At 40.8% G+C, this 144,179-nt stretch overlaps 1 pseudogene; it reads left to right on the forward strand.

Annotated features, from left to right (window-relative positions):
• The first annotated feature begins 71,139 nt into the window (after positions 1-71,139).
• Positions 71,140-71,583, forward strand: LOC149211336 (sucrose synthase pseudogene; annotated as a pseudogene).
• The last annotated feature ends 72,596 nt before the right edge of the window (positions 71,584-144,179 follow it).

Raw genomic sequence — 144,179 nt, forward strand, 5'->3', positions numbered from 1 at the left:
CATATTAAAGCCACATGACCACAACCAAGCAGAGTGGGGGCTAAGATGACCATACATGGTGATGTGATCACGATCTGGGGCTATAAATTCAATGTTAAGGATTTATGGTGCATTTAAAAGAGGTGAAAATTTGCACCATTTGCGGCAAGAATTACACCGGTCCCATGTGAAATTGTTGCTCGGTGGTTAGCAAAAAGGCAAATTTCATCGCATAATTAGCCAATTTTCTCAATTGGCAAGACAAGTAGTAGGGAATTGGAGAAAGAGGCCTAACTTGGTCATTCTTCAGCCTTTTTGAGCCCAAGAAGAGCCTAGACAGGGGTTTTAGTGTGTTCTAAACTCAATGGCAATATCATTTTGCAATTTGAGCTATGTAAACTGATGTAATCTCAAATTTGAGCATAAAATTTAAAGGCCCAACATTAGAAGTTGAACCTAGAGATGTAGCCCAGGAGGGGTGAACTCCATCATCAATATGATTTTGCAAATTGGTCCATTTCTCACAAGACATAAACTTGCTTTCAAACATTTTATGAAACCTTCAAGTTTTTACTTTCAGATCATTTTGGTATCTTAATTTGTTTTACCATCTAAAGCTTTATGACATTATGTAGAATGATAATATGACATTATTCTAATTAATCATATATGTGATAATATTTTTAATATTATTGATGTTATGTAGAATAATAGGTTCTTGTATTCCCCAATGATTTAGCTAAGAGTTGGCATCTCTATGTCATCCTCGCTTGAGCCATTGGTGGTTATGATTAGAGTTAGAAGTAATTTTGGGGAGTCTCTTGTCATCCATGTTGTTTTTCATTTTCTTAAGTACATAGCCATGGTCATGCTCTTATTGGAGAGAATTCTCACTTTATGAAGAACATAGGATATGTTGTATTGCTTTTGATTTTGAGATTGTACATTATAAAATTATTTTGGATCTACTTTATCTTTTTCAAAGATTCTTTAAAGTTGTTACATCCCTAAACTTCACACACATATAACATAATAGAAGTGACAAGAATGTCAAAGAGAAGTTTATTCTTATCCCATAACCAAACATCCATTAGTTTATATGATAAAATTGTGTATATCACCCCCCCAAAAAAACTTAAAATATCATATAACTTTTAAGGTTTTTGAAAAAAATGATAAAATTATGTATTTGTTATTAAAGTCGTATTAGGAAAGTCATGTTGCAAATTAAATTATTCCACATTATATAAAAGGTATCAAACTCATATAATGATAATATAATTACAAAAATGAAATTATATGGGTCTTGTACCTAATGTTGTAGATTTATAGGCAAAGCATAAATTTGGTCTCTAAGTAGAACTTTAAGACCTAGTTGGGTATGCCTTATAAAAGGGTTTTATGCCTAGTAAGATGTGTGAGATCAAGGAATATGATGAGATATAAAAAAACTTCCTTTACCTTATAAATACAAGTCTGGGTTTCTTTTGCATCACGGAAAAAATCACAAAATTACTTATTTAGACAACATCAAAGAAATCACATCAAAGAAATCATGTTGTAAATTAAATCATTGTACCTTGTGTAAAAGGTGCCCAACATAAAGAAAAACAATGCACTAAGGCATACTGTTGGGATGGGGTCCTCCAGGGTCAATTTTGGGGCAAATGCACAAGTTTTGTTGTATAAAAAGTAAAGGCTTCGCAAGTTGTGGTTGCGGAGCGCGTAGATAGTTAAAATGTCATAAAGGGTTTTACCCTTATTTTATGTAAGTTGAGTCGAATTTTGAAGATCTACCCATGGTCCGCGGACCATGGGATTGTATAAGTAGGTGTGTCTTAGAGATTCTAAGGCATAGTACTGATGATGAAGATGAATGTAATGGGTCAGTAAGAGTAAGAGTGAAGAAGTCTTAGAGTAGAAGGAAGGATCTACAGCTGTGTGTGCAGAGGCCTAGAGTAGAGTCCGCAGTTGAGTGCGCAGACCCCTATAGCTGAGTGCGCAAGGAAGTTTTGAGTCTGTAAGATTGAACTGATTATCAATAAAGAAGATTGTGCAAAAATACTTATGTTATCTCTTTACTTTTGTTTATATGAATGTGCCTTATGTTATAATGGGTTTATGAAATAATGATGTATTGATGCGCGACTTTACATGACTTATATTGTTATATGAATGCAATTACTGTTAACTGTTTACACGAAGATAATCTTGTTGTATGTTGAAGTTATCAAACACTTAAGCTAATTTGAATAGTTACCAAGTTATATGTAATCTTTGATGCATGTAAGTAGTGGATTCACTTATTCAGGGTCCGCGAAAGATAGTCATAAGCATTTGCAGAGGTATAGAATATGATTAAGGGGAGTTATATCAATAAGCCCTAAAGGCTTATCGATCTTCGCGAAAGCATATTTATGGCATAAAATGACATCACGCTCATCTCTAGGTGCAGAAACTTGGTTCTAGCATCCTCCCATACTGGTTCGGGTGAGACTTCAGTCCGCGCTCCACGAGTTGATGCCGAAAGGGCTAGTAGTGTAGGGGTTTGTCTGGAGAAACTAACTTTGAATTTGGGTTAGGACCCACTAAGCCAACAAATGGTTCCATTTCCGAGACTGGGATATACATAAAGAGATGTGTGATGTCGCATGATTGGAATCCAACAAAGAAAGAAATTCAAGAGTGGTTGGATAGAAAGCCCCACAAATTCACGGTGCAAGAGAATAGGAATCCATGCCTAACGAAAGAACAGTGGTTGGATAGATACCTATACATAGAAATACACGAGATTTTCTTCCACACCTTCCTGATTGAACTATACAAGTGAATTTCTAAATTGGCAGATGGACAAGGAAGGTGGAGGCTTGATGGTCTAATAGTGTGGACCTCAGCGCTAGTGTGAAGATTGGAAGCTTCTAAAGAAAAGCTTGCACGCGCTGTCGATCACTTGCTTAATTGAGTCATAGGAGGATTCGTGACAGAATTCGTGGTCGATACCTCAGTCAGCTACAACAAAGCAGAGTGACGCTTTTTCAAGGGACCGTGAAGTAAGTATTTGAGATCTTTGAATATTTGGATTAAGATGCTCTTGTGCGAAAAGCAGGTTATGTCATTACCTTGATGTTTGGAGATATGCAAAGTGGAAATTTCTTCAGGGATAGAGGGAGAACAAGCCCTGAATATAGCCCACTGATTGAGCCCCCTCTAAGTGACAACGAGGGAGGAGCACAGGCTTCACCATAGAGCGTTGTCCAGTTAATAAGGTAAGGGTTTCGTGAGTACCTCATCTGTCCACACCACTTCTACCTTCACCTCCATAGCATACACCTTCGCCCACACCACGACCACCTCCGCCACTATTAAATATGTCGAATACGATGAAATTTTCTGTTTTCAAGGGATTGGGAAATGAGGACCCGGTCCAGTTTTGGTTCGTTGCGAAGGCCGTGTGGACAGAAAAAATATTATAGATGATCATATGAAGAAATCATAGTTGGTTACTGCTCTACAAAATCGCGCGTTGACATGGTACATTAAGCACTGCACTGATAACCTGGTGGCGCCACCAACATCATTAGTGGACACTCAGACTTCTCTGAACAAGGAATTCAGTAGGCCTAAGTCTGAAACACAGTTGGTAGTGGGGTTTAAGGAAATCATGATGAGGATTAGTGAAACACCCTGGGAGCTAGATCAAAGACAGAAGTGTAGACTTTGCGAAGCCAATATGAATCTCATAGATAGTCAGCACCGCGACTCGTTTATAGTTGTGCTCCTGCCTCACTTAAGGATTTCTTTGTCACAACAAAAGATAGGAATGTAGACGGAAGTGCTAGAGATAGCAATGAGATTACATGAGACGCCTATCCAGGATGCGACGTTGGGAGTTCAACAGATTCATGTGGAGTTGCAGAACCTCTGCCTAGTGTTTTAGAACTTGAAGAAGGAGAAAGAAACTCGGCCTGATCCAAGTGGATGTTGGTGGCCACCCACCTATCCCACTTGGAACCCCACAACTATCTCTTTCAGCTTTTCATTTTCCTTAATTGTAGCACATTTTACTATTTTTAGTAGTTTTTCGGGTCCTGAACTTCTGGAGCCGTTTTAAGGCCCTAAAAGACATCTTTTGGGAAATCTAGGAGCAACATGGGTCCATGGGCTGATGTTTCTCTTCTCAAAGTTATAGTTTCCGGATAGATCTTTCTAACGAGCTATTGTATGCGTCAAACAGAGATCGGGTGCCAAAGTTACGACCCTGGGAAGTTGATGTACCAATTTACCCAGAACAGGGCCCACAGTTTGGCGTTTCATATTCTAGGGTTAGGATTTTGGATGTTTAGGGTTTTCCATTGTTTCTCAACAATAAATAGGCCTTCGAGCCTCATTGTAACATAGTTCAGAGGCATGTAGCCACCACATCTCTTCTTAGAGATAAGCTACCATCACCCTAGCTGGTTTATTTCCATTTCTGTTTGTAAGCATGTTTCAGTATTTTACATTAATGAAATGAATTATTATTTCCACTACATCTCTATGTTTATGGTTACCTTTGTAATTTTTTGCGTTCCTGTTTAAATCTGGTTCATGGCCAGAAGTGTGCGAAGAAGTTTGGTGCCTCAAGTGTAAGAACCAGGGGCACGATAAGGATCATTTCCCTATTTTCGCGAACTATATGATAGGAGGAGCACCCATGCCTCTGAGGAAGGAAGCCCTAGCAGGACCAAGTACAGGGACCACGCTGTGGTGCACTATCTGTCAAGTAGCAAGAAATCATGTAACAAAAAATTTCCACTTACTGCAAAAATTTGTACAAACGCCGCAATAGTTATTCTGCAACTTCTGTAAATCAGTAGGCCATGATGAGCATAATTGTCATAGCTATGAATTAATGATGGAAAGAACACCCACGTATCGGATGCAAACAGAAACTCAGCCTCTAGAACAAGGTGCCGGGGGAGTGCGTGGGGGATATCAGGGACCTGGTCAAGGCCGAGGAGGAGGAGGACTTGGTAGAGGTCGAGGGAAAGTTATTTGCTATAATTGCGGAGTGCCAGGACAATACACGTAGGAGTGTATGAGCTAGACATGCTTGTCATGCCAGTGTTGTACTCAATTTGACCATGCAATAAAAGAATTCCCTATATTGATAGCTAAAATGCAGGAGAAGAAGGTGCAGCCTCAACAGTATAGCCAGAACCTACAGATGATGAGGGAAGAACCTCACGAAGAGGATCCTAATGTCAATATCGTGTTGCAAAGTGGTGTGACAACTGGTGATGATAAGGGAAAACAACCTGAAGAAGGTGGATGGGTCCACAAGGTTCCAGAAAATGAAGTTGGGTTTGATTTGGAGCGCACAAAGGAGATGTTCATGGAAGCAAAGAAAAGCTTCACTGAAGCCTCTACCTCAGGAAGTCCAAATAGGCTATTTGAAGAAGTTGACCCCTCCATGCTTACTACTTTCTTTGAAACTTGCGTGAAACTACTGCGTGACAGCAGGGCTATGAAAGGATTACAGGAGTTGACAAATAAATGTGATGGTAGGGATAATGCGTCTGATGGGCACCGCGCGGTTAGAAAGATTGGTAGACATAAGACAAGAACAAGATGCGAGATGAGGCTGACGACGCATATAGGAGAATACAAGACAGACCAAGTTATTTTGGATTTGGGATCAGATGCAAATGTTTTGCCTAAACAAACTTGGGAAATATGGGGAGGCTTGCACTGTAGTGGTCTCCGATTTAATATAGAATGGAAAATCAACAGAAGATTATCCTTATGGGGAGATTACATGGGGTAATTGTAGATATAGAAGGTGCGAGTGCATTGGCTAACTTTGAAGTGATAGAAATTTTTGATGAAAACAATCCATACCCTGCACTCTCTGGAATTGATTGGGCTATTGACATGAATGGGGTCATCAATGTGAAGAAGCGGACAATTTCGTTCGAAAGGAAAACGCTCCGTGTGGTAGTAATATTGGACCATGCAAAAGGACCGCGCTATACCGAATTTGTTCGTGACTATGAGGAAAGCGACGATGATTGGACCAGATCTAGAAGATAATAGCACAAGACCAAGATTGGGTTAATCCAATAGCCCATGGACGAATTGCATGGGACTGCGAAAGCTCCTACACATCAGATTCAAATGAAGAATTGGAGCACTAATAGAATAAGTTACTCGAAGTATCTACGCTGCGATGTAATATGATGACTAAATCGTTGCGTTGTGTATCATTCGAGGTAAGAAGTTTTCCTTATTATGATGGTATAACTGATGTGAATAAATTTCTAGGTGCATTTGAAGGGGAAGTGCCTAAGAAGCACTGCTTCCAAGCGCTGGATTTGGCACTGCGTGCTACGCCTGCACGGTGGTGGGGTATGCATAAAGATAGTTTTGAAGAATGTTGTGACTATAGGAGGATGATGTGAATATGATTTGGTCACCCCAAGGTACGGTTGACTGAGAAGTATGATGGGAGAGATGATCCACGCAATCATTTGGAAAAATGGACTAAGGTTTATGGAATGAAGCTGCAGCCAGAGTGGGCGCATATTTTTTGTCACACTTTGGACATCATTCCTATGAACTAGTATTTGGAAATAGAGCTCTGCCATGGCACTTCGAAATGGGATATCCTAAGAGAGGGGCTCGTAAGGACGTTCATATTTGAAGATAGATTCTAAAGTATTGATGAAGCACTACAAGAAGTTAAGGAAACAATCTTTAGAATTCTACAGGATCCCTTGGAATTGATTCAACTGGATTGGAGCACCCAGCTGTGCCATGCGTTGGAATGCTATAATATGACTGCTGAAGGAGAAGATGAGGATCGAAGTAATATTAACATCCCTAAAGCAGAAGGCCATCGCGAAGTAGAGGGACCGAGGATAGAGAACCCCGACATCACTGCGCCATTGAAAACTAAGTAGGTAAATATTGGTACAGAAGTGGAACTGAAGTTTGTGAAGATAGGGGACTGCTGGGATGATGCTATGGTGGACAAGGTCACTGAGTTGCTCCACTAGTATTAGGATTTTCTTCCCACAAAATTCTTGGACTTGAAAGGCATCATAGGCGATTTGGGAGTGATGAAAATAAATTTGAAGCCGGACGCGAAGCCTATTAAGCAGAGGTTGTATCGCCTTAATCCCAAATACAAGGAAAAGGTCCACCTAGAGTTGGATAAGATGCTTGCAGCGGGTATTATCGAACCAATGGAGGAATTTGATTGGGTGAGTCCAATGGTTGTTTAGGAAAAGAAGCAGAAGGATTAACTAAGTATTTGTGTAGATCTCAGGAAGCTAAACGATTCTTGCGTTCATGATCCTTTCCCAACTTCATTCACAGTTGAAGTACTGGATAATGTTGGCAGGCAAGTGGCCTATTCATTCACTGATGGGTTATTTGGATACCATCAGATAAAGATCATGCCAGAAGACAGGAGTAAGACCACCTTCGCGATAGAATGGGGATGTTTCCAGTATACAATGATGCCTTTTGGACTTAAGAATGCGCCGGTGATCTTTTCATGTGTGTATATCGCTACATTAAAAGAGTTCATTCACAAGTTCTTGGAAGTCTATTTCGATGACTAAATAGTGTTTGGGCTAGTTAAGTGCCATGTAGATAGTCTGCACTTAATGTTGGATACATGTCGAAGGTATCAAATTGCGCTAAACCTAAAGAAATGCTTGTTTTGTGTCCCTTTTGGGATCTTGCTGGGTCATGTGGTATGAAGGTAAGGACTCATGGTGGACCCTGCTAAGATCATGGTAATCATCAATTTGGAAGTGCCAAGAAGTGTTAAATAGATGCACGCAACACTGGGCCATATTGGATATTATTGGATGTTTATCAAAAGTTGCTCAGATTACCGCGCCTATGGAAACGTTATTGAAGAAGGATGTTACCTTTTGTTGGGATGAAGAATGTCAGCGTAGCCTGTATGTCCTAAAGGAGAAAATGGTCACCACGCCTTAGTCTTCCTAGAATGGAAGAGGAAGTTCCATGTGCATGTGGATGCTTCATGTATTGCACTAGGAGCAGTGCTGACGCATGCCGATGAAGGAGAATTGGATCACACTATAGCGTTTGCAAGCAGGAAGTTTTCTAAGGATGAAAAGAATTATTCGAAGATAGAGTGCGAAGGCTTGGCTATGCTGTACACATTCCAAAAGTTCAGAAATTACCTGCTAGGTGGTCATTTTAAGATGTACACAGACCATTCTGCATTGAAATATTTAGTGAATAAGACTGTGTTGGGGGGGAAATATGCATGGTTGTTGTTGTTTCGGGAGTATGATTTCGAGGTGATTGTGAAGCCAGGAAGGTTGAATGCAGGGCCAGATCATCTGTTGTGCATTGAAACAGGAGAGGAGCCCACCAATTTGGAGGAGGGGTTTCTTGACGCACAACTCTTTGCAGTGCGCATAGCGGATAAACACTTTGCAAACATTATCTACTTTCTAACTACAAGAACGATGCTAGAGGGATACAAGAGTCAATGGAAGAAAGAATTGGTAGTACAATGTGACAAACTTTTCAGTTATTGCAGGGAATTTGTACAAGGGGAAAAGTGGAACAAAAGGCAAAATATCAGTGAACAACATTATGAACCTTATATCAAGGCCAAATACCATGGTAAACTTAGTAGGGTGTTTCCTTTCAAATTCTTGGAGGACCAATATGTTCCACTCATGAAGCTTATCATCAAATACTTTACATGTGAGGGTAGGTTCTCCAGACTTTATGCCTGCCACATCAGATTGCTTATGCACTTCACCAGGGTCAAAATGATGAGCATTCTATATTTCTATGTAAAAACATAGAGAGAATGACAGTGATTGCAAAAAGAAAACCTTTTCCACAGCAGCTCAATAGGATTTATCATTTTTTTGTCATTAAAATTGTGGTTTTGCATCAGCTCACTCAGTTGGGAGTGTCATGGGAAACTTTCATTGCCCATGAATGCTTCAAGGGGCCTCAAATATTTTCAGATCCTCATGAGGAAGGTGAGCCTTCCGAGCAACAAAAGGAGCCTGAAAGCAAAACTGAAGAGGCTCAAGTTCCCATGTTTGTTACTTATGAAAGAGGCACTAGGATGGTTTTTGCAGCTGCCAAACGAGTACTATCCCCACCAGGGGTGGAAGGGGTCTCATTTTCTTCACCAGATCACAGGAAAATGTTATCTTCACCGGGGGTGAAAGGGGCTTCTCCTTCTTCTTCAGTTGAATAGGTATAGGGCAGAGACAAAGGAAAGCAACAGGTGCATGAAGAGGGCCCTACTAAAGAGAAAGAAATGGATTTTGTTTTGTTTGAGGAGGATGACACTAATTTGGGCTCTCAAATCTCAAGACTCAAGGATATGATCATCAAAGAAAAGGAGGCTGAAATCCAAGCCTTATCACTTGACCTTGAGAGGGCCAAATGGATCATTAACTTTCTTGAGTAGGAGAACAAGCAACTGGAGGACAAACAAGATATTATGGAGCTGCAAACAATTAGAGAAAATAGGCAAGTGGCAAAAAGAATAAAAATCAAGATGACATCCCTTGAGCAAGAAATTGAGGCTGATTGAGAATCATGGTTGGAAAGAGTGAACATCCACCTTGAGAAGATGCTTGATAAAGCTAACAAAGAGAAGAAAATGTTGTGCCATATGGCTTATCATTACTTAGGTCGGAATAAAATTTGCAAGACAAGGATAAACAACCTAAAAGCTAAGTTAAAGAGAGCCTTGAGAGCCAAAAGAGAACAAGATAAACTTAAAATTTTGTCTGAAGCTTCATTAGCTTAGCAAAGCAATTAGTAAGCTTGCCTCTTGCCAAATTTGAAGAAATTTTTGGAAAATTTTGTCATTTCACAATTTTGTAATTCAAAACACGTGAATTTTCGGTGCTGCTCATTGATTTGGCTCAATATTTTGTAAAATGGCTTGCATTTTTGGATTCCTCATGAAAAAATAATGAAACCTAGAAAGTTTCATAAGATTTGGAGGAGATCTGGGTCACCTAAAGGGCAAAAAACACCTAAAAAATGCCCTCTCTGCCACTTTTTGGACCCACAGGAACCAGTATTGGGAGAAATGATTTTTGAAGGGTCAAATCAACTCCAAATCAGAAAATTCAAAGTGTTCTAGAAACTAGACAGGTAGAGCTTTCCAACAAGCTATCCTGGGCCCAATGTGGTGAAGCGAAAGGCCTCCAAAATCAGCCTTGAAGTGGTGCTGCGCATTAGGCAAATTTTTGCCAATTTGGCCTAAAACTCAGAATTTCACCTAGTTTGACTGTCAGTTGACTTTTTCTTCTCTCTTTGGTAGATTAATGATGTAATATGATGTAACATGATATAAATGTGATGAAAAATGACTTGAGGGGGTAGATACATTAGTTATAGGTGGTTTGAGCTTGAATGAATCAGTTTCCATAGTTTTAGAGGCAAGCTGTTCCACTGCCTATTTTCTAGTTCCTAGTTTAGATGTTGTTGAAATAGCTCCTTCACTCATGGATTCGACCCCTGATGGCTAGAATAGGTGGTTTGATAACTATATTATGTACTTTCTTAGTCATTTGTCAAGGTTGGACTCTTGTGGATGCATTGAGCTTTCATTGTAAATCACTTCTGCAGTTTGGCAAGGAAATGAACCAGGGTTTTGCAGAATTTTGTGGGATTCTTGTGGTAATGTGTCTTTGCATTGTTTCTTCCTTTGTTATTTAGTTTCTATTATGTGTATATGTGCCAGAATCTACTTCTTTCTTCATAACTAAATGAATCAAGATAAATAAGTGGAATCCATTTATATTCAGTGCTCTGCTTTGAGGATACATTTAGTTTTTAATGTTTTCTGCTATTTGAAGAGGACTCATGAACCTTTCATGACCTCTTCAAATCCTTACTGGTATTAGACTTACCATAACATCCAATTCAAAGTACCAAAACACTTGCCTACCTTGCACCACAGAAATTCTTGCAAATCTGAGTTGATTTCACGGACCCAAAGCTGCCTTCTACATTTGATCCAGCAACCAACCATCAAAATCAAACAAATCCTTTGACCTAATATACCTAGCCTAAAATCAACATTTATTTTCAGTCATCTCAAGCCCTATTTTCCATATTCTAATTGAGATTGACAAGGAGAGAGCCCTCTCCCAACTTGGTAGGCCTAGCTACCAGGTTAACCATGGTTTGATGTTACCCTAGACCTACCTTTCTTCAGCCTGAGGTAGATTTAGGCACTAACAGGGTGCACGATATATCATCACCACAACCGAATATTTGACCAGATGGGTAGAGGCACAACCTGTGAAAGATTGTATAGGGGCAGTAGAAGTGAAATTCCTATTCGAATATGTGATGAAGAGGTTTGGTTGCCCGAAGGTATTGATGAGCAATCGTGGAACACATTTTCTCAATGAAACAATCAGTGTGCTAACATAGGAGTTCCATGTTTACCATCAGAAGAGTACGCCATACCATCCTTAGGGCAATGGAATGATTGAGGCTTTTAATAAGATATTGAAGAATGTGTTAACGAAGGTTTGCAATGCGGAGTAGAATGATTGGGACGTGCATGTATCAGCAGTGTTATGGGCTTATAGAACTACCTATAAGAAGCTTACTGGTTAGACACTTTTCAAGTTGGTCTATGGTGTAGAAGTTGTAATTCCTATGGAGTACATTGTGCCTAGTCTATGCATAACGACCTTCATAGGAATGGCGGACCATGGAGCCTTAGAAGAAAGGATCGCGCAACTAACAAAGCTTGAGGAAGATAGGTTTTTAGCTGGATTCCATCAGCAGGTTCAAAAGGGATGTGAAAACACTTGTCACGATCGACACATCAAATTGCGCACCTTCAAGGTAAATGATTTAGTTTTATTATATGACAGTAAGTTTGATAAGTTTCTAGGAAAATTTTAGATGCACTGGTCGGGGGAGAGACCGCGCAACGTAGACATAAAGTAACTGTTACAATTAATGCTCATGATTTGACTGCCAAGAGACAATTAAGAGGAACCGGGGGGCGACATTTAAGGCATTTAAGGCTGAATTTAATAGTGAAATATTGGAAAATCTGCCTCCAATTCAACATTTATGAACATATTTTGGGGGGAACGGTTGAATTTGAATTTGAATTTGCTTATAAATTACGCGTAGCTGTCCAACGAAAAACACTTTGCATCCTTAGAATTTCTGTGTTGTGTTGTCTAGTGCACATGAATTGTGAGTATTTTGAAGCTCTGATCGCAAGCCCTGTGTTCAACAAGTTTCCTGAGTTAGATCGAAAACTCATTACTGACATCATGTTAGGACCAAGTCCCGCTGAAACCGCTAGCACTGTGTGATGCAGGTAAATTCTAAGTGCGAACACAAATAATTCCTCTAGCCCGAGAGAGTGGGTCTAGTAACAAACGGATAATCTATGGAAGATTTCCTTAAGCGAGAATAAATTAAGAGGGCCTACCTCTTAGAATGCTAGTACACTTGGTGATGATCCTGCTTCCTCGCTTCAGCTATCTTTCATTTCCTTCCTTCACACACTTGAAACAAGCAAACAACAACAAACAACAAACGTAATAGCATACAATATTGTATTCAGCTTACTTAACAAGTCAAGGAACATTAAGCCATAAAGATGTAAAATGACACTTCATGTAGGAAATCAATCAATAGTTGCATTTATATAAATCAAAGAGAGATTACAACCAGTGCCCTGACGTTACTGGTCTCCTCTGACATATTCGAGTTCCCACACTTCTGCTAGCACTTCATGGATAGCCCCAACAATAGAGGTTTTAAGGCATCTTTCCCTCTAGTCTCAAATCACACCCAAGCACACTATTCTCCCTCAAACATACATTAGAAAAATTCAGACTATAGATGTCTTGCTAATTATTCTAACTCCAAAACCAAGACTAGCTTTTTCTTGGGAAAAAGAGAGGTTTTTATAGCTTGGATGGATGGGATATGGTTCCTCTTCTCATGGGATAATGCCATATATCTTGGATTAGTTCCATCCTAATAGGGGAAAGGAGCCCAAACTGACCTCCTTGACTCCATCTGGCCTAACCATTTACCAGACTTCTGTTACGAAGCTTTTAGAGTTGGAAGCTTCGACTGCATATTTAAAAAACCTTCCAAAAGAGGATCGACACGACTAAGAAAGGGCTCAGTCGATCCGATCGGCGCTAGGGATAGTTGTAATACCTGCATATCAGCAGGAGGAAGACATGGGTCATTAACGTCGGTCTTGTAAATTAGGACAAACAAAAGATTTTTGGGAAATGATGCAAAAGGGAATTGTTCTCCTCATGGAGAGGGACACAATGGGAGTTTCTTCATGATAGGAAAGCATGTCGGGTACACTGTAGAGGTCCTCTAGGATCATGGATGGGGAGTATTGGGAAATTGACAAAATTTTGTGTAAAAAATTCCCCCTAAAGCGTGAAGGACAAACTAGAGTGAGGGGTGAAATGCTTTATAAGTGGAAGCGGGGAACCAGAGTCCATCATTGGAAAACCTGAAAGCAAGAATAGTTACATATACATCACTAAAAAATTTGAATAATGATACATGAATCGTGGTATGGACGCATCCATCCAGAGAATAATCATGTAAATGGATCCAAGGAATGGGTGCAACCATCAAATAATGAGAAGGATCACATATGAAAACTCATGGTATGGTCGCATCCATCCATCTGAAAGAGACATGTATATCAACATGATCATGTCACATCGCTTCACAACCTGGACTTGTGTAATATTAGCCCAGGGTCTTTCACTCAAAATTACCTGATCAAAGTACAAATCCTAACATGCGAATGAACGTGTTGAAGTTGAACATGCTAAGAAGTCACTTGATTAATGGTCAATGATGTGAGCCATTAACAAGTGCGAGAGAAACCACCAATAATGACAATGGCTCTCAAGGTACTGGTAGCATAGTTTACGGAATGTGAATAAAGGAACTGATGTCAAACACCCGTGAAATCGCCTGATCGAAAGCCAATGATGTGAACTTGTTGTCAAGTGCGAAGAACTTGCCATTAGGGCATGCAAGCTCTAATGTACTGGAAGGGAGTCTCTCGACCAACTTCCTGGATAATGAGCTGAAGTCGACAGGAAGCAACCATGTCGAAGGAGGGCCATGATGTATACCACATCATCAAATGAGACAAATAGATGCAAATGATTTCAGATGATACATAGAATCAGGAGTAAGTGTAACTGCAAAAGGACTAACTCTTGAACATATTGGCGACACAATTCCGGAGTTTGGCAGTTGTTGGATCCATAGGATCAGTGGTCATGATGACGTGGTAGAGATCAAATGAAAGGAAAAAATGAGCAGTCCAACCTAGGAAGGTCAAATGAAAAGGAGGATATCCCAACCTGACATGAAGCAGAAAGTGTCATGTTAAAGAGTGAGCTGTCGACATGGTTAACCGAATTTCCAAAATTTCCCCCAAAATTTCTAGAAGGTACCCCAATTATTTTTTATCGCAATCTTGAAGGGGATAGCATATGCTTACACTGTAGGTTCATCCTTCGGATGAATTTGACCTAGTAAGTTTAATGAGCCCTAAGAAGGAGAAGCTCACATTCGTCATGGCGACGAATCCAATGTCGTTTAATGTTTTAACGAGTCTGACAAAGGGGTAACTTGGTATCTTTTTCATGTTTAGAGAGTTTTGAAAAAGACACTGAAAAGAAAACTCCACATGGTCTCTTTTTGTACATTTGTGTCTTTCGAGCCTAAAAAGGTAGAAAACGATGCTCAAGAGAACCGCTTGAACATTTCATTGAAGGAGTACCTTTTTCGTAAATAGTGCATCCCAGCCCAAAAAAGGGGTAAATGTATACTAGGTGCATGACATTTTGTAGCCTTTAACAAGTTCAAAATGATAAGAGCTTGACAATATTTTCATGTTTAAAGAGTCGGAAAAGAGCTTGAAAGAGGACAACCCGTTTTTTTCTCTTTAATGATTTAAAAAGGGAAAAATACTCGTCGTGTCAGAAAAGAGCTTAAAGGTGACTCGTCCTGAAGGAACAAGTGATATAAAGGGTAGAAACTGGTTCTGGTTATGGTGGAACTGCTCAAAACATGTAATAGTCAAGAGGCTAGCTAATAAAACCACTCATTGATGCGGTCCCTCAGGAAAGGAAAAATAACCAAGTGAAAGCATATGATCGGCCAAAGAGATGGTGGCGATGGAATGAAACAACCAAGGCTCATCTAGAAGAATTTAGCTAATAAAAATGACAATCACGAGATGTAAATTCGGTATGGGTTCATTTTTACACAAGATTGAAGCATGGGGAACTCTGCTTGAATTCTTTTTCATGTTTACACAAGCTTGAAACGAAAAACTGTGCTTGAGATAAGTTTGCATGCCCCCAGCATAATGACTCAATTTGAGGTACATGACCCCCAAGCTTCATTTCATTAAACTAGGTGAATAGAATGAAGGTTCACTTTTGAGATCGAGGAAAGACTCGATTGGGATTTTACGAGATCTTAATCAAAGACTCGATTGAAAAATGGAGGTGCTTCATTTTTTAATGAGGTTGACACTGTAAAAGAACTATCCTTGAGACCCTTGTTTCATTTTTTACGAGGTTGTCACAAGAAAAGGAACCATCCTCTTGAATCCTTGTTTCATTTTTTAACGAGGTTGACACAAGACTAGGAACTATCCTCATGACATCCGTTCATGACCCATAAGAGAACATGGATCCCAAGAGGTCTTCACTAGATGGAAGAACCATGCTCCAGGAGGAATACATGTCATTTGGTACCAAATATAGATCGGGTTCCAAATCCCCCAGTACATAATGTACTATACCATTTGGGTGATCATCAGCAGATAAGGAGACAGAATAGGTTACCACATAATTGACCTGTGGCAGGGAAGGTACTGCTTTCAAATAAGAGATGATAGGGGATGATGGTTGCAAAGGAGGCGCTTGGTGACCAATGAGTGACAATTGATCAATGGTCACTATTATCCCTTCATGAAAAAAACAAACCATACGGAAAAGCGAAGAAGAAAGAGCTCCCATGAAATAAACATAGTCACGTCCAAGGAGAAGATTGAAATATAACGGACCTTGGACTACCATCATGTATATATAGATGGTCTTTCCTCCCAAAGTAATAGGGAACTTCAGAAGGATCCCTAAAGGCTGAATGGTTCTTCCGTTGAAAGCCCACATATTCTGCGTGATAGGCACAAACTGTGGGGAGCCCAAAGCTTGCCAAGTAGTAGAAGACATGATGCTAACAGACGCACCTTCATCTAATATAGTGCCATGTAATAGCATATTATAGGCTTATATTGTGATTTGGAAAGGCACATAAGATGGGAGGCGGAAAGCAGTCAATTGACTCCAATCAAAAGAAACGACAAAACTACTTGGTGGGGGTATCATATGATCGGCCCCATGCCCTGTAGAAGAAGGAGAAGGAATCTCCTAAACAAATGGGATGGGAGGGTCACTCTTCGATTCATGAGAATTTGAGGATATGAGAAGAACATGAGCAGTATGATCACTACTCTTTTTGGGAATAGAGTGAACAACTGAAGGCGGAGCCAAGTCGACACTCTTTTCGACCAATGGTCAGTAAGGAAAAGACACAAGAGGGTCATGCTCAGGAAGAGCATGATGGGAAAGAGACGAATCCAAGTCAATCTCTTTACCAACTAGGAGAGGGTTAAAAGAAAGCCTCTGATAACCAATAGGAAGTTGGGGTTCATAAGATGTAAGGTTTTCCAAAATTTTGGAATATTTATCCATAAGAGGACAAAGGTGAAGAAGATGCTTCCCTTCATATAACCTATAGGGAAATCTAATCTTTCCCTTATTCTTACCATCATTAGCTGAAGGTGTAACATCGACATGATATCCAGAAGTCGACGGGGATGGTGGATTCAAGTCTTGAGACCATACCTCTAAAACTCTGGGAATGTCAGGACAGTCTCGAAGGATATGTTCACCCTTACACAGCTTGCAAGGGAATCTAACCTTCCATGGAGGATCAGAAGGCTTGTCTATAGGAGATGCATTTGGAGTAACAACTGCATGGTTGGTCTCTCTTTTATCTGACTTCTTCTTCTTCGTCTTTTTCTTCTTCTTCTTAGCCTCCTGGTTATTGGATTTCAAACTTTCACTAGGATAAGTAGAAGAGGAAGAGGAAGAAACATGGGAAGAAGGGGAGAGGTCAACCTTACAATCAACATGATGTGATTCAATGAAGGAGATGGCGGGGCTGGAGTTGGGACACTCGGGATCATTGAGGTAAAAAATAACCAGACAAGTAAACCAATGGCTAACCCAGGAAGGGACAATGTCGCCATATAAGGAGCACCAACGTTTCCAAAAGAAGGAAAAGGACCGGGATTCCCATCTGAGGGGAATCCTTGACTGGTGGACTCTGGAAATGTGTCCATTGGAATCGACCCTAAAGAATTACTAAGGAAGATAACTTTTACCAAGAATACTTCGTGGGTAGTTAATTTTAAGACACTGAAACAAAAATTTTACTTTTCATATTTTAAGAGTCGAGAAAAGGATGAAAGGTGACTCTAGTCGCTTTCAGAATTAATGAGCTCGAAAGGACAAGAGCTCGATGATGTTTTCAAATTTAAAGAGTCAGTAAAGATAAAAAAATGACTACTCAGGGTACTCTAGGCATAAAGGATTACCAGGTAACTGTCAACTGCAGAATACCTCCCAGCGAACCAAGAAGTACAAGCAGGCAATCTCCCCAAATGCTATGTTCAGTGTATCATGTTTATAAGGCAGCAGACTCGGCTTCCAGTGGATAAAGGAGCACAAACCTAGTGGGGTCTCCCTTTATATACATGATGGTATGGGAAGCACAAGTCCGTACTAGCATTGTCTAATGTCGAAGTGAATGACAACTGCTAGGTTTAAAGACGCCGAAACACGTCTCTAGTCTAGACCACTAAATCTGAGCATTAAGTTTCAATGCTTCCTTAGGTTAATTAATTCAATCAATTTTAACGGTTGATCTTGAATTAGGTTTCAATTTCAAAACCCTACCGCTGTCATCTAAAAACACTTATATGCAGTTGTATGAGAAAATAAATCTTTCTTCGATGAAAGTTAACACTAATTGAGGGATAGAGAGCACACAATCAATGCAACAATCAAAGAATGAAAACTTTCACTTATGCATGTCCTAAAGGCACTTAATCTTCCCTTAACAACAAATAAGTTTCATTTCATTTCTATGCCTATGATAATGCAATTCCAGCTTCTCAATAATGCTACTAATGCAATATTTCACTTAAGTAAACTTAGAATGATGTTCTTCTTTTCATAAAATGAAAATTGAATCTTTCACATAAAGCACTTTAATGAAAATTTTCACAATTCCGAACAACAAGCATAGATCAAATCTGAAGCATGATAGATGAAACTAAAAGCAACTTCTTCCCTGAATCGAACAAACTAGACTCTTTCACTCATTCAATTGAAAATGAAGCAATGAAGATGTTGCAACTGAAAGATGGATTAAATGAAGCAACAAATCAGAAACGTGACATAATGAGTAAAAAAACAAATGAATGATAATCGACCTAGATGCCCTATGGTCACAAAAACCATCCAAAAACTCAAAAAATCAAGCAATGAAACTTCAAGTCAATCAATCAATCAAAACTAGCAAACAAAGCATCCTAGTTGCTTTTGGGAGGAAGAAGAGAGTTGGAGGGTCAAGACACACTGGCACTGGAATGGGAGAAATTCTGATTTTTCTTAACTCAGAGACTGATACGACTGCCTAACTGAAAACTAGCACCGATTGACACAACCAACACGACTGTCCAGACAACAATTGGCACTTATGGGCTGATTGGTGCGACTGGCTAGGCTACAAGTACCGCTGATCAAGGGATTCAAAGAAAAACTAAAAAAGAACTTCACACAGGGCTAGACTTAACACATTAGAGGGTGGTCTAAACCAAACAAGCACAAAAACCAAGCTAATGAAGCTTTCTAGTTAGGGAGAACATAGGAAAAATAAGCTAAGAGGCAGAAACTAGGAGGGCAAGGCACACTAGTTATGATCTAGGGGAAACCCTAACCTTCACCTACAGGAATTAGCACGACTACCAAACTGACAACACGTGCCAAAAGGGGGTCGACACGACTGTTTTTGAGAAACTTGCACTGATCAGTGCGACTGTCAGAAAAATAAGTGCGCTAACCGAGGATTCAAGGAAAAAAATAAAAATTTTCAAAGGCTAAGACTAGACTTGCTAGTGTAAATTTCAGGCTCAGAGCAGTAAACCAAGCAAAGCAGAGAACACTATAGGGAAATGGTGATACTAGAAAAGTTCACACAAAACCATGAAATTACAATCAATCAAACAAAAGGATTGGCTCCCCAGTAGAGTCACCAATTTGTGATGCAAGTAAATTCTAAGTGCAGACACAAGCAATTCCTCTAGCCCAAGAGAGTAGGTCTAGTCACAAACGGACAATCTATGGAAGATTTCCTTAAGCGAGAATCAATTAAGAGGGCTTACCTCTTAGAAAACTATTCCACTTGGTGATAATTCTACTTCCTTGCTCCAGCTGTCTTTCGTTTCCTTCCTTTGCACACCTCAAACAAGCAAACAACAAAAAGCAACAAATGTAATAGCATACAATATTGTATTTAGGTTACTTAACAAGTCAAGGAACATTAAGCCATAAAGATGTAAAATGATACTTCATGTAGGAAATCAATTGATAGTTGCATTTATATAAATCAAAAAGAGATTACAACTAGTGCCTTGACGTTGCTGGTGTCCTATGATGTATCCAAGTTCCCACACTTCTACTAGCACTTCATGGATAGCCCCAACAATAGAGGTTTTAAGGCTTCTTTCCCTCTATTCTCAATTCACACCCAAGCACACTATTCTCCCTCAGACATACAGTAGAAAACTTCAAACTATGGATGTCTTGTTGATTATTCTAACTCCGAAACCAAGACTAGCTTTTTCTTGGGAAAAAAAGAGGTTTTTATAGCTTGGATGGATGGGAGATGGTTCCTCTTCTCATGGGAGAAGGCCTTATCTCTTGGATTAGTTTCATCCTAATAGGGGAAAGGAGCCCAAACTAACCTCCATGACTCCATCTGGCCTAACCATTTACCAGACTTCCTTTACGAAGCTTCTAGAGTTGGAAGCTTCGGCTCCTTATTTAAAAATTTTCCAAAAGAGGATCAGTGCAACTGAGAAAGGGCTCAGTCGATGCGATCGGCACTAGGGATAGTTGTAATCCCTGCATATCAGCACGAGGAGGACACGGGTCATTAGCGACAGTCTTGTAAACTGGGACAAACAAAATATTTTTGGGAAATGATGCAAAAGGGAATTGTTCTGCTCATGAAGAGGGAAATAATGGGAGTTTCTTCATGATAGGAAAGCATGTTAGGTACACTTTAGATGTCCTCCAGGATCGTGGACGGGGAGTACAGGGACAGTGACAAAATGTCATGTAACACAGTGGTAGAACTATTTCTTCTAAGGGAGCTGTCCTAGAGGTAATGAGCATGGAGGTTCTAGCTGTAGTTCCTATGGCGGCGAGGTCGCCTAGGTTGAAGCCTACGCTAGTGAGAGAGGTCCCCAAACCAAATAAAGATAAGAAAAAGAAGTTGGTGCCGGTGTGCGAGTCATCGAGGAAGCATGTCGCTACATAGGCCCAGAGGAAAGAAAAGCCGAATGTGAAAGTGAAGGGGAAAGTGGTGGATCTGGAGGTTGAGGAGGGCGAGGAAGATTTAGACACCGAGGGGGTGGATCATATATCTAAGTTGTCGAAGTATATCCCTCCACGCAAGGGAAAAGTGAAGGTTCCTAAGGACCCAGATGCCAGACAATTCCCCCTCAACACACCCCTGTTACTGGAGAACCTAACCTTTACATTTGAAGCTAGAAGATTTGGATTTGGCGGACCACGAGCGGCTCCCCGACCTTACTATAGACACCTACATGAAGAGTGTCTTCTACAAAGAGTCTGGTGTCACCACCCTGGAGCCTGTGGAGTGGATTCACGGAGTGAACCAGTCGGGGTTATTGAACTTGTTGTAGGTGTTGGTGCACTAAGATGTCTTATTACAAGCAATCTTAATACCTACATTAATCATCAACCCAAGGACAATATTTTTATTTCAAGAGTGTCAACACTATATATACAGTGAGTTTAGAGGTCAATTCATAATGAAATAAGTTGGAAATCGTTGCAATCGCTAATGTCTATTTCTCTAAGTTCAATCCAAACAATTCTAAAAGAAATCTATAAAGCACTTTCAAGTCTACTTAATCTATTCTGCAAGAAACTGAATCAGAATGAAAGTATAAAGAATCACTCTCAACAATCTAACTGGTATTGAAACTAATTCATTTAACATGAAGGAAATCTACAACAATTGAACAACAAATAACCATGTAAACATCTCATGGAAGAAATCAACTCTAGCTTTGAAATCTGTGACAACATTACTTTAGAATGAACAACAATCTAATGCTTAAATTAACATAACCAATTCAATAAAGAGTATCATGCATATGTGACACAGATAAATCTAGAATCTCATATGAACAACAAACACAAACCATAATCATCAATCCTCATAGTAATCAGAATGGTGCTAACTTTACAAACTAAATAGTTATAAGAATAAACAGAAATAATTATAACACAATTGAAACAGTAGATCTCCTATCGACTGGGCCCAAAGTCTCTAGAAGTACCCACTGTAGATATTCAGAATACGATTATGGATGAAACACAGTCTTCTTCATTAAAATCAATAACAGAGTTACAACATCACTGTGATGAAAGTATTATATGTCAAAAAAGAATAGTTACAATCTACAAATTCCTAACTAGTTATTCAATTCACCTCACGACTTTATATTACTATTGGAAAAATAAATGGATAGAAGTGAATCCTTAGGATCAGGGGATCCTGAGGATTTCACAACCCTCAATCTGATTTTATCATAGAATAACATTGGTCCTCCTGGTCCTCCATTGTCTTCCATACTCAAGACGTTGTCTTTTTCCTTTCCTGGTTGTCGATGTTCTGTCGATTATACAACAATCGTCCAATCCGCGTCCCTGTATATAAGATAGTGAAAGTTAGTTTTCCATGCCCAGATTTATCTAATTTGTTAATAATTGATTTTACCCAGCTTCTGCTATTGTTTCCTCTATTTTTATTCATAAAACGAAGATAAACATGTGAATACAAATGCATAATTAAGCTATTTACGAGGAGAAAACATACCTTTTCCTCGGCCCAACATACTCCCCTGCTTACCTTTTCACATGTCCTTGTGCAATAAGATGGTTAAGGTGTAGTTGATTTAAGGAATAAGTAGGATATACTTCCTCCTTATACAACCAAAAACTGTTTTTCTATTTGAACACTACAAAAGCCTGGTTCACTTGAGGATCTGGAAAGTTATAATCACCATGGTACTCATCTAGAGGATACCAGATAATTGGACTTCTGTATCGACACCCTATCTAATCAGGGCCCATGCTTAGGACCATATTGCTGTATTTGTGTAAGTGAGTGGAGGCAACTTTGAAATTTCTAAACTCAAATGGCTACTTGTTCTTGACATTATTATTGGAGGCTTCCCATCTTTATCTGGATGCAGACAAAACTTCTTCTTTGATTTCCTGAAAGTATTCCTTCCCTTCATGTATGATGTCTATGTGGAGTGGTCCTAATTGGCCCACAACACCCGTTCATTTCATGAACTGTTTGTGTTGGACAGAGAGGTTTAGGCGTTTTGTGGGTTCTCCCCTAACCCATAAGTCTATTCCATATTCTCTCTTTTGAAAAGTATTATGGGCTTTAGCCCATTTAATCTGATTAGTGGAAAAGGAAGGAAAAGCTTGAAATTGGATATCCTCTATGAGGGGGCCAGGATTACTTTTTAAGTCATCCTCTAAGAAAAAAATGTGCATGTACAATTCACACAAAAGGCGCTGTACCTATTCATTATGTTCTTTGAAACACTTGCAAAAGTCTTGGGTGGTCTTAATTTCCACCGACTTACCAGCCTTAATGGATTTAACCTTCAGTAAGAGGTATATTTCTAGCAGGAATAGTGCATAGTTGGTGGCAAGAGCTCGTCATGACAAGACATCTAAGTAAAGAGAGAAAACGGTCTCCATTTTCTCCTTAGTCTTCTGGAACTTGACCTGTGCTTTTTTGAGTTTCTTCTATTCATCCTTGTAATTAGCAAAAGTCTCATCCTCTGTGATAGTGAGTGCCTCAAATTTATTTCATAATTCTTGGTGTACTCGTAGGGGCACTACTTCCTCTTTATGCCGAGTCAACTAATGCTGAGCCTTGGTTAGTTCATTTTGAAATTTCCTAATGAATGCTTCCCTTGCTAGGGGAATGTATTCAAGTGTTTCCTCTATCTAGAACTCATCATCCCATATTACAATTGGGAACGGGTCCTCTGGGGTCATTTTTGGGACTAAAAGCCTAAGTTTGGGGCAGAAAGCCCGAATTTTGAACAAAGGAATGTAAAGTATCTGCATTTTGTGTCCACGGAGTGCGAAGATAGCAAGAGTGAAAAAGGGTTTCCGCCCTTAGTTTAGATAGCTTGTGTTGGTTTTAGAGAACTGCCCTTGGTCTGTGAGACATGGGATTGTATAAAGAGGGAGTCTTAGAAGTAGAGTTTGAAAAAAAAAGTAGAAGTGCTTGATGAGTTTGTGAAGAGCTAAAAGTGAGAGTCTTAGCATAGGAAGAGGCTCTACAGCTGAGTGTGTAGAGGCCTAGGGTAGAAGTCCACAACCAAGTGCGCGAACGCTTGTAACTGTGTGCACAGGGCAGATAAAGTTTGTATTGAAAATCCGAATCATCAATAAAGAGAAGTATTCTAAAATTATTGTGTATTTTTCCTCTATGGATCACATATGTTATGTTAAGTTCTGGGTTTATCTTATAATGCTAATTTAATGTGCAAATGTATATGTTTCTATCTGTTATATGAATGTAAATAAGGATATATGTTTACGCGAAGACAATCTTAATTACATGGTAAAATTGGCGAACACTTAAGATAATTCAGGATATCATACAATAACGTAGTAACAAAGGTGCATAAGTACCTGAGCCACTGGTTAGGGTTACGTGAAGGATGATCGAATACCTTCATGGAGGTTCTAAGAGATGAAAGAGAAAGTACATCGATAAGCCCTAAAGACTTATCATTATGTGCGAAGGAAGGGTTTAAGGTGTAAAACTGACATCACAACCATCTCAGGGTGTAGAAACTTGGTTCCTACATCCCCCCATACTACTTCGGGTGAGACTTCGGCCCGTGCTCCGCAGACTGATGTCGAAAGGGTCAATAGTGTAGAGATTTGCTTGGATGACTAATGCTAAACCTGGGTTAGAGTCCATCAAGCCAACATATGGTTCTGCTGCCAGGTCTGGGATCTACATAACAAGATGTGTGATGTCACATCATTGGAATCCAACTAAGAAGGAGATTGAATATTGGTTGCATAGGAAAATCCATGAATTCGTGGCACAAGAAAACAAGAATCCGTGATTAATAAAGGAACAATGGTTGGATAGATATCTGTACACAGAAATTCATGAAATCTTCTTCTGTTCTTTCCTAGTTGAATTATACGAGTGGATCACGAAGTTGGCAAATGACCAGGGAAGGTGGAGGCTTGACAATCCGATTGTTTGGACCCAGGAGTTAGTGCGGAGATTGGAAGCCTTTGAAGATAATATTGCACATGTTGTTGATCAATGGCTTGACCATATCATAGTAGGGTTTGTGACAGAGTTCGCGTTTGATACTTTGGTCAGCTACAATGAAGCAGAGTGCCACTTCTTCAAAGGGCCATGAGGTAAGTATTTGAAATCACTAAATACCTGGATTAAGATGCTATTGTGTGAAAAGTGGGTCATGTCGTTACCTTGATGTTTGGAGCTACGTGAAGTGGAAGGTCTTTTAGGGATAGAGAAGAAAAGGTCCTGAGTATAGCCTGCTGATTGAGCCTCCTTTGAGTGATGATGAAGGAGCAGTGCAAGCTTCCCCACGAAGTGCTATTCAATTGATAAGACAAGGGTTCTTGCGAATACCTACACCACCTCCATCTTCATCCCACCCATCCACACCACCTCCATCCTCACCTCCACCACTTACCCCATTGTCCATACCATTGCCACGTCCACGATTGTTTAATATGGCGAACTCCGTAAAGCTACCTGTATTCAAGGGCATAGGAAATGAAGATCCGAACCAGTTTTGGTTCGTCGCGAAGGCTGTATGGGAAGCTCAGGGTATCATAGACGATCAAATGAAGAAAGCAATGTTGGTTACTGCTTTGCAGGACCACGCACTAACGTGGTACATTAAGTATAGTACTCATAACCCAACGTCTGTGTTAGTAGATATCCAGACTGCACTGAATAGAGAATTCAAGCGCAATCAATGTTGGATTGTGTTATATTCTTTCCGCAACTAGCCCACGTAGTTAACTGAGGGGTTAGAGGGGGCGCAGAGCCCCCCTTCGTTGCGCTGATTGTGTAGTGGGGGGGGGGGGTCATAGGGGGTATGAGGTGTACCCATAACCCCACTTTATGGGGTTCCCCAGAAAATTTTGGTTTTGGACCATATGTTAGGTTGGGCGGACCCACCTATGGTTTTGTGCATGATTTTTGAACATGTTTTTTGGACGCGATGGTTTTCAGTCCATGGTATTGGATGCGATGGTTTTCGGTCCATGGTATTGGATGCTTCAGCATGTATAAATATGTATTATAACATTGAAAGGAACATAATGAAAAATCAAGCTGGTAGTCCCGGTTTTGGGATCCAAGGGAAATCTCTGCGTATATGTGTTTTTTGTGTTATGCTCTTGCATTGTTTATTTTCTATGTTTTAGAATTCATATGCATGTAATTTCTGTACGGGGTTAAAATCTACAACTGCTTTGTAGGACCGCGCACTAACATGGTGCATTAAGTATAATAATGATAACCCAACGTCTACGTTGGTAGATATCTAGACTGCACTGAATAGGGAATTTAGTAGACCTAAGTCTCAAGCACAATCAATTGTGGGATTCAAGGAGATCATGATGAAGCCTAGGGAGGCGCCCTAGGATTTGGATCAAATATTGAAGTGTATGATCCGTGAAGCCAGCATGAACCTAACTGATGGCCAGCACCATGAATGGTTTGTGGGCTTGCTCCTACCCCACCTAAGGGTTGTGCTATCACAAGAGAAGATTAGGACCCAGGCGGAACCTCTGTAAATCGCAATGAGATTGCATGAGACACCAATGCAAGATGCTAATATGGGGGTTCAGGATATTCACGCATAGTTGCAGAACCTTTTCCTCAAAATGAAAATTCTGAAGAAAGATAGAACCACTCGGCCAGAGGCACACAAAGAAGTCTAGTGCCTAAAATGCAAAGATCAGGGGCACGATAAGGATCAATGTCCTATCTTTACTAACTATGTTACAGTAGGGGGACCAATGCCTCTAAGGCCAGAGGTTTCATGAGGGCCAAGTATAGGGCCCGTGCTATGGTGTGCTATATGCCAGGTAGCTGGGAAACATGTGATCTATAATTGCCATTTGCTGAAGAAATTTGTACAGACACCACAACATCTCTTATGAAATTTCTATCAATCACTTGGCCATGATGAGTGCAATTGTCATACTTACGAATTAATGATAGACAGGACATCTGCATATAGGGTGTAGGGAGAAACACAACCTCTAGACCAAGGCCATGGGGGAGCGCGAGGTGAGTATCAGGGGCATGGCCGATGCTGAGGTGGAAGGAGGCCTGGTAGAGACTGAGGGTAGCTTATTTGTTTCAATTGTGGAGGACCAGGACACTAAGCAAGAGACTGCTCGAATCCGACACGATTGTCATGTCACTACTATACTCAGTTTGACCATGTGACAAAGGATTGCCCTATATTGTTGGCTAAGATTTGCAAAAAGGAGGCACAACCTCTGCAGACGGTGCAAAACCTCTAGATGATGAGGGTTGAGCCTTGCAAGGAAGACATTAAGGTAAAAATTATGGTGTGGAGTGGAATGACAACCGATGAGGATAAAGGGAAGCAGCCTGCAGAAGTTGAGTGGGTCTACAAAGCACCAGAAAAGGAGACTATGTTTGATTTGGAGCACACAAAAGAAACCTTTATGGAAGTAAAGAAAAGCTTCGTTGAGGCCTCTACCTCAGGAAGTCAAGAGAAACTGATTGAAGAAATGGACCCATCCATGATTACCACATTCTTAGAGACCTACATGAAACTACTTCGTGACAGTAAGGCTGTGAAGGGACTACAAGAACTAATCAATCGATGCAATGGCAAGGACAATGCTATTAGTGAACTGTGTGTTGTCGGAAAGCTTGGTAAGCATAAGTCGAGGACTGGACGTGAGATGAGACTCACTACACAGATAGGGGAATATGAAATGGACCAAGTTATCTTGGATCTGGGGTCCGACGCGAATGTTTTGCCAAAACAAACATGGGAAAGAATGGGGAGACCTATGCTCCAATGGTCTCTGATCCAGTTAAGGATGGTGAATCAACAGAAAATCATCCCAATGGGGAGGCTGTAGGGGGTAACAGTTGACATCGAAGGCATGATTGCATTGGAATATTTTGAAGTAATAGAGATTGTGGATGATAGCAATCCCTACCCTACACTCCTTGGGATTGATTGGGCCACTGACATGAATGGTGTAATCAACTTGAAGAAGTGAAAGATGATATTTGAAAATAAATCGTTTTGCATAGTGGTGCCAATGGATCCTATAGAAGGACTGCACTATATAGAACCAGTCTGCGATTATGAAAGTGATGACGATTTGGACCAAATTTACAAGATAATGGTGCGAGACAAGGATTGGGTGAATCCAACAGCATATAGATGTATTACATGGGACCACGAGAGCTCCTACACATCAGATTCAGATGAAGAACTAGAGCACTGGTAGAACCAACTGCATGAAGTATCTACGCTGTGCTCTAATATGATGATGAAGTCATTGCGCTATGTATCATCAGAGGTAAGGAATCTACCTCACTATGATGGGCTAATTGACATTGATATCTTTTTGGATACATTTGAAAGGGAAGTGCCTAAGAAGCATCACTTCTAGGAATTAGATTGGGCACTGCACGCTACACTTGCAAGATGGTGGGGTGCACACAAGGGTAGTTTTGATGATTGGTGCGAATATAGGAGGATGATGGGGATACACTTTGGCCACCTGAAGGTATGAATAATAGAAAAGTGTGATGGGAGGAATGATCCGCGCGATCATTTGGCCAAATGGACTGAATTATATGGAGCTAAGCCTCAGCTGGAGTGGGTCCACCTGTTTTTTCATACCTTGGAGCTTATACCAACGAATTGTTAATTGGAAATAGAACTCTGTCATGGCACTGAAGAATGGGATGTTTTATGCCAAGGATTTTTGATGATGTTCAGTTTTGAGGATGGATTTGAGTCCATCGATGAAGCATTGAAGGAGGTTAAGACAACCATGTTTAGGATAATGCAAGATCCTATAGACCCGATTCAACCTGATTGGACTACCAAGCTGAGCTATGCGTTGGAATGTTACAATGTAAGAGCAGAAGAAGAAGATGAAGACTCGAGAAAGGTTAATATCTCGGAGACTGAAGGTCACTGTGGAGTTGAAGGACCATAGTTAGAGAACCTAGACATAACTGAACCATTCAAGACCAGGCAGGTGAACATTGGCATGGATGCAGAACTGAAGTTTGCAAAGTTTGGGGATTATTGGGATGACGTGACAGTAGATAAGGTCACCAAACTGCTCCGTGAATATCATGACTTATTCCCCGTGAAGTTTTCTTATTTGAAAAGGATAATAGGATACTTGGGTGTCATGAAGATCACCCTAAAGTTGGACATGAAACCTCTGAAACAAAGACTGTACCCCGTCAATGTGAAGTATAAGGAAAGGGTCTGTGTTGAGTTATATAAGATGCTCGCGGTGGGTATTATTGAACCAATGGAATAATTTGATTGGGTAAGCCCAATAGTGGTTTCGGAAAAGAAACAGAAGGAAGAAATAAGGATATGCATAGATGTCAGGAAATTGAATGATGCTTGTATGCATGATCCTTTCCCAACCCCATTCACTAATGAGGTCCTGGATAATGTAGGCAGGCAAGAATCGTACTCCTTCACTGATGGGTTCTCTGGGTACCATCAGATCAAAATCGTGCCTGAGGATAGAAGCAAGATGACCTTTGCGGCTGAATGGGGATGTTTTCAATACAATGTAATGCCTTTTGGGCTGAAGAATGCACCAGTAATCTTTTCGCATGTAGTCATTGTGGCATTCAAAGACTTCATTCATAAATTTCTGGAGGTATAATTTGACGATTGGATAATGTTTGGATTGGTCAAGCGCCATGTGGCAAGTCTGTGCTTGATGCTAGATACATGTAGGAGATACTAGATCGCGCTCAATTTGAAGAAGTGTTTGTTTTGTGTCCCTTTTGGGATCCTAATGGGTCATGTGGTATGCATACAAGGATTGATGGTAGACCTCGTGAAGATGGCAGTGATAATCAACTTGGAGGTGCCGAGGAATGTGAAACAGTTGGGTGAAACTCTAGGAAATACCGAATACTATAGGAAGTTCATCAAGAGTTATGCCCAGATCACTGTGCCTGTGGAGAAATTGTTGAAAAAGGATGCTATGTTCTGTTGGAATGATGAATGTTAGAAGAGCTTGGATGTGCTAAAAGAGAAAATGGTCACCGCGCCAATCCTAGTCTTCCCGGATTGGAAGAAGGAATTTCATGTGCACGTGGATGCATCATGTATCGTGACGAGGGCCGTACTGACACAAGCTGGTGAGGGAGAACTAGATCATCCTATAACGTTCACAAGTAGGAAGTTGTCTAAAGTAGAGAAAAATTATTCCACGACAGAGCACGAAGGAATAGCGATGGTGTATGTACTCCAGAAGTTCAGACAATATTTGTTGGGCGGACAATTTAAGATGTATACGAATCATTCTGCGTTGAAGTACCTGGTCAACAAGACTATGTTGAAGGGGAAAATATGTAGGTGGTTGTTGTTGTTCCAGGAGTACGATTTTGAGGTTACTGTGAAGCCAAGACGACTGAATGCATGACTTGATCATCTGTCGCTCATTGAAACTAGAGAGGAACCTACTAATTTAGAAGAAAGACTACTTGATGCCTAGCTCTTTGCAGTGCATGTCACAGACAGTCACTTTGAAGATATTATACACTTCCTGACGACAAGATTGGCTCCAGAAGGTTATGCAAGTCAAAAGAAGAAGAAACTGGTAGTGCGCGTGATAGAATTTTCTATTATTGCAGGGTGCTTGTACAAAATGGGGTCAGTTGAAATGTTGTGACGTTATGTGCCTGACATTGAACAAAGCAGGATCCTTGTTGAGGCTCATGGAGGAGCCGTTGGAGGAAATTATGCAGGGAAAGCAACATTGCAGAAGATTATACGCACTAGGTTGTGGTGGCCAGCCATGCATAAGGATTCAAAAGAATATTGTAGGGCATGTGATGCATGTCAAAGAACTGTCAGGCTCTCATGGAGGGATGAGCTACCTTTGATGCTACAGGTGATGTTACAACCATTCAAAAAATGGGAAATTGACTTTGTGGGACCAATTCGGCCACAAGGAAAGAAGACGGGTGTGTGGTACATCATAAACATGATTGAGTATTTGACCAGATGGGTGGAGGTACAACTTGTGAAGGATTGCACATGCGCGACAACAAAAAAATTTATTTTTGAGTATGTCCTAATGAGGTTCAGGTTTCCAAAGATCTTGATAAGCGATCATGGTACACACTTTCTTAACGAAACAATCAACGTGTTGACAGAAGAATTTCAGGTGTGTCATCAGAAACGTACGCCTTATCATCCGCAGGCTAATGGGATGGTGGAAATGTTCAATAAGATACATGAAAGTGCACTGACGAAGGTTTGCAATGCTCAAAGAAATGACTAGGATGTGTGCTCGCCCGCGGTGCTATGGGCCTATAGAACGACTTGCAAGAAGCTGGCTGGACAAACGCCTTTCTGACTCATGTATGGCGTAGAAGCTATGATGCCAATGGAATACATTGTACCTAGTCTATGCCTAGTGACACTCACAGGAATGGCGGATCGCGGAGCCTTGGAAGAGAGGCTCGCGCAGCTAGCGGAGCTTGAGGAGGACCGATTTCTAGCTAGATTTCATCAACAAGTTCAAAAGGAGTGCGAAAATGCATGGCATGATCGGCACATCAAACCATGCACCTTCAAGGTAAATGATCTGGTCATGTTATATGACAACAAATTTGATAAATTTCCAGGGAAATTTAGGATGCACTGGTTAGGACAGTATGTGATCAAGGAGATTACCGATGGTGGAGCAGTTCAGCTGGTCAAATTGAATGGAGAACCCTTCCCAGGGAAGGTGAATGACAACCGATTAAAGCCATGCACTGGTGATCCAGCTAGGTGACTATGTGAGGGAAGCACAGTATTAGTGCTTCAGGCAGCTCAAAGGAAGCGCGAGACTATAAACTACATTACCTGGGTCAGCAAGCTGCGCGATCAGGGAACTACGCGGACTGAAGAAATGTCACAGAGCCTGTAGAAACGCACAGGGAGCTGTGCTACCAGAGGAAAAACCACACAGGATAGCCGAAAAGTGACAGTTAAAGTCATTGTTCATGATTTGATGATGAAAAAAATGACCAAATGGAGTGGGGTGGTGGCATTTAAGTCAGAATTTATGGATCAAATATTTAAAAATCTACCTCCAATCTAGAATTAATGAATCAATTGTGCAGGGAACGGTCGGATTTGAATTCGAAAATGCCTATAAATCACAAAGGGTTGCCCAATAGAAAACACTTACCATTTTGAGAATTGAGCTGTTGAGCTCTCAGGCGCACATGGACCGTGAAAAATTTGAAGTTTTAATAGCAAGTTCAGTGTTTGAGAAGTTGCCAAAGGAGACACAAGATTTTTTACATAACATCATGTCGACACCGGCTGAGACTGTAAATGTTGGGGAAGCAATGACAACCGAAGGAGCTGTTCCAAGGGTAGCCATGGTAGCCGAAGGAGCTTCCCTAGAGGTTGTAACTGTAGAAGTACCAGTTGAAGTACCTAAGTCACCACAATTGTCCAGGCCGAGGCCTACCTCGACCAAGGAGGGTCCAAAGAACAAGAAAGGCAAGCAGGCCGCGACACTGCAACTGGTGCACACATCACCTAGAAAACACCCACATAAGTATAAGCCCACCATGCTGTAAAAGGGCAAGGTGATTGACTTAGAGCTGACAGAAGAGGTTGAAGAAATCCCCATGCATGATGAGGATATTGCGATGGAAATCGAGGATGTTGAGGTTGAGGGGTCTAACCCCATTTCTAAGCTACTTGAGTACATTCCTCCATGTAGGGGTAAAATGAAGGTGCCAAAGGATATTGATGAGAGTAAGGTCACCCTGCACACACCCCTACTACCATAGAAAATTGTCTTTGAGGGATCGCACTTGGGGCATGTCCCCCTTTTAAAATTGGAAGACTGGGATTTAGATGACACAGAGTGTTTCCCTCATTTAGCGACAGACCAACTTATGCACTGTGTCTTCCATAAGAAAACTGGAGTGACCAATTTGGAGCCGAGGAAGTGGCTGAAAGGCATGGACAAGGCAAGGCTACTGAGGGTGCCGTATTACAACCGTGCGCCCATCACAATGATTGCGATCAAGTAGCTGCTGTGCTTGGTGCATGATGGGTGTTTGTGGCTGGAGGAGTTGATACCCATCATTGACATGCTGATCCATAGGGTCATGTGGCTACCACACTTAGGAGAAAATCCAGCCTTGGGATTTGGTAGAAAGGCCAGCAAGCATGCCCTTGCTGAGGCAATGAAGGATAAATTCAAGCTGGTAAAGAATCTATGCGGCTATGCCATCACGAGTATCTGTGACCCCTCGGTCAAAGTGGTGACACAAATCTTGGCAAGAAAGGTCATGAGGAAGTGTAGCACAGATGAAGTGTCGACACCAGTGATAGCCTTGGTAGCCCAGTTGGGCACGCTACCTCTGCGGTGAGTTCCTCGTGAACTGCCACGAGGTGCAGGATCATAGTAAGACATTCCACTATGCATGTACTACTGTCCATAGTATTGGATGCGTGGGGGCTACCCGAGGATAGACAACTTCCTCTGATCGCGCTAGACCTACCGGAAGCAACGAAGTTCACTTCGCTATGGGCTATGAAGGATCCTTAGTGGATCAAGGACAACAATATCTTTTAGATCTTAATGGAGATGAGCATCCATATGGCCATCAACCGCAAGCTGCGGTTGTCACCAACAAATTTTGATAGGCTACAAGAGTATGTGGAATTCAAGCCCGACTTCCACCATGTCTCAATATGTGCACGAAAGGACCCTTAACAGAAGTGGCATGACCTGCCATTCTTGGCCACAGATGATGTGATTGCAGTGGTCCTTGACCATTGGCTGATAGATTGCCACACTACCATGGACTTGAAAGTTGGATCTAGAAAAGTATACCACACAGAAAAAGAAGGAAGAAGCGAAGATGAATATGGAACAGTTGGCCACAAAGAAAAGAAAGGAGATCGAGGATAAGGCCAAGGCAGAGCGCACTGCCGCGAAGAAGACAGGTGGGCAAGCGGAGGAAGAGGAGTGCGGATCTGACTGGAGTTAGAAGTTTCCTTCCCCAGAGCTAGAAGAAGAGGACGAATAGACAGAGCAAGGAGGAGCAGACCCAGAGACAACTCCATTCCTCACCAAGTGCACCAGAGATCGAAAGAAAGTAGGGTCGTGGAAGAATTCCAAGGCTAGCAAGATGTCTCTTGACTCGATCACCCTAACGGAGGGGGACTTGAATGACATAGGTGATACGGTGAGGGATGCCACCACGGAACTGCTGCAGCAGTTCGAACAGCATCAACAATAGGCTTTGGGTGCTATCCATATGTAGGTTTTAACCCCGTACAGAAATTACCTGCATATGAATTCTAAGAACACAAAAAAATAAAAAATGCGAGAGCATAACGCATAAAACACATATACACAGAGATTTTCCACTGGATCCCAAAACCGGGACTACCAGCTTGATTTTTCATTATGTTCCTTTCAATGTTACAATACATATTTAAACATGCTAAAGCATCCAATACCATGGACCAAAAACCATTGTGTCCGAAAACATGTGCGAAAAATCATGCACAAAACCATAGGTAGGCCAACCTAACCTAATATAGTGTCCAAAAACAAAATTTTCCAGGGCACTGCCTCGGACCGCATAGAGTGGGGTTATCTACACCCCTCAAACCCACTATGACCCCCCCACTATGCAATCAGCGCAACAAAGGGGGGGCTTCGCCCCCCTTCTAACCCCTAGTTAACTATGTGGGCTAGTCGTGGAAAGAATATAACAAAACCCAACATTCTCCCACTTGTTGTTTTCTTTCCACAGGGGGCCATAAGAGAGCTTAGTCATTTATCCAGCCCTGAAATGCCCATTGTTTCTCTACACCAAGAGAACTTCTCAGAGCTCACAAATTTTGTCAATGCATCTGTAGTATTCTTCAAAGTGTCCACCTTTACTAGCTAAACCTTTTTTTCTTCTATCATATCCCTCACAAAGTGATACTAAACATCAATGTGCTTTCTCCTTGAATGATATTCAGGGTTCTTTGCCAAGAAAATTTCACTTTGGTTGTCACAATCTATCCTTATAGCTCCCTGTACTAACCCCATACTTGAACATAATCTCTGTAACCAAACTGCTTCCTTGCTTGCATGAGTGGCTACCATGTATTCTACCTCTGTAGTCGATAGTGCCACTACAGATTGTTTCTTACTCATCAAACTGACTGCACCTCCAAATAGGTTAAACACATACCCACTTGTAGATCTTCTATGATCTAAATCTCCAACCCAGTATGCATCAACAAAGCCACGAATATCCAACACTCTGTCCAATCCTGGTCTTCTTTGGTAGCAAAAACGATAATCACTAGTGTCATGCAAGTACCTAAAAACCCGCTTCACTGCTGTCTAGTGCTCCTTCCCTAGTTTTGACATAAACTTGCTCAATACTCCCACTACATGTGCAATGTTTGGTCTAGTACAGACCATCACATACATCAGGCTATCGGTGACACTTGCCTATAGAACATGGGACATGTCCACTTCCTATTCTTGTGTCTTGGGACATTGTTCAGCAGATAACTTCACACCTACAGGAATACGAACCTTACTATCTTGCATATTAAACCTCTACAGTATTGTCTTGACATTGTTGGAAATAATACTGAGAGGGGGGGTGAATCAATATTATCAAGACAAATATTCCCTTTTTCAAATTCAGATGATATACGCTACTTCAGTTAATTAAACCCGCGTATATACGCAATTATGCAGAAGGAAACCCGCGTATATAATGCAAACTTTTTAATTTAATTTACCTTTCTGATGGTTATTGTTAATCTATGTTTCAAAAGCAAATAACCAGTAACCAGAAATAGTAAAATAGAGTAGAAAGACAATCGCACACAAGAACACAAGATATAACGTGGAAACCCAATGTGGGTGAAAACTACCTGCTGCAATTCGTCTCTATCTTCTCTATTAGAAACTTCTTTTTACAATTGTACTAGTGCAGTCCTTTACCAGTACGTAAGCTGCAACCTCCAGAGAGCTACAACCCTCTCTCGTTTTCCAGCTTCTCCTGGAAGGGAGCTACAACCCCCTTAGCTCTTGCACTAGCCAAGATACTAGTACGTAGGTGCTGGCCTATAGAAGGCTACAACCTTCTCTTTCTTTCAGGGACCACGTTTCATGAATTTTCAGACTGGATCCACAAATAGCATCAATCAAACATCAAGAATTTCTGCATCAACCAATCACCTTTTCACCAATCAAAAACTGAATCAAAATAAACACTTCTCTGATGATTGTACCCAGATCACAGTAACAGTAACCACACACCAACTCTGAACCCAGAACACTGCAGCAATAAACAGAAGCAGCAAGATCACAACTCAAAATATATACGCTACTTTAATAGCCTGAAACCTGCATGCATATGCTTCTGCGTATGGAACAACCTGCATATACGGTGTTTTACTTCACTAAGCTAGCATGTATACGTGCCTTCGCTTCACTGAACCTGCGTACAGATCTATAAAGGATAATTTGCTCTTTCAGATATTCAAACACTAATTAACCCAGACTATCAGATTTATAGATCAAGCCAGCACCACATATAACAGATCAAAATCATGAAAAGATACTATCATTCAAGCTTAAGGATTATGATCCATCAATAGAACTTATTCATCTCTTTGCGCTAAGGTTCCTCCTTCATTCAGATCTAAATCTGCACCATAACCCAATTACCAGTATTCTAGATCTAGCACTTTATCAGATATTCAATAACAATTCAGATGATCCTTTGCCAAATGATCTCCTTCCTCTTTTATAGTCTTAGGCCTTCCACAATACCACGGTCCAAAACCATAATAAACCAATACCACAGACCCAATACCTGGGATCAACACTTCTGACGAGGTGCCATGGTCCAAAACCATAGGTTCAAATACCAAGGACTAACTACCACGGACCAAAGGTAAGTTCTCCAACATATACACGCTTTTCCTTGCATGAAAGTGCGTGTATACACATACGCGCCTTTGAAACGTCTAACCCGTGTGTATACGCATCTTCGTCTAGATGAACCTACGTATATGTCTTTTCCTTCATTTTGAAAGCCTGAACTGAGATTTGTTACCAAAGAGAGTTGCCATCAAGGACAACACCTGTGCCATAGCTCCAAACCTATGCCATAATGCCAACAATCTCCCCCTTTGGACTTGATGGCAACCCAAAATCCTCAAAGTCATTCTCCCCCTTTGTCATCAAGGGCAAAGGGTTGTGCTCCCCCTGAGTACATGCTGAAATTTCTGCCCTGCTGTGCTGACCATGCTCCCCCTGAATGTAGGCAAGATCTGCAAAAGATTTTCTTCAAGAAGAACCATGACTTATACATCATAAAAGACCTTCCTATCACCAAAAGACTCAATACATACATCCATCACCCAACCAAGTGGGGATCATCCACCCAACCAAGTGGGGATACATCATAAATTTACATATGACAACCAAATTCATTACATGTTCATCCCAGGCATAGTGGGGAAACCAAAATAGGCCGTTACATGACCTTGACACCATAAAAGAGATACCACAAAGGAGATACATGACATAGAGACAAAATATCTAGAACAAGACTTATGAAAGTCACCAATAACTGATAGCAGCAGCATCTGTCAATCACCACCCAGATCAGCAACCAAGATTTCCTTCTGTGCTCCTTCTGCCTCTGTTCCACTTGAAACCAACAACAGCTGTGAACTAGAACCAAAAGCTTCTAAGATAATGCCAACAATGCATTATTAGAAGATTATCTACTCCCCCTGAACCTGTGCCGGATGGTCTCTGTCAGACCCATATCAGAATATCTCCAACCAGAGCCTGTCCCTACTGATATCCATCAAACCTCCATATACGCGACTGTCTCTACACAAACCAGCGTATGTACGCGGATCCTCCTCAGGCAACTCGCGTACACCCATTTTTCTCTGAAACAAACAAGTTTTAACAGCAAGATGATGCATCAACTACTCCCAGCTTCTGTCTGAGGTATTCAAATGTCTCCCTGGGCAGTGGTTTGGTGAGAATATCAGCAACTTGTTCCTTAGAAGGAACATACTCCAATTTGACCTTTTGTTCCAACACTTGTTCCCAGAGAAAGTGATACTTGATCGGTATGTGCTTGGTCTTTGAATGCATGACTGGGTTCTTTGAAATGCTGATTGCACTTGTATTATCAGATAAGATGGAGATAGGTGGTGTACAAGTGATTTGAAAGTCCTGCAAGGTTTGCATCATCCAAAGAAGTTGAGTGCAACAAGATGCAGCAGCCACATATTCCGCTTCAGCTGTAGATAAAGCAATCGAACTTTGTTTCTTGCTGAACCAAGATACTAATCTGGAACCCATAAAGAATGCACCACCACTTGTGCTCTTCCTGTCATCCACGCTTCGAGCCCAATTTTCATCTGTATAAGCATGAAGAGTGAGATCTGTATCTCTAGCATACCATAAGCCATAGTTTTGAGTTCCTTGAAGATACTTGAAAATTCTCTTTACTGCCTGAAGATGAGTTTCCTTTGGATTTGCCTGAAATCTTCCAACTATTCCCACTGCATGCATGATGTCTGGTCGGGTACCTGTTAAATAAAGTAGACTTCCAATCATAGATCTATAGGTTGGTTGATGTACTGCTGCTGATTCATCATTTGCACTGAGACTGCATCCTGTAACCATAGGAGTACATACTGGTTTCGAATCTTCCATGCCAATCTTCTTCAGAATCTGCTTGAGGTACTTGGTTTGAGACAAGAAGATACCGCCTTCATTTTGTTGGATTTGCAATCCAAGAAAGTATGTCAGTTCTCCAAGCAAAGACATTTCGAATTCTTTCTGCATCACCAAGGCAAAGCTTTGACTCATAGCTTCTTCATTGCTGCCAAAGATAATATCATCTACATACACAACAAGTATTAGCAATTTGTCATTTTCAATTTTTATATAAAGATTGCTATCTGCTGATCCTTTTGAAAAACCTTGTTGATGAAGGTATTTGTCCAAATGGTAGTACCAAGCCCTTGGAGCCTGTTTAAGACCATAGAGAGCCTTTTTCAGTCTGCATACAAGATTTGGATCATTCCCAAGAATGAAACCATCTGGCTGCTCAATGTATACTTCTTCTTCTAAATCTCCATTCAGAAAGGCTGATTTCATGTCCATTTGAAATACTTTGAACTTCTGAAAGCTTGAGATAGCAAGGAACATTCGGATGGCCTCAAGTCTTGCAACAGGAGAACAAGTTTCTTCAAAGTCTATTCCTTCTTGTTGAGCATACCCTTTACACACAAGTCTGGCCTTGTTTCTGATTACTTCTCCATTTTCATTCAACTTATTTTTAAAGATCCATTTTGTCCCTATGACATTCTTATCTTTTGGTCTAGGAACAAACTCCCAAGTGTTGTTCTTTTCGATCTGCTCAAGTTCTTCATCCATTGCCTTGACCCAGCATTCATCTTTGCATGCCTCTTTTACATTTTGTGCCTCAGTGGAGGAGAGCAATGCCAAATAGCTTGAGGCTTCTGCAATTGTTCTTCTTGTTTGTACACTTGCCTCTTTCTGTCCCAAAATATGAGATTCTGGATGATTCTTCTGAATGTACCTGGATGGAGTCTTTTCTTCTATCCTTATCTATTCCTCTGATGCCTCTTGAGGTTCTTCTTCATCATCAGTCTGATTTGGAGAGTAGTCTTCATCCTCTTCAATATTTTCATAATTTACTTGCCTAGGAATGTATCCTTTTTCATCAATCACTACATCAATGATGTCAACAATTCTTCCAAGTCTTTTATTGTAACACTTATATGCTTTGCTGTGGGGAGAATAACCAAGGAGAATGCCTTCATCTGCTCTAGGTTCAAGTTTTCCAAGCTGTTCATCATTATTCTTAATGTAGCATTTGCTTCCAAAAATTTTGAAATGCTTTACCGAAGGAGTCTCACCATACCAGAGCTCATGAGGAGTTTGAGTGCTGTTCACTCGGACATTTGTTTTGTTGAGAATATCAACTGTAGCAAATGTAGCTTCACCCCAGAAGGTTGTGGGAGTTCCAAACTCATCAAGCATAGCACGAACCATTTGTTGAACCGTTTTGTTCATCCTTTCCACCACTCCATTTTGCTGAGGAGTCCTAGCTGTAGAGAATTCCCTTCTTATTCCATGTTCTTCACAGAAATCGAAAAATTCATTTGAGGTAAACTCCCCACCTCTGTCAGACCTGAGACACTTAATTTTGTGATCTGATTCATTTTCAGCCAAGGCTTTGAAAGATTTGAATTTTTCGAATGCTTCGTCCTTGTGTTTCATAAGTCCTAACCAAACCATCCTGGAGAAGTCGTCAATGAATAATATAAAGTATTCTTCTCCTCGAGGTGACCTTATCCTAAATGGACCACATACATCTGTATGGACTAGTTCAAGAGGCCTGCTGGTTGAGCCTTCCTTCTCAGGGAAGTTGGTTCTGGTTTGCTTACCAAACTGACATGATTTGCATATGGTGTTGTCTGGAATTTTGATATCTGGGAGACCACGAACTGCTTGATATTTTCATGCTTTCTTTATTTGTGAAAAGCTTAGATGCCCCAACCTCCGGTGCCATAACCAGTGTTCATCATCCTTGCTCAAATAGCATTGTTGTTGTCATTCTTCAAATATGTATAAGTTATTTGGAGTTCTTTTGCCTCTGATCACTGTTTTTCCTGTATCAAGATCACGAACACTACATTCATTTGATCGAAATATTACCTCGGTTCCTTGATCGCACATCTGTCTGACACTCAGGAGATTATGCTTCAAGCCATCAACATACAAAACATTTCCAACTTTGACCCTTTCTTTCAAATGAGCAGTGCCTTTTCCTTTTATGACTGCAGGGGTGTCATTTCCAAAAGAGACTTTCTTTCCCTTTTCTAAAACACTATATGATTCAAGTTTTTCTTTATCACCTGTCATATTCAAACATCCACTGTCAATGTACCATAGATTTTCCTGTCCTTATGCATAAAAAGCTATCCCACATCTTTCTGGTTGTGGTTCCTTCATTCTCCATGTTCTGGCATTCGGGGTTTGTTCCTTCTGAGTTGTCTTCCGAAACCTGCTCCTGCATTCAGACTCTTCATGACCGAAGTTATTACAAATAGAACATTCAATTTCACTTTCAAGGGCGGAAAAATTGTTATAGGTCCTCTTCGTGATTCCAGACATACTTCTTTGTTTTTGAGCTTCTCTAGTCATGATTGTCTTATAGGCAACACATTGAGCTGCTTTGTGACCAAAGTTATGGCAAGAGAAACATTGCCCATTGAAGAAACTTCTGCGATTATCAAATCTATCATCCAACCGATTGTAGTTTCTACCAACATCCATTCTTGAGGCAAATTGGGAAGATTTTACCTGTGGCTGGTTGTAGCTTCTGTTTGTCCTTAGGGTATTTTGCCCACAATTTTCTTGATAGTCTTTGTTCATTCTTGAGGTAAACTGTCCCTGATTTACCTGATGATTTCTATTAGGCCTTTGCTCGCTCCTCCTTGCTACATCAAGATAACTTTTGGAGGTGGATGCTTGAGATGCTTCTCCATTATATCCCAGACCTGTCTTGATTAGTGGAGAACGCTGCACATTGATAATCTCATCCAGAGTTTCAGATCCTTTAACAAATTTAAGATTAAGAGCTTTTGTTTTCTCAATCTCTTTTCTAAGACCAAAAATTTCACATTCCAATTTTTCAAGATGTTTTTCCCTTTCAGCCAGTTGACATTGCAGAGAATCAATAATCACATTTTTCTCTTCTAAGCAAATTTTGAGATTAGAAATCTCTTCATAAAAACCTTCTTCATCTATAGCATCCATGTAATCATCATATTCAAAAGCCATTAAAAGTTTATAATCATTACCTCGTTCATCTTCGTCACTATTTGAAAGTCCATCACTATCTTCATGAGTGTAATAGCTTTTCTTGTTTGCATTCTGTTTCTTGTTCCATCTAATAGTTTCCTTTCCCTTGTCAATCTTATCCTTATGAGGACATTTGGTAGCATAGTGACCGACTCTTCCACAAGCAAAGAATTTGAAAGGTAACTTACCTCGGAATCATCCAGCACGCCGTTGAAGATTTTTGACAAAATTTGATTCTTCTTCTTCTTCTGACACGTGTCCTGACTCATAGTAATCTCCTTTGCTGGAAGCCTTGAAGGCAGCTTCTCTCCTGTCTGATGGACCTCCTTTTCTCATTTCATAAGAAGTTAGAATTCCATGCAGCTGTGACATTTTAAGGTTTTGTAGATTCTCTTTTTCTTCTATTGCAGAAACTTTAGATTCAAACCTAGGTGACAAAGATCTTAGAACTTTTTCAACCACAACAGCCTCTTTTATTTCTTCACCCAATTTTTTCATACAATTAACAATCTCATCTACATGAAGAAAATAGTTAGCCACACTTTCATCATTGTACATTCTGAGATTTTCATACTGAATTTTGAGGGTTTGAAGTTTTGCTCGTTTTACCTGATCATCTCCTTCATAGCTTAGTACAATCTTGTCCCATATTTCTTTTGCGGATTTAAACTGCATAACCTTGACAAATTCTGATTGAGATAGGCATCCTAATAGAGTATTGACCGCCTTTGCATTTGTTTCATATTTCTTCTTCTCAGTCGGATCTGTAGGAGTTGCTGATGGAAAAGTATACCCTGTTTCTATGATATCCCAGACTTTTGTATCAAGAGATTGAAGATAGGCAGTAACTCTTAGCTTCCAATATACGAAGTTTGTCCCATCAAAAATCGGTGGCCTGATTGATGCTTCCCTCTTGTAGTTGCTCATGATGAACGATCTTCCTTCAAGCGATCAAGCTTCTTCTGAAGGACCTGCTCTGATACCAATTGTTGGAAATAATACTGAGAGGGGGGGTGAATCAGTATTATCAAGACAAATATTCCCTTTTTCAAATTCAGATGATATACGCTACTTCAGTTAATTAAACCCGCGTATATACGCAATTATGCAGAAGGAAACCCACGTATATAATGCAAACTTTTTAATTTACTTTATCTTTCTGATGTTGATTGTTAATCTATGTTTCAGAAGCAAATAACTAGTAACCAGAAACAGTAAAACAGAGCAGAAAGACAATCGCACACAAGAACACAAGATATAAGGTGGAAACCCAATGTGGGTGAAAACCACCTGCTGCATTCGTCTCTATCTTCTCTTTAATTAGAAACTTCTTTTTACAATTGTACTGGTGCAGTCCTTTACCAGTACGCGGGCTGCAACCTGCAGAGAGCTACAACCCTCTCTCATTTTCCAGCTTCTCCTGGAAGGGAGCTACAACCCCCTTAGCTCTTGCACTAGCCAAGATACTAGTACGTAGGTGCTGGCCTACAGAAGGCTACAACCTTCTCTTTCTTTCAGGGATCACGTTTCATGAATTTTCAGACTGGATCCACAAATAGCATCAATCAAACACCAAGAATTTCTGCATCAACCAATCACCTTTTCACCAATCAAAAACTAAATCAAAATAAACACTTCTCTGACGACTATACCCAGATCACAGTAACAGTAACCACACACCAACTCTGAACCCAGAACACTGCAGCAATAAACAGAAGCAGCAAGATCACAACTCAAAGTATATACGCTACTTTAATAGCCTGAAACCTATATGCATATGCTTCTACGTATGGAACAACCTGCGTATACGTTGTTTTACTTCACTGAGCCAGCATGTATACGCGCCTTCGCTTCACTGAACCTGCGTACAGATCTATAAAGGATAATTCGCTCTTTCAGATATTCAAACACTAATTTACCCAGATTATCAGATTTATAGATCAAGCCAGCGCCACATATAACAGATCAAAATCATAAAAAGATACTATCATTCAAGCTTAAGGATTATGATCCATCAATAGAACTTATTCATCTCTTTGCGCTAAGGTTCCTCCTTCATTCAGATCCAGATCTGCACCATAACCCAATTACTAGTATTCCAGATCTAGCACTTTATCAAATATTCAATAACAATTCAGATGATCCTTTGCCAAATGATCTCCTTCCTATTTTATAGTCTTAGGCCTTCCACAATACCACGGTTCAAAACCATAATAAACCAATACCACGGACCCAATACTTGGGATCAACACTTCTGACGAGGTACCATGGTCCAAAACCATAGGTTCAAATACCAAGGACTAACTACCACATACCAAAGGTAAGTTCTCCAACATATATGCACTTTTCCTTGCATGAAAGTGCGTGTATACGCATACGTGCCTTTGAAACATCTAACTCGCGTGTATACGCTTCTTCGTCTAGATGAACCTACGTATATGTCTTTTCCTTCATTCTGAAAGCCTAAACTGAGATCTGTTACCAAAGAGAGTTGCCATCAAGGACAACACCTGTGCCATAGCTCCAAACCTGTGCCATAATGCCAACAGACATACTTCCTTTGGTTTAACCAGAGCTTCCTCTTTACCTGATCTCTTTTAATTTCCATGCCCAAAATATAGTTTGCAGCACCAAGAGCTTTCATGTCGAATTTGGACGACAATCAGGTCTTCAAATCTTGGATAATTTCTTTGTCATTTCCAACCAGCAACATATCATCCACATACAAGACCAGATAAATAACATGGTCACCAATAAATTTAAAATACACACAGTGATGTGCTTTGCTTCTGGTGAAGCCAAGTCCCGGTATAAATGTATCAAATTTCTAATACCACATCTCTGGTGACTATTTTAACCCATACAGAGACTTCTTTAACTTGCATACCAGTTCTTTCTTACCCTTCACCGCAAAGCCTTTAGGTTGCTTCATGTAGATTTCCTCTTCTAGATCCCCGTGAAGAAATTTTGTCTTCACATCCATCTATTCTACCTCAAAATCAAAAGTAGCAACAACATATAAAAGTAATCTAATAGAAGTTACCTTGGCAATAGGAGAAACAATATCACCAAAATCAATTCCTGGCACCTGGGAATAACCTTTTGCTACCAACCGAGCTTTGTATTTCTCCACCTTTCCTTCTACATTTGTCTTCTTCTTGAACACCCATTTGTTGCGAATGGGTCCTTCCAGCTGGCAACTGCACTAGATCCCAAGCCTCATTTTTGTGTAAAGATGCCATTTCATCAACCATGGCCTCTTTCCAGAGTTTTCCATCCTTTGAATCTACTGCTTCCTTCACAGTTCTGGGATCATCGTAAGTAATAGATAAAGAAAAATTTAAACAAAAAGCAGATGGACTATACCTTTCTGGCTGTCTTCTTTCTCGAACTGATCTTCTCACACCCAGAGTTTGTGGCTCTTCATCTTCTGATACCTCCTCTATTGTAGAGTCTGATTCTTCCTCCTTAAGCTCAAACTCTATCTTCTCAGGTTCCTTTGATGGGACTTCATGTTTAATAACATCTTTTACCTCTCTAAACACCACATCTCGAATGTACACAACCTTCCTTGTTACTGGGTTCCAAATCTTATAACCCTTTAAACCATCCTTATACCCAATAAAGATGCACTTTTCAGATTTACTATCCAACTTGGTTCTTTTATCATTTGGAACATGTACATATGCATCACATCCAAATACCCTCAGATATGAAAGAGAGGGTTTCTTACCATTCCATACCTCTTGTGGAGTCTTATCCTCCAACACTGATGAAGGTGATCTATTGACCAGGTAACATGCTGTCTCCACTGCCTTTGTCCAGAATTATTTTCCTAACCTGACACCACTAAGCATGCTTCTTTCCCTTTCCATCAATGTCTTGTTCATTCTTTCTCCAACTCCATTTTGCTCAAGTGTATATGGAGTAGTATTCTACTGTGCTATACCACACTTCTTACAGAATTCTTCAAATTCCTTATTACAAAACTCTGTAGAAATTTTGAATAATATAACACTTATTCACATAGATTATCCTGATTATACACTATTTTCGGAATGCATGCATAATACATAACCTCCTCTACTATTGATCATCAATTTGCAGTATTCAGAAACAATCACATGTGCACATTGAAGCATCAATCACACATATCAACACAGCATATCACGGGGAAAACATACAGCTGAAAACCCCCAACTATCTGTATATTATATTGATTGAGAACATGTAACAATACATAGTACAATACTCCTCACAAGTACTCAGTACTATCTCCACCCGCTACACACAAACTAGCTCAGATCTGAATCAATCACAGGTTCAAATCTCCTCTGCTACTTGCCTGCCTCCACTGTGCAATCCTGCATGAGAATAGATGAGTATGGTTGATCCAAACTTGTATTTCCCTTGGCTGAACCATGCAATCCTCATTGGCATTACTCAATCCATGCATGTGCAAAATCTCATGCACAACTATAGTCACAACTGATAGCAATCTCAACCTCTAACACCTGTCTCCACTGAACTGTCCATGCACTAAGTTAACTGATGTATTCTTTAGTTGCTTTCTGAGTTAATAATTAGTGAATGAATTGACAATTAATTCACATCACTCATCACTAGTGTATTTTGCAGTTAGACTAAATACAACTAGTTCAACCAAGTCAAACTGAACACAACTCCATCAACTCCTCAATCAACTCCACCAAACTCAATCACTTGAGTTCTAACTGAAGTCCATCATGCAATAGCTCAACTGACCCATAAGAGAAGTGTATTTCCTTCTGACAGTTGCATGTGCCACATTTGTAGCTCAAACTAAAGTGCTCCAAGAGGATAAGATAATGTTTATAGTCCAAATATTATTAAGAGCTAATAATATTCGACTGTTCTATTTTTAGCCTGGCAGTCTAAAAATAGACTTTGCCCATATGTCTAAAAATAGAAGTCCATCTATTTTTACCAACATGACCAATCATCCACAAATAGCATCCTGCAACTCATAGACCATGATCCATATGTCTAAAAATAGACTTTGCGCCAAAAATAGCCTGCGGGCCCACTTAGTGAAGGCGACTCCTTTCCACTACGCTCCATCATCTTGTTGCATTTTCAACAAACTCTCCACCATTATCTGTCATCAACACCTTTATCTTCTTCTCTGTCTAGTTTTCCACCAGAGACTTAAATTATTTAAACCTGTCAAAGACTTCAGATTTCTTCTTAAGGAAATATATCCATGTATTCCTTAAGAAGACATCTATAAATGATACATAGTACACAAACTTACCCAGCGATGGAACCTTCACAGGTCCAAACACATCACTGTGCACAAGCTCTAATATTTGTTTCACCCTCTTACCACCAGAGGGGAAACTGACCCAATTCTGCTTCCCATATACACAATTTTGACAGAAATCAAAATACAGAGAGTTATTACTCATACCATCTACCATATCTTTACCGTGAAGTATTCGAAGGCCCTTCTCTCCAATATCTCCAAGCCTTTGATGCCACAACATGATATTCTCTCCAAAGACCACTAGATTTTCTACTCCACTTTTAGGAACCATAGAACTATTTCACCCATCAATAATAGTGCTACCTTGCAGCTTGTACAAAGTTCCAATCCGAACTCCCCGCATCAATACGAGTGCTCCCTGAACCATTTTGTAAGTATCCTTCTCGAACACTGTTTTTACACCTACATCATCCAACTTGCTTATGGAAATCAGATTTCTGGCCAATGCAGGAATATGTAGAACACCTGGAAGTGTTCTAACCCTTCCACCTTGCAAGTTCAACTTTATTTTTCCACGACCAATGATTCTAGCCTTCATGTCATCCCCCAAGAAGACATCACCACCATCATATTTCTCATACTCGCAGAACCACTCTCTATGGGGAGTGAACTTAAAGGATGCACTTGAGTCAATCAACCATGCCTCATGATCTACATGTGTACTTGAAGAATCAAAGTACACATCCCCACCTTCATCTGAGGTGGTTTTTGCCTCTGCAGAAGGAGCATCATCAGATCCCTTTCCTTTGTTAGGAGCTTTAGATTTACAATCCCTTTCGTAGTGCCCTTCCTTTCCGCATTTCCAGCACACCACCTTTACAAGTTTTCCTGGAGATTTAGATTTCCCTCTAGATTTAGTTCTCCCACTCGATGACTTATTTTTGTTTCTATTCTGGGACCGTCCTCGTAAGACAAGGCATCACCATTATGGCTCTCCATATTTTTCTGTCTCATCTCCTCCGTTAGCAAGTATGAGACTATTTCATCAAACTGTAAGGTAGTTGCATTGCTACCTATTGCAATAACTAGACTATCCCATGAATCTGGTAGAGAACACAACAAACTGATGCACTTATCTTCATCTGAAATTTTAATATCAACAGATAATAACTGACTTACCACAGTATTAAATGCATTCAAATGTTCTGTCACTGAGTCTCCATCTTTCATCCTTGGGTTATACAGCTTTTTCCGTAGGAACAATTTATTCACCAGAGACTTAGATTGGTACAAAGTCCCTAACTTGTCCCACAAATCCTTTGTTGTAGCTTCCGCTGATACATTTAGCAATATTGAATCTGAGACACACAATCATATTGTGCTCTTAGCCTTCTGATCCAACTTCTTCCAATCTTCATCGAACACTCCTGTTGGTTTAGTACCTAGATCTACCACGACCCATTGATCTTTATCCACCAACAGATCCTCCATCTTGAGTTTCCATAACTCAAAAATCTGACCATTAAATTTCTCGATCTCTATCTTTCCATTGCTTGCCATCCTCTTTCATCACCAGAATCGATCCCATAGATCTCCCACTAAACAGAGTTTGCCAAAAGCCCGAGCAAAACCCCTCAGTAACGAAGGTGTCCCCTTGAAGCCAAAATAGCTCTCATACCAAATGTAGGTTTTAACCCTGTACAAAAATTACCTGCATATGAATTCTAAGAACACAGAAAAATAAAGAATGTGAGAGCATAACACATAAAACACATATACATAGATATTTTCCACTGGATCCCAAAATCGGGACTAGCAACTTGATTTTTCATTATGTTCCTTTCAATGTTACAATACATATTTATACATGCCAAAGCATCCAATACCATGGACCGAAAACCATTGCGTCTAAAACCATGGACAAAAAACCATCACGTCTAAAACCATGTGTAAAAAGTCATGCACAAAACCATAGGTAGGTCTGCCCAACCTAATATAGGGTCCAAAAAAAAAATTTCGGAGGTGGTGCCCCAGACCCCATAGAGTGGGGTTACATTCACCCCTCAAACCCCCTGTGATCCCCCCCGCTACGCAATTAGCACAACAAAGGGGGGGCTCTACCCCCCTTCTAACCCACTGGTTAATTACATGGGCTAGTCGTGGAAAGAATATAACTCAACCCAACACCAGATGGATCTTCGTGAGCTACATATCCATGCATCATAGGTATAGAGTAGTGCGGCACCAACCAGTTTGGTGCCTGGCACCTCTGAAGCCGTAGGGATGCTGCGCACATGAGATACCCAAGCAATATTGCTATCGGATGGAGCATTGACTACAAAGATAGAAGCTGACAGGCTTGCTGTCAGCACCCTCAAGGGAGTTCAATTTAACTTGTCCACCCTTCTGAGTGAGGTGCTTCACCTTTTGTAGGATGGCGTGATTGTAGAACTATGGGCCTCTGAAAAGCACATGTTACAGGTCATCAGTGAGCAGAATATCAACAACGCCCAGATGGATGTACAACGAGACTTTGCCATTGACTTCATGAAAGACCTTACGGACAAGAGTCAATGCATGGCTAAGGTCGTGGTTGAGGCATGCAGATTTGTCCTGGACCTGGATATTCCCAAGGCTGAGCCAGTAGATGTGTGGGTTCAGAAGCTCGCTGCTGGAGTACATGATACATGCATAGAACTAGTAAAGGTCTAGTTGGAATTGAACCTCAAAATCGCAGAGTTGTAGTTGAAGGCCCAGCCTTCGACAACACCAGAAATCAGAGAACAACACGAGTCAGTTGTGAAAGACATTGTAACAATAGTAGACAGCATAGTAAAGGACCACACGACACTCTTCGAGCAATCACTAGAGGTGGTCACCAACCTGCAGGAAGACCCCACTGTGCAGACACTGGAAACAAAAGTGCGGGAGCTGTAGCAGTGCTACAACGAAGTTAAAGTGACGACGTGCACTGTTGCCATCACGTAGAGGCTGACAAAGCTATAGGAGGCCAATGCTTTGAAAGAGCAGGTAGATGCAGCTCAACACAAGGAAGCAGTGAGGAAGGCTCACTTACAGCCTTGGTTGGATGAGGCCTATTCGATCATGGCCATAATTGAAGGCAAGCTGGCTAGTCTACAGAGGACTTAGTAAAACATTGAGTCAGATGATGCAGGGCCAACAACGGAGCAGCTAGTCAAGGAGATGAAGTAGGTGGTAGCACAATGTACCTTCAAAGTTGCAGTAGTCCAAGTCTAGCTAGGATGTCTTCGCAACAAGATCTTTGCGCTAGCACAGTGACTCTAGGGTGAGTCACCATGTTTGTGTTGGGGGCCTCTTGGGAACGGGTCCCCTGGGGTCGTTTTTGGGACTAAAAGCCTAAGTTTGGGGTAGAAAGCCTGAATTTTGTACAAAGGAATGTAAAGTCTCCACATTTTGTGGTAGTAAAGTGTGAAGATAGCAAGTGTCAGAAAGGGTTTGCGCGCTTATTTTAGATAGCTTGTGTTGGTTTTAGAGATCTTCCCTTGGTCCGCGGACCATGGGATTGTATAAAAAGGGAGTCTTAGAAGTAGAGTTGGGAAAAATAATAGAAGTGCTTGATGAGTATGTGAAGAGATAAGAGCGAGAGTCGTATCATAGGAAGAGGCTTTGCAGCTAAGTGCACAGAGGCCTAGGATAGAAGTCCGCAGTTGAGTGCACGGACCCTTGCAGTTGTGTGCGGAGGGAAGATAGAGTTTGTATTGAAAATATGAATCATCAATAAAGAGAAGTATTCTGAAATTATAGTGTATTTTTCCCTTGTGGATCGCATGTGATTATGTTATGTTAAGTTTTGGGTTTATGTTATAATACTAATTTAATGCGTGAATGTATATGCTTCTATCCATTATATGAACACAAATAAGGATATATGTTTACGCGAATACAATTTTAATTACATGGTAAAATTGGCATACACTTAAGATAATTCAAGAAATCATACAATAACATAGTAACAAAGGCGTGTAAGTACCTGAGCCACTGGTTAGGGTTACATGAAGGATGATCATATACCTTCATAGAGGTTGTAAGAGACAAAAGAGAAAGTACATCGGTAAGCCCTAAAGGCTTATTGATCTGCGCAAAGGAAGGGCTTAAGGTATAAAACTGACATCACAACCATATCAGGGTGAAAAAACTTGGTTCTTGCATCCCCCCATACTGATTCGAGTGCGACTTCGGTCCGAGCTCCGTAGACTGATGCCGAAAGGGCCAATAGTGTAGGGATTTTCTTGGCTGACTAATGTTGAACTTGGGTCAGGGCCCATCAAGCCAACAGTTACCATTGGGTAAGTTTGAACAACAGCCTCAGCCACTTCTCGGGTCATACAACATTCAACTTGGGTGTTTTCTTCAATATTAGTTTGAACAACAACTTCAAATGTTCCTTGGGTCATATGGAAGTCTTCCTGAATATTCTATACAAAATTGTTTTGGACAACAACATCAGTAGTGGGGAAGTCCATTTGGGTTTGCCATGGACAAACACAAGGATCTTCTGTTTGCATTTCACTATTTCTAAAAGACATTGCTTTGTTTGGGTTCCTTTTGAACAAACCAAAAGGGTCTCAGTCCGGGTTTCAATATCTTCCCCAGAGAAGTGTTCTGTTTGGGTCCCTACAGTCTCCGATTATGTTTTCAATTTTTTGACCTTGATTGCTTCCTTCAACCACTCTCTCAGCTGCTTGATTGTTTTCTTTTGCTTCTCGTACTTTTTAATCAACTTCCTCAATCTGTCCTTGTATGTTTCCTTTCTTGTGGGGTCTTTGACCTGTGGTGGTACAACTGTATTTACTTCAACTTCAGGTTCAGGTGGAATTATGCCAATATCAGAATGGGGTTCTAATGGAATTGTGTCTCCTGATGGATTTTCACCTTCCAGGTCTCTTTCTTCATGAGCTTCCCTCTCAGGAGACTCAAATGGAATGGTGTCTCCTGAGAAATTATCATTTTCATGGTCTTCTTGTATATGGGCCTCATCCTCTAGGGACTTCATAAAAATACTGCCCCCTAGTTGAGTTTCACCCTCCAAGGTTTCTTCTGTAGGGTTTTCCTTAGATGGGGATTCCAGTGGGTCAATAGCTTCTGCTTGATTTCCCTCCCTGATGGTTTCCTTTGCATGCACTTCTGCTTCAAGGGGCTTCTCCATAGCAGGAATTGGTTCCCTATGTCATTCCAAATCAGTAAATGGTAGGGTTTCGTCATGACTAGGACTACCAGCAAGGGCAGACTAGTTGGGGGCATACTTTTTCCCTTCAAAATTCCCAGATAGCTCCCTTCCTTCATCGAATGTCCCCATATTCTCTAGTACTCAGGAAACCTCTTCCTCATAGTCTTGCAAAGAGTCATCTTGTGGACTTGGAGGGGGAATGTGAGATGGCCTTGCCTCATATATTTGAATTGGGTTGTGTCGCTATGACTTTATCCTCACATACCATCTTCGTTTTTCTGGGCCCGAGGCCAAAGAGGGATTCTTCCTTTTCTGTGTCCTTTTCAGACCTGTCACTCTTGGCCCCTGCTGTTCAATCGCTGGGTTTTCTATAGGTGGGGTCAAAGTAGGATTTACAAGGTTATCCCAGGTTAGCTGCTACTGGGCCAGTCCATGAATGATGATTAATTTTATTAGCCCATGATGGTTGATGACTATATGTGGGTCCTTTTCCTTTCTGATCCAACGAGCAAAATTATGCAATACAGAATTTAAATAAAATGACAAGTTAACTGTAATTTTCTATTTCAAATAACTAACAATTTAATTGGATGAGGTTTTACCATGTCCATCACACGTGATATAGCTCTGCACAATGGCTGCCAATTCTTGCCATGGCTGTCTTAAAGTTGTAGGGTGAACCCCTTTTCCTTTTCGCACCAATTGTTCATCTGGGTCCTGAAATACTGTGATTGCATCCTACAGAAGAACATGTTTGTCCATCCATCTTGTTCCTTCTACTGGAAGTACAAAGCCTTCAGCTATGACTGCTTCAGAGACTGTTATGTTCCTTCCTTTCACGTGGTGTGGCCTTTCTGTAAATTCTGCAGAAATTCAAGTGTCATTTCCTCATTAAATCCTTGTAATTTGGTCAAGTATTATAGCCAGTCGGCACACTCAAGAATTGCATGAGCCTAGTCTAATACCCTGAGCACTGTGGGTTCAATTTGAATGGATTTTCCTCCCATGGATTTTGTTTCTCTGTGGCTGGTTCACTTGCATGCACTTCTCTCACACTTTCATAGTTTGGAACAACACCAGAGAACATTAAAGCTATTGACAGAGTAATGATGTTTTTTTGAGAATTAATATCAAGCGAAATTATGTTATTTGTCTCATCAGAAATATTTGGCATAGGATCATAATCAATTTGCATGCTATTCGTAATGGTTTCTTTCTTCCCTCCAATCAGAAACGGTTTAATAATTATTACACGCGTGTATTCATCATGCAGTCATTTAACTAGAAATCAGTTAAATAATCATCACACAAGCTATCCATAAACTGTCACACATGTTGTTCATATGCAGACCATCCCCCCTCCAATAAGAAAAGGGCATCCAATCCCACAAAGCATGGGAAAAAGGGAGAAAGAATTGGTAAATCATAAATGCGGGCAACCAATCCATAAAAGCAGTGTAAAATACGACAAAGGAAATTAGAGCAGTACATGTCAAAAGATTTGAAATGCGTGTAAAATAAAATAGAGATTTAGATCATTATGTAAATAGATATTTACCTTAGGTGGAAAAGTGACAAACGCATGACCGATGATAAATATTAATGATTGTCGGTAAAGTGATTGGACAATAATGATATAATGCATATAAGATATAGGTTACCATGCATGTTGGCTAATTAAATTAGAAATGTTGTTCAAATGGAAAATTCTCCTTTAGAAATGAATCCATAGGTGGTAATAGGATAGAGAGTATTTGGCAATGTAACATAGTACTTCAATACCACAAGCAGAGCCACTACTACCAGCAGACGTTCATAGCTTCGACAGGGTTTCCATTTAACCCCAAAAATGAGTCAGAGTCCTCCTTTTAGTATTTAGATGATTCTCCTTTTCTTGCTATAAAGATACCACTATGATGGCATGGTAACTAGATAATCATAGTGCCATTCACCAAGATATAACAAAGTGATCAGGCTAGCTCATGATGAGAACCCCTGTCCTTCTGTCAGTTTTAATTATCAAGAAGGTCATACCTTGGTGTGGTGGCCATAATGGAATGCCACCCATTACATCCTTATGATCATGGTAGGTTGGCTCGTACTGATACCCCCTATCCTCTTTAAGACAATGTTTGTTACATTTTCATATTTTTATATTTTCATATTTTCATGCTTTTATTGTAAAGAGAGGGAGGCTCATTTACTACTTAAGAGTCAGGGATGACATAAGAAGTAAAAACAATTCCAATGAAAGTTATGCTTTTACCCCATATCATCATATCAAAGGGATTTATCCATTTGAAAGTGTGAAAGATAAACCATCATGGTATTAAGATAATAAATGATTTTATGATGTGTGCAAAGGGAAGATATTCAACCAATCATTATGGAGATGCACCATGTTAGATTTGGAATAAATATGACCATCAAAATGTTTCATAAGTCATAATGGTATTAACATTACTGTTTTTCTTTATCTTAGGTACAAATTCCAAATCCAACCAGATGGTTTTTAATCAAAACATAGAAGAGAAAGAAAATGTCAAAAATAATGATCAGCAATGAAACAACAAAAAAAAATCACAGATATTCATTCTACCGAACAGTGGTTGTTCAATCGATTGAACAACAACTATTCAATTGATCGAATAGAAAACACACAAAAGAAAAATTGTGGTTGTTAAATTGATTGAACATCAATTATTCAATCGATTGAACAACAAAAATACGAAAAAGAAATCGATGATGTTCAATGGATTGAACAACAATCGTTCAATTGATTGAACAACAAATACACAAAAAAAAATTAGTGTTGTTCAATTGATTGAACAACAAACATACAAAAACAATCAGTTTTGTTCAATTGATTGCACTGGTGAGCTCTAGTATTGTAGCAATAATGCTGCAACTCCTGAGGCTTCCTTCTTTACTTTTATCAACCCGGTATTTTGTAACAAACTTGGAAGCGATGGTGCTATATGAACAAGCACTAGCTCTTACTGCAGGCTGTCACTTGATCAGCTGGCGCAAGTTTGCTAGGAGCTTAAGCCAACTTCTATGAGTTCTTAGAAGAAGCTTTAACTGTGATGAAAGGAAACTAACTCTACAGGGGCTATTCTACTTGCAGAAAGCAAAGGAAAACTGAAATGAAATGCAAACCCTAACAAACCCTAGTAAACCCTAATTTTGCAAGAAAAGAGATGGAAACTACCAAAATGGGTGCCATTGACTACTGAAAAGGAAAATTTCATTTTTTTAAGATACTTCTGAAGAGAAATGAGAAGAAATCATCTTTTTGTACATTTGAGTATTTTTATGTGAAATTATTATGCTTGTGATTTGACTGGTTGTGACTGTGCAGAGGGTTGGTGGCAAAAGAAGATGGAGTTGGATTTTGCAGATGGTGAGGAAGGTGTGGAGAGGTCCTAAGAATCCCCTAGTACCCTTCTGAAGATTTCCATTTTGATCAGACTTTGAAAAATCACTCACAGGAAATTCTATAGGAGGTTCTACAAGAGGATCTATAGGAGGAGGCCGAAAGTGGTTTTTGGAGGTTTGAAGGTGGAAAAATGATGGGAAAAGGGAAATGAAGGCTGGATGAAGGTGTTGAGGGGTCTATAACTTTGTCAATGAAGATCAGGAACGAAGGAGATGGTTGGATTTGTTCAAAGGGCAAGAAAGCAACTTTGTGGAAAAACGCAGAAATTAGGGCAGATTGGCGAAATGTGGCGACTGAGTGGGGAAATATTGAGAGATGAACTGGTACAGGCTGTTTTATGGAGGAATGATAAGCTGGAATGTTCTACAAGAGAGTTTCACACTTACTTCTCAAAACTGACCAAAGAAAGAATCGAAAAACAGAGTTTTGTCTATTTTAACCTAAATTCTGACCTAAAACCAGAGAAATGCTGAACAGAACTTTATGAACAAAATATTATGTAAGAAAACCATGGTAAATAAACATGAAATGATCTAAGCATGTGAATCCAAACTAATATCAACTTCTCCAACTCGAAATATCACACTAGCAATTGCATGAAGGGCAAAAACTGTGTTTTTGGTGGCAACAATAGTGCCTTGACCTCAAATCATGGTCCCAAGGAGGGAGAAAGGAGATCAAGACCTGCTGGTAGCCTTTTTTGATCTTTTACTGTCACTGCAACAACTTACTCAAGCAACTTGAAGCAAAAACAACTATTCTAACCATCAAAAGCAACCTAATCTAATGAAGTAAGATTAACCTAAACAACAAAAATTATCTCATGAATGCAAGCAAAAGCATATGAATACACAAAGGAGGAGCTGGGCAGCTTGAGTTGGGCCCTAACCGAAGAGCTTCATCCCTCTATAAAAGATCAGTGCTGGTTCAAAACTTGGTTCATCCTCATTTATAAAAAAATAACAGTTACATCACAAAAATGTCTTCAAAAAGAGCTCGAAAATGAGCTGAGTACAAGGCTGCAAAAAAGTGCGAAAATATACTATGAAATGGCTAACCTACTGAGGCTTGAAGACTTCTTATTTATACAAGTGGGGACTCCCAACAATCCTCCTAAACTTAAGGAACTCGGCTGCCTAGAACTAAAGATAACAGCAGCCCTACTTGACTTGCTCGGCTACCCCTTAGAATCATCAATGTGGGCCTTTGTACTCCGAGCTATTGATGAAGAATTCAAGGGAGGGGGTCACTAATGAAGGAGACACCCCTCCTATAAGTCCTCATCCCTGTTTCCTCGAGTTTGGCTATCGTTTTGCTCATAAATTCCTAGCCCTTATCCAAAATTGTCCAAAAAAATATGCAATAAACACTCATTAGACTATATGTCAAAGTGACGACCCCCATTCACTCTATTGACATAAATATATTCAAAAACATGCAAAAAAATATTGAGAATAGTGGATTAAATGAAAATAATAGGCAGAATGAGCCCATATAGTTACCCATTTCTGGGGCTCATCATCACCCTCCTATTGAATGGGTTGCTCATCCTCTGAGCAACTAATCTAGTTCTTCATCTTTTATAGCTTTAATAGCTTCCTTGTCATCCCAAGCCTCTAATTTGATGTCTTCCTCTCTGTCATGGAAACCTACTTTCCTGTCCACTTTCTCCCATTGTTACTATTCTTCCTTCTCCTTAACCCCTTCCAACGGTCCTAACAGCAGTGGAGGACTGTATTTAAGACCAATCTAGTTGGATTTCAAGTTTTGCATTGATTGTTTATATAAGGGCACTCTCCTCATAGCTTCCCTCATTCTGGTTGGGGAGTGATACTCCTTGATCTTTAGGCTATGGGACAATGTATTCCACCTTCTCATGCAAGCATGAAGGCAGTCATCGCCAAATAATCTCTCCATATCTTCAAAATGGGTGATAACCTGTGCTTGCTTGTCAACATAGTCAGGAAGAACTTGAGGATTGGCTACTAGGTGTTGGTGGGCATAAATGAGAGCTAATGGTTCTGCTGGTTCTGCCCTTATCATGAGGGGCTCACTTAGCTCCTTGGCCATGATTTTCTGAATTTCCACTGCTCTCTTTTCTTCATGGCTCAACCAAGAAGCCACAGCCATGAGCTATAGGTCTCCTAATGCAACATTTGGATCCCATAAATTCATGTCAGGAAGTGCCATGTTGTGTAGGTAAAGCTAGCTTGGCTTTATCCTTGGCTGAACTACTATCACATAAAGGCATAAATTGACCATAATTTTGGAATGGGATTGTGCCCCTTTGGGCCAATGTTTTAAACTGGAATTGGAGCCACTGGTCTTTGAGATACAATGCATAGAATCTAGCCGGTTGTCTGCACTGCAAGGCCTCCATTGCCCAGCTGGCCATGCAGGCCATCTGGGCTTCCTTTTCCTACAATTTCTTTTTCAAAATCAGCAGTTCAGTTGCTGGCTAAGATTCTTTTTCTTGCTGCTATTTCATCAACGTTTCAACATCGGTCTGTAGTTCCTCTTCTTACTACTATTTCTCTGCTGCTTCATTATCTGCTAGGGGTCCTTCTTGTTGTTGCTGCCCTTCCAAGATTGGCAACTTGTCTCCCCCTTGAGGTTCCAATTCCTGTAACTGCTTTTTTAACAGTTCATTTTCTTCCTGTAGTTGGGCTCTTCTAATGCTCTCTGTGTGCCTTAGCATGCCCAATTCCCTGCTCAACTCTCTCAACTTGTTTTCCATGTGCCCCATATCTTCAACTCCTTTAGATTTAGCAATCTTCATCTAGGTGTGGTTCCTGACCCTTTCTTTCTCTAATTCGAAGAAAAGAGGCACAACGAATTTTTGTGGGATGATATTCCCACTTTCTAGAAGATTGTAATGGGAGCCTAAATTAGGCTGAGGGCTTGGCTCAGGTATTTCTTTTGCCTTACCTTCCTCTTGTGACTGTTCTGCTGCTTTCTTTTCCAATTTTTCAGTTTCTTTAAGCTTGGCCAGTGTCTCCTGTAGAGAGGTTTGTGCCTCCTGTAGAACTGCTTTGGAGTCCATCAATTTGATTCTTTCCTTCCAGGTGGAGGTTTTGGGACTCCCTCTCTCGTAGGTGATAGAGATTTTCGAGGGAGATTCCTCCTTTTTCATAGTAGGTGCATCCTCAATGATAATGGGTTCTTTTGATGGTGGCTAGGGCTTGCCACCTTAATCCTAGTGCTCCTCTGGGCTTTGAAATACATAGATGTTTGTCTTTTTCTTTTTCCCTTTTGCTTAGCTGGAGTGCTCAATGCAGCAAACAAAACTACTGCTTCCCTTGCCAATGTCTCCGAGGACACTTCTTTTTGCTGTTCTTCTTCTTCATCCTCTGCAGTTTTTCCTATGTCTGCTATTTCTGTTTTTGTCTCTGTTATCTCTAGTGGTGTTTTCTCATTTTCTTGCTGAGTCTCTGCCCTTCCTGTGGCAGTCTTTTTCTGAGCTTTCTTGGGCTTCTTCTTCTCAGCTTTTATCCTCTTCCTCTTCTCTGATTTTGATTCTGTTTTCTTTTCTGCCTTAGGTTCAACTGTGGTTTTGTCAAGTTTCTCCTCTTCTTTCTATTTCTCCTTCTGTTTGAATATGTTGTGCCTCCTCATGAATTTCCTTCTCAAGTTCCTCTATCTGCTCCTCCTCTTCACTGCTAGATGGGCTAAGATCATCAGTAAGAGTTTTGATGTCATCTTCTCTGGATATGTTCTTGAAAATTTCCCATGATATAGTGATGGTGTATGTGTGTAGGGCATATTCTACCAACACTTTGATGAGCCCATGGTGGGCCAATTGGTCTGGGACCCCTGCACTTAACTTGGTGCCACATTCTATCAAAGATTGGAGGATGAAATATGGGAGACTGAGTTTTCTAGCTGCAGGTAGGTCCATCCCATATCTCAATTCATGCAATAACCTAAAGTGATAACCATAAACTATACTAAATCTTCCTTCACAAGTGATATATTTCATGATCTGGTAGCTGACCTCACTCCATGGAGGAGGTAAGCTTGTCCTTCTAACCCCATTCTTATCCTCTACAGGATTCTCATCAGGCTGAAAAAATGTCTTTTTAGCAACCTGTCCTAATGGTTTTTCTTCTTTGCTCTAAGGGAGCCCAAGTGGAAGACCTGTGATTCTACTAATAAAATCTGGTGTAAGCTCTAGGGTTAGACCCCTGAAACTGACTGTAGCATGTGTTTTGGAATGGGGTCTTAAGGACAATAGAAATTCTTCAGTCACCTCTTCGTCATAACCATGAATTCTCTCAAAGAAAGACATCCAGTTTTCCTTGGTGAAGAGGGCCACCACTTCGGGGTGCTCATGCAATTTGTTGGAATTCAAAGGCTCCTTTCTCATAAAACCTCCTAGCATGGTGTTTAGTGGTTTCTGAAAATGCTCAAGTGAGGAAGAAGGCAACAGCTTCCAAAATCGGAAACAGAGGGATAGTTGAGTTTTGTTTTTTTCTGAAACCAGAGAGGGAATTTCCCGTGTTCTTCTTTTTTCACAACATCAATTTGCAATTTTTACCTCTCTTCAAACTATTTTTAACCTGAATTTGCTTCTCAGTTTTTGGAAAAAATCAAAACTTTGACAAAACAAAGAATATATAATGTAGTGTTTTTTAGAGTAGATAGACTTGGCAAATTCGTTTTTTTCACAGGCTTGGTTTCTATGGTTGCATCCCTTTTTTATAGAAGAATGTGAGGAAAAAAAAGGTAGATTTTGAATGCAGAGAAGAAAATAGAGAGACTATGTAGAACTCAGAAAAACACAGGCAGACTTTTGAGCTTCTCTTTCCTTTCTTTTTTTCAACCCAATATTTTAATTTTAACCCATCACCTTGTATACATATATCGTATGCAGAGTGGGTTTATGAGCCTACCTCAATTCAAGCTCGAATTTTGACAAAAATTCCAAATTTTTCTTCTACAGAGTTGCTCTCTAGCCTTCCTGTAGAGAATCTCCTGTAGACGGTGTTCCTACTCCTGTAGAATGCAGTAGTGCTCCTATAGAGCCTGATAGGCAGGAGGGTTTTGAAAAACTGGCAGAAAATGACTGGTCGGTTGTTTCGAAGGTGGTAGGTGAGTACTATAGTCGAGAGCTCGTCGATGCAAATGAAACAAAAGGTGGTGGGGGCTTAGACCGCACTGTACTTAAGCTGATGGCATAATTTGCGGTGATGAGGTGAGGTGGTCAGATGGGTACGTTATCCCCATCCAGACTGTTGGTCCTACGCTAATGTCATTATGGTTTTTCATGTCACCTGACTGCCATCACCTCCACTCTTCCTGTCATACACCACCACCACTACCGGTTCTGAGTTTTTCTCCCTAAGTTGACGGGCCACACGTGTTGACTACGTATCTGAACTGCGGTTTGAATTGCACGAGGCTCATTTGAATTCCACTAGGGTGGTTTAAACTGAACGAAGGTGGCCAGTTAGCTAGCCACTGATTCCATTTAATCGTGACCATTCCAATAGTTCGTGCAGTTCCTAAATAATATTCATGCAATTGAGGAATAGGTTTAGCCACTTACCTGTTAGTCGCTACTGTGCTCTGCATGCTAGACTTTGACACTTCATTTTCACATTGCTACTACTGCTAGTGCTCTACATGCTCAGACTTTGGTTCATGCTAGTGATGTTTTGATCAAGCTCTGCTCTTTGCATGCTGCATACATCTTGGCTGCACTGACCCTGTCTCTGGAGTTTGTTTTTCAAAGGGATCAGCTGCTACAGGAATCCTGTAGGATTTCCTATAGCTGCTTCTCCTTCTGAAATTTCAGGCTTCAGCAGGGGCTAAAAAAAATAGCTGAAGAAGGTTCTGAATGAAAGGAATAACAGCTGGAAGGCATCAGGTAAGAATAAGTAAAGAACAATGCTGCTTTATTTACCATCATTTTTTTGTGTCTAAAGGATGAAAGAAATAGAATTTCTGTATTTGTCTGTGAAGGGAAAGAAAAAACGAGTGGAAATGTGGGTGTGCAGGGATGGAATGGAGAAGTAGGAGGATGGATGGTGGCCGAGAGGACCACATGCCTTCTAAATAAATTTCTAGCCCTCAGATTATTTCCTAAACTCAATTTTGAGCTCTTTGTGATTTCTACGGGAGCCTCCTGTAGAATGCACAGAGTTTCCTATAGGATGTGAAATTTTCAGAACAAGTGAGACCAAGGCTTGGGAAAAGATAACGATCAAAGGTGTATGCAGCCTGGCCATATCCTTTTCTTCTTGTGTGACCCTCCTACAATCTGCAATGCATTCAAAAGAAGTTAGGTTGTTTTCTATTTTTTTCTCTTTTTTCTTTTCTTGTTTCATTTTTCTTTTTTTTTCTCTTTTTTTTTTGAGACAACTGGGTTGCCTCTAGGAGGTTTTCACCCTCACTGCCTTCCCTGGGCACCTCCAAGAGGTTTTCACCCAGGGATATTTTATTCTTTTTCTGTTTTTTTTCTTTTTTTTTTTTAAACTCAGGGTGTGGGTGGAGTGGAGGTAGAGACCTGCTCCACTACCAACACTGTTTTCCTCATATTCTCAATGAATTCCTGCTTGGAAAGGGGCTTCTTGTAGATATTCAACCTATGCCCATTGATGAGCATGGGGATGGATTCTTCATCAATGGTCTGGATCAGGACTGAACCATTGTCATTGCATTTTTCTACTGTGTATGGTCCCAACCATCTTGTCCTTAGTTTTCCCTTGAAATCTTTATATCTTGAATCGTACAATAGTGCCCAATCTCCTTGCTGGAATTGTTTTTCTTTGAGGTGTCTATCATGCCATATTTTTCTTTGAATTCGGACTACCTCTGAGTGGAGAAGGGCCTGTAATCTCTATTCATCCAATCCATTTAGCTGAAGCAATCTTTCCTTTTGTGCATGGCTGATATTTAGGTCCAATTGAGCTGCCATCCTTAAGGTGTTATATTCAAATTCTATTGATAGAAGAGCCTTCTTCCCATAGACCAACTCATAGGGGGTGAACCCTGTGGTGGTTTTCTAGGTGGTGTTATAGGCCAGGTGGCCTCAGCCAATCGATCTGCCCAATATTTTCTGCTGCTACTCACTACCTTTGTCAAAATCCCTTCCAAAGCTCTGTTACTGACTTCCACCTGTCCATTTTCTTATGGATGATAAGGGGTGGAAGTTTTGTGCTTAATCTTGTGATGTGTGAGCAGGTCTTCAACCAGATTGGAGGTAAATTGACTCCCTTGATCTGTGACTAACTCTCTTGGATAGCCAAACTTGTAGAAGATATTTTCCCTCAAAAACTCAGCTACTTTTTCTTCTATTGCTGCCTTGATCACCTTTGTTTTTTCCCATTTTATTAGATAATCAGTACACACAATGATGTAAGATTTCTGTTTTGAAGGAGGGTTGATAGGATCGACAAAGTCCATGCCCCACTTCTCAGATGGCTCGAAAGTCACTTGAGGTTGTAGGGGCATCTCATCCCTTCGAGTAGGTTTCCCCATCCTTTGACATCGGTCACATTGGATGATATATCTCCTGTCATCTTGATGAAGAGTGGGCCAATAGTAACCTGCTCACAGAATTTTGAAGGCAGTCCTCTTTGCTGCAAAGTGCCCCCACAGGGCCCATCATGACAGGTTATGAGGATGTAAAAAACTTCCTCCTCCTTGACACATCGCCTCAAAATCTGATCTGGGCAAAGTTTAAAAAGGTTTCCCCCAATCCAGGTTAATGGGGCACTTTTCCTCACGATATTGCTTTTCTCTTTTGAGGACAGGTGTGGCAGAAACTGCGTTGAAACCAAATAGTTTGCTATGTCAGCAAACAATGGAGAGAGTACTAAAATAGCAAATAGGTGTTCATCTGGCATTTTATCATCCAACATTCCTTCTTCACCTGCAGGAAAATCTAGTCTAGACAGAAAATCAGCAACAACATTTTCCTTACCTGGCTTATCAACAATGGTCAAATCAAATTGCTGCAATAAAAGTAACCATCTAATGATACGAGCATTTACATCCGGTTTATTCATCAAATACCTAATTGTAGCATGATCAGTGTGTACAAATGTTTGATATCTGGTGATGTAGTGTCTCAACTTATTTAGGGAATGGACTATAGCTAGGAGCTCTTTTTCGGTTACAGTGTAGTTTAATTCTACCTTGGACAGGGTTTTACTAACAAAGTATATGGCATAAGGTAGCCTCTCTTCAATTTGCCCTAAGGTTGCTCCTATCACTTTGTTCGAGGCATCTGTGTCAATGTGGAAAGGTAGGGCCCAGTTTGGACCTCTCAAAATTGGGGTAATTACCAGTTTACCTTTCAAGGCATCCAGAGCCTCTTGACAATTATCAGTCCAAATGAACTCAACATCTTTTCCCAAAATACCAAACAATGGAGAGGCTAGCTTACTAAAATCCTTAATGAATCTTCTATAATACCATGCTAAGCCTAGAAAACTCTGAACATCTCTTACCTTTTGAGGAGGTGGGACCCTTTGGATGATAGCAATCTTGTTGGGATCCACCTGTAATCCTTGTTGAGAAATTGTATGACCTAGCACGGTCCCTTCAGTCATCAGGAATTCACATTTTTTAGGACTGAGGGACAGGTTCATTTCAATACACTTGGCTAAAACTTTTCCCAGGTTAGTCAAAGCTTCCTGGAAGTTAGAACCATAAGGGGTAAAGCCATACATATAGATTTCCACTGAATCATGAACCAGTTCAACAAATATGCTCAGTACTGCTCTCTGGAAAGTGGTGGGAGCATTGCACAACCGAAAAGGAAGGACCCGGTAGGCAAAAGTACCCCAAGGACAAGTGAAAGTGGTCTTATCTTGGTCTTCCAGGATGATTTGGATCTGGTTGTACCTGCTAAACCCATCTAGGAAGGAGAAGAACTTTTTCCCTGCCAGGCCATATAACACTTGATCTGTGAAAGGCAAAGGGAAATGGTCCTTCTTGGTGGCCTTGTTTAGTTCCTGATAATCTACACAGATTCTCCACTTCCTGTTTTTCTTTGGCACTAGCACCAAAGGAGAAACCCATTCGCTGTCAGAGATGGGGTAGATGAATCCTGCATCCAGCAACTTTTGCAGTTCTTCTTTGACAATTTCCTTAAGTGCTGGATTCATCCTCCTTTGAGGCTACCTGACTGGTTTACAATCTTCTTTAATGTAAATATGATGAGTACAGACTGAAGGGTGGATGATGAGCCCCAAAAATGGATAATTATATGGGCTCATTCAACCTCCTAATTTGACTTAATCCACCATTATCATTAGTTTATTGCAGGTTTTTTATTATATTTATGCTAATAGAGTGAATTGGGTTAGTCATTATGCCAACAAGTCTAATGTGTGCTTTGTGTAGCCTTTTTGGTCAATTTGGAGACAAATTGAAGGTTTTAATGAGCACTTGGCAGCTAAATTCGTGGGAGAACAAGGGAGAGGATTTTTAGGAAGGTGTCCCCTTCATTTATGGGCCCTTACCTCGAATTATCCACCATCAGCTCGGAGTTCAAGGGCCACCAAATCAATTACCACAAGGGCAGCCAAGCAAGTCAAGTAGGACTGTTGTTAACTGCAAGTTTTGGGCAGCCGAGTCTCTAAAGTTTAGGAGGACTATTGGGGTCCTCAATTTGTATAAATAAGAGGGTTTAGGGCCTCATTTCAGTTAGTCACTTTATAGTCATTTTGTAGTCAGTTTTTTAGTCATGGTGTAGGCAGAAGTTAGCTAGTTTGTAGTTCGATTTTTAGGCAGTAGATTAGCTTTGCTCTCAGCACATTTTCAAGTTCTCCTTGTGGACAGTTTTTGGAATGTAACATTTCTTGCTCAATAAAGATGAATCCAGCTTTGCACCATCTATAAATCTCTCTTAGGAGGCTGTAGCTCTTGGGGTTGGGTCCATCTCAAGTGCCCAGTACCTCCTTCGTTTACTTTCATGTGTCTTTGCTGCATTCTTAGAATAAAATCTGCTATTTAGATTTAAATCTTGTTTTGTTATTTAGGTTGTTTTTGATGAGTAAAATAACTTCTCATGCTCACATTTAGTTGATCAGTTGCTAACAGAAAAAGCTTTAAGAAAAGGGCCAACAAACATCTGTGGTTTTACCTCTCCCTCAATGGGATCAGGAGCTGTGACTAGGATGACTTTTCTACCCACAAAAACACTGATTTTGTTTTGCCATGCAATCACTAGTGTTTGATCTTCATGTGTAGAAGTTGGTTACAAGTTCAAACTTTTGTTTGCTTAGTTGCATGAGTTAAAATACATGGTTTCATTGCAGGTCACACTTCTGTTCATTCTCTTTACTGACAGCTAGCAAATTAGGTCAACGAAACTAGGTCTTTGAATTTACAAGTCTTTGTTGGTTCAGATTGGAAAAATGAATTGCAGAGCACCTGTACCACTCCTTCATCTGCTTATTCTCCATCAGCACCATCCATTCCACCCTCTACTTAGAATCCTCACCTCACGTTTGCCACATTTGCTCACATAACCGTGGTTTTCGTACATCATTGTTTAAGCCTTCTTTGAGCCAACTTAGCTATCTACAGCTTCTCACCACTCCATCCACCAGTCCCTGGGACATTTCAGACCCCTATCCTACCTCCATATCCATTCATGCATCTTCCTTCACTCACCCATCCTCCAAAATCTAATTTTTAAACATCCTGTAGAAATTTCTGAACATCCTGTAGAAATTCCTGAACATCCTGTAGAACCCCTGCAGACTTCCTGTAGAAGCTCACAAATGAGGTTTCTTGACAGCCAAACTTTGTGAAACTCTATGGAAGGGTGTTAGGGACTCCTTAGACCCTCTCTGAACCTTCCCAACCTCTTCCAAGAATTTCTCCTCCTTGATCCACCCCTGCACAGTCAAATAACAGTGAAAGCATATGCATGATGAAACTGACAACTTATTCAAAAATACAAAAAGATGTTTTCTTTAGATAGTGATAACTTAGACACATGCATTTTACCTTCCTAGAAGTCACTGGCATCTCTTTCAGTAGCTTGCATCCTCTTGTTCGCATCAGTAGGGCTAGCTGGTAAAATTAGGGTTTGCTAGGGTTTGCATTTCCTTTCCGCTTTCAGTTTCTTTCTGCAAGTAGATTAGCCTCCTTCGAGTTAGCTTTCATCCATCAGTTAAAAAGCTTCTTCTGAGAGCTCATAGAAGTTGGCTTAAGCTCCTAGCGGACTTGTTCCAGCTGACCAAGTGACAGATGCGGCAAGAGCTATTACTTGTGCATATAGCACCGTCGCTTCGAAGTTTGATACGAACTACCGGGTTGATAAAATTAAAGAAGGGAGTCCCAGGGGTTGCAACATTATTGCTGCAATACTGGGGCTCACCACTCTTTTTGGCGTCGTTGCCGAGGAAGCCTCAGAGTATTAGTGATTGCTGCTTTTCTTCTATTTTCCACTACAACCTTCTGCTAAGTAGTTTATTTCATTTCCATTATGCAATTTCGTTTCTGCAAAAGTAGATTAGCATTTCCCGCTTTCATAGATTAGCATTTCAATTCCGCAATTTCATTTCTGCAAGCATAGATCAGCATTTCAATTCTGCAAGCGTAGCCTAGCATTTCATTCCTGCAATTTCATTTGAGCAAAATAGATTAGTCCTTTCCTACTTTCATTTCAATTTCGCATTTTCATTTCAGCAAGATAGTTAGTTGCAGTTCAATCTATTTTAGTTTTTGCGGGTACAAGAAGAAAAAAGAAGAAAAAACCAACCAAAAATATTTCCTTTCATGCCTTGTAGGAGTAGAGATAAGTCAGAAAAATGTTTGCACAACACCCCCCACTGCTTCACACAGCCAACCTTCTCTCTTCTTCGATGGTTGTTATTAAGAAGAACCCCTAGGTGGACAGCAAGACATATTTTGAAGAACCTCTACGAGGGAAGAAGAAGGAAACATTCCTTTGGAGAAAATGGCTACAAGTAGAAATGTTTGGAGCAGTACCTTATCCAAAAATGAATTTGCAAATCAGATGGAAGATTTCGAGAGCGAGATGAGGCAGTTTCTTGCCATGCAATTGGATACCTTGCAGATCCAAAGGAGGCAAGAGGAAGCCAAGAGGGCTTTGGACATCTTTTTTCCTAGATGCACTAGGAAGCATCCTAGGAACAAATGTTCAATGCACTCCCTAGAAGTGTGTTTCGTCTGTGAAGAATACCATCCTACGAATCAGTTCCCTTCCTTGCCTGGAATTAAAGCTGCATATCAGAGGGCAAAAGGAGCCACTGAACCACTCTATTATCTGAACCAAAGGAGGCCACATGGACCCATACCTTACCAGTTGGGAATGCAAGGGACATCCCGGACCTATTACGACCCCTATCCAACCACTTCCGTGCCTTCTTGGGGTCCCCCTGCTCATCCTTCCTGGTCCACACCCCCTCCTTGGTCAGATCCATCTCCATATTATGCCCAACCAGCTACTCATTCATTTCACTCTTATGCTCAACCACAACCTCAGTGGAATGCACCTCATCAAGGGTGGAGGCCCCAGTACAACTCTCCTCCCACTCCTTTGCCTCCACCACCTACTCAACCGCAACCATCGCCTCCTCCTCCACCAAGGCAGCCCCACATGCCTGCCCAACCACAACCCCATCCACATCCATCTCAAATATACACCTCCACTCAACTAACCGTACCACCATTTCCAAATCCGCACATTGGAGTAGCTCAACTCCATTACAATGCTGAGACACAACATGTCCAAATGACTCCTCTTGAGCTCAATGATCTTCACCATAGCTCAGGAAGAGTATTGCAAAAAAAAGATTATATTGACAACATTGAAGGACCAAAGGCAAAAGAAGATTCAAAAGAAAAGATCAAAGAACCATGGGCTGTACTTGATGAAGAGAAGGCATCAAAATCAGAGATCAAGAGAGTTCCCTCATGGTTACCATCAAATCTTCCATGTATTCAAGAGAAAGATCAGCAAAAAGAGGAAGATGAGAAAGTCATGATAGAAGAAGATATGAAGAATGATCCATATCAGAAAAAGGACCAAGGATATCAGAGCTATATTGAACTATGGTTTCAGACGGTCACTAAGTTGCAATAGTACTCTCTTCCTCAGCTATGTTTGATCCCTTCAAAGTCAAATCATTTGGTCTCTGAAATCTGGGTAGCTGTCAAAGCATGCATCTCAAGCCACCACATCATTTTGTCTCTAATCTCAATATGCACATGGCTCCATTGGAAGTATTCTTATACTTGAAAAGAATTTTGTTTTTCAAGTAGGGTAGGGTAGAAAAAAAAAAGAAAAAAGAAAAAGAAAAAATGAAAATAAGATAAAAATAAAAATCTAAGGTGAAAGCCTCCTCGGAGGCGCCTTAGATTGGCTCATTGATTGAAAACCTCCATGAGGCGGTCAATGGGTTGGAAAGAAGAGAAAATAAAAAGGGAATAAGATCCCTGGGTGAAAACCTCCCTTGGAGGCGCCCGGGGCAGGCAATTAGGGTGAAAACCTCCATGAGGCGCCCTAGTTGTTTTTCAAAAAAAAAGAGAAAAAGAAAAAGAAAAATAAACCTAATTTCCATTGGATAATTGCAAGTTGCAAGAAGGACATTGCAGGTCAGGAGGATCACTCAAAAGAAAGACAAAGGAAGTTCTATGCCTTTTACAGGAAGTTCTGTGTCTTCTACAGGAAGTTCTGTGTCTTCTACAGGAAGCCTACAAACGAGCCAGAATTGATCTCTGAAGAGGACCTGAAGGCCGAGAATCTTTCCATGAGGCCTGCAAGCATCCATGTTTCCATCCCTCACCCTTCTCCATCATTTTTTTCCACCTCATTGTGCTTCTTTCCTAAAAATTGTGTGTTCTACAGGAAGTTCCTGTAGAAATTACAGGATTTCTACAGGAAGCTAGAAATGGATTTGAAAAAGGTATTTTGGCAAACATGCTAGCTTCCTCAAGGGTTCAGAAGTCCTCCTGATATCTTCAAACTCCTCCTCCATCATCTCCATTCCTACATCACAGCCAAAGCTCAGTTTTTCTTTCCATGCAAAAGCTTGCGGAATGCTTTAAAGAAAAAAATACATAGAACTGAATTTGATTTTTCCCTAGCTTGAAAACCGTGCATCCATTTGCAAAACCATTTCACAGGGAGTTGTATAGGGACAATGGAAACATGCCCGAGCAATTTCAGCCCATTCCGGTGCACGGTTTCCAAGAAATCAGCCTCCATCACCTTCAGCCATTTTTGCATTTTCTGCATATCCATGCATCCATTTCAAAACTTGTTTCATGGGGAGATGCACATGGGTGATAGTATCCTACCCAAGCAGTTTCAGCCGATTCCGATGCATGGTTTTCGAGAAATTGATCTCTGAAATCTTCAGCCATTTTCCGTTTTTCTCGAAATTTGTGCATCCATTGATCACAATTTTACTATGGGAGGTGCATAATGATGATAAGAACATGCTCAGCAAGTTTCAGATCGATCTGATCTATCGTTCGGGAGAAATGGCGAAAACAAATTTTGGTCCTGTGAAAATTCAGCAGCAGCAGCTTGAGGGTGCAGATCTGAACGTGGAAACGAACTCTTGCAGCCTAGATCCAGCCAGAGGATACCTGCACAAGAAAAATAACCACACATCAGACAACAAAAAGCTTATAACATAAAGGATCCAAGCATGCAACCACAGAAACCAATGCATGCAGCAAATGAAAGGCCACAGCACCTCACAACAACCACTCGACTTGCAGGTATGTGTCTAAACCAGCTCCTCTATTTGCATCAATATGATTCGAAAGTGCATAACGAATGAAGTGGTGGGATTAAGCCGATAGTTCCTTGTCCAATTCTCTAGCAATCAGCCAAGAATCATGCAGCGTACGTGTTAGACAACTCACATGAAAATTAAAAAAAAAAAAAAAACAGACAGTGGTAGAGGCTTTAACTCCAGTGCAACTGATTAACGAGAAGAGGACATGCAGCTCATCACAACACTGTCGTCTGCATGTGGCCATGTACACCTGTCCACCTCACTCCTTCACCACAAATCATGTAGCAATTAAAGAAGGCTCGACTGAAACTCACAAACTGCTGTTCATCTGCACTTTCCACATCCTCAACTGAAGTGTGCACAATTGGTTAACCTATTGTCCTCCACTGAGTTTTTCTACCTGTCTTCGAGATTCTGCTGCGTATCAGGCTCGCTCAGAGGCGTAGGGGCACTCTACAGGCGTTTCTACAGGAAGCTGCGGTACAGGAAACCCTGCATACGAAGAAGCTTGGACTGTTCACGGCGAGGGTGGAAATTCTCAGTGAGGTAGGCCTGAACATAACCTTCCCATGCAAATAATTCAAAAGGTGGTGAATTCGACATGTTGAGGGGGTAGGGAAAATGTGAATGCAAGTTTGTCTATGAATTCAAAAGCCGTTTTCTTATTGCTGCCTGGAATTGTCTTCAGTGCAACATAGCCCATGCTTTGGAGAAGACCAAATACTCAGATTCAGACATATACTAAAAAAATATGAAAAAAATACCATTTCTCTTGCCAGTTTACTGCAGATCTAATTGCAATGAATCATGCAGATTTTATTATCACTAGCACGTATCAAGAGATTGCTGGAAGCAAGGATACTATTGGACAGTATGAGAGCCACACTGCTTTCACCCTTCCTGGTCTTTATCGTGTGGTTCATGGAATTGATGTTTTTGATCTCAAGTTCAACATTTTTTCTCCTGGAGCAGACATGCAGATTTATTTCCCTTATACAGAGAATCATCATCGTCTTACTACTTTACATGGTTCAATTGCGGAACTCTTGTTCAATCCTGAACAGACAGCTGAACACATGTGTATTTTGAATGACCATAAAAAGCCCATTATCTTTTCTATGGCAAGACTCGATAGAGTGAAAAACATGACAGGACTGGTTGAATGGTTTGCAAAGAAAAAACACTTGAGGGATACTGTCCCCCATGTTCTGGGGAGGAAACCATATACAGAATTCCCATTCTGATCAGTGCACAAGCCAAAACAGAGCGTGAGGAAGCAAGATAGTGAGGCAGAGAAGAAAACTAAGGGTAAGGAAGCTAAGGGAAAGAAAACCTAGGGCAAGCCATCACAGGAAAAGCCACAGGAGAAGCAAGAGGAAAAGCAAGAAAGAAAAGAAGGAAGAAACAGAGAGGGAAAAAACAAGTTTAATCCATGGAAATTGTTGCAGGTTGCAGGAACACAATGCGGAAAGGGGGCCTCCCAACACAAGCAGAAGGGTCCCTACCAAGTTCCCAGGCATCCTCACATCCATCCCCTCCATGAACACTCATTTTTTCAGGGTTCAGACACATTCTAGTCATGGTTCAACCTTCTACAGGAAGCTACAGGACTTTCTACAGGAAGTTCTGTATTGCTACCAGAAACATCCTGTAGAGCCTTTGGGCAGGCCAGAATCAATTATGGAGAGGGATTTGAAGCTTGAAGTCTATTGAGGAGGCATGCAACCACTCTTTTCTTCCATCCTCCACTGGTTTCATCTCCTTTCACCACCATTTCCACCATCTGATTGAATATACTTGCACAATCATACCAAAGCTGAAACTTCTCTAGGAAAAGGAGCACAGGCAGTGGGAAGAAGCAAAGAGAAAAGCATGGTTTCATGACTAAGAAGAGGACATCACTTCAGAAGCTTAGCATGACAGGGAGGCCACCAGGGCCATCAAAGATGAGGAGATAGATTGGTTGCTCAGAGGATGAGCAACACTTTTAGTAGGGGGTGATGATGAGCCCCAAAAATGGATAATTATATGGGCTCATTCAACCTCCTAATTTGACTTAATCCACCATTTTCATTAGTTTATTGCATGTTTTTGATTATATTTATTCTAATAGAGTGAATTGGGTTAGTCATTATGCCAACAAGTCTAATGTGTGCTTTGTGTAGCCTTTTTGGTCAATTTGGAGACAAAATTGAAGGTTTTAATGAGCACTTGGCAGCCAAATTCGTGGGAGAACAAGGGAGAGGATTTGTAGGAAGGTGTCCCCTTCATTTATGGGCCCTTACCTCAAATTCTCCACCATCAGATCAGAGTTCAAGGGCCACCAAATCAATTACCACAAGGGCAGCCAAGCAAGTCAAGTAGGACTGCTGTTAACTGCAAGTTTTGGGCAGCCGAGTCCCTAAAGTTTAGGAGGACTGTTGGGGTCCTCAATTTGTATAAATAAGAGGGCTTAGGGCCTCATTTCAGTTAGTCACTTTATAGTCATTTTGTAGTCATTTTTTAGTCATGGTGTAGGCAGAAGTTAGCTAGTTTGTAGTTCGATTTTTAGGCAGTAGATTAGCTTTGCTCTCAGCACATTTTCAAGTTCTCCTTGTGGACAGTTTTTGGAATGTAACATTTCTTGCTCAATAAAGATGAATCCAGCTTTGTACCAGCTCTAAATCTCTCTTAGGAGGCTGTAGCTCTTGGGGTTGGGCCCATCTCAAGTGCCCAGTACCTCCTTTGTTTACTTTCATGTGTCTTTGCTGCATTCTTAGAATAAAATCTGCTATTTAGATTTAAATCTTGTTTTGTTATTTAGGTTGTTTTTGATGAGTAAAATAACTTTTCATGCTCAGATTTAGTTGATCGGTTGCTAACAGAAAAAGCTTCAAGAAAAGGGCCAACAAACATCTGTGGTTTCACCTCTCCCTCAGTGGGATCAGGAGCTGTGACTAGGATGATTTTGCTGTCCACAAAAACGCTGATTTTGCTTTGCCATGCAATCACTAGTGTTTGATCTTCATGTGTAGAAGTTGGTTACAAGTTCAGACTTTCGTTTGCTTAGTTTCATGAGTTAAAATACATGGTTTCATTGCAGGTCACACTTCTGTTCATTATATTTACTGACAGCTAGTAAATTAGGTCAACGAAACTAGGTCTTTGAATTTACAAGTCTTTGTTGGTTCAGATTGGAAAAACGAATTGCAAAGCACCTGTACCACTCCTTCATCTGCTTATTCTCCATCAGCACCATCCACTCCACCCTCTACTTAGAATCCTCAACTCACGTTTGCCACATTTACTCACATAACCCTAGTTTTTGTACATCATTGTTTAAGCCTTCTTTGAGCCAACTTAGCTATCTACAGCTTCTCACCACTCCATCCACCAGTCCCTGGGACATTTCAGACCCCTATCCTACCTCCATATCCATTCATGCATCTTCCCTCACTCACCCATCCTCCAAAATCCAATTTTTAAACATCCTGTAGAAATTTCTTAACATCCTGTAGAAATTCCTGAACATCCTGTAGAACCCCTGTAGACTTCCTGTAGAAGCTCACAAATGAGGTTTCTTGATAGCCAAACTTTGTGAAACTCTCTGGAAGGGTGTTAGGGACTCCTTAGACCCTCTCTGAACCTTCCCAACCTCTTCCAAGCATTTCTCCTCCTTAATCCACCCCTGCACAGTCAAAGAACAGTGAAAGCATATGCATGATGAAACTGACAACTTATTCAAAAATACAAAAATATGTTTTCTTCAGATAGTGATAACTTAGACACATGCATTTTAGCTTCCTAGAAGTCAATGGCATCTCTTTCAGTAGCTTGCATCCTCTTTTTCGCATCAGTAGGGCTAGCTGGTAAAATTAGGGTTTGCTAGGGTTTACATTTCCTTTCTGCTTTCAGTTTCTTTCTGCAAGTAGATTAGCCTCATTTGAGTTAGCTTTCATCCATCAGTTGAAAAGCTTCTTCTGAGAGCTCATAGAAGTTGGCTTAAGCTCCTAGTGGACTTGTGCCAGCTGACCAAGTGACAGATGCAGCAAGAGTTAGTAATTGTGCATATAGCACCGTCGCTTCCAAGTTTGTTACAAACTACCGGGTTGATAAAATTAAAGAAGGGAGTCCCAAGGGCTCACCAGTGGACTCCCTTCATCTCCTTATATCTCCAAGCAAAAGCATCCAAGTGATTTTTCAATAAGCTACATAGTTCTTTCTCGTGAGAGGTGGATAGGGATGAGTTGATCTTCAAGGTTCCTTCTGGGCTGAATTCCACATTCTTGACTTGGAGAGGGGTCAGATCAGCCACATAGAGATCAACTAAAGCATTGGCTTGGGTTTCTTCCACCAACTCTTCTAATGGCAACACACTGGGGGGTGGATTCTGGATCAAGTTTTCAATAAGATCATCCTCAGTTTTTGGACCCCCATGGTAGCTTCCACTGTGTTCAATGGTGCGGAATAGACTTCATCCTCATCTTCCTCCTCCAACTAGAGAGGTAAATCATGTTCTAGCAGAGGTTGGGCAAGAGGATATAGGACTAGCTATTTGGACATATGCTCATTCTTGATTTTCATGTTCCTAGCTTGACAATTGATGTAGGCATCTGTAGTAGCCACCCAAGGTCTTCCCAGGATGAGAGGATACCCAGTGAGATTTGCCTTTGGCTGGAGAACCAGGAAATTAGCAGGGTACTCCCAGGAATCAATAGAGACCATTACATCTTCCACAATCCCCTCAGGGGTCACGGTGGAGCGGTCCACTAACTGCAGTACTGTTGAGGTCTTTCTCAGGGAACCCTAAAGGTTGAGTTTGAGCATAGTGTCCCTGGTCATCACATTAATGGCAACCCCTAGATCAATCAAGGTATGGGCGATTATGGTTCCATTGATGTGGACATCGACTACAGGACTCCCAAGGTCTAGATATTTTGGACAGATCACTTGCCCGAACATCAAGTCGGACAGTTGTCTTATGACATTGACAGTTGGGGCATCTCTCTTGCACCTGCCTGGGTGCCTGAAGCACTTCTCCTTGATCATCTTGTTGTAGATAGGTACATCCTTTATGGATTGGAGAAGTGGTATCTTTACACATAATTGTTTCAATTCTCCCAAAAGTTCAGTTTCTTCTGGGGTCGGTTGTGTGGTTCCAGTTAGTCTCTCAGGAAAGGGTGGAGTGACTTTCGATTCACTTTCCTATTTTTCTTCCTCATCCTCCTTAGGAGGAGGTTGTATATTTGGGAGAACCTTCCCAGATTGTAGGTTAATCTCCTAAATCTCCACAGCATAGGTCAGGCATGATGTCTCTCCAGTATAGACCTGCTGGGCCTATCTATTATTGGGGTTCAGGTTCAGTTGAGTAGGTATTTGGGGTTGTCTTGGAGGAGCAAGAGGTAATGGTTGTGGTTGAGCAGGAGGAGAGTTGTACTTGGGCCTCCACCCCTGATGAGGTGCATTCCACTGAGGCTGTGGCTGAGCATAAGAGTGAAATGAATGAGCAACTAGAGGAGCCTGGTATTGAGGAGGATACGACCAAGGAGGGGATGTGGACCAGGAAGGATGAGCAGGGGGACCCTGAGAAGGCATGGAAGTGGCTTGATTGGGGTTGTAATAGGTCTGGGATGTCCCTTGCATTCCTTACTGAAAAGGTCTAGGTCCATGAGGCCTCCTTTGGTTCATGAAATAGAGTGGTTCAGTGGCCCCTTCAACCCCCTAATATGCAGCTTTGATCCCGGGTAAGGAAGGGCACTGATTCGTAGGATGGTCTTCTTCACAGACTAAACAAACTTCTATAGAGTGCAATGGACATTCATTCCTAGGATGCTTTCTAGTGCACCTGGGAAAATAGATGGCCAAAGCCCTCTCGGTTTCCTCTTGTTTCCTTTTGATATGCAAGGTATCCATTTGCATGGCAAGAGCCTACCTCACCTCGCTCTTGAAATCTTCCAGCCGATTCTCAAGTTCATTTCTAAGGGATGAACTAGATGAGGATGTACTGGCTAAAGGTTGAATTCCCCTACCTCTCTTTCTAGTTGACCTGGAATGGTTTCTAAACACAGTCTTTATGTCATCATAAGGTAGTTGGTAGATGTCTCCCCTAGCCAGCAAATGGAGGGTATCTAGAAGGTCTTCAGGGACTCCTCTAAGCAGGACCAACTTCAGAGATTCAGGGTCAAGTGTGCACCTGGCCCTTTTATAACTGAGTTGAAACCTCTCTTCATAGTCTTCTAAAGATTCATCACTCCCCATGGTCATGCGAAAATTTCTTCCTTGGTATCCTTTGACCTACAATAGTCCTGGTATTTGTTGTTAAAGGCTTGTTGCATCTGGGACCAAGTTGTGATACTGTTTCCAGGTAGCCCCATGAACCAGCGCAAGGCTACATCCTTGAGGGTAGAAGGGAACAGTTTCAACTTCTGCTCGTCTTCTGCATAGTCATAGGTTCGACAAAGAACAACAAATTCAAACAAGAAGGTATCAGGATCTTCAGTAGTCAATCCATGGAAGTGAGGTAAGGCTAAAGGACTTATGTTTTTCATTTTTGTGTCCCCATTGGTCTCTCGGATAGGAAAGGCACCTTCTATTCTTTCCCCATTTCCTCTAACATTTTTGTTTTCAGCCATGGTCTCAGGAGGAATGGTTTCTTGCTCTTCTTCTGTTATAGGATCTTCGTATATCTTTGGAGTTTCACCTATAGGTTCTTCTAGATCACTGCCATTAAAGAAGAGAGAAGGGTGACTTAGTGATGTGGTGGGGGTGTTGGGTAGGATTTTTCCTGAATTGTCTCTGTTCCTATAAGACATGAAAGGCAATCTCTCTTTTTTTGGCTGATTTTTGTTTTTTTTCTTGTTCCTGCAAAACTAAAATGGGTTGAGCAAAAAATTGCAACTAACTGAAATAAACCTTGCTGAAATGAAACTGCAGAATTGAAATGAAAGCAGGAAATTTCTAATCTTCGCTTGCAAAATTGAAATTGTAGAATTGAAATGAAAGTAGGAAATGTCTAATCTACACTTTCAGAATTGAAATTGCAGAATTGAAATGAAACAACTACTCTACTTTTGCTGAAATAAACTACTTAGCAGAATGTTGCAGTAGAAAATAGAAGAAAAGCAGTAATCACAAAATACTTTGACGCTTCCCCAGCAATGACACCAAAAAGAGTGGTGAGCTCCAGTATTGCAGCAATAATGTTACAACTCCTGGGGCTTCCTTCTTTACTTTTATCAACCCGGTAGTTCGTAACAAACTTGGAAGCGACGGTGTTGTATGCACAAGTACTAGCTCTTACTGCAGGTTGTCACTTGATCAGCTGGCACAAATTTGCTAGGAGCTTAAGCCAACTTTTATGAGTTCTCAAAAGAAGCTTTAACTATGATGAAAGGAAATGAACTCTACAGGGGCTATTCTACTTGTAGAAAGTGAAGGAAAATTGAAATGAAATGCAAACCTTAACAAACCCTAGTAAACCCTAATTTTGCAAGAAAAGAGATGGAAACTACTGAAATGGGTGTCATTGACTGCTGAAAAGGAAAATTGCATTTATTCAAGCTACTTCAAAGGAGAAATGAGAATAAATCATCTTTTCCTACTTTTGAGTATTTTTATGTGAAATTATTATGCTTGTGATTTGAATGGTTATGAATGTGCAGAGGGTTGGTGGCAAAAGAAGATGGAGTTGGCTTTTGCAGATGGTGAGAAAGGTGTGGAGAGGTCCTAAGAAGCCCCTAGTACCCTTCTGGAGACTTCCATTGTGACCAGACTTCGAAAAATCACTCACAGGAAATTCTACAGGATGTTGTAGGGGATCTACAGGAGGTTCTATAGGAGGACGCTGAAAGTGGTTTTCTGAGATTTGAAGGTGGAAAAATGATGGGAAAAGGGAAATGAAGGTTGGATGAAGGTGTTGAGGGGTCTAGAACTTTATCAATGAAGATTAGGAACAAAGGAGATGGTTGGATTTATTCAAAGGGCAAGAAAGCAACTTTGTGGAAAAACGCAGAAATTAGGGCAGATTTGCGAAATGTGGTGATTGAGTGGGGAAATCTTGAGAGATGAACTAGTACAGGCTGTGTTATGGAGGAATGATAAGCTAGAATGTTCTACAAAAGAGCTACAAACTTACTTCTCAAAAGTGACCAAAGCAAGAACCGAAAAATAGAGCTTTGTCTATTTTAACCTAAATTTTGACCTAAAACCAGAGAAATGCTGAACAGAAGATTATGGGAGAAAAACATGGTAAATGAACATGAAATGATCTAAGCATGTGAATCCAAACGAATATCAACTTCTCCAACTCAAACTATCACACTAGCAATTGCATGAAGGGAAAAAACTGTGTTTTTGGTGGCAACAGTAGTGCCTTGACCTCAAATCATGGTCCCAAGGAGGGAGAAAGGAGATCAAGACCTACTGGTAGCCATTTTGGATCTTTTTCTGTCACTGCAGCAACTTACTGAAGCAACTTGAAGCAAAAACAACTCTTCTAACCATCAAAAGCAATCTAATCTAATGAAGTAAGATTAACCTAAACAACATAAATTATCTCATGAATGCAAGCAAAAGCATATAAATACACAAAGGAGGTGCTGGGAAACTTGGGTTGGGCCCTAACCCAAGAGCTTTAGCCCTCTAGAAAAGATCAGTGCTGATTCAAAGCTTGGTTCATCCTGATTTACCAAAAAATAGCAGTTACATCACAAAACTGTCTTCAAAAAAAGCTCAAAAATGAGCTGAGTACAGGGCTGCACAAAAGTGCGAAAATATACAATGAAATGGATAACCTACTGAGGCTTGAAGCCTTCTTATTTATGGAAGTGGGGACTCCCAACAATCCTCCTAAACTTAAGGAACTCGGTTGCCTAGAACTGAAGATAACAGCAGCCCTACTTGACTTGCTCAGCTGCCCCTTGGAATCATCAATGTGTGCCTTTGTACTTCGATCTGTTGATGAAGAATTCAAGGGGGGGGGGTGATTAATGAAGATGACACCCCTCCTATAAGTCCTTATTCCTGTTTCCTCGAGTTTCGCTGCCATTTTTCTCATAAATTCCCGATCCTTGTCCAAAATTGTCCAAAAAAATATGCAATAAACACTCATTAGACTATATGGCAAAATGACCACCCCCATTCACTCTATTGACATAAATATATTCAAAAACATGCACAAAAATATTGAGGATGGTGGATTAAATGAAAATAATAGGCAGAATGACCCCATATAGTTACCCATTTCTGGGCTCATCATGAACAACGATTTTTCAATCGATTGAACAACAATTGTTCAATCGATTGAACATCAAAACACACAAAAGGAATTAGTGTTGTTCAATTGATTGAACATCAATCATTCAATCGATTGAACAAGAATTTCTAAACACACCCAAAAATAAGAGAAATCCTCATACTTACATGGTGATGTTTGACTAAATTTCAACCAACCGTAAAATAGTATATAAATTATTTACAGCTGAAGAAATATACATTTTTAAGAGAGAAAAGCTCCTAGGTCATCACTCCCTGTAGCTACAATTTGCATAGTGGGGTCATCATGTACCTATTGACAAAAAGAATTTTTGGTGAGTGGTTTATGATAAAGACGCACCCGATGTCCATTCAACTTGAAAGAATGACCAAACTTGTCAATGGTAGTCAGAGTGAGAGTACCATTATTATGTACTTCTTGAATTTCATAAGGGCCAAGCCACCTTGTCTATAACTTGCCCGAAAAGTCTTGGAATCTAGAGTCATAGAGGAGTGCCCAATCTCCTTTTTGAAATGTCTTGTTTTTAATAAGACTGTCATGCCACTTTTCCATTTGCTGCTCAATAATTGTAGTGCATTGTAGAGCAAGTAGTCGAGCCTTGTCCAATTCATTTATTTGTTGAATTCGTTTGGTTTGGGACTTTGTCAGATTCAATCCCAAGTCTTCCTGAGCTATTATGAGAGTCTTTATTTCAAATTCAATAGGAAAGATAGGTTATTTTCCAAATACAAGTTGGTATGAAGAATATCCAGTAGTATTTCGCTAAGTTGTGTGATATGCCCACAAGGTCTCTGGTAGTCTAGTAGCCTAGTCCCGTCGATGTGTTGAGACTGTATTGGTCAGAATTGCTTCAATGACCTTATTGGTGCCTTCAATATTCCCGTTCGCCTACGGGTGATATGGAGAAGTGACTCTATGTGTAATGTGGTGGTTCCTTAGAGCGGTTGTAATCTTGGGTCCTACAAATTACCCTCTTCCATCCGTTATCATTTCCCAAGGTAAACAATGTGGAGTACTAAAAAATTATGCTTTTGATAATCATTTCAATGGCTTTCAGTAGAATTTGCAAACCTTTTTGCATCATGAATTTGGAAAACAATAAAGGATTATAACAAAACATGTAAGAATTAATATGTAAGACTTAATCGTTGATAAGTGTTATTCTTCTGTGCAGAAAAAGGTGAAAACGAGGAGTTTCCGTTCCGAAGGAAAAGACAAAGACGAGATAACTGTTGTTCCTTTGAAGGGAAACCGAATGCAAACAAGGCTAAGCAGATCGAGGCAAATCGGCCCGAAAAAGGAGGAGAAGACACCAGCTCGGCGGAAAAGAAAAGAAAAGATGAAGGATTAACAGTTTGGCGAATCTCTCAGGATCCTTGATCCTGAGGGATCGCTGCTTTATTTATCTTGTTACTTAGACATCTCCGCCGTCACCTTTATAAAAAGGGACAGCACTGTTAAGCCAGGGATATGTTTTTATGTAATTTTCTGTAAAAGATCAACTTTGATCATCGAGTCTCGTTGAAGAACTGGTTCATTGTAATTTTGTCTTATGCATTAATATAAACTTGGTGTTTGTCTCATCTCTGCGTCTGGATTAACTTAAAGCGGTGTACCCTTGAGGCTAAGGGCCCGGCCCCGGAGGACACTCGCTTCTGTATCACTACGTTTTGATTTCTGCGTGGTTTGCTTATCATTGTTATTCGGTAATCTGACATGCTTTATAAGTTGCTATTACATGCTCTGTTAAGATCAATTCATTAAGGTTTTTACAAATAGAATTATGTATTGACTCTGCATTATATTATTGATCCTTTCAGAGTTGATTGCATGTTGTTAGTCTTAACCGAATATTATTACTGTTCTGTTACAGAGCTTTTGTGCTATACATTCATATTATAAGATTCATCTGCAAGAAGTGTTCTTTACGATTGTTGGATTCAGAAGTAATGCTGTTCTATTTGGAAATACAGTCGTATTCTTGTTAATCAATATTGATCAGATTACTATTCCAGTGTGTTGCGTGTGTATATGATTTACTGGCGCTGTTCCATAATTTATCAATAGTTAGTGCTGTTTCATTAGTGTGTTCTGCTTGATTTTCCTTAAGAGTGAAAGATGGTTATTTGATTGCGAAGAGTGCATTTGGATTAATAGATTAAGTTTGATTGATGCTCGCGAGACTTAGTTGTTCGATTACTGTTCCATTTTAGAGTTGCTGTTCCATTCCAGATTTGCTGTTCAATTTCTTATTTGCTGTTCCATTTTGCTATCTGCCGTTCCATTTACTTGCATTTGTTATTTTGGTGTGAGAGATGGTCTAAGGCTGTAGCGAGCCTCGGCATTTACTGCCTCGCTCCCAGACCTACATTCCATGCTCTAATTTCCTTTCCATCAGTTTCCAAAGGGACGGGCTATTGCTGCCGAACCCTTGACTGATAAGTTGCCTAGTTTTCTGAATGTGTGATTTTCCATGCTTTAATTTCCTTTCCATTAGTTTCCAAAGGGATGGGTTATCGTCACCGAACCATTGACTGATCAGTTGCCTAGTTTTAAGAGTGTGTGCTTTAGTCATTTGAAGTAACTTAGTTCTAGACAAGCATCCGTTTACTCTTGTATTTTTGTAGAACACTGTACTACTAGCATTACTCTGACAAATAGCCTCGGATTGAGTCACTCTTTGTAATAACCAAACAATCCCGGATTGACATATTAATGTGAGATAATTAGAGGTGAAAGAGACCCTTTTTATAGCTCTACATTTTGGCACCGTTGCCGGGGAAAAGAGTGTAGCCATTTGTCTTTTTCAGAGTAGTGTACGAACCTGCTAGGGAAGAGTTGGATCTTAAAAACGGAAGGTAAGAACCTACGTGCAAAGCATGTAAAAGCCCTGCTCCACTGTCCGCTTTCCTAACAGATTTGCTCTTTCTTTGTTTGAATAGAATTTAGCAGTTCATTTGAGTTCATGACTAAGCAGAAAGAGCTAGAAAAGAATATCAAACCTCCATCCAAACTTGAAAAAGCTAAGGGGCCGGTGACCCTTGGCCGAACGACTTTCATAGATGAAATCTATAAGAAAACAGAATCTCAGCCATCAGTAGGCCCCAGGAAAATCATTTCTAAGCAGCCTACTAGTCCCCTTCAGGCCACAGGATCACCATCTGTAGCCTTTGCTGAGGTGCATAGTCAAACTGAAGAGCAGGACTTTCAAGAAATTGAAAATTCTACTCCAGAACTATTGCAGGAAGGGAATTTCAGTAACTTTTGTGAAGGAGAAGGAGAAATGGGGGAAACCGAGGAACCAAAATCTCCTATTGGAACAAATCAACCATTAAATAGCCCAGATAAGGGAAGCGCTGCCAAAATCATTGTTGAAGGAATCCAATCTCCTCAGACATCAGGTATTCTCATTATCCCAGATAAAAGAAGTGTTATTAAAACTATCCCTGTCAAAACCATTTCCTCTCAACCTAGGAATACCCTCCTAGATATCCCAGAAGGTTATTAGCATATATTCGATCCTATGGCTTAGAACCAGCCAAATGCTCAAACCTCTACATTACAATATCCTATAGTGGATTCTGCAGCAAATGCGCCCATGAAAGCTATCCCTCTTCAACATATCGCTACATTTCACGGTCTCACATCAGAAGATCCGGATGCATTTTTATTCGAATTCGATGTGTTATGCAGGGGATATGATTACACCAATGATCCCCAGAAATTGAAATTATTCCCCTCTACATTAAAGGGGGCTGCTTTAAGATGGTTTATGGGACTAGGTGGTGGGGTTATCAATAATTGGGATCAAATGAAAGAATCCTTCTTAAAAAAATACCAAGACTATTGTAGGTCTAGAGAATTAAAGGACGAAATATTCCAAATGACAGCCAAACCGAATGAAACATTAGAGGAGTATGTGGAATGTTTTCAGTACAATCTACAAAGATTTCCTTATGCATCACTACCTTTACCTGATAATGTGTTAAAAACCGCATTGATAAGGGGCATGAAGGAACAATGGATTGAAACATTAAACATCATGGGAAAAGGTGATATTTATCAAGAAAATTTTGCTGACATCATTGATTTATGTATCAGGAGTTCGAGAGGCAGCACAAGAATAAAACCGGCAGAATATGATCGGTTTGCAAGAGATAACAAAATATCAACAGAAGGAGTAACACGTGTAGAAATTGGAAATTTATTAGAAAATTTTAAAACTGATATTCTGGGGACACTAACTACACAACTCGATATTGTGCAGGCTAAACAGAAGCAGATGGAGGCAGAACAGAATTTGGCGATCTTCTGCCCCCGATGCAGAAAAAAACATAGCCACAAGGAATGTCCACTGGATACAGTCCAAACATGCGCCATCTGTACAAAAGATCACCTTACGGAGAGCTGCCCCTCACTTCCTGGATTGAAAGCGGTATATAAGGAAGCGGAAGAAGAACCAGAATCGGTGTACTTGATCAATCAGCGTCGCCAGTGGCAGCCGAGACAATCTAGTATGTTCCCGAACCTAACCTCTTCTTTTCAACCTCCACAGTATAATGCTCAACAATATAGTATGTGGCAAAATCAATCTCAACCCCCATTTTCAAACTGGTCACCACAGCCGTTTCCTTCTTCAAACCCGTGGCTGAATCAGACAAGCCAATCTGGTTGGCCGAATTTCCCTTACACTCCACCATACTGGCAAAATGGCCCATATCTTCCACAATGGACTCCCCCTACTTCACAAAGTTCACCCTGGCAGACAAACTGGCAAAGACCAATACATCAGCCAGCAGGAACTATTCCGCTCCCTCAACCTACTCTGCCAGCCTTACCACAAAATCCCCAGTCTAATCTGAGACCGCAACTCCCAGCCCAACCCAACCCCAATCCAAATAACAGACCAGTCCAATCTCTCCAAATCATAGAATCACCAGAAATAGGACCCGACCTGAGGGAGTGCAATGATCTTCAGTTAAGATCTGGATGTATAATTGAAACTGAGGGAGATAAAACAGTTCATATTGAAGATCAGTTACCAAGAGAGCATCAATTGCAACAAGAGGATGTAAATACGCAGCAAACTCATAATCAAGCAAGTACATCCTCTCCTCCGTTCCCAGAACGACTAGTCATACCTCGACCTATACAATATCCAGACTTTGACATTCTGGGAGAATTACAAAATCTGTACATAAAAATTCCATTCCTCCAAGCCATTCAAGACATTCCTATATACGCAAAAACTATCAAGGAGTTGTGCATAAAGAAACCAAGGAGGAATATAACAACTAATCCAAGAGTCCAAGTAGTCGGTACTTTATCTGATTTACTATCTGGGAAAGAAACATCCATTAAATATGAAGACCCAGGAAATCCAATTGTAACTGTTCAAATTTATGGTCAGACCCTGTCTAATGCCTTAGTTGATCTGGGAGCTGCAATTAATATTTTAACAACCACTACTTGCCAAAAGCTCGGCATTACATCTGTAGAACCAACGTCTACTTTGCTAGAATTGGCTGACCAATCTGTGGTTAGACCAGAGGGTACTCTACACGATGTCATGGTCTCTGTAGATTCCTGGGAATATCCAACCGATTTCCTGATAATTAATCCAAAATCCTGACTTGATGGACACCCGCTAATTCTAGGTAGACCTTGGCTTGCCACTGCCGATGCTTACATTGGCTGCCGGCAGGGAAATATGACCATAACCAAAGGACCCAATATCAAGAATTTAGTTCTATATCCTCCAGCGCAACCAAGTGTCACAATAATTAAAACGAATAAGCACCCTGTATCATACCTTACTGATAACATTAGATCTCCACTGACTATACAAGAGGCACTTGATTTTAAAGATCGGACCGAAGATGATGCCATTAATAATTTCATTAGTCAAACTGAATCTAGACCCCACATATAGTGTCACATGATAGAAGCAGCATTTGATAATGAATTAGAGGAAGATCCTCTGAAAGATACACATGATCAAATGATACCCGTTACTTCTGTTGCAAATAGTAAAATTGTGGAAATTGAACCGGGAAAAACTTTAAATATCAATGCCAATCTCACGTCTGAACAAGAAACGAAGCTCATTCATCTGTTGACAAAATATAAAGAAGCATTTGCATGGGATTACCCTGATATGAAAGGAATCGACCCCCAATTATGTACACACCACATTTATATAGAAAAGGATGCTAGACCTGTTCGCCAACCGCAAAGAAGACTTAATCCTCATCTAAAGGATGTGGTAAAAGCTGAACTTCAAAAACTTCTAGATGTCAATTTTATCTATCCTATTTTTGATAGTAAATGGGTCTCTCCACTTGTGGTGGTACCAAAAAAGAATGGGAAATGGAGAATCTGTGTGGATTACAGGGAGCTAAACAAAGCTACACAAAAAGATGATTTTCCTCTCCCATTCATAGACCAAGTATTAGATACTTTAGCAGGAAAGAAATTCTTTTCTTTCCTGGATGGCTTCAGTGGATACAATCAAATTCAGATTGCCCCTGAAGACCAGGACAAAACTACTTTTACTTGTCCTTGGGGAACATTTGCCTATCGAGTTCTACCTTTTGGCCTATGTAATGCTCCTGCCACATTCCAAAGGGCTATCCTCAGCGTTTTTGCAGATTTAATAAATGATGGACTTGAAGTATATATGGATGACTTTACACCATATGGAGATGATTTTGATCCAGCACTAGACACCCTAGAAAAAGTCCTACAATGCTGCATTGCTACCAGGCTTTGCTTAAGCCACGAAAAATGTTACATGATGATGACTGAAGGACTTATTCTAGGACACTATGTTTCAGCAGCCGACATTCAGGTAGACCCGGCCAAAATCCAAATACTTTTGCTTATTCCCACTCCTACTACTCAAACAGAGGTACGTAGCTTTCTTGGATTTTCTGGTTATTATAGACGATTTATAGAACATTACTCGCACATTGCTGCACCTTTATATGCATTAACTGGTAACGTTGATTTTCTTTGGACAGAAAAATGTGACCGTGCTTTCGAGGACTTAAAGAAGCTCGTATCCACAGCCCCAGTCCTTCGAGGACCAAACTGGAATTTACCATTTCAGATATCATCTGATGCCTCAGATACAGCTATTGGCGCAGTCCTTGGGCAGGAAGAGGATAAAAAACCATATGCTATCTATTACATTAGCAAAAATTTATCCCCTGCTGAATTAAATTACACTGTTACTGAAAAAGAATTCCTGGCTGTAATACATGCAGTCAATAAATTTAGACATTATATTACAGGCTATCCTGTCATCTTGTATACAGATCATTCTGCCATAAAATATTTAGTAAATAAGCCTGTTACAAATGCCAGAGTAACTAGATGGTTGATTTTATTGTAGGAATTCAATATCACAATCAAGGATCGGCCTGGCAAAGGAAACCCTGTAGCCGATTTTCTCTCAAGAATACCGAAGCCAATCGACGCAGCAGCAGTTGAAGATCAATTTCCGGATGAGCACCTATTTGCTGTTGCTGTTCAAACACCCTGGTACGCTGATGTTGCCAATTACCTTGCAGTAGGTAAATTACCAAAACACTTAACCCCTAATGAGTGCAAGCAGATTGTTCAGAAGAGTGCTCGATTTTCGTGGATTGGGGGCTCTTTGTTTCACACTGGGGCAGACATGCATATCAGGAGATGTGTTCGAGAAGATAAAATCTTTGACATCCTAAAAGCCTGTCATGATGGACCGTGTGGTGGACACTTCGCTAAGCGTAGAACTGGACATAAAGTATTGCAGACAGGATATTATTGGCCTATGATTTTTAAAGATGCAAAGAAATTTGTTCAAGCCTGTGACAGCTGCCAGCGAGCAGGACGACCTGGTCAAGCTGATGAGATGCCTCTGAAACCACAGTTAGTCATTGAACCATTCGAGCGATGGGCTCTTGATTTCGTTGGACCCATCAACCCCTCATCAAACCAGAAAACATATATCTTGGTGGCAACAGAATATGTCACCAAATGGGTTGAAGCAGAAGCATTGCCAAGAGCCACAGAAGACTCTGTAATACAGTTCCTGTTCCATCTATTTGTACGTTATGGCCTCCCAAGAGAAATAATTACAGATGGAGGACCACAATTTGCTGGGAATAGATTAGCTGCAACACTTAACAATTATCATGTCCAGCATAAAATAACTACTCCATATCACCCACAGGCGAATGGGCAGGTAGAAAGCAGCAATAAGATAATAGAATCAATCCTAACGAAAACCATTGCGTCACATAGGTGTGATTGGGCTGCCAGACTACCTGAAGCACTCTGCGCCTATAGAACAACATGGAGAAGCACCACTGGTTATTCACCTTATCAATTAGTGTTTGGAAAACAACCTATTTTCCCCATAGAATTTGAAATCCAAACATTACGAACAGCACAGGAAGTTGGCCTAGATCTAAGCGAGGCACAGATTAATCGACTACAGCAGATCAATGAATTGGACGAAATTAGGCTCTCTGCGCTACAAAATACAGCATTGATTCAACAACAGCGAGCTAAATGGCATGATACGCTCATAAAAAACAAAGTCTTCCACGAGGGAGACTGGGCTCTGTTATATGACTCTCGATTTCAGGACTTCCCTGGGAAACTCCAGACTCGTTGGTTGGGACCATATGAAATCTAGAAGGTACATGACAATGGGACCATCACGTTAATCACCATTGACGGTTCTGGATATGCCTTCAAAGTGAATGGCCACCGAGTTCGTCTCTATCGTAAACCACTCACTCGGGAATCCTTCTGCCAACAACTACGCAGAGACACTGATATGGAGATTTTAGGGGAGGAAGAGAAATCTTCCTCACCTCTAATTCATTAAGGGATTCATTTCTTTTTACAAATTGTACATAAGTGCTTTTCTTTGAGTCGTTTTTGAACTAAATATTTTTTTGTCATTTTTGTTGTTCCTTTTCTTCTCAAAATTTCGATTTTTTCCAGAGAATGGCATTTGTGTGTTTTTGCTGTTCCTTTTTCAAAAGGAACAACATGCTTGATTTTCTGCTGTTCCTTTTCCAAAGGAACATCATCTTTGATTTTCTGTTGTTCCTTTTTCAAAAGGAATGATTTTTCTTGTTCTGCTGTTCCTTTTTTAAAGGAACAACATTTTGGATTTTTGTTGTTCCTTTTTTAAAGGAACAACATTTTGGATTTTTGCTGTTCCTTTTTCAAAAGAAACGGCACTACGGTGTGTTTGCTGTCCCTTTTTCTAAAGGCGCAACATATGTTGATTTCTGTTGTTCCTTTTCCAAAGGAACGTCATTTTTGCGTCTTTTGCTGTTCCTTTTCCAAAGGAACAACACCTTTGGTTGCCGCTGTTCCTTTTTCAAAGGAACAACATTTTTGGTTGCTGCTGTTCCTTTTTCAAAGGGACAGCATTTTGAGTGTTTTGCATAGCATTTTTTTGCTGTTCCTTTTTCAAAGGAATGGCATTTTCATTTTTGTGATCTATGGTCCTTTGTTGTTTCTTTTTCCAAAAGGAACACCACTAGCATGCTTTTGCTCTCCTTGTGAAACAGCTTATTCCTTTTGCTGATCTAAATTGAGGATGCTTCTTGCCCATGTTCTTTCAAGTCTTTAAGATACAACTAAGCACTTATGCAATGAATATTAAATCACAACATGCCGAAATCTGCAAATCATAAATCGCTATATTTATAAGGCTCTGCATTGGTAAGAGGACAAAAGGAAGGACACACTTATTTCTTATCTTTTGTTGTCATTGTTTCACTATTTTTGCTCTGATTGGTTATCTTTATCATGACGATCCCTTCAATCCTCTTTGATTATCACTTAGGAATAAGAGCAAAGGGTTTATATATTCCTATTGAGCTGATAAGACTTCTTCCACCATTCCTACTCTTAAGGAGTGTTGAAACACCCTTTTGTGTATAAATAAGGAAAAGTGTTTTATGAAAAAGAAAAAGCAAATGAATTATAAGTTGTCAAATGCAGGATAGGGGGTCTCATCAAGAGCCAGCCTACCATGATCATGAGGATGGAAGTGAAGTGGCATTCCCACTATGGCCACCACACCAGGGATATGGTCCAAAAGGTATATCAAATAAACAAACCTTGGAACAGGAGGTCTCATCACGAGCCGGCCTGCTCACTTTTCGCTCCTTCCTCGTGAATGGCACTATGGCTAACTGGTTACCAAGCTAGCATAATGGCCAACACTTTGACATTACATTCCTTAAAATACACATAGAGGATCATGGTTCCAGGGGTGAAATAAACAACTCTGCCAAGGTTATGAACACTTGTCGGCAGTAGAGCACTGTTAATGGTATTGAGGTCACATTGATTACACCAATAGGTAGGATACTAATACTCTTTTGTTTCTTATATCCTAGGCACTAATCATACATTATTTCCCGACTTATATATCGCATGAACATTTATTACACCAATCATGGCAAAGGAGGTGACAATGACCACTTGAGATTTGGCAAGTACGACAGACGTCCTATCCCCCAACCTTGCATCATATCGCAACAGCCTCTTACGTAATACGCGATCCAACTTTACGCCTCGATTTCGGCAATCCGTTGTTTTTCTAAACATGGCATGCTTTCATACGCTGTTCCTTTATGACTTGGCTACAGATCGGGTGCCGCTCCTTTCTTTGACGGCTGGGATAGCCTATCACATTGCGGGGGGGGGGAGGTTAACCTCATTATTCCCCGAATTACGTGTCAGCTCACTATTCGGGAAAGATAGTGTACTAGGGTATGGCATGGTTTAACGACATGACATTTCTATTTTTACGTAAGTTGCTGTTCATAATCCATTTCTGTTGCATACTCTGTGTTTTTTTTCCAAATCTTGCGATTATTACCCTCTCTGTGTTTCAAACAGCACAAGCAGTTGCTGTTCCATTGAAAATCCGCAGTGAAACCATGGGAGGCAGGGCAATTCGAAGCGAACCTCAGAAGTTGACAGTCTCCGCTGCTGCCCGGGAGATCCTGGAAAAAGCAGGATGGCTGAATTATCTCAGTCGCCTACAGGAGTCGAATGAAACAGTGGCAATGGAGTTTCTGCAGAACCTGCAGGAGGATCACTCCACAGTAAGGGGGAAGCGGATAGCGGTCACTGACGATATAATCGCAGAAGTCTCGGGACTACCAGCCGCCGGACCTGTATGGACATTGAAGAAGGAAAGATTACAGAAGATCATGGAAATTTTCCAAGACGAAGGCTAGAGCTTGACGATTAAGGGGAAGGGAATTCTGCCAGCAATGCTAGGAGAACCCTGGATGGAATTAGCAAGAACAGTGCAGAGCTACATCACCTGCGAAGGGAGGAAAGATGTGGTAAGACCACGACATCTTAAACTCTTAGCTGTTTTAAAGCAGAAATGCTCTGTAAATCTGCTTGCACTGTTGAATTCATTACTTCATGACGTTGCACGAAGCCTAAAAAAGGCACAACATGTAGAGTCAGTTGTCAACCACCATGGATTAATTCAATTAATAGTTAGTCATAGTCTCACCCAGCAGCAGAGTAGCTGGGAAGAACTGATTGCAATGATTGAGGGGGGATTGGCAGCACCATCCCCAAAACGTAAACATTCTACAAGCACACCAGAACGTCCGGAAAAACGCAGAGAATTAGTAAAACGTAAACATGTTGCTAGTACACCAGAACGACCAGAAACACACCAGGAATCGGCAAAACGTAAGCATGCCACCGACACACTCGAACAGCTAGAGAAGCCCAGAAAATCAGCCCGGTTAGCTCGGATACGAGGAAGGCTGGAAAAGCTCCAGGAAAGTACCAGCCAGCCGATAGAAATTGCGCACGAGCCTTCAGAAGTAGAAGTAGAACAATCTGAAGAAAAGGCCGAACAATCTGAAGAAAAGGCCGAGCAATCTGAAGAGGAGGCCGAGCAGTCCGAAGAGGAAAATGAGAAAGCAGCTGAATATTCGGAAACAGAAACAGAAGCTGAGCACTCCGAGGCAGAAACTGAGAAATCCAAGCAGGAGGAGGAAATGGGACAGCAGGAAGGTAGCCCACCACAGGACCCAGTGGGAGAAGATGAATTGGCCGCAGTTTTGGCCAACATGGGTGAGTATGGCCAACCTTCCAGTCCAGCAGGCCTCCACGACAAACCCCAAGAAGAAAACACATCTGAAAAGTCACATGCAGTAGAGGCAGAAGAAGGTAATCTACCTGTTCATGATGAAGAGGAAATAAGAGACACTGAACGGGAACAATTTGTTCCCAAGGCACCAGAGGAAATTCCAGAGGGAGTAGGAGCAGAGAAAGAAGTTGCCCAGAAAGAGACGGAACCAGCTAAGGTTCCTACCCCAGAACAGCCAGGGCAGAATAGCGAAGAAACACCCCAAGAGAAAGATTCAAGGGCTAGTCGAGGGCCATCTGCTGAAACCTTGGAAATTCAAAAATTGAGAAAGAAACAGTAGAGGTTATTGAATACAATAGCCCAGCTCCGACAGCAAATTAGAATTTTGAAAGCAAACCAGAGGGTAAGAAAGACCGTAGGGAAGAAAAAGAGGGCCACTGCAGTAAAACCCCGCAAGACAAAATGGCGAAGGACCAACAATCGCCCTACTGTTCAAAACCCTGCTGAGGAACAGACTGCTATTCCAAATGATGTTGAGGAATAGACTGCTGTTCCAAATGATGTTGAGGAACAGAATGCTGTTCCATTTGGAAAGGAACAACAGCAAACTTATATTCGTGTTAAAAAAGAAAAGGAGAACAAGGAAATCTAGACAGAGGCACCACCCTCAGGGGTAATAAGGGTTCTGAACTCCAAGCAGCGTAATAAGAAAGTTCAGGTAAAACTCCCAGCCTCCACTGACCTATGGAAAAGAGATCCGAAGACAAGAACCTTGCATAAGATGATGAAGCAAGCCCAGCAAGAAGCTGAACAACTTAGAGAGAAAACGGTCCCCCGTGAGAAATATGAAGAGTTACAGCAGCAACTTCGGAATGTCAATCAGTCCGAAAGCCAGGCCTTTGAAGGATGGCAGAAGGAACAAGAAAAAGTTGCAAAGGTAACTCGTAGATTAGATACTGTTATTAAGCAGATGGACACTTTGTGTTCTTTATACAATGACGTTCTAACCTGTAGGGCCCCTGCTAAAAACTATGCTTTGTTTTTACTAGAATGGTATTTACAATTAAAAATAAAAGCTGTTAAAGCAGGTGCCCCCATACAAATCAATACTATCAATGATTTTATAGACTACTGCAAGCATTACGGGGTAAAGGTCCAAAGATTGCTATGTGAATTTTATTTGCATAACCTCGTGCTAGATCAGGAGACTGAGTTGAACCCTGGTCCTTTTGTTGGGGACATTCAATTGCAAGCATTCATCTCATTCGGGGTTAATCAGGTTAAATGGCTCAAAGCCTATAACACTTTCCAGAGGCAGGAAAATGGCCTAGACTTGTGGGTAAGGGCTGAGCCTAGGGACCCAGTGCGGTTATGGAAAGCACATAGAAACCTTATGAGAACTCCAGGTGTCATTGAAACGTTAGGGCCTATGCATGAAGCACTCATTCAAAAAAGTTTAGAATATTTTCTTTCTATCAAAGACCTCGCCATTGATGCAGCCAAATTTCGGTATCGAATCTCTAATCCAAACATCCAGCTCAGGGAGCCATTCAAATATGAGAATTTCGAATTAGCTGCCAGCCGTTTGAACCTCTATGGCGAAAGTATTTTGAGAGCAGGGCCATCCTGGTTAGGATATAGATTCCGTAGTCCAATTATCTGGCATCCTGCACCCAGATATCAAGCCCTGTATGAGATGCCTGAGGGTCAAACAGGTCAGTTCTTTGACTATCTAGTCACCCATCATGGCTGTAGGCCTCCGCATGAGATTCCTTCTCCAGCCTATTCTCTCACTGCCTTGCATGTCAACTACAATGTTTTCATGAGGGCATGAAACAGGGTAAGCAGGGGGGTGTGTGGAGTACTAAAAAGGTATGCTTTTGATAATCATTTCAATGGCTTTCAGTAGAATTTGCAAACCTTTTTGCATCATGAATTTGGAAAACAATAAAGGATTATAAGAAAACATGTAAGAATTAATATGTAAGACTTAATTGTTGATAAGTGTTATTCTTCTGTGCAGAAAAAGGTGAAAACGAGGAGTTTCTGTTCCGAAGGAAAAGACAAAGACGAGATAACTGCTGTTCCTTTGAAGGGAAACCGAATGCAAACAAGGCTAAGCAGATCGAGGCAAATCGTCCTGGAAGAGGAGGAGAAGACACCAGCTCGGCGGAAAAGAAAAGAAAAGATGAAGGATTAACAGTTTGGCGAATCTCTCAGGATCCTTGATCTTGAGGGATCGCTGCTTTATTTATCTTGTTACTTAGACATCTCCTCCGTCACCTTTATAAAAAGGGACAACACTGTTAAGCCAGGGATATGTTTTTATGTAATTTTCTGTAAAAGATCAACTTTGATCATCGAGTCTCGTTGAAGAACTAGTTCATTGTACTTTTGTCTTGTGCATTAATATAAACTTGGTGTTTATCTCATCTCTGCGTCTGGATTAACTTAAAGCGGTGTACCCTTGAGGCTAAGGGCCCGGCCCCGGAGGACACTCGCTTCTGTATCACTACGTTTTGATTTCTGCGTGGTTTGCTTATCATTGTTATTCGGCAATCTGACATGCTTTATAAGTTGCTATTACATACTCTGTTAATATCAATTCATTAAGGTTTTTACAGATAGAATTATGTATTGACTCTGCATTATATTATTGATCCTTTCAGAGTTGATTGCATGTTGTTAGTCTTAACTGAATATTATTACTGTTCTGTTACAGAGCTTTTGTGCTGTACATTCATATTATAAGATTCATCTGCAAGAAGTGTTCTTTACGATTGTTGGATTCAGAAGTAATGCTGTTCTATTTGGAAATACAGTCGTATTCTTGTTAATCAATATTGATCAGATTATTATTCCAGCGTGTTGCGTGTGTATATGATTTACTGGCGCTGTTCCATAATTTATCAATAGTTAGTGCTGTTTCATTAGTGTGTTCTGCTTGATTTGCCTTAAGAGTGAAAGATGGTTATTTGATTGCGAAGAGTGCATTTGGATTAATAGATTAAGTTTGATTGATGCTCGCGAGACTTAGTTGTTCGATTACTATTCCATTTTAGAGTTGTTGTTCCATTCCAGATTTGCTGTTCAATTTCTTATTTGCTGTTCCATTTTGCTATCTGCCATTCCATTTACTTGCATTTGTTATTTTGGTGTGAGAGACGGTCTAAGGCTGTAGCGAGCCTCAACATTTACTGCCTCGCTCCCAGACCTGCATTCCATGCTCTAATTTCCTTTCCATCAGTTTCCAAAGGGATGGGCTATTGCTGCCGAACCCTTGACTGATAAGTTGCCTAGTTTTCTGAATGTGTGATTTTCCATGCTTTAATTTCCTTTCCATCAGTTTCCAAAGGGATGGGTTATCGTCACCGAACCCTTGACTAATCAGTTGCCTAGTTTTAAGAGTGTGTGCTTTAGTCATTTGAAGTAACTTAGTTCTAGACAAGCATCCGTTTACTCTTGTATTTTTGTAGAACGCTGTACTACTAGCATTACTCTGACAAATAGCCTCGGATTGAGTCACTCTTTGTAATAACCAAACGCTCCCGGATTGACATATTAATGTGAGATAATTAGAGGTGAAAGAGACCCTTTTTATAGCTCTACAAACCATACTACACAAATAGCCAAAAAAGGAAATTAATTGTGACTTCTTCTGTAGCTCTTGGAAGATCTACTTCTTCTACCCACTTTGTCACATAGTCTGTGGCAACTAGTATGTAGGCCTTTTGGTTAAATGTTGGATGAAATGGGCCAACAAAATCCAATTCCCATCATTCAAAAGGTTTTATACCAATTGGGGCTGCAGCGCCATTTCAGCAGATTGACCAAGCTGACCCATCCTTTGGCAGCTATCACAAGCCTGAGCATATTTCTTAGGATATTTAAAAATATTGGGCCAATAATAGCCCATCTATAGTACCTTATGCCCTATTCTACGATTAGCGAAGAGTCCTCTGCAGGGCTTGTTATGGAAAGCCTTCAGTATGTCATAAATTTCATCCTCATGAATGAATCTACGTATACACATATCAGACCATATATGAAAAAGGTATCTGCCAATCCAAGAAAATTGAGCGCTGCATTGGACAATCTATTTCCTTTCCCTTGCTGTCAAGTGCCTGGGCAGTGTTCCTACTACCAAATAGTTCACTACATCTGCATACCATGGTGTTTTGAATGCTACAACAAAAAAATGTTCATCTGGAAACTAGTCATCCACATCCAATGGATCATTTATATTTGGAACTTGAGACAAAAAATCAACGACTGGGTTTTCCTTCCTCGGACAATCTTTGATGGTGATATCAAACTCCTACAAAAGTAACAACGAACGAGTAACTCGACCATTTCTAATAGTTTTGTTGGCTTAGTACCTAATGGTGGAAAGATTAGTATACAGAAAAACTTGATAGCCTATTATATAATGTCTAAATTTGTTTATGGCATAAATGATAGCTAAGAATTCCTTCTCTATTACTGTATAATTAAGTTCAGCAACAGTAAGATTTTTGTTGATATAATATATAGCATAAGGTTTTCTACCCTCCTCTTGGCCGAGGACAATGCCTATTGCTTTATCTAACACATCCCTGGAGATGTGAAAGGGCAGCTCCCAGTTAGTTCCATGTAATACTGGTGCCGTCGAAATTAATTTCTTTAAATATGTAAAAGCCGTGTCACATTTGTCAGGCCATTTAAAGTCAACATTTCCTATTAAAGCATATAAGGGCACAATGATTTGTGATTTTTTGTGATAAACTTGCAATAATAGCCTGCATATCCAAGGAAGCTACGTACCTCTGTCTGAGTACAAGGTGTAGGTAGTAGGAGAATTACATGTATCTTTGCTGGATCTACCTATATCCCCACTGCAGAAATGTAATGTCCCAGGGTTATGCCTTATATCATCATCATGTGACACTTGACAATGCTTAAACATAGTCTGGTAGCGATGCATCATTATAAAGCCTTCTCTAATGTTTGTAACACTTGATCAAAGTCATCCCCATATAGGGTAAAGTCATCCATGTAGTGAAATCGTTCGACATATTCTTCTAGAGTTTCATTATCCTTTGCATACATTTTAAATATTTCATCTTTTAATTCCCTAGTCCAACAAAAGTCCTGGTATCTTGTGAGGAAGGAGGTTTTCATGTCATCCCAAGAGTTAATAATACGTCCACCTAAACCCATGAACCACCTCAAAGCTACTCCTTTCAGAGTAGAAGGGAACAACTTTAAATTTTGAGGGTCAGTGGCATAATCGTACCCTCTACAGAGGACATCAAGCTCAAATAAGAAAGCATCCGGATCCTTTGTGATCATGCCATGAAAGGTTGGAAGATTTTACAAGGGAATATCTTTCATAGGGGCATTGCCTACTAGATCGACTATGGGGTATTCCAATGTCGAGGTCTGGCCTTAAGGTGGTAGATTCACCATTTGGTAAAACATGTGCCAATATCCTTTAGGGACTTCAAGGAGTGCTACTTGAGTAAGTGGAGGATTCTCAACCTGAGATGGCTTTGCAACACTTCCTAGACCTGGGATCACAGGAGATCCTAGTTTAGACAACTGTGGCCTCGCATTAGCAGTCCCACTGGTTTCCCCCTCTCCTTGTCTTAAATTGCACGATTTTCTGTCTTGTAAAGAATTAGAATGTAAATTTCTATACCGTGGAAGCTTTGTTCAGATCCTCCAATTTGGCTATGAATTGTTGAATTGAGAATTCTGTGATCCATAACAGTTATAAGAAGAGCTTCGGCGTAAATCACATATAGAAAGACTTTTGTCGACGTGTTTTGAGCCAGGAAGTGTGGCTCATCGTCAGGACAAGTTGAAGAAACAGATCTGTTACACAAAAATATCGTCACCATGATTATTTGCAGTTAGTATGGATCTATCATCACTTGTACTATCCTCCTAAGCAAGTCTCAGACCTCAGCTCTTCAAATCAAGCTTTGAAAATGAGAGAAAGACATTAAAAATCAATGTAACTCTGGTTCTGCACTTTCTCTCATTGTCACCTGCGGTCCCGCACCTTCTGTGTACAAAAACTGTAGACCTGCCCACTCTGTCCCTAACGGTGTAGGTGCGGACCCCTGTGAAAGTCAAAAGGTGCAAGTTTTATCTTAAAAAACTCACTTTGGGTTAATTCTAGAGGTTTCTAGAAGGAATTTTGACGTGGATTGTTCGCTCTGAGGTGGTTCATGCATCCCAAAAGAGAAGGAGCTAATCCCTTGATGAGAGGAGCTATCCCTTTGAAGGAGGGCTTTATCCCTTTGAAGGAGGACCTAGTAACCTCCCTCCATTGCACTATAAATACAGGTATTGGGCTGGTTGCTGAGGAGGTTAGAAGCTGAACATTTTTTAGGGTAAATGCTGGTGAAATCAAGACTTCCTAGTTAAGCCTAAGAGGAGAGATCACATACCTTTTTGGTTTCATTGGGGAGTGAGTGAAACTTGTCAAAGTAGAGGAGACTTCTTGCTGGACCCTGGGAGGAGCTTGTACAGCGTCAAGGCAAAGGTTGTAAAGTTCTTCTTCTTTTGAATTAATACAATCAAACTCATTTTTCTCAACAAGTATCTTATGTTATTTGTTTCATGGACTCCTTGACTTTCATGTTAAATATGTTTTATGCAATTGGCTTTTCAGGTGCTATTTAATTTGTTTGCCTTGTTTGTGTTTGCAGATTCGCGACAAAGGAGCTCATTGGGATTGAAGAAGCGAGGGCATCCACAAGCTTGCGTTGGACCTAAGGTAGGCACTAAAAACACTTGTTTGCTATTGTTTATCAAAGCATATTTAGAGAAAGATAGTGTCTGGTTGGTTTGCTTGTCATTAGGTCTTCTTTAGATTCTAGGAAGGTCTATCTTTTCCGCAAGATCGACTTATTCCATGTGACAAAATGGTGACTCCGTTGGGGACTTGATTGTTTTCCTTGTTTATACTTTGACCTGAGAAACTGTATTTTTGTTTCTGTTTTTGGCTTGTTGTGTGTAAAATTGGGTAGAGTTTGTAGATCCAGGGTTATTTTTTGTTTTTCATAGCTTTGGGAGAGGACCACACCCTAGCCGTTTGACACAGTGCATACCTACCCGCAGCTTGGCTTTTAGCACAAAGCGGGACCGCACCTGTGTCAACTGTGGGCCTGCGGACCCTGTCAAAATTTTGAAAACCCTAAGATTTCCTCTGTTAGTCAGCTTAGTTTGTGTTTAGAAATTGTTATCCACTGCCCAGACCTGCATATAACTTGTCAGAAGCTTTCCTTGGATTGATTCCGTTAGTGTTAGGGTTTTAGGTGAAATTCCTAGGAGTTTTGCTTGTTGGGTTTGTTTTTCATTTTGGTTGTGTAGTGGCTCTGAGCTTAGAAGCTGTAGGGACTTCAGATTACCTTAGTGTCTACCAGCATTCTTATGAGTCTGACCATTTATGAAATCTCCCCTTGTTTGAGGAATCTGCTTTGAGTTTTCTCTTTGCAAAACTTCGAAAAGCTTGTGTTTGAAAGTTTGGATTTTCATTTTCAAAAAGAAAACAAAATTGGTTGTTCTTGACTTATTTGTGATTCTGTATAAATTGGTCCATAGCTTACATCTAGCTAAGTAAAACATCCTTAAAAAAGACTTTTAGTAGGTTCTGACTTCAAATAGGTTTTTATAGTTTGTAGATCTCAAAGTTAGTCATTTTCATAATTTTGAGTGTTTTATTAAAAAATATAAAAATCTCTTTTGGAAAAAAGTTTGTTTTGTAGTGTTTGAGTGCTTTGAAACGAAAAAGGGAAATTTTTGTGAAATAACTAGTTGTCTCGTTTTGAGTGCATTGGAAAAGGACAAAAACTCTTCTTTTAATTTGTTGAATTGAGAAAGATTTGTGTTTACAAAGTATTTGCATTCTCAAACTCTTTCTTAGTTTAGAAGTTCATCGAAGAGAAAAAGATTGTTTAAATCATCTTAGGTGCATTTTTAGTGATTTTGAGTCGAGTCTTCATACCACGAGTTTCATCTCTGCACCTTTGGACTTAAACAAAAACCACTAAAATTAACGCTTAAAGTAAAATTCACCTAGTAACGTTTTTATTTCTAGGGATCTGATACACCAACTTAGCTTAGGCTAGTGTCTTGGAGTAGGAGAGTAATTAACTCTCCGAGACAGTAAAAACAAACAAGTAGCTGTATCTTGTGGTAGGGAAGAAATCCAATTGTTGCATTTATGCGCTGGGAAAGCTCCTCTTAAAGGAGAAGCACGAGATCGTGTCCGAACCAGTGTGGGAATCAATCCTTCCTCATTGGGAACGACGCTAGATATTCATGTATTAAAAATGGTAAACCTCGGATTAACCATTGTCGAGGAGCCTGGGGTCACTTGTTGGTAAACCTTGGATTATGTCAAGGAGCCTTCAAGGGGATTGAGCTTGCTACTCTGCCCTTGCGTGCGTATCGGATCGTAGACTGTTCCCCCAGGTATATTTGTCTCAGTTGGTAACCTTAGTGCCCATATTCTTTAGGACTCTTCCTGAGGTGACAGTGGTGGGAAGATCCCACTGTACCTGGAGCAGACGTCGGCTAGACTCACTTGGATTTTCTGGGGTGTTCTCTTCACTTGAGACGGTTAAGTGGAGGAACTTGTGCCAGTCTATTCATTAACCGGGGTAACTGTTCCAACCACCATTTCTATATTGAACTCTGCGACGTTGGATTTCATCACCAACTAGTGTTTTCAGTACGGAAAGTTACTGTTTGTGTGTGTTTGATCTCCTAGATTCTTTAGGCTGTGATTCAAATTTTTTTGGTTCTTTAGAGACTTTAGGTGCTTTTCATTGAGATTTTACTTTGTTTGCGTGTGAAGTAGTTGGAAGTTTTCAACTGTGGCTGAATTACCAAGACAGTCCCGTAGACTTCGGGGCCAGTCTCCTGAGTTTGTAAACATGGCTGAGTTACTGAGGAAGTCCCGTAGACTTCGGGGCCAACCTCCTGAGGAAGTACCGAGCTAGCTCGAAGGCTTGAAAGTCCCCGTAGCTCCTAGAGACAGTAGAGTTGGGTCACCTGAGGAAGGAGAATCTTCTTTGATAGTACATCCTGATTTTCAACCGTTAGTAGCAGAGTATAATCCACAGTGAGTGTCTGTTTCCGAAATTGCTGGTAGCTTTTCATCTACTAGTGATATAGGTGAGGAACCTGAAATATCCGAGCCTGAAAGTGAATTTGCTGCTACTCCGACATCGGGGTTTGTTTCTCCAACTTCTAGTGGTCCTAGTTCACCTAGGGTAGAAAGAGTAATCACCCAAGATCTTCCTTCTGGACTTATTGCTATTGAAGAACTTGATCCGGAAGAAGAAGTAGGCATCCCTATCCGTGAAAATCAACCTGTTATTGAACTAAGGGAGCGTGAATCAATTTTTTACAGTCCACCTAGGAGCAGTTCTTGGTATCTTTCTTTGACTAATTTTTTAGAAAACTCAGGGTTAAGTTTTTCACCACCTCGTGCTCCTTATCACCCAACACCTAGAGGTTTTTATACTCTCGTCAATATGGCAGAACAGTCATCCATGTTTACTCAATCACCCGAATCTTTTTTGTACGGCGGTCCTTCTGTTCCCTCCGGGTATCAGTCACTTTCTGGTACTTTTTCGGGAGCATCTCTTCAACCCATTGAGTAAGGGTTATTAACTGGAAACAATGGTACTAAGCCGTTGAGCGTAGAAGACATTCTTATGATGTTAGGTTCTATTCCCAATCCTCAACCTCAAGGTGGCCAGTTACCGCCTGGGGGGAAGCCTCAATTAACGCCTGGGGGGCAACCTCAAGGTACACAATTTGGATCTGGGGGGCAACCTGAAGGACAGTACATACCTATGGGACACTACGTTCCTCAAGGTCAACCCCAGACTCAATATGTACCCCAAGGTCAACCCCAGTATAAATTTATACCTCAAGGTCAACCCCAGTATCAGTATATGCCTCGAGGGTATCAACCCCAAGGTCAGTACTCGAACCAAGGTTTCCAACCACCCCAAGGTCAAACGTATGTTCAAGGAACGAGAAATGTACCTTTCAATTATCAATCCTACCCTCAATCCGGTTATGGTCCTCAGTATTCTCAACCTGTTATGGGTCAGTACCCCGGAATGAATATAGTGTGGGATCCATCGCAAGCTCAACAGGTATTGCAGCCAAGTGTACAGCTGTCATCTCAAACTGGACAACCCCTAGTTTCTGGTTCACCCCAGCAACCAGTCCAGTCTAACATTCAAACTTCTGTACCTTCGGTAGTTTCTCAGCCTGGGCCTAGTACACCTCGTACTCCGCCTCAAACGACTGCTACAACTGCCGCAACATCTGTTTAATCTACCCCACCTACTTCTGGAGTATCGACAGCTCCGGTTTCTACTGTTCCTGTATCTACTCCTCAGATGTCTTTACCACCGTCTGGATCTACGATTCAAACTTTGGTTCAGATGCCTGTAGGACAACCTGGTTTAAGTACGGTTGTCACAAGTCAACCACAATTCACTTATCAACCATACCAAGGACAGTACCAATTCGGTCCTGCTGTGCAGCAGCCAGTTTATCAGTATCAACCGTACCCTGGGTACACTTATCAACAACCTCAACAACCCCAGTATGGTCCGGTTAATCCTGGTTTTCCGGGAGGATACAATATCCCGAACGCAATTCCTATTCCTAGTTATCCTGGATATCCTCCTCCTAGAGCTGGTCTCATGACCCAGAGTTTTAGGGATCCTAATCGGCAGTTACCGTTTATCGCAACTTTGGACTTACCTGACTTGTCGCGCCTAACGAACCATCCCATTAATTATCTTCCGTTTTGGCCACCAATGCCGAATAAGTTGCCCAGTGACATTCCCAAGTTCGAAGGTAAATCAGGAGAGGACCCGTCGAACCATGTGATGACTTACCACTTCTGGTGTGCATCTAACTCCATTACAGATGATTCAATCCGTCTTAGACTTTTCCAGCGCACTCTAATTGGTCTCGCGACCAAGTGGTACATTGAGTTACCGTGAGGCACTTTTTATAATTTTAGTCAGTTAGATACCTCGTTTTTAACTCATTTTCAGTTGCCAGTCCGATATGACAATGGCACGGAATTGTTAACTTCGCTAAAACAATCGACATCCACTTACATTTCAGATCATATTCATGAGTGGAGACGTCGACGGCGTTTAGTGAAGGTATTTATTCCGGATCAGATCTTGGCCGAGTGGTTTGTAACATCTTTGTTGCCAAAGATCACTGAAGATGTTGCTAAAGCCAGAGTTGTTACTGAGGAGCAAGTAATTGCTCAAGCACAGTACCTTGACTTGGTCTATACTCAGTCAGGTACGTTACATGAAAAAATCCCTGATCTTCCCAAGCAAAATCAAATCACTGCAGCTCCTTCGGGATCTCATGCCGCTGATGGTATGATTGGCATGGTTAACACTAAAAGTAAGAAGAAGTCTTCCAAGAATTCTTCCCCTATCATAACCTTGCCTGATTCCCCAACAGGAGATTCTTCTGCAGAGATCTTCGCCGATATTCACGTTGTAGAGTCATCTACAGCCAAATCAAAATCCGGTGGGAAGAAGAAAGGAAAGAAGAAGAATAAAACGGACAAAAGTTCAAAGGAGAAACCTGAAAAGGCGGAATCCAATGATGAAAAGCGCAAACCTCGTTATCCTTGTCTCATTTGTGACGATGAAAATTTTACAAGAGACTGCCCTCATCGTGCAGAGGTTGCGAAGATTGTCAAGGGTTCCCAAACTCCTGCTGTTTTGAAGGATCCTTTTCCGGCTCAATACAGTAAGATGATAGGTTCATCCTCGAGTGCCAATGAAGAACCCATACTGATGATGTCCCATGTTAGGATTGTGACTCGATCGCAAGATTATGGTAGTAAAAGTCCTGTTGATGGTAAAGAAGCAGAATCTTCTCATTCTAATCCATCAACTTCAGCTCCCGGTTCCGATCCACTACAGATCGAGAAACCTAATCCAGACTTGGTAATCAAACCGCCTGCCAAGGGTATACTTTCAAAGTCAGCTTTCAATCCACATGCGAGAGCGGCTCAGAATTATAACATTGTTGAGGATTTAGCTGTTTCACCCTCAGCAATGTCGGCTTTGGAAGTGCTGCAATCATGTTCAGCACAACGTAAATTACTTTTGTCGGCTATAGGAGCTGTAGACGTTCAGGACCCAAACCTAATAATTTTTGATCTAGAAAATAGTACACCACGTTTGCCTCATCAAATGGCTTTCCAGATTCCAGTGATAGTAAAAAACAGGCCTATTCATCGGACTATAATTGATGAGGGAGCCTCAACGTGTATTATGTCGATACAATGTTGGAGATTGCTTGGTTCTCCTTCGCTAAATCAATCCCCGACGATTCTAAAGGCCTTTGATGGCCGTGGGTTTCATCCTTTTGGCATTCTACAGGATTTTCCTATAGGGGTTGAAGGAAAAACCGTTAGTCTAGATGTGGAGGTGGTTGATGCCCCTCTAGATTACAACCTTCTCTTGGGTCGAAGTTGGTCTTACGCTATGACAGCGGTCGTTTCATCGGTCTTTCGAGTAATAAAGTTTCCACATAATGGAAAGATCGTAACAATAGACCAGCTGGCTTACTTTTCATCCGACCCAGCCTCTTCGGAGAGTATTCAGCATGTTGGTAAAACGACTATCCCATATAAGGATGCTGGAGTAGGACTAGTTAAAGATGCCGGTTTACTGGGAACTTTTCCTTTTCCTCCAATCAACGCATCGTCTTCATTTTCAACTATTCATATGATTACATCAGACACCATTGTTTATGATGATCCTTGGATCATTCCTTATGAATCTGAGATAGACTCATTTGGTAATGCCACGCCTTTGAGTCCATATGAAATTGCCTATGAAGCCATGCAGTCATTTGCCGACCCATTTTCAACCGAAAATGACTTCATGAATGTGGTCCGTGAGGAATCACTTTTCACATCAACCTCAGATTTAACCACGTTTTCTGAACTTGTTCACTCTGATGAGCAAATTTGTGAAATTCTATGTGTAGATGATTTACCATGGGAAGATCTCCATCACAGATCTTCGTTTTTACCTGAGGATGATCGTTTTGAAAATGATTTCTCATCAATTTTTACAACTGAATATGTCAAGGAACCTCAGAATCCAATAAAACATCCTGATTCAGAGTTAAATTTGGGAAACATCTCTCGAACTATTCCTATTGACATTTCGGTTAAGCCTGGAATTGTTGAGAACATTCATATAGGTGCCTCGTGTTCAGATGACGAAATTCAGATATATAAGGCCCTATTTCAAGAATTCCACGACGTGTTTGCCTGGTCCTATGAGGAAATGCTAGGAATTGATCCCGCGATTGTTGTTCATGAGATCAAGACTTACCCGGATGCTAAACCCGTTCGGCAATGTTTGCGTCAGATTCACCCACGAAAAGCTGCTGCAATTAAAGCAGAAGTTGAAAAATTATTGAAAGCAGGTTTCATTTATCCGATCCCGTTAACGGATTGGGTATCGAATATTGTTCCGGTTAACAAAAAGCAGGGAACAATAAGAATATGCATTGACTATAGGGACATTAATCGAGCCTGTCCAAAGGACAATTACCCAACTCCCTATATCGATCAAATCATTGATGATTGTGCCGACAACGAACTATTCTCCTTCATGGACGGTTTTTCCGGATACAATCAAATCAATATTCTACCTTCCGATCAACCAAAAACGGCTTTCATTTGTCCATGGGGGACATTTGCTTATTGCAAGTTACCTTTTGGGCTTAAGAATGTCGGAGCAACTTTTCAAAGGGCGATGTCTTATGCGTTTCATGACATCAAGCACATTGTGCAACCCTATCTTGATGACTTGCCTGCTCATTCATTACATCGAACTAATCACCTCGTCCATTTACGAGCAATCTTTATGAGGTGTAGGCATTATCGTATTCGGTTGAACCCACACAAATGTGTCTTATGTATAGAAACGGGTCGATTGCTGGGCTTTTAGTTTCGAAAGCCGGCATTCGCGTTGATCCCTCGAAGGTCGAAGCTATCATCAAATTGCCTCCTCCTTCGAGTCTTCGCCAACTCCAAAGTTTGCAAGGGAAAGCAAACTTTTTAAGACGATTCATTCCTAATTACGCCGAGGTTACAAAGGGTTTTACCCGGTTGTTGAAATAGAATACTCCATTCTATTGGGATGAGATAGCTTAGAAATCTTTTGATGCACTCAAACACGCGTTGACCCATGCACCGTTGTTGCATCCTCCCAACTACAACCAGGATTACTTCTTGTATCTCACCGCCTCTCATTCCACCATTGGAATGGTCTTAGTTCAGGAAGATGAAATCGGAAATGAACATGTGATATATTACCTTAGTCGAACTTTAAATCCAACTGAGCTAAAATACTCACATGTGGAGAAATTGGCATTGGCAGCTGTTCAAGCTGTCCAACGTTTTCGTCACTACATTCTACTACGTAAAAATACGGTAATTTCGGATTGCAACCCTATGATCTACATTTTGACCAAGCAATTGCTAGGGGGAAAGTACTCTAAATGGATCGTTATCCTGTAGGAGTTCGACTTGGAATTTGAGAAATCTAAGTCTAAGAAATCTTTAGTTTTTGCGGAGTTAATGTGTGACTTCCCGCATGCTGACACGGAAACTGTGGCGGAGGAGCCCATTGCGGACGAATCCTTGTTTCTAATCAGCACTTTAGATCCGTGGTATGGGGATATCATCGTTTATCTCCAGACCCAATCCTTTCAGCCAGAAATTTCAAGGTCAGAACGTCGAAAAATTCGATTCCAGTCCCAACAATACAGGATTATTGGAGATACTCTTTATCGCCGTGGGGTGGACTCTGTTTTTCGACGTTGCTTAACTCACAAGGAAGATGAAAGGGTTTTAAATGACTGTCACTTTGGAGCATGTGGTGGTCATATGTTTGGGTTTGCCACAGCCCAAAAGATATTGCGCGCTGGCTACTTCTGGCTGTCTTTATTTAAAGATTGTATTACGGCGGTCAGAAAATGCCACAACTGCCAAATTTTTATCCTAAGATGCGCGCTCCACCTGCTCCTCTCCACCCTATAATTGTCGTTGGTCCTTTTGCCAAATGGGGTATCGATTTTATTACATGTAACCCTCACTCGGCCGAGGGGCATGCGTATATCATCCTTGTGGTAGATTATTTTACTAAGTGGGCCGAGGCGATGCCTACATTTGAGGCAGACGGCAAGACAGTTGCAATTTTCGTATTCAATCATATAATTGCTAGGTTTGGTGTCCCGCAAGCAATCATCACTGATCATGGGCGCCATTTTCGAAACGTTATGATGACCGAACTTACAAGCCAGCTTGGTTTACGTCACGATAGTTCAACCCCTTATTATCCACAAGCGAATGGTCTGGTTGAATCCATCAACAAAGTTTTAGTTATCATGATCCAACGAATCATTGGGATTCATCGATCGAATTGGCACAACATGCTATTTTCAGTGCTTTGGGCATACCAAACTTTAGTAAAAACATCAACAGGGTTCACTCCTTTCCAACTAGTCTATGGTTTGGAAGCTATGTTACCCATTGAATGCGAATTCCCGTCACTGCAAATGGCCATCGAGTTACTTCCAGCCACTTCCGAAGAGGAAAAGCGTTTGTTATACTTGGCTCAATTAGATGAGAATCGACGTGATGCTGCATTGGCGATCGAGACTCACGCAAAACGCATGAAAGCTCAGTATGATCGAAATGTGACCCCTCGAATTTTTTCGGAAGGAGATCTAGTCTTAGTTTACGATCAAGCTAATGATAAATTAGGCACTGGAAAATTCGTTCCTATGTGGCATGGTCCCTATGTTGTCAAGCGAAAGCTAGCCAAAGGGGCCTATGAATTGGTAGACTTTGACGGGGACTCTTTGGGTAAACCTAGAAATGGCCTTTACTTGAAGAGGTATTATGCTTAAAAGAATGGGTATGGAGATTTAGTTAGGATAGTTTTTCTTTCTAGCTGGTGTGTTTTAGTTTAAACAGTGTGCTTAGCTTAGAGAGTGTTTTTCGTCATTATTCTTGCTTATCTTGGTTTTACTCTTGATATTGCAGATGTCGATGCCTCTCCAAACATACATTGGTTTTGCTGATGGTGCTTGTCGTAATACACAAAACATCTCTTCTGCAGCTTGGGTTATCTATTAGCCCTTTGAAAAGTTAGTATCTATGCATGGGGTAAGCCTCGGTCAAACAACGAACAACATTGCCGAGTATAGTGCAGCGATTGAGTTATTATCTGAATCTATTTCATTTGGGATTCAGAGTTTGATAGTGAGGTTAGATTCTGAACTCGTTGTATTACAGCTTAATAGAGTGTATGCCATTAGAAATCCAGTGTTATTAAGATTATTTTTGAGAGTGCGTCTCTTGGAACGTGAATTTGATTATATTGAATATCAACATATTCCAAGGTCTTTAAATACATTAGCAGATGCAATTGCTTCTCGAATGTTAAATAGACATTTGCAATAATCATACATGTAAATTTAAAACCATTCCATAACATGATTTACAAGATAAGCCGGTAATAGTGATATATATATAGGAGTGTGTCAAAAAATACATCGTCCTCGATCATAGGTTGAAAAACACCTTATGATCGGCAAAAATGATAAGTACAAAAAACAAAAATGTCACATGTGCCCATAATAGGCGATCATCCTATCACTGGTGATGATCTCTATAAGAAACCACTGCACTGGCCACCTTGCAAAGGAACCTCCGAAAAGGTCCCGGGACCCCAATCACATAGCGCTGAAGTCGACGGGGAATGTCATCTATAGTGGTCTCAGGAATATCTCTTGTCAAGCGCTCAAGATGACCCTCCAACTCGGCCAAAACCTCTGCTGATTCGTCCTGTGGGGCTGGCGCGGGTGCAACTGGTTGCTTCCTCTCATAAGGCCGGAGAGCGACTGGTCGCTGTGGACCCACATCTGCATTTGAAATTTTTTTACTATTAGTTTTGAGACGATGGAAAAATAACCAAAAAAAAAAAAAATTAAAATAGAAAAAATGTTGAAAAGGATTTTACTTGACTCATCCCACTGCTCTCCTGGTGGAAGAACCATGTCTGGGTCACCATGAAAATCTATCCCAGCGTAAGGGAAGTCCTGAATAGAAAAGACCTGATTTTCCAGCCATTGGAAATACTCAGGTTTGAATCGAGCAACCTCTGTCCTCTCGTCCGGCTGACGGGCCATAACTGCGACCCATCGCATCAGTTTGGGCTCTCGAGGAAGCCCAGCTCCAACAGTGAGGTGCTGCGGGATCAGCATAGGAACCCTCTCCAGGCAAAAACTCACGACCAAAGCCCCATAACCAAAGGTCTTTAGTCGTCCGTTCTTGGCCCTGGTCAGTTGGCCTTTCACATTGGCCAACACAGCATCGCACCAGTTGAAGATGGTGCCTCGAAAACAATCAACTGCCATACACATCTGGGATCTAGTGGCAATATGTAATGCGACAGCTCCGCAAAGTCTGGTGATAGTGAACGCAATCACCATGAGCTTAGGACGGGATATGGTCTTTATGTCTATCCCTTTGTCTCTAGCCTGAGGCTATCGATAGACTGGCCACCTGCCCTAGCCTCAAATAGAGTCAAGTCTTCACCTCTCTTAGGCAAACCAGTCAAGAAATATATGTCCGCCAGCTCGATTTCGAGCTGGTGGCCGCCGATGAAAAAGCACTGGTCCTGTACGCTCCATCTGTCAACCATCCACTGTAAGAAATCCACCTGAGCCCTCATGCCAGGAATGGCCCAGAATTTATACAAGCCGCACGCCCTCAAAGCATCAAGTGAAGGCTGATGATTCCATGCGGCAGCATCTACGTCCTCGTGCTCTCGTTCACGCCAATCTAGCATGATGTACTCTCTGCATCAAGCATAAAGACAAATTAAATTGCTAGAAATTATTTTGTGTGGTCCATTTTTGAGAATTTTTGGGTTAAAAACCCTTGCGATGGGGACCGCACCCTCCAGGTTAGACATAGTGCGTGGGACCGCACTTTGTCTACATGGAAGGTGCGGACCCCGAGCTTTTTCCCAATGGAGAAAAAGTCGGGGTCCGCAGGCCCGCAATGGTAAACCTGCGGTCCCCCGCGCGCGGGTTTTGTGCCTAAAAACCCTCCCAAAAATAAAATAAATGACTAAAACAAAAAAATTAAACGGTTAAAAATGAAGAGTGGGATGATGTGGATTACCTGGAGAAGATGGCGTTCGATTCCGACGGTTGGATTTTCTGCAATCTTCATGGGAAGTTTTCTGAGCAAAAGCACTATTTTCTCACCCAAACTCAAACGGTAAAAATGAATTGACAAAGGCCCTTTTTATAAGTCTTTTGAGTAAATAAATTGCAAATTTGTTTATGTTTCACTTTGAAAAGGTATTTTGCGACATTTTTATCCATTTCAAACAGGTATGAGTAATGTTTGTGTTTTTGTGCAGAATAACAGATTATTCAGGTGAAATCTATCATTTTCGACGAAAAAACATGTAGAGTCACCTTTAAGCTCTTTTCTGACTCCTGAAACATGAAAAGGTTGCCGAGTGTTTCTTTTAAACTCGTTAAAATGGAATTAAAAGATGGTAAACTTACAGCTCTTTTCCGACCGTAAAAATATGAAAAAATTGCCGGATTTTTGTCGTTTCAAATTCGATATTGGTTATAAAACGACGTGTCATTGATCTCTTTTTTACTTTTTTGGGTCAAGGGCACTAATGACAAAAAGTACTCCTTGGTCGTAAAAGATCAAGCGGTTCTCTCAAGTATTATTTTATACTTTTTTGGGCTTGGGAGACACAAATTTACGAAAAAGGTCAACCCTGGAGTCTTCTTAAATTTTTCAGACTCTCTAAAATTGAAAAACGCTGAGTTTCTCCTATACTGGACTCGTTAAAATTTCACAGTAAAGGACCTGTTCAATTACAAACAGGAACGAATCACTCCTTCTTAGGGTTCAAGTCTAAACTAAGTTGGACTCATCCGAAGGATGAGCTTATAGTCAAGCAAATGTTATCCTCCTCAAGCTTGTCAAAAATAAAGAGGTACTTGCCAGAAATGGTGGGGGAAAAGAGAGAAAAATGAATCTGTTTGTCATACTTTGTAACCACTCTTGAACACGACACTTTTATTCACCTGGGTTGGGAAATCCTTTGCCTAACAGTTGATCAAACCACATTGAAAGTCTTCAGCCGGTTTCTGGGTATTAAATTTGGGTCAATTGTCACCAAGCCATCTGTCATGTCGTTATGTGTTCAAGAGGTCACTGCCAATAAGCCATTCATCTGCAAAATATCTGTCATCCATCTTGACCATCCCTGAGTCAGTCCTTGCAACTAAATTTATTCGACTTGATCTATGATTTCGTGTTGTGGGCCTGCCTACGACGGATTGCTTTCTATCGACTTCAGCTCATTATCTAGAAAGATGATCTAGAAATCGTCAGTACCTTGAGATCTGCATGCCTCAATGGCAGGTTTCTCGCCTTTGACGACAGTTTACATCATTGACTTTCGATCAAAGGATTCCGTGACATGTTCGACATCAACACATTTATTCGCATCTCATGGATTGTACTGGGTACTTTGAGAGCCATTGACATCACTGGTGGTTTCTCTCACACTTGTTAATAGTTTACATCATTGACTGGTAATCAAGTGGTTTCTACCATGTTCGACATCAACACATTCATTCGCATGGATAGAATCGTACTGTTTCGGGAAGTAGAAATGAAGACCCTGGATCTAGTTTCCACAATCCAGGCTGCGAGGAATTTTGTATTCATTATATAATTGACTATTCATAAACAGATGGTTGCGTCCATACTGTGTCCACCTGAGTCTATACTTGTGATGTTTTACAAGATCATTCGTGTATCAGAGCAGTAGTTAGTTTTCTAGTCAGTTTTGATCTGAGTATGGGAATGCCTACCTCAGCGATGATATGATCTCATATATATATCTTGCATTGAATGTTTTTACAGGTTCCAACCAGGCTCTCCACAAGATGATCCTCGAAATGATAAAGTACTTCACTCTTCCTAAATGATAAGAAATCCTCATCTACTACAGACTTCGCACTTTAGGGGGCAATCTGTTACACAAAAATATCGTCACCATGATTATTTGCAGTTAGTATGGGTCTATCATCACTTGTACTATCCTCCTAAGCAAGTCTCAGACCTCAGCTCTTCAAATCAAGCTTTGAAAATGAGAGAAAGACATTAAAAATCAATGTAACTCTGGTTCCGCACTTTCTCTCATTGTCACCTGCGGTCCCGCACCTTCTATGTACAAAAACTGCGGACCTGCCCACTCTGTCCCTAACAGTGTAGGTGCGGACCCCTGTGAAAGTCAAAAGGCGCAAGTTTTATCTTAAAAAACTCACTTTGGGTTAATTCTAGAGGTTTCTAGAAGGAATTATGACATGGATTGTTCGCTCTGAGGTGGTTCATGCATCCCAAAAGAGAAGGAGCTAATCCCTTGATGAGAGGAGCTATCCCTTTGAAGGAGGGCTTTATCCCTTTGAAGGAGGACCTAGTAACCTCCCTCCATTGCACTATAAATACAGGCATTGGGCTGGTTGCTGAGGAGGTTAGAAGCTGAACATTTTTTAGGGTAAATGCTGGTGAAATCAAGACTTCCTAGTTAAGCCTAAGAGGAGAGAGCACATACCTTTTTGGTTTCATTGGGGAGTGAGTGAAACTTGTCAAAGTAGAGGAGACTTCTTGCTGGACCCTGGGAGGAGCTTGTACAGCGTCAAGGCAAAGGTTGTAAAGTTCTTCTTCTTTTGAATTAATACAATCAAACTCATTTTTCTCAACAAGTATCTTATGTTATTTGTTTCATGGACTCCTTGACTTTCATGTTAAATATGTTTTATGCAATTGGCTTTTTAGGTGCTATTTAATTTGTTTGCCTTGTTTGTGTTTGCAGATTTGCGACAAAGGAGCTCATTGGGATCGAAGAAGCGAGGGCATCCACAAGCTTGCGTTGGACCTAAGGTAGGCCCTAAAAACACTTGTTTGCTATTGTTTATCAAAGCATATTTAGAGAAAGATAGTGTCTGGTTGGTTTTCTTGTCATTAGGTCTTCTTTAGATTCTAGGAAGGTCTATCTTGTCCGCAAGATCGACTTATTCTGTGTGACAAGATCCAGCTTTGCATGTTAAATAGTCTGAGCAGGGCCTCCAACAACTATCTAGATCAACGGCTAGCTTTGACTTAGGGATAGTCAAAAAGTCAAATGGATTATTTAAAGGAAGAAAGTTAATGTCCAAACCTATATATAAATATATAATAATATAAATGAAGGGTTTATGTTATTAATTCGTTAAACATGTATAATTTAATAATTAAATTTTTTTATTAAATGGGAATTAGTTAAAATAAAGACCTAACTTTTCTATAAATAAGGTGAATGTAAGATGATAGTTAAATAAAATAAATAATAATCATAAAAATCAGCAATTAAATAAATAATAATAATATATATTCGTTAATAGATAAATAAATAAATAGATAAAAATATATATAAAAATAATAATAATAATAATATATATATATAAATTAGTTACGAAAGAAATAATAAAATAAATAATAATAAGAAAATAAAAATGATAATAATACTAATATATATTCGTTAATAAATAAATAAATTATAAATAATAACAATATATAAAAATTAGTTACGAAAAAATAATAAAATAGATAATAATAATAATAATAATATATATTCGTTAATAGATAAATAAATAATAAAATATATATAAAAATAATAATAATATATATAAATTAGTTACGAAAAACTAATAAAATAAATAAATAAATAATAATAAAAAATAAGTAAATAAACATTTGTTATGACTATAAATACCAATATCAATTAGGGAAAAGCGAGCGAATAATAATAATAATAATAATAATAATAATAATAATAATAAAAATAATAATAGATAAATAAATAAATTAATTAAAATATTAAAATATATATAAAAATAATATAAAATAAATATAAATAATAATAAAAATAAGTAAATAAATATTAGTTATGATAATAAATACCAATATCAATCAGGGAAAAAAGGAGTGACACAAAATAAAAAGGAGAAGGACTGGAAAGACTCCAGAGCAAGAAGGATAAACCCTAGGAGATAGGAAGGCTCCAGGGGAACGACGAAAGCGAACAAGATGAAAGGGGGGGGGCGGGGGGGGGGAGGGAAGACTAAGATGACAGGGCAGGGATCCAACATCTACTGATCTTCCAGCCGTCATCTCTATTGAGATTGTTAGGCCTCCTTTCGATCTCAATAGCTTCCCTGAGTTTACGAAAATGGAACTGAGCAACTTTGGAAACAACCTTTGCCTCCTCAATACAAACGTGATGCTTGGTCTTATCCACATGCTCTGCTAGCGCTGAAGACTTGGTTCTCCCATGTCTTAGGTCAGTTGCATGTTCGCTAATCCTCTGATGGATGGAGCGCCCTGTTTCCCCGATGTAGGGGGTCCCACAAGAACAAGGGATCAAGTAGACACCCTTCATGTCCTTGGGGTTAACGGGATCTTTAACCGATCGAAGGGAATTACGAATCGTTTTGAGGGGTCTAAATGAAGAGGGAATATCATACCTCTTAAGGATCCGAGCAATCTTGTCCGTGGTTCCTTGAACATATGGAAGGTGGACACCCAGTCGGCGCTCCTTAGGTTCTTTACTAATAACAGCATTTATAGATGCTTTAAGGAAAGCCTTCTGACCTAGGCGCCTACTATATCCATTTTCCACAAAGACATCAAGGAGATGGGATCTCTCCTTATCAAAACTCACATTATCGGAAATCCTGAGGGCACGAGTAGCGAGGGTGTTAAGGACACCCATTTTCTGAGCAGGGAAATGATGGGAATCGACATGAAGATACTACTCAGTATGCGTTTTCTTCCGGAACACAAAGTGGGAGAGATAGCCGTCCTTATTCCTAGAAATAAGAATATCTAGGAAAGGGAGGCAACCATTGACCTCTTTCTCCATGGTGAACTTAATGGCAGAGGACTGACCGTTGAGGTGATTGAAGAAGTGATCCAGCTCCTCTTGGCCATGGGACCAGATGACGTTAGTGTCATCCACATACCTTTTCCAAAGCTTCGGAAGGAGACGAGCCGAGGCTAAAGCTTTGGCTTCGAAATCTTCCATAAAAAGATTCGCGACAATCGGGGAAAGGGGGGAGCCCATGGCAACACTACAAGTCTGTTCAAAGAATTCACCCTCGAAACAGAAGAAAGTGGAAGTGAGACAGATCTCAACCAGATGTGTGGTATCGGGATCTGTTAGGCAATAGATCACTTCCAAGGCCTCCTTTATAGGGATGCAAGTATAAAGAGAGACCACATCAAAGCTGACGAGAATGTCCTCAGGGTCAAGCCTAATATCCTTAAGCTCCTTAATGAAGGAATCAGAGTCCTTAACGAAGGACTCAGTGCGGCCGACAAGGGGCTTAAGTTTAAGGGCAAGGAACTTAGCAAGAAGGTAGGTTGGACCACCAATGGTGTTGACGATAGGCCTCAGAGGGGTCCCTTCCTTGTGGATCTTAGGTAACCCATAGATCCTAGGAGTAATGGGACTACTCTCAATGAGTTTGTGGCACAGTGAACTCACCGAGCTACTAGACTTGATGGTGAGAGCCACTGACCTAGAAATCTTCTTCAGAGGGTTCTTGGGCAGTTTTTTATAACTGCCACTATTGTGAAGATGTTCTAACATCTTCTTACGGTAATCATCCTTTTTAAGGATGACCGTAGCCCCTCCTTTATCAGCCTTCAGAATGACAATATCTTCGTTTTGATTTAAGGATTTCAGGGTAGAGAATTCCTCATTGCTGAGGTTCTTCTAAGGGGGCTTAGCCTTTCTAAGGACGATAACACAATCCTGCCTAATAGTGTCCTTGATATTATCCGGAAGATCTCTAATCCCGTATTCTACGCCGCAAATAATGTCATCCACCGGGATGCTTCTAGGGGCAAGGGCATCCCGGTGGATGACATTATTTGCGGTGTAGAATACGGGATTAGATATCTTCTGGATAATATCAAGGACACTATTAGGCGGGATTGTGCTGTCATCCTTAGAAAGGCTAAGCCCCCTTGGAAGAACCTCAGCAATGAGGCATTCTCTTCCCTGAAATCCTTAAATCAAAATGAAGATATTGTCGTTCTGAAGGCTGATAAAGGAGGGGATACGGTCATCCTTAACAAGGATGATTACCGTAAGAAGATGTTAGAACATCTTCACAATAGTGGCAGTTATAAAAAACTGCCCAAGAACCCTCTGAAGAAGATTTCTAGGTCAGTGGCTCTCGCCATCAAGTCTAGTAGCTCGGTGAGTTCCCTGTGCCACAAACTCATTGAGAGTAGTCCCATTACTCCTAGGATCTATGGGTTACCTAAGATCCACAAGGAAGGGGCCCCTCTGAGGCCTATCGTCAACACCATTGGTGGTCCAACCTACCTTCTTGCTAAGTTCCTTGCCCTTAAACTTAAGCCCCTTGTCGGCCACATTGAGTCCTTCGTTAAGGACTTTGCTTCCTTCATTAAGGAGCTTAAGGATATTAGGCTTGACCCTGAGGACATTCTCGTCAGCTTTGATGTGGTCTCTCTTTATACTTGCATCCCTATAAAGGAGGCCTTGGAAGTGATCTATCGCCTAACAGATCCCGATACCGCGCATCTGGTTGGGATCTGTCTCACTTCCACTTTCTTCTGTTTCGAGCGTGAATTATTTGAACAGACTTGTGGTGTTGCCATGGGCTCCCCCCTTTCCCCAATTGTCACGAATTTTTTTATGGAAGATTTCGAAGCCAAAGCTTTAGCCTCGGCTCGTCTCCTTCCGAAGCTTTGGAAAAGGTATGTGGATGACAGTAACGTCATTTGGTCCCATGGCCAAGAGGAGCTGGATCACTTCTTCAATCACCTCAACAGTCAGTCCTCTGCCATTAAGTTCACCATGGAGAAAGAGGTCAATCGTTGCCTCCCTTTCCTAGATATTCTTATTTCTAGGAATAAGGATGGCTATCTCTCCCACTCTGTGTTCCGGAAGAAAACGCATACTGAGCAGTATCTTCATGCCGATTCCCATCATTTCCCTGCTCAGAAAATGGGTGTCCTTAACACCCTCGCTACTCGTGCCCTCAGGATTTCTGATAATGTGAGTTTTGATAAGGAGAGATCCCATCTCCTTGATGTCTTTGTGGAAAATGGATATAGTAGGCACCTAGGTCAGAAGGCTTTCTTTAAAGCATCTAGAAATGCTGTTATTAAGAACCTAAGGAGCGCCGACTAGGTGTCCACCTTCCATATGTCCAAGGAACCACGGACAAGATTGCTCGGATCCTTAAGAGGTATGATATTCCCTCTTCATTTAGACCCCTCAAAACGATTCGTAATTCCCTCCGATCGGTTAAAGATCCTGTTAACCCCAAGGACATGAAGGGTGTCTACTTGATCCCTTGTTCTTGTGGGACCCCCTACATCGGGGAAACAGGGCGCTCCATCCATCAGAGGATTAGCGAACATGCAGCTGACCTAAGACATGGGACAACTAAGTCTTCAGCGCTAGCAGAGCATGTGGATAAGACCAAGCATCACGTTTGTATTGAGGAGGCTAAGGTTGTTGCCAAAGTTGCCCAGTTCCATCATCGTAAACTCAGGGAAGCTATTGAGATCGAAAGGAGGCCTAACAATCTCAATAGAGATGACGGCTGGAAGATCAGTAGATGTTGGATCCCTGCCCTGTCATCTTAGTCTTCCCCCCCTCTTTCATCTTGTTCGCTTTCGTCGTTCCCCTGGAGCCTTCCTATCTCCTAGGGTTTATCCTTCTTGCTCTAGACTCTTTCTAGTCCTTCTCCTTTTTATTTTGTGTCGCTCCTTTTTTCCCTGATTGATATTGGTATTTATTATCATAACTAATATTTATTTACTTATTTTTATTACTATTTATATTATTTTTATATATATTTTTATATTTTAATTAATTAATTAATTTATCTATTATTATTATTATTATTATTATTATTATCTATTTTATTATTTTTTCGTAACTAATTTTTATATATTGTTATTATTTATAATTTATTTATTTATTAACGAATATATATTAGTATTATTATCATTTTTATTTTCTTATTATTATTTATTTTATTATTTCTTTCGTAACAAATTTATATATTATTATTATTATTATTATTATTATTATTATTATTTATATATATATATTTTTATCTATATATTTATTTATCTATTAACGAATATATATTATTATTATTTATTTAATTTCTGACTTTTATGATTATTATTTATTTTATTTAACTATCATCTTACATTCACCTTATTTATAGAAAAGTTAGGTCTTTATTTTAACTAATTCCCATTTAATAATTTTTTTTAATTATTAAATTATACATGTTTAACGAATTAATAACATAAACCCCCTCATTTATATTATTATATATTTATATATAGGTTTGGACATTAACTTTCTTCCTTTAAATAATCCATTTGACTTTTTGACTATCCCTAAGTCAAAGCTAGCCGTTGATCTAGATAGCTGTTGGAGGCCCTGCTTAGACTATTTAACATGCAAAGCTGGATCTGTTTCTTCAACTTGTCCTGACGATGAGCCACACTTGCTGGCTCAAAACGCGTCGACAAAAGTCTTTCTATATGTGATTTACGCCGAAGCTCTTCTTATAATTGGCTATGAATCTCAACATCAACTATAGATGGTGATCATGCTGCTTGAGGGATTACAATAGGTCTTTTTCTAGATACAATTTGGTGTCCTACTGATTCTTGGGACTCTCCTTTTCTTACATTTTTGTCTATAAAAGTTGTTCTCCCAAGTTTCACCGATCCATTGGGTTTTATGGATTTAGATGGGGGGTTTTGATGTTTTTCTATCTTTTTATTCCTAGTCATTCATAAAAAACTATTCCTATTTAACCTCTATGCATTTGCTGAAAAGCGGGCCGATGAGCAAGCACTTTACTTGTAGGTTACGTAGGTGATTACCTTTCATTTTTAGAAACCAATTCTTTCACAGTAAAATAAAAAGAAATCACTTTGAAAAACTCTCCCTGGAAACAACCCCAAAATGTTGGTGCACTAAGATGTCTTATTACAAGAAATCTTAATACCTACATTAATCATCAACCCAGGGCAAGTATTTTTATTTCAAGAGTGTCAGCACTGTATATGCATTGAGTTCATAGGTAAATTCATAATGAAAGAAGTTGGAATCATTGCAATTGCTAAAGAAACATGTCTAAGTTCAATCCAAAAAACTCTAAAAGAAATCTATAAAGCACTTCAAGTCTACTTAATCCATTTTACAAGAAACTGAATCATAATGCAAATAGAAAGAATCACTCTCAACAATCTACCTGGTATTGAAACTAATTCATTTAACATGAAGGAAAGATACAACAATTGAACAACAAATAACCATGTAAACATCTCATGGAAAGCAATCAACTCTAGCTTTGAAATCTGTGGTAGCGTTACTTTAGAATTTGTTGGAAATAATACTGAGAGGGGGGGGGGGGGGTGAATCAGTATTATTAAGTCAATTATTTCCTTTTTCAAATCCAGATCATATACGCTACTTCAGTTAGTGAAAACCACGTATATACGCAACTACGTATAAGGAAACCCACGTATACCATGAAAACTTATAATTTACTTTATCTTACAGATGTTGATCATTAATTTGTGTATCAGAATCAAATAAACAGTAACCAGAAACAATGAAATAGAGCAGAAGACAATCACACATAAGAACACAAGATATAAGGTGGAAACCCAATGTGGGTGAAAACCCCCTACTGCAATTCGTCTCTATCTTCTTTTTAATTAGAAACTTCTTTTTACAATGATTCTGTACTGGTGCAGTCTTTTACCAGTATGCAGGCTGCAACCTGCAGAGAGCTACAACCCTCTCTTGTTCTCCAGCTTCTCCTGAAAGGGAGCTACAACCCCCTTAGCTCTTGCACTAGCCAAGATACTAGTACGTAGGTGTTGACCTACAGAAGGCTACAACCTTCTCTTTCTTCCAGGGACCACGTTTCACAAATTTTCAGACTGGATCCATGAACATCAATCAATCATCAAGAATTTCTGCATCAAAAAATCTCCTCTTCACCAATTAGAAATGACTCAAGTAGACACTTCTCTGACAGCTGTACCCAAAACATAGTAACAGTAACCACACACCAAATTCTGAACCTAGAACACTGCAGCAATAAACAGAAGCAGCTAGAACACAACTCAAGAGATGTACGCTACTTCAATAACCAGAAACCTGCGTGCATACACTTCTGTGTTTGGACCAACCTGTGTATACGCTGTTTTTACTCATAGAACTAGCGTGTATACGCTCCTTTGCTTCACTGAACCTGCGTATAGATCTATAAAGGATAATTCACTCTTTCAAATATTCAGACATTAATTAACCCATATTACCAGATTTATAGATCAAGCATGCGCCAGATATAACAGAACAAAATCATACAAAGATACTATTATTCAAGCCTTAGGATTATGACCCATCAATAGAACTTATCCTTCTCTTTGCGCTCAGGTTCCTCCTTCATTCAGATCTAGCTCTGCACCATAACCCAATCACCAATATTCCAGATCTAGCACTTTATCAGATATTCAATAATTCGGATGATTCTTTGCCAAATGATCTCCTTCCTCTTTTATAGACTTAGGCCTTTCACAATACCATGGTCCAAAACCATAATAAAACAATACCATGGACCCAATACTTGGGATCAACACTTCTGACGAGATACCATGGCCCAAAACCATAGGTTCAATTACCAAGGACTAAATACCACGGACCAAAAGTAAGTTCTCCAACATATACGTGCTTTTCTTTGAGTGAAAGTGCGTGTATATGCATATGCGCTTTTGTAACGTATAACCCACGTGTATACGCATCTTCGTCTAGGTGAACCTGCATATATATCTTTTCCTTCATTCTGAATGCCTGAACTGAGATCTGTCACCAGAGTGATTTGCCATCAAGGACAACACCTGTGCCATAGCTCCAAACCTATGCCATAACGCCAACAATCTCCCCCTTTGGACTTGATGGCAACCCCAAGATCCTCAAAGTCATTCTCCCCCTTTGTCATTAAGGGCAAAGGGTTGTGCTCCCCTTGAGTACATGCTGAAATCTCTGCTCTGCTGTGCTAGCCATGCTCACCTGACTGTAGGCAAGATTTGCAAAAAGATGTTCTTCAAGAAGAACCATGACTTATACATCATAAAAGACCTTCCTATCACCAAAATACTCTATACATACATTCATCACCCAACGAAGTGGGGATACATCAGAAATTTACATATGACAACCAAGTACATTACATCATTCATCCCAGGCATAGTGGGGAAACCAAAATAGGCCGTTACATCACCTTGACACCATAAAAGAGATACATGACATAGAGACGAAATATCTAGAGCAAGACTTATGAAAGTCACCAATAACTGATATCATCAGCATCTGTCAATCACTATTCAGATCATCAACCATGTTTTTTTTCTATTCTCCCTCTGTATATGTTCCACCTGAAACCAACAACAGCTGTGTACTAGAACCAAAAGCTTCTAAGATAATGCCAACAATGCATTATTAGAAGATTATCTGTTGCCCCTGAACCTGTGCCAGATGGTCTCTGTCAGACCCATATCAGACTCTCTTCAATCAGAGTCTGTCCCCACTGATTTCTTTTAAACTACCGTATACGCGACTGTCTCTGCATAAACTGGTGTATGTACGGGGATACTCTTCAGGAAACTCGCGTACACCCACTTTTCTCTGAAACAGAAAAGTTTCAACAACAAGATGACGCATCAACTACTCCCAGCTTCTGTTTGAGATATTCAAAAGTTTCCCTGGGCAGTGGTTTGGTGACAATATCAGCAACTTGTTCCTTAGAGGGAACATACTCCAATTTGACCTTTTGTTCCAATACTTGTTCCCAGAGAGAATCATACTTGATCGATATGTGCTTAGGCTTTGAATGCATGACAGGATTCTTTTGATTGAGGGAAATGTTCCCCCAGGGCTTTTTGGGTTGAAACCCTAGTAGACTGAAAGTTGTCTATTCAAAGAAGCACACATTCACATAGCCATTATGCTATTATAAGCAAATTCTATTGTAAAGGGTACATACCTTAGGTCCTACGTTCAAGAAGGCCCTTAGGGTCAAAACCCTTCTTGGAGTTCCCTTCTTTTCTTTTGTGCTGCAAAACAACCAATTCCAAAGAACACAACAGTATATGGACAAAACCTTATAAAGAAACCATCTTCATGCTATAAATAAAGGTAGTTAGTTATGAAATCCAAACAACCATTTACATAATAATTCTAAACATGAATATCATTAACATAAAGAGGATTCATTTCGGAAACCAAGACATGTGTTTCTTTTATTATAGACAAATAAAGTACATAAAAAGGAATATTTTCACCTGAGTCACCTTCAGCAGGCTCCAAGCAAAGCTTCCTTCCGGATCCGTTCTAGCCTCAAGCCTCTAACAAACTCCTTCCATGACTCTCTCCATGATGTCACAAGTAATGGATGAACATCAACACACAAGGAAACAAGAGTTTCCTGTACAAATGGGGGAAGTGCAGAAGGCACAAGGGACTCCAGACCTGGTCAGGGGAAAAATCTCAACATAATAACCTTTCTCTCTCTTCTCTCCTCCTTTAGGCCTTCCCTTTGAGGTCCTTTTATACCTCTCCCAAAGTAGTTTTTTAGTTGGGAGTTGGTTGGGCACAGTTGGGCCACGGGCACTAACAGGTGATCAGCAGGTAACACCCGCGATCTCCGCCCGAAAATAAGGAATTTTATATTTTTTTAAGTGTTTTAATACATATACGTGGGTTGGGTATACACAGACCCGCGTATACATGTGTTTAACTCAGGGAAATGTCGCGTATAAGGGATAAAACACTGTTTTTTAAATTTTAGGACCAGGTCTAGAAGGAGGGGTTGCCCTAGGCCATGAGTATAGAATCACAAACCATAAGAGTGAGATTTGGAGCTATAACAGATGCCCCCTAATATATGAGGTCAGAAGGGGTACATGATGGCCGAAATATATTATGCGAGTACATGGAAAGGAAGTCTGTCAAAAACCGAGGAGGACTTCACCAAAATTCAGCCTGCCAAGCCACCAAAGGAGATCAGAAAGAAACACTGTCTGAGGCGGGCATACCCATGCTCAGAAAAAGTAAAGCATGTCCGCATATCAAGTACAAGCGGATCCACTAAGTATACAAGTATAAATGACTAAAAAATACATAATGGATCATCTGATTATAATGAACAAGTACATGTCTGAATATCACATATAAGACTGTCAATGATGCTGAAAGATACAACGGATCACTGATATCAAAGACTGATCCAAAAAGGTACCAACTAAACATGATGGAATAGGATGGTACTATACTGCAAACTCAGGTGCCAACATATAGAATGTCGCTATGACTGACTGCAACATATAAAGTGGAGTGGTATCAACTAGCAGTAACAGGAGCAACTGTCAAGTGAACCAATGAATGCTGATACAACCTGAGGTCTTCACCGACTGCCGTGGTACATTTCTACACCATGGGAATAAATGATCTGAAGTCGACAATGTGAGAAATCGTTTGATTACCGGTCATTAATGTATACCGTTAACAAATGCGAGACTACTCACCGATAATGATAATGAGCGTCAAGGTACCCAGTACAATCTAACAAGTGTGAATAGATGAGCTGGAGTCGAACACCTGTAAGAATCTATCGATCAGGAGACAATGATGGTTTCCCACTGTCGATAGCGAAGGATCTGCCACTAATGACTTCAAACCCCAAGGTACTGCCAAATGGACTCTAGATCTTTGCCCCAGAGCAATGAGTCGGAGTCGATAGGGAAAGATCCGCTAGAAGGAAGGCATTAAGGCATCCTTCATCAATCTAGCGCAAGTGTAACCCGTAGGCCAATAATGTGGAAGGAATTGGACGAAAAAGATGTAGTAACCCAACCGAAGTATGTTTCCGGCGTACACAAGATGTGGCTAGCGCACGACAGAAACCCTCTGAACAAACCAATAATGAAAGCTGACACAGAGGCGAGGTATCCATCAATAGGGTCAAATGGAAACCAAGGTACTGCACGAATCCCAATGTGTGATAATGTAAGCTGATGTCAAACACAAGGGAAACCACTCAGTCAAAGACCCATGATACTGATCGATGCTGAGCACAAGGTGACCTATCAATAATGAAAATAGGGCTAGGGTGCGGCTCTAGGCCTGTCCTCAGAGCAAGATGTCGTCGTCGATAAGGACAAGACCCGCTAGCAAGAAGTCAATGGGGACCTTCTCAAACCGGCACGAGTAAAGGACCAATATAGCTGTTGTGATGATAGACATGACACTGACAACCAGGGATGGCCGACTGAAAAATGAGTCAAGAGACACCGCAGAGAGGCCGACTCAGGCTAACTTCCTTTGAACAAAATCACGACTCAATGTGACTATGTGGTAGCATATGATGACTATAAGTTCGCCATGCAGGAGGCACGAACGAACCCTCCATATGATTGGAAGAGATAACCAATCGGGGGAGAACTGACTCAAATAACAAGGTTATGGCGTACCTAAGTCAAACTAAATCCCACCCATGCGGAGGAGACTTTGTTTTGAGTGCTTTGTTCAAGGGCGACACTACTGACTCTAGCTGCCAACAATAAATGGAAATACTGTCCCGTTCTTGCTCTTTTTTGGAATATTTAATTTTTTGTCTTTTTCTGTTAAGCTGGAAAAAGAATAAAAGAATGCTATGGTACATCGGAAAGAACGAGTGTCGGTGAAACAGATGATCTAGTTCTTGGGAATGGAACGTTCCTATGCTCAATGCAGGGAGGTGAAAACTGGTCAGTGACACTCAAAGGTGTGTTCCTTCCATGGGTCAAGGCGTGTCAAGCTGCAGAAGTCAAAGGTATGCAAGGCTGATTTTGCAGTCGTCATGGTCAAAAGTTGGCTTAAACACGAGTCCAAGTGAAGCCGGCTCTAGGCCAAAAGGTGCAAATGGTCAACATGCAATGCAGTAGTACAACTCAACACAAAGTAGCCTCTAGGGTATAAGGCCAGAACAAAGCAGAGAAGCTAAGAGGAATGAGTCTTCAACGCATAAGTCATGGCGGGACTACAGAGGACTCCCGAGCCTACTCAATGGAGTAGCATGGGTGTTGGAAATAATACTGAGAGGGGGGGTGAATCAGTATTATCAGATCAATCAAACTTTTCAATTTCATGCTCAGAAACATATACGCTACTTCAATTAAGAGAACCCGCGTGTACACGCTACTGTGTCTAATGAAACTTGCGTATATCCAGAGATCTTATAATTCAGTTAGCTTAATCATCAGTAAATGCATCAGATCATTATTAAGCATATTAACAGTAAACAGGTGCAGAATAACAGAACAGAACATCACACAAGAGCCACACACATGAACACCATGATATAAGGTGGAAACCCAATGTGGGTGAAAACCACCTGCTGCAATTCGTCTCTTTCTTCTTTAATAAGAAACTTCTTTTACAATGTATTGGTGCAGTCATTTACCAGCACGCAGGCTGCAACCTGTAGAGGGCTACAACCCTCATAGCTCTTGTACTAGCAGATCCATTTACTAGTACGTAGGTGCCAATCCTACAGAAGGCTACAACCTTCACTCGTTTTCCAGCTGCTCCTGGAAGGAAGATACAACCCCCTGGCTCTTGTACTGGCTGATATGTTTACCAGTACGTAGGTGCCGGCCTACGATCTTCCCGGGACCACGTTTCATACATTTTCATACTGGATCCATGAAACAATCACCATTGTAGAACAACCTGCATCATCAATCTCTGAATCACGCAATACTGAATCACTGAAACCCTGTCAAGAACATAGACAACATAACAACAACCAGATCCAACTCCATCTTCATACTTCACATTGTATACGCTACTTCGACAAACGAAACCTGCGTGTATACGCGCTTTTACCAAAGACAACCCGCGTATATATCTGTAAATTCAAACTTAAAGTTCCACAACTATATTAGACATCAAAACATACCCAGATCATAATAATAAACATGCGTCAGTAGATCTAGTCTATCCACAGTAAAACCATAAGAAGATAATCATTCCAAGCCTTGAGATCTCGTTCCATCATTCATCATCCTCCACATGAGTGAAACCTTGGTTCAGATCACCAACCCATAACCAGCACTTGGATCTCACACTACCTCAGATCTTCACAACTCACACACATTGCATGTCTCTTTGCCTAATGATCTTCTCCTTATATAGCCTTAGGCCCTTCACAATACCACGGGCCAAAACCATAGCAACACAATACCATCAACCTCGAAACTAGGGATCAACACGTCCGTCGAGACACCATGGTCCAAAACCATAGGCACAACTTCCAAGGAATAACTGCCACGGACCAAAGATACGTTTTCCACATACACGCTCTTTTACTGAAGCCAACCTGCGTGTACACACGACTTGGGCTTAACGAACCTGCGTGTATGAACTTTCTTGACATGCTGTACTAAGATCTGTCCTCTGATTAAATTGCCATCACCTGTACCAACCTCTGAGTGAGTTGCCATCAAGGACAACACTTGAATCATAATGCCAACAATCTCCCCCTTTGGACTTGATGGCAACCACCACACAAAGTCACTCTCCCCCTTTGACATCAAGGGAAAAGGGCGGACCAAGATATTCTCTTCTTTGGTATACCTTCTGCTGTCCATACTCCCCCTGAGTACCTGCTGCAATCTCCAAATGTGCTCCCCCTTTGTGTATGCCAAAGTGTACCAATCTATCCATCCTGCTCTTGCTGAATTGTTCTGTTCATGCTCCCCTTGACTGTAGGCAAGATCTGAAAAAGATGTTCTTCAAGAAGAACAAAGACTTATACACCATAGAAGACCTTCCTATCACCAAAAGACTCAATACATACATTCATCACCCAAACTAGTGGGGATATACCAATATTGACTCATCCACCTAACCATGTGGAGATACATTAAGAGTTTACTCATGATAAGACATGAACATTACATCATTCATCCCAGGCATAGTGGGGAAACCAACATAGGCCGTTACATGACCTTGACACCATAAAAGAGATATCACAAAAGAGATACATGCTGAAGTTTCTGAATGGGCTCCAAGTTGTATCAATCCATCCATGCTCCCCCTGAGTAGATGCAAGTTCTAAGACCAGCAATTCATTCAAGACCATGACTATCATTCATCATATATGATCTGTACCATCAGCCTGCAATGCCATTCCTTTGATCAAACAACAAGATGTATCTTTTAGCTTCATAGACTTTATCAACAACTTCTAACCATAATGCCAACAATGCATTATTTGAAGTATATGCTCCCCCTGAGCCTGTGCCATCTGTAGTTAGATATGATCATGCATACATCAGTAATAAGCATCAAGATCTCATCATCATCAAGTTAGGATTAAACACTTCTAACATCTTACAAGTATCAAAACATTTCCAAACATCCTCAGCAGACTGTAACTGTTAACCAATAGAGCATATACTGGACTGGATCATATCAGACCTCTTTTCTGAGTCTGTCCCCACTGCTTTTTCACAAACTGACATATACGCGACTTTGCAGTGTGAAACTCGTGTATATACGCGGCTTTACTTCATGAAACTTGCGTATGAGAATTAGAACACTGAAGTTTTACATCTTCAGCTCCCCCTGAGTCTGTTATGTCTGTGCTGTGCTGAGTACCCTGTGCTGTGCCACATCTTTCTGGCTGAACCTCCTTCTTCTTCCATATCTTCAAGCATGTTGATGATTTCTTCTTATCATGAGCTTTGTTCCTGCAATCTCTTGCTTTATGTCCAAACTTGTTACATGCATAGCATCTTACATGTTTCATATTCCTCTTATAGCAATCAGCAACTTTGTGACCAAACATATTGCAAGAAAAACAATATCCATTAAAGTACCTTGAATGTGATGATCTTTCTACATGATGGTCTTGAAACCTTCTTCTTCCACATCTAGCTGCAACATGTCCAAGACTATGACATACATAACATTCAACATTATTTATAGGAGGAGTAAAAGATTTTCTTCGAGGAGTCTCTTTCCTTGATTGTTGATGGGATTGACCTTTCATCTCGTTGTTGATCATTTTAGTTTTCTCTTTAGAGTTCCTTGCCTCACCTTGTGAGCTAGATTCACCTTCAACAGATTCATGAAAACCAAGACCAGTCTTGATAGCAAGAGACCTTTGACTACTAAGAATATCATCCAAGGCTTTAGTACTATCTTTAAATCTCAAAAGTTTATCCTTTTCTTCTAATTTACCTTTCAAGATATTTACCTCAACTTGAAGTTGTTCCTCCTTTTCTAGACATTGCTTCTTCATGTCTTCTCCATCTTTCCTTCCTTCTTCCAACTGATGCCTTAGTTTGAGAATCTCGTTTTCTTGCTCTTTATTCAGTGCTAGCAGCATTTGTCGAATTCTGGAGGCACATTCCAACAGATCTTCTAATTTGATGATTTCTTCTTGGAGGGCATTCTCCTTTTTGCTAGGTAGATCTTGCTAATTTATGGTTTGATCTGATGCTTCATTTGTTTGTCCATCTTCATTCTGAGGTGATTCAGGATCTGAATTCTTACTTCCACTCAACGGCAGGTTGTCATTGTTCCTTTGAGCTGTCTTCTTCTTCTGACGTGCTTTCTTCCCCATTGTTCTACGAATCTCCTTCAAGCGATCAAGCTTCTCTGAAGGACCTGCTCTGATACCAATTGTTGGAAATAATACTGAGAGGGGGGGTGAATCAGTATTATCAGATCAATCAAACTTTTCAATTTCATGCTCAGAAACATATACGCTACTTCAATTAAGAGAACCCGCGTGTACACGCTACTGTGTCTAATGAAACTCGCGTATATCCAGAGATCTTATAATTCAGTTAGCTTAATCATCAGTAAATGCATCAAATCATTATTAAGCATATTAACAGTAAACAGGTGCAGAATAACAGAACAGAACATCACACAAGAGCCACACACATGAACACCATGATATAAGGTGGAAACCCAATGTGGGTGAAAACCACCTGCTGCAATTCGTCTCTTTCTTCTTTAATAAGAAACTTCTTTTACAATGTACTGGTGTAGTCATTTACCAGCACGCAGGCTGCAACCTGCAGAGGGCTACAACCCTCATAGCTCTTGTACTAGCCGATCCATTTACTAGTACGTAGGTGCCAATCCTACAGAAGGCTACAACCTTCACTCGTTTTCCAGCTGCTCCTGGAAGGAAGCTACAACCCCCTGGCTCTTGTACTGGCTGATATGTTTACCAGTACGTAGGTGCCGGCCTATGATCTTCCCGGGACCACGTTTCATACATTTTCATACTGGATCCATGAAACAATCACCATTGTAGAACAACCTGCATCATCAATCTCTGAATCACGCAATACTGAATCACTGAAACCCTGTCAAGAACACAGACAACATAACAACAACCAGATCCAACTCCATCTTCATACTTCACATTGTATACGCTACTTCGACAAATGAAACCTGCGTGTATACACGCTTTTACCAAAGACAACCCGCGTATATATCTGTAAATTCAAACTTAAAGTTCCACAGCTATATCAGACATCAAAACATACCCAGATCATAATAATAAACATGCGTCAGTAGATCTAGTCTATCCACAGTAAAACCATAAGAAGATAATCATTCCAAGCCTTGAGATCTCGTTCCATCATTCATCATCCTCCACATGAGTGAAACCTTGGTTCAGATCACCAACCCATAACCAGCACTTGGATCTCACACTACCTCAGATCTTCACAACTCACACACATTGCATGTCTCTTTGCCTAATGATCTTCTCCTTATATAGCCTTAGGCCCTTCACAATACCACGGGCCAAAACCATAGCAACACAATACCATCAACCTCGAAACTAGGGATCAACACGTCCGTCGAGACACCATGGTCCAAAACCATAGGCACAACTTCCAAGGAATAACCGCCACGGACCAAAGATACGTTTTCCACATACACGCTCTTTTACTGAAGCCAACCTGCATGTACACGCGACTTGGGCTTAACGAACCTGCGTGTATGAACTTTCTTGACATGCTGTACTAAGACCTGTCCTCTGATTAAATTGCCATCACCTGTACCAACCTCTGAGCACCTGTACCAACCTCTGAGTGAGTTGCCATCAAGGACAACACTTGAATCATAATGCCAACAATGGGCAACAAATGTCAGTGAGGTGCTAACTACGATGCCCATGTAAAGGATGGTTCTACCATCGTGTCATGATTTAAAGAATCGGCGAGTGAAGATGGCTTACGAACCATAACACCATGGGATCGACCCTATGGCAGATGCATCGGAAAATGGAGGCTAGTATGCATAATGCAACGAAAAAATGGTGTCCCTAACCTATATGCCAGTGAGAAAACGATACCTGCCATGATGGGTCAACAGTCATGGAACTGTCTCGAAACTGAAAAACGTCCAAAATGTCCTGAAAAACAAACCATTCTTGACATTCCAAGCTCCCAAGTTAAAAGTCACATGAGGCCAAACAAAATAAAATTTTGAAAAAAATTTGCATTTTCAAAACTTATAAAAAGCATTTTGGACTCACCATTTTTACCATTTGAGTTTGAGAGAAAAGGATTTGGAGCAAAAGGAACAAACTTCCCACAGCCAGATTCAACCGTTCAAATTCGTCAAAGACCTCCAGGTAACTCTTATACTTAGCTTGCAATTGATTGTGACAGGTTTTAAGATTTTTGATTGATGTTTCACCGTTGAACTTTTGTCAAAAATTTCCCCGCGGCGTATACGCGGGTTGGTAATATTGAACCCGCGTACACGCGGGCCCTATACGCGACTGTGTGCACAGGGACCCACATATACACCGCGAACCATTTTTACACAAAAACTAACGGTTATAAATCGATTTTTTCTCAGGATGCCTGTCACGTGGCGTGAAAGAGAGCACGCAGCGGTAGATAATGAAGTTATGAACAGTCCAGAAGCATTAGATGCCCTACGGGGATGCGGTTTGCTTAAATTTTTCAAACTGCCGAACATGAAAGCGAACACACGTCTGCTTGAGATGCTCATTGATTATTGGGACGTCGAGGAGGAAGCCTTTATGATCGATCAGATGCCGCTCAGGGTAGAAGTGGAGGATATCTATTTTATCACGGGCCTTTCCCGAAGGGGAGAGGTAGTACATTCCCGGGGCAGGACACGGAGTAGCCTCACGATAGAGGACTATGTACAGATATACTGGCCGAGGCATCCCAAGAAGGTTGGGAGCCAAATTTCCATCACACATGTGGCGAGTTTGTCACTTAGGATAATCTTGTTCACCATAGCTCGAGTGAACGGATCATCCTCTCTGCATCAGGCGTCACGGGTCATCATGAGCGTGGCAGTTGACTGTCTCACTACTGTGTTTGACTAGTGTACTCCTCTCCTGGCCAACATGAAGAGCCAGCTCACTTCTATCAGGAGGGGACAAACCAAGAACTTTGGATATGGGACTATCCTGTGTACTTTCTTTTTCGAGAAGGTTCTTGCACTCCACCCCAGGGTAGCAGTTTCCATCAGCACCCCACGCGATCCACGCATGGGCCGGTGGGCTGATCTGATGAAACGTCTGGGGGGTGGGGAGGTCCCAAGGACTACTTTCGACGATGATTTCTTTACCTGGTGGGATCAGCAAATCATCGCTGTGGATGACTACCCCTATGCTGGGCTGGATTTCCGAGGAGATCCTGATCTAGTGTTACCATTGAACGCAGCATGGGGCGAAATTGGTAAGAATTTTTTGATTTTATGATTTTTTTTGAATTTTTCAAATATAATGATGAATTTTGAAAAATATTTTTGATGAGATTCAAATGACTGATATGATGATCATGTTCCAGACATTGGGCCGGTACGACTAGATGGGTTCTCGCGGCATGGACGGCGCGGCCGAGGAGCCGAAGAGGTGGTTGCTGATACAGAACGGACTCTAAACAACATCCAGTGACACTTGGCGAGACTGAGCTGCCGAGTACCGATGGCCACCATAGAGGACCTTCCTGAGGATATGCAGCGTCATGTGGTTGGCATGCCACGTGACTGGGTTTGCACTTTTCGGCGTGTGGCCAATGCGATAGTTACATACTTAGACGCTCATCCTGAGCCGAGGCATTATATATGCCGGACATGATTATGGGCATTTGAGTCCCAAGTTTTGTATATTTTTGGACACACATATGTACACTCGAGATGCTTTACGATATATATATATATATATATATATATATATATATATATATATATATATATATATATATATATACAGTTTGACTTTTTGATGCTTGATTTTATTATGATGAATGATTGATGTGCCAGTCTAATGCCTGATTAGCAATAGAATCAGCTAACCAATTATGAGATCTTGGAATATGCAAATAATTAATATAAGTAAATGATCTTTGCAACAACCTCACCCTTAAATACTGGCGATATAAATATGGATCCCGTACCCGATAAATGTTATTTAATTGAGACACTATCAATTGAGAATCAAGATACACTACCAACGAGTCGATCCCATGAGAGATTGCCTCGGATAATAAATTAATAACGGCAGTATACTCGGCCATATTGTTTGAAGCAGGACCGATACACATGCCTCTTGATGCCATCAATTGACCAGTTGGATAATAAAGTACCCAAGCTGTGGAAGCGAGATTCCGAGTGTGCCGACTAGCACCATCGGCGAACCCAAAATAGACCAAATCATCCATCAACACCTACCACAGCAGACCAAAAAGTGCTGATATCAGAAAACTCTCGACGATATATGTACAAATATACATAAAGTACAAAGAAGCCATTGCCTGGCCAAAACTAAGCAAAGTACTTCTTTAGGTAGAGCCCGTTTCGGGGCTTCGCCAGCTTGTTTCCCTCAAAGTCGATCAACTCATATGACCCTTTTTCTAAAACTCGTTTAATAATGAAAGGACCGTACCACATAGGCTTAAATTTTCCTGCCCCCAAGGTGTCTTTATCTTGGTCATAGACCAAGACAAGGTCACCTTCAGAAAAGACTCGAGGACGGATAGATTTATCAAACTGCGTTTTAACCCTTTTCTTATGAGCCTCATTCATCGTGGCGGCATCTCGACGCTGCTCATCGAGATGTTCCAAGTGAAGTAGGCGCTCTTCGAGACTCAAAGTCTCTGGAAAAAGCTCAACAGCCAATTTAAGAGATGGAATTTCACATTCAACCGGAAAGATAGATTCCATCCCATAAACCAACTGAAAAGGTGTAAAACCAGTAGCCGTCTTAACGGAGGTTCGGTATGCCCAAAGAGCCGAATACAACATAACATGCCAATTGGACCGATTTTTATCAATTTTCCATTGGAGTATCGTCTTAAGAGTTTTATTGACTGCCTCGACCTGTCCATTGGCCTGAGGGTAATAAGGAGACGAATGCTCCTGGCGGAAACCTAATTTGAGAGTCAACTCAGACATCAGTCGATTCTGGAAATGACTGCCATGATCAGTGACAATCTCTCTTGGGATACCGAATCTTGAGATAACCTGATTGAAAAGAAACAATGCTGCCATGTCACTATCGTTCTTGTAAGTAGGCATGGCCTTAGCCCACTTCGTAAAGTAGTCTACAGCCACGATAATGTACCTGTGATTCGCCGCTGAAGGTAGATTACAAGTCGTAAAATCAATACCCCACTTAGTAAAGGGACTGACGGTGACAACGGGAAAAAGAGGAGCTGGATGCGCGCGCATCTTCTGAGTAAAAATTTGACACGGGTGACAACGTTTGACCGCTTCCACACAGTCTTTAAAGAGTGAAGGCCAAAAATAGCTGGCATGTAAGATGCACTGGGCTATAGCAAGCCCTGATAGATGACCACCACAAGCTCCATTGTGGCAGTCATTGAGCAATGACTCTGCTTCCTCTAAGGTTAAACAACGCCGAAGGATTGAATCAACCCCTCGACGGTATAATGTGTCACCGATGATAACATAGTTTTTAGCCAAGTGACGTAATTTTCGAAGTTCATCCTTGGAGAAAGTAGAGGGAAAATTCAAAGTCTGGAGATAGACAATGATATCTCCATACCAAGGGTCGAGTAAAGAGATGAGGAATAAATGTTCGTCGGGAAAACTTTCCTCATAAACAGTATCCTCTCCACAAGGTAGCTCAGAAATTAGCTCCGCAAAAACCATGGATTTCTTAGACTTGGCAGACAAGAACTCGAGATCGAATTCTTGCAAAATGACTATCCATCGATTATATTTGCCCCCAATCACTCGCCTACTGAGGACAAATTGAAATGGATTGACTGCCGCTAAGACAAAAGTTTTGCATAGTAGGATATAATGACGGAGCCGCTGGACAGCATGGACAGCTGCCAAGGCCAACTTCTCAACCGGAGAATAGTGAAGTTCAGGACCTATTAAGCCTCGGCTCAAATAATAAATCACATGCTCGGTGAGAGCATCGTCCTCCTGAACGAGAACCATACCAATGGTTGATTCTGCTGCAGCGAGATATAAAAGGAAGTCTCTACCATAATCCGGTGGACTCAAAAGCGGGGCAGAGACTAATGCCTTTTTCAAAGCATCAAACGACCGCTGTGCAAAGTCGTCCCATACAAATGGAACTCCTTTCAATAGCAAACGCATGAACCCTTTAGTGATCTCAGCATAGTTTTCTATAAACCGTCTTAAGAAATTAGCCTTCCCTTGAAGACTTTGAAGTTGTCGAATCGAGGACAGGGGAGGCAACTGAACTATTGCCTCAACCTTGAAGGGATCAACCCGAATCCCTTCATTGGACACAATGAACCCTAACAACCGACCGGACGTAACCACGAAAATGCACTTGTTGGGATTCAACTGGATTTTATAAAAACGACATCGCTCGAAAACCAATCGAAGATGACTAGGGTGATCATTTCTCTTTCGAGAACGAGCAGCGAGATCATCCAAGTAAGCCTCGATGACATGTTTGATGTCGTGGAAAGCATATGACATGGCCCGCTGAAAAGTGGCTCCAGCATTTTTAAGACCAAAAGGCATCTTTCTATATGCAGAGGTACCCCAGGGACATATAAAGGCTGTCTTATGTTGATCTTCAGGACGAATAGAAATTTGATTATAACCCGAAAAACCATCCATGAAGGAAAAAATCTCATTACCCGCACACTCGTCGATAATCTGATCAATGAATGGCGTGGGGTAATTATCTTTCAGACAGGCCTTGTTTAAATCCCTAAAATCGATGCATACTCAGATTGTTCCTTGCTTTTTATCTACAGGGACTGGATTAGAAACCCAATCAGTAAGAGGAACAGGGTATATGAAACCCGCCTTTAGCAGCTTCTCAACCTCAGCTTTGATAATTGCCACTTTCCTAGGGTTAACCGGCCGAAGCCTTTGACGAACCGGTTTGGCGTTCTCATACGTCTTGATCTCATGTTGAACTATAGAAGGATCAATGCCAGGCATTTCCTCATAAGACCAAGAAAATACAGCTCGAAATTCCTTAAATAGGTCGGTGTAAATTTGAATTTCTTCAGGGGAACAATCAATTCCGATGAAGAGATTCTCGATGACGTTAGGGTCCCTAGAGATGTTTATAGGTATCGTTTTTGAAATTACTGACATATTACCTTCGACACGAATGTGTGCTGGAGCCAAAGAATTTGACACCGTACAAACATCACTAGTAAAGAGCTCGGAGAATCTAGACTCTACTTCCTGCAGTGGAGGACGAAAGTATGAACGATGGTGTAAGTCTTCCCAAGGTCGATCTATACCCATCATTGCTTCGAGGATTGCTTCTTCAGAAGGTAAAACTGAATCTAAGCAGTCCAAGGCAGAGGTAGAATCAAGGCTCCAAGCCGGGGCCACATCACCATCTAACTCCTCTTCGGAAAAAGGAGCAGAGTGGTTGTCTGCAGAGTCTACGATAGACTGATATCTAAGCTCAGCTGCAGATATAGGGAATGCCATTCCATTTACTTGTCCTTCAACTAATGTGGTTGTAGGTGAAGGCAAGGTCCAAGGGTCTGAAAAATAACGAGTTCGGAAGAACTCTTCTCGAGAAGGCTCCTTAGATGACGAAATAGCATTGATTTTAGCGAAAGGAAAGGGAAAATCAAAGGTACCCATCAATGAGGAATACATTCCTACTCCTAAATTCTCAGTAGGCGGGCGAGGGTTATCCACTAAAGGAATAGTAGAGTCAAAGCTTGCTTGAGGATCGAATGGACAATAATCCATTTGATCAACCTTAACGATTTTCCCCTCATGAGGAAAGCAAATGACACGAAACAGAGTCGAAACAACGACGTCCATTTCATATACCCAGTTCCTTCCTAATAGGAGATTATAGTCTAGGTTAGCATCTATGACTTCTACTTCAATATTGACGACCTTCCCCCCAACACATATAGGAAAGGTTGGGATAATCCCATGCGGCTTATGAGAATGACCATCAAATGCAGTCAAGACGGTGGGTGAAGGAACAGCCGAAGGTGATCCAATAGCCTTCCAGCATGACATCGACATGACGCATGTGGAAGCTCCTTCATCAATAATGGTACGAAAAATGTTGATTTTCCAGTATGTAGACTTTATTTGGAAAGCCATATGATGAGGGAGTCGCTTTTTGACATTTAACATGTCAAAAGTGAGCACTAAAGAATTAGCTGGATCGACTGCTCCAATCGCGGAAAGTAAAGCACTTCGCTGAGCTGGACACGACTGGAGAACCTCTAAAGCGGACATGGCGCATGGACTCTGAGCCAGATCCTCCACAATGGAGTAATTTTGGGTGGCCCTGGCATTAGGATTAATAGTTGCGCGTTTAGCGGAACCTTTTGGTATCCGTGGTATAGTCTCAACAAAGGGTCGCTCAATGTGAAGGTCAGTATTTCTGGGAACAGTCTTGTCCTTGGAAGTTTCGGCTTCACCATAATCACGTGACTGAGTAGTCACATGGATGTTAGAACCCATCATGAAAACATTCGATGATTTTTCCCCTTCCTGGTTGCCCCCTGCAGAGGTACTAGGATTTGAACTTGCGCCAGCAAGAAGTTGCTGCCCTTGGGGAAAAGGGTTAGTTAACACAGCCTAAGATCTAGAAGTCCCTTGCTGTCCTAACAAGCGCTGAGTGTCTTCAATAATGGGGCAGAGATGAGTTAAATGGTCTCCACTGCACAACTTGCATGGAAACTTAACTTTCTTTCTAGACTCATTTCTACCACCACCAGCGTTGTTGCCGGACTTATTTGCATCAGGCTTCCCATCCTGGTTCTTTTTCTTACCTCGTCCTTTCTTTTTCCCATTGGAATTTTGATTTCCTTTGGGGTTATCAAATTGGACGGCATTAATTGAAGAAGTTTGGGAAGCCGGGGGATTAGACGATGTGACTTGGTTGTTAGAAGCAGTTTGTAAGGACAACTGCTGCAATTGGTTCAACAAGTTCACGGTAGTTGTGTCTACTGACCCAACGATACCATCCGCGTGTGGACCTGGCTTCGACTTAGCTACATCAACCTTAGACCCAGGAGCATCTGGCAAGTATTTTTGTAGGATCCCAGATTGAGAGTAGATCAATTCTAATTGCTGGGCCCTAAAAATGGCTTGCTCCTCAGAATAGACCCCTGACATGGAGACATCCTTGGAGATCTCAGGTTGTAAAGATTTCAAAAACCACTCGAGACGGTACTTCGGAGGGATTTCAGCTTTAATGAGCCTCTTTCTCCGTCTCCATTCCTGAATATGGTCAGAAACGTGAGTTGCCTTATCCTGACGAAAAGTCGCCAGAAGTTCAGTTCCGGCATCATAGCGGACAATTAACTGGAAATGATTTAAGAAAATATTGGCTAAGTTAGCGAAAGATGTGAAGCTGCCCCCTGGCAACTCTATATACCATTTGGCCGCATTACCAGTCAAGGTGCGCTGAAAGAGTCTCAACCTAATCGAGTCATCGATAAGCGAGTTAGATGAGCACCACAAATGGAATGTGGTTACATGGTCGCCTGGGTTCTCACCACTCTTCCCTTCGAATTTTGGAATGTACGAAGGGAGTTTGGTTGGGACCGGAGGCCAGGCTGGATTGTATTTGATTGGGTCATTTGTTAACTTAGTGAGATTTGGCAAGTTCAACGTTGCCAAAAACGGAAGCCTAGGAGGACCTTTGGGATTCCACCCAGACTGGGCAGAACTCCCAAAGTTCTGAAAAGATTGTCTTGGATTTTGGGAGGCACCAGGCTACCCGAAGTAACCAGTAGAACCGGCTGAACCAAAAGGCAAGCCTTGTGATCTAGCAAAATTCAGAGTTTGACCAACTCCGACCGCAAAACCTCCATAACTAGCAAAGTTTCCTCCTAAAGGATTGTAAGGAGTTGATAACCCCTGATAAGGATTCCAAGCCGAAGCTAGGGGAGGAATACTTTGAAATGAACTAACCGTGGAGTACGGCCTATTCCCATGTTGGCCGATAAACGGATTCCCAGTTCCCGCGCCACTGACCCCAGGGTTAGTCCAACCTTGGAAAGGATTACTGCTTTGTCCTACAGAAGAAAAAGGCATGGATCCTATCGTCGGGTTGGAATGTGGTATATGACCACTTCTGAAAGGAAAACCCTGGAATGAAGCCAATCCACCCATCATGGACGTAGCGGCACTAAACGAAACCGATGGAATACCCTGTGAGTGGGTGCCAAATGGAAAGAATCCAGTACCAAAAGCATTGGTTTTGGCATTTCCACTCGTGGATGGAATGGAGGTAGACCCCACTAAAGATGTGCTAGCAAAAGATCCAAACAAGGAAGCAGAGGAGATGGAAATCGTTCCGCCCCCTTGCACCGATGTTGGAGTTTCCATAGTCGTAGCACTTGTAGAAGCCATGCTTCCAGTAGTGGTCATCGATGGTAAGCGTGTAACGTAACCTGGACTTGACGGTCTATGCGTCGGAGTCCCAACGTATTGTAATACGTCTGGATGACTAGATGGTAGTGGAGAATTCGGATTCGCTAATGACTCTGAGAGTTCTTCTACCTCTATGTTATTCTTCGCTTGAAAGAGAACTCGAGAAAGGACTGGAGTGTCCCTCTCTTATTCAGAAGTGCCAGGCCTTGCTTGAACACTAATGCCCCTGAGAGGAGGATCAATCCCCGATGCATCAACCAGCATGGGACGGAACCCACCGGTAGTATTACCTCTGCGCCTTCTAGGAGAAGGCTCTAAACTTGGTGGTGAAAGACCACGAAGTCTTCGAGACTGTCTGGGAGATCGGTCAGCCACTTTGAATTTTTTGTTATGATCTAACTAAAGACTCAAAAAATTGAAAGCTAGGCCAACTAAGAGCACAGAGCACACACTATAAAGTCCCTAAAGATAACAGCCAGTCAAACAACTTCCAAGTATTTCCGCTCTAGGTGATTAGGACTGGACACCAAAATACAAGAAAGTGAAATAAGGGGCCTTCTGAAGATAGTCTGGGATGATGAGGGCCCAGTCCTATCAACAAAGGTATCAGAGGAAGTTACGCTGACCTCCTAACAACAGCCTGTGCTGGTGCAAGCCCCCAAGCTTCGCAAGGGTGCCCTCCAGTAGTACTGTCGAGAGTAATGCAACCTCGACCTTAGGTGCCACGGGATTCCCCTCCGCAGCCACTTGTGTAGATCCCTAGGAGTAGCAACTATGGATACCAACTCGTCGCAGAAGCTAGGCGAAACAATCGTGAGGTAAGTTTGGACAAGTAGGAGAGAGGGTATCTCTCTTCCCTGTCTTCACAGACCCTCGTGCTTAACTCCCAGATCTGGAGCTTTCCTAGTCTTCCTAACGTTATTGGATTTTCTCTCATTATTCAGACTCCTACGTTTGACGTTTATATGGCCTTGGAGAGTTAACTCTCCACTCGCCTAATCCAAGGCACTAAAATCCTAAACTTGTTGGTGTAACTGACTAAAACAAAAAGTTGTAATGAATTTTAGTTAGCGCTTGATTTTAAAATAGGCTGTTCTTTAAGTCACAAGGTAACGGAAGTGAAACTAGTGGTGTTTTTTTTATGCAAAAGAAATTAATAAAAACTTAACTACATGCACATGCACTTTTTTCGTTTTTCGATGAAGAGTAATTTCTACAGGGTTCAGAGGAACTTCTAATAAAACAATTTTTTCTTTTCTTTTCGTTAATTCACGCTTCACACTCACAAAAGTTAACAACTCTATGCATGCCTAAAAAGGTATGCAAATCTATCCTAATGCAACAAATATATGCGGATGAAAGATTTAAAACTACTCTAAAAACAAAAAATGAAAGTTGTTTGTTTATCAATCTTTATCTTGCCACTTAAAATGTCTAGATGGAATATGAGATGCTACTATTCATTTCGTCTAAACACTAAAAACAAGTTCTAAGACAAACATAAAGCACTTTCACTCACTAAAAGGAAACCGAATGAAAACCAAGTTCAAGAAAGCAAAACTAAGTTTTTCAAAAAGATTTTCTTCAAAAGTAACAACAAAAGAGTCTTTTCAAAAATGCTCTCAACAACACTGAAACTTGTGATTGAAGAATAGGCAATCAAACACTTTTGCAAGTTGACACCACACAATGGATGAAAACTCAACAAAAATAAATGTGTTTAAAAGTGCTCTTAACAATCAAAAGCAGCAATGAAAGCTTTGGCAATGAAACCAAAAATATCAAAAAGACAAATTCCAAGAAAGTGTCAATCAACAACTTTCATGAAACAAAGAAGTGGATGGTCACAAAAAGTAGTTTTTGTCAAGCAAACAAAAAATCACCACAAGCAAGGTTAACACAAATATTGAGATCAATCTTCCTACCCTGATGAATCAGAGCAGCCAAGATTCCTAGCAAGAAATCTTGCGTGCTTTAGCAAAAAACGATGATGCTTGCAATCAACAAAAAACAAGACCAATACTTCTTATACTCAGAGAGAATTCGGAACAAGATGCTCGATGTAAAACAAATAACTGATACTAGAAAATGACTGTTTTAGACTAACTCAAACTACCAGATAGACCTTCAGAGACAAAGATTTACAAATCTTGAAAATTGCAAGATATACACTGTACTTATGTACAGAATGCGTGTATACGCTACTATAACTAAGGAAACCTGCGTATACGCGGGTTCACTTAAAGAAACATGCGTACATATGCCTATGTAACTAAGAAAAATAGCGTATATAAAAGGTTTCAAGAAAAATAAAAAACAAATTGAAGAAACTGGCAAAACTTAAAGTTCAAAAACAGACCAGACAACAACAACAAACAAACAGGCAGCTGAGCCCTGATTGGCTTGAAAACCACCCAAACTAGGAACAACAAGAGTGTTGTCCCCAGTGGAGTCGCCAATTCTGATTGAGGGAAATGTTCCCCTAGGGCTTTTTGGGTTGAAACCCTAGCAGACTGAAAGTTGTCTATTCAAAGAAGCACACATTCACACAGCCATTATGCTATTATAAGCAAACTCTATTGTAAAGGGTACGTACCTTAGGTCCTATGTTTGAGAAGGCCCTTAGGGTCCAAACCCTTCTTGGAGTTCCCTTCTTTTCTTTTGTCCTGCAAAACAACCAATTCCAGAGAACACATCAGTATATGGACAAAACCTTAGAAAGAAACCATCTTCATGTTATAAATAAAGGTAGTTAGTTATGAAATCCAAACAACCATTTACATATGAATTCTAAACATGAATATCATTAACATAAAGAGGATTCATTTCGGGAACCAAGACATGTGTTTCTTTTATTATAGACAAATAAAGTACATAAAAAGGAATATTTTCACCTGAGTCACCTTCAGCAGGCTCCAAGCAAAGCTTCCTTCCGGATCCGTTCCAGCCTCAAGCCTCTAACAAACTCCTTCCATGACTCTCTCCATGATGTCACAAGTAATGGATGAACATCAACACACAAGGAAACAAGAGTTTCCTGTACAAATGGGGGAAGTGCAGAAGGCACAAGGGACTTCAGACTTGGTCAGGGGAAAAATCTCAGCATAATAACCTTTCTCTCTCTTCTCTCCTCCTTTAGGCCTTCCCTTTGAGGTCTTTTTATACCTCTCCCAAAGTAGTTTTTTAGTTGGGAGTTGGTTGGGAACAGTTGGGCCACGGGCACTAACAGGTGATCAGCAGGTAAAACCCGTGATCTCCGCCCGAAAATAAGGAATTTTATATTTTTTTAAGTGTTTTAATACATATACGTGGGTTGGGTATACACAGACCCACGTATACACGCGTTTAACTCAGGGAAATGTCGCGTATAATTGATAAAACACTGTTTTTTAAATTTTAGGACCAGGTCTGGAAGGAGGGGTTGCCCTAGGCCATGAGTATAGCATCACAAACCATAAGAGTGAGATTTGGAGCTATAACATCTTTGAGATATTGATAGCACTTGTATTATCACATAAGATGGAGATAGGTGGAGTACAAGTGATTTGAAAATCTTGCAAAGTTTGCATCATCCAAAGGAGTTGAGTGCAACAAGATGCGGCAGCCACATACTCTGCTTCAGCTGTAGATAAGGCAATCGAACTTTGTTTCTTGCTGAACCAAGATACTAATCTGGAACCCATAAAGAATGCACCGCCACTTGTGCTTTTTCTGTCATCCACGCTTCCAGCCCAATCTGCGTCTGTATAAGCATGAAGAGTGAGATCTGTATCTCTCAGATACAACAGGCCATAGTTTTGAGTTCCTTGAAGATACTTGAAGATTCCCTTTACTGCCTGAAGATGAGTTTCCTTGGGATTTGCCTGAAATCTTTCAACGATTCCCACTGCATGCATGATGTCTGGTTGGGTACCTGTTAAATAGAGAAGAATTCCAATCATGGATCTATAAGTTGGTTGATGTACTGCTGTTGATTCATCATTTGTACTGAGGCTGCATCCTATAACCATAGGAGTACATACTGGTTTTGAATCTTCCATGCCACACTTCTTCAAAATCTGCTTGAGGTACTTGGTTTGAGATAAAAAGATATCGCCTTCATTTTGTTGGATTTGTAATCCAAGAAAATATGTCAGTTCTCCAAGCAAGGACATTTCGAATTCTTTTTGCATCACCAAGGCAAAGTTTTGACTCATAGCTTCTTCGTTGTTGCCAAAGATGATATGATCAACATACACAACAAGTATTAGCAATTTTTTATTTTCAATTTTTATATAAAGATTGCTATCTGCTGATCCTTTTGAGAAACCTTGTTGATGAAGATATTTGTCTAGACGATAGTACCAAGCCCTTGGAGCTTATTTAAGACCATAGAGAGCCTTCTTAAGTCTGCATACAAGTTTTGGATCATTTCCAAGGATGAATCCATCTGGTTGTTCAATATACACTTCTTCTTCTAAGTCTCCATTCAGAAAGGCTGATTTCACATCCATTTGAAATACTTTGAATTTCTGAAAGCTTGAGAGAGCAACGAACATTCGGATGGCCTCAAGTCTAGCAATGGGAGCAGAAGTTTCTTCAAAGTCTATACCTTCTTGTTGAGCATACCCTTTACAGACAAGTCTGGCCTTGTTTCTAATAACTTCCCCATTTTCATTCAACTTGTTTTTGAATATCCATTTTGTCCCTATGACATTCTTATCTTTTGGTCTAGGAACCAACTCCCAAGTGTTATTCTTTTCAATCTGCTCAAGTTCTTCATCCATTGCCTTGACCTAGCATTCATCTTTGCATGCCTCTTTTACATTTTGTGGTTCAGTGGAGGAGAGCAATGCCAAAGAGCTTGAGGCTTCTGCAATTGTTCTTCTTGTTTGTATACCTGCCTCTTTCTACCCCAAAATTTGAGATTCTGGATGATTCTTTTGAACGTACCTGGATGGAGTCTTATCTTCTATCCTTATCTGTTCTTCTGGTGCCTCTTGAGCTTCTTCTTCATCATAAGTCTGATTTGATGTTGAAGGATAGTCCTCATCATCTTCGAAATCTTTGGAATTCACTTGCCTAGGAATGTTTCCTTCTTCATCAACCACTACACCAATGCTGTCAACAATTCTTCCAAGTCTTTTGTTGTAACACTTATATGCTTTGCTGTGGGGAGAATAACCAAGGAGAATGCATTCATCTGCTCTAGGTTCAAACTTGCCAATATTTTCATCATTATTTTTAATA

The sequence above is a fragment of the Pinus tabuliformis genome, chromosome 1_1 (assembly GCF_031772625.1).
Source record: "Pinus tabuliformis cultivar Carrire ecotype Pingquan chromosome 1_1, CPIR1, whole genome shotgun sequence".
NCBI classification, from domain to species: domain Eukaryota; kingdom Viridiplantae; phylum Streptophyta; class Pinopsida; order Pinales; family Pinaceae; genus Pinus; species Pinus tabuliformis.